The sequence below is a fragment of the Emydura macquarii genome, unplaced genomic scaffold, assembly GCF_026122565.2.
Source record: "Emydura macquarii macquarii isolate MOO-44397 ecotype Brisbane River unplaced genomic scaffold, CSIRO-AGI_Emac_v2 contig_3343, whole genome shotgun sequence".
Lineage (NCBI taxonomy): Eukaryota > Metazoa > Chordata > Testudines > Chelidae > Emydura > Emydura macquarii.
The window spans coordinates 7,467,024-7,611,202 of record NW_027133480.1 but is presented as its reverse complement, the minus strand read 5'-3'; the positions used below and the strand labels follow the sequence as shown (position 1 = coordinate 7,611,202).

Below are 144,179 nucleotides of genomic sequence, written 5' to 3'. Positions count from 1 at the left end.
CAATATCAATCTGAATTAGCGAGGAGGATGTGGTCAACAAAGTTCAATCTTCAAGACTCCTACACCTTAGTTAGCTCAGCAGATGCCCTTGGCTGGCTGTGCAGAGGTGAGCTTATTTGCTTCCCTGTCCCTCTGCTACTCAAGCTCATCCCACGATAGCAGTTCCAGCATTCCCTGAGCCTTAGACGATGCAGGGACCGCCAATTCCTACTCTTCCTTCACCTTTGGTGAGCTAGCTGGAGCGCACACACACACAAAAAAAAAAAACAACCACAGGTGGGGCCCCTTATGTACGGTACACCTAGGTTTCTCTGGAGGCTTTCCTGTAACTGTTACTATCCATCTTTCTCCTTTACTGTGTTTGTGTTTTCAGAGGGGCACCCTAGCTCCAGAATATTCACTATGTTGAATGGTTGAGGGGGAAAACAAGGCTTGGCAGGACACATGTTATGGCTTCAACCTTACCATCTCGCTTTCTCTCTCTGCTGACCTTTCCTCAGAACAGGCGGCTTGTACTATCTCTGAATTACTTAGCAGTGATGCAGGTGACATGTTGCTATGAAGCCTCAGCTTATTAAGACCGCTTTGTTTCATGTACTCTATCCCTATTTCTGTTAAGTGTGTATTATTAGTCTTTATTAGTATTGCTGGGTTGTTTTTTTTTTTAGTTTTGTCTCTGTTTTCCCCTAGTCAGAACCACAGCCTAAAGGACATAGAGAGTGTTTCTATATCCCTTGAAATCTCACTGCCACCTGGCTCTCAATGCTGGCACCTCAGAAGCAAGATGGCAAATGGGGAAGGTGCATCTGTCTGATTAAGGCAGAGAGCTGTTTTGATGCTCTGTCCTCCAAGTTTAATGAAAGTAGGGCCCTTTGAGAAGTCCCTGTGGAAAGCCAGTGTTCATCCAACCTAGATGATTATATCATATACCTCAAACAAACACACATGTAAAGCATCAAGCATATAACTCCACGTGGCAAAGAGGTAATTCCTCTGTCCCTCCCAAAAGAAGTGTGGCTTACATAGATCTATGGGGTGAATGGCATCAGTAACAAAGTTCTGCCATCCTGGAGGAAGCCTACCTTGACTGTACTTGGAGTGTATGATACTTTCGATGATAGATCTTAATTGGCAAAATTCACTAAACAAAATACACCCTGTTTTTGCAGCTTGCAGACATTAGTTTTGTTGCTTTTCAAAATGAATGGATGAGAGAATAAACTCGTTGGATAAACTACAGCTCTTGGCAGTTTTCCCTCTATCCTTGCACCAAAAAAAAAAAAAAAAAGTTGGGAGGAGTTCCTAGAGGATGATTTGGTTACAATACATCTGCATTGCCCCTGCAGCAGGAGCCTGGCATGCTGACATTGGAGACATATTAAGCCAACCCATACCCACATTGTTTTAAAAAGACAATTGCAAGTAATGATATTGGAATTAGCAAGATCTGCTAATGCAATTTTAAAGAGACAAAGACTCTCATAGAAAAAAAAAACAAACAATTAATTCCATTCCATTGGAAAGGTTTTGAATGGCTTGAAGCACAGGTTTCCCTGTTCACTCTGGCTTTTTGCTCTGCTGCAAAAACTGTATTGACATAAATGTCACTTTTTTCTCCTGTAAGTATTTCTGTAGCAGTGATTTTATTAGTCGCTGCTCTATTTTAAATCAATTGAGATGACTAGAAAGGTACAGCATTACACGTTAGCGTCACTTCTGCATCACTGCAGAAGTACTTACTAACCTCATAAGGATAAGTCATTTGTTAGGGGATATGTATTCCTTATGGAAAAATCCTAAAGAACTTCATAGAGATTAAACCAGTAGGGTGCTGCAAAATTACACTTAAGACCCTGAGAACTTAATAGGGACTGATAGACTCTCTATAGGATTTTTGAACTATTCTATATGATCTTATAGTTAAAAAATGTAAAGAATATTGTTCTCTATTAAATTCTATAGATCTTTTCTATTAAGGATGTTATGACCAAAGACCCTTAAAAAGGAGAGTATTAATAAAAGGATTAACTAAAAAACAACCTTTAGATAGAAGCACCAGAAACCAAATCCTGCAGCGGATACATAAAAGAAAGAAGTAATTACTAGTAACAACAGGTATACTTGGTCATACCGCAGCATGGTGGGGGAAGGATTAGATGACCTCTCAAGGTCCCTTCTATCCCTACATTTCTATGAACAATACTTCACACTTAGCTAGTGTGCTTTATCCACACATCTCAAAGCATTTCACTCTGGTGTCATTATCCCCATTTCACAGATGAGGAGACTAAGCCCTGGTCTACACTTACCTGGCGATTTGGCGGCAGTCAACAGGAGTTACACAAACCATGCAGAGTAGCTTGCGTAATTCCAGTCGACTGCTGTGCTTCCCTTCTGCGTGCCGTCTTCACCGCACTGCGCCGATGGGAATCGCGTTCCCATCGGCGCAGCGCTAAACCACTTGAGGAGGTGGTTTTACTCAGTCAACTTCCTGATCGATTGAGTGGGTCTACACTGACCGCTCAATCGATCCAGAAAGATCGATCTGGCAGCGGCGACTTTGCTGCCGTCAGTATAGACATACCCTGAGGCACAGAGATTAAATGCTTTGCCCAAGATCACATAGCAAGTGTGTCTTTCATCCCCCATCCAATCCATTTCATCCCCCATTCAATGCATTTGACCAAAACTGCTCCCTAACATTAACATGTACGTGGGACCTAATCCACAAATATACGACTAGAGTTACACCCGTGTAAATAAGGGCAGATTATATTGCAGTCTGAGCCCAATGTTGCACAAATTGTATGGAGCAGAAAATCACTTTTAGAATAAGGGAAGGTAAAAAGTCCTATATGGGACAACTTTCCACTATTTGGATACACTCAGCTTCCTATTTATGCCTCAAAATGCTGCAGTGAATTAGAAGGGGTAGGAAGATAAAATTGTAATTTGACAGCAGAAAAAACCATAAGGCATAAACAAGATTCTTACACTGTAAAAACCTAGGACAGCTTGTCAGAAGGATTTCAAAATGATGTTCCTTATTTCAAGAGCAACAAATGTTACCAGCACAAGTAGAGGAAATATGCATCACACAAAACAGTACACAGGAAACTCAATATTATCGATGCCCATCATGCTAGGAAAGCATCTCTCATTTTCTTAAAAACAACGAGGGTCCTGTAGCACCTTAAAGACTAACAAATTTCTGCAGGCATAAGCTTTCGTGGGCTGCAACCCACTTCGTCAGATCTGAAATTTTTTAGGCTTTAAGGTGCTACAGGACCCTCGTTGTTTTTGCTGTATACAGACTAACATGGCTATCCCTCTGGAACTTCTCATTTTCTTCTGTCTGAACTCTTCTGGAACTCCTGCCACTCTGATACATCTTAATCTGACCCAATGTAGTGTTGGAATTTTTTGTGCCTTGGTATCTGTTATCGAAAGAGTATTCTGCTGGTGTATTGTTAACACTGTGCCCTTGGTTCGACTATAACCAACATTTTCACACTTCTTCGCAGAGATCACAGTAGGCCAGTAAAGCTAGTCTTTACTATCACTTCTCATTATGCCTGATGCTGCCTCGTAACTCAGATCCCACTATTGTGAAACTGAAAACACAATTCCATCCTAGTCAGTGAAGTTGTGGGAGTAAAATGCCAAATCTGTCACAGAAATAGGTTTATTGTTCAACATTGCATCTCCCCTCTGACATGCTGTCCTGCACATAACTAAAGGCACCAAAAATTAGAGGTAGGAGAGCAGCATGCCACTTGGTCATGCATCATCTTCAGTCCCCTCCACTCAGGCTGCCCATAATGTTTATAGATATCCTGCCCAGTTTTGCTTCCAAAAATTCTAGAAATAAGATAAGAAAAACCCCTCGCAACAGCCAACCACTCTGCCGACTGCCAATTCTTCTGCAGTGACCTCAGCCAGCTCTGGTGTCCACAGCCCTTCTCCGAAGGATGACTATCTTGAGCAAAATTAAGGGCCTTGCTTAAAATTCCTACTTTCCTGTGAAGCATGAAGTATTATTTGAGTAAAAAGAAATCAACTGGGAGAGAAAAGAGGGGATTAGTAGGAGCGCTCCATTATTAGAAAGTGTTAGATCCTAGGGCCCAAATAAGCAGAACATGGATCATGGAGATTGCAGAAAGGAAAAGGTACCATGTAAATGAGAAGGAAAAAGAGGAGACCAGATAATCTACCGTCCTCATGTCATTAGAGACATACTGTACCTTTTTAATTACCCTTAAAGTCTATCTTGGATTTGACAGTAACAGCAGCACATACTTCCTTTCAAAATGCTTTGTATTTGAAAAATTACAATCTAGCTTCCTGGGCACTCCCATCCTTTTGTTTGTCCCCCCCCTCCGCCGTTAAAGTAATTCTTAGGGTTTGTTTTAGACAGTTAAAAATGTCTGGTACCAGCAAAAATAGTTCTACCATAAGAGCCAGGGAGCAACAGTAACCCCATAGTGATTGCTTTAACAATGAAAATTACCTGGATGCATACAGTACTCCCATGGACCCAATCCAGCCAGAATTTTAATTTTCTTAACATCCCTCCCCACACATGCACACACCACATCACATTCAAACACCCTCAAATGACGCACATTCATATAGGCTTTCCTCATGTCTTCCTACGGTTGCCTCTTTTTATATGGGAGCATCTTGAATGTATAAATGCTGCTTTGCTTCTTGCAGTACCTAGCTCAAGCCAAAACCTTGCTGTCATTGCTCCTCCCACAGTCTCATTTCACATGAGTAGATTTCTCTGCAGGCTCTTAAATCAAAGCCCAGCACCCTGACACACTCCAAAAGCCAATTTCTTCAAGATCCCCTGCTAATTTCCAAATGAGATGTAAACACCCCATTACTGCTGTCCTCCCCCCTCTTCTCCACTCCCCCCTCCCCTACACACACTTCTTATTTCTATCCATGTACTTACACGTCTAGGGTGAAATTGTGGCTCTGAGGAAGTAACAAAACTCCCAAACTTAGTGGAAACAAGATTTCAACTCAGGTTCTTCCGAGAGCAGAAAATTTGGAAGGCAATAATTTGGAACTCTTAATGAAGATTTATTATGCTTAAAAATAAACTCATGAGAAAAGAGTCTTATATAGCATGTTCCATCAACAGCATTTTTCAAAGTAGCAGAAGAATCACTATCTCCATTTTATTGAAGGGGATACTATAGCACTTTAATCAAATACTCATGTAAGTTATGTCACCTTTATTTCCCTCCCACCTCCACCGAGAAAGAGAGAGGGGTGTCTGTCTGTGGGCTATTTTGGTTTTCTATTAGTGTAATGCACCCGCTGTAATATTATCTTATATCCTCCTTAGTGTTTTTTCCTGTTAAGGCTATCCCAGCATAAACCTAGAATACACAAATGGAATTATTGCAGTACTGGTAAATAGGGACTGGCAGGAGACAAGCTAGGATTCAGATACTTGAATTGCTTTCTACCCACTATAAGTGATTCCTTACTTACTTTTCTTTTGAAGGTCACAAAAAAAGTTCATGCATCTTTTGGTACACAAAAAAATTCTGTACTTCTGCAGGCACCTACATTGAAGTAACTTGTTAAAGATGCTGCATCTGAAACAAAAATGTAGCAGGCTGCCATCCTGAAATGACAGTTCATAAAATTCTCTCTCAGTCTTTATTTTTGTTAAAATTGATTGTATTCAGTCCTAGTGTCTCCTGAGCAGGTATAGTTTATTGCACCTGCTGAAGCACAGGGGAAACTTATAAATCATTTCTTCTGGAGTACTTCCATGCCAAGATCCCAGATGGGCATGGAAATCCCAGCCTCACTGAAGTCAATGGCAAAATTCCCTTTGACTTAAAATAAGTCAGGCTCCATGACTCCCATCAGAATGCAGTGAACTCTGCAAGGAATCACAGGGTATCAGCCAGCAGATAGAAAGGTAATTCCAGATCTCCTTGCAATGTCCACTGATGTCATGCAAAATAAGGAAGACATGGAGCACAAAGAGTTAAAGGAAGTAGTGAAAAAGTTAGACTCACCATGGGCCACTTGGGGGATTGCTACTATAGGCAGGCCTGTGGTTGTGGTTTATCTTTTGAGTCACTTGAACTTAATTGTAAAAAGAGTAAAGGGGAGAAACAGGAAACAAAAGCAAGATGATATACAGGCTTGCCAAGGTTTAAACAAACAAAAAAAAAAAATTTGCAAGTCTGTTGTCAGCCATTTTCCCCCTCAGAAAAGTTAACAGCAAGCAAAAATAAATCAATGTTCTCAGTAGAACACAAATGCCACAGCTTGCATAATTTTGTCTCTAGCCACTCATGTAGGAAAGAATTTTAAAACAATGTTTTCTGCACACAATTTCCCCTACTCTCCACCCCCAATCTAATTATTAGTGACTTGGGGAGGGGTGCTTGCTCTTGCACGCAAACAGGATGTTGCTGTTATATACACCTCTTTTCTCCATGATGCACACCCTGATGTATATGTAAAGGATATGTGGACATAGCGAGTCTGCCAACTGGAAATTAGTCACTTTCTTATAATTATCTTGTTCCCAGGGCTTCTCTCACCTTTAGTGCCCAATACTCACTCCTGCTTCATATACCAAACAACATCCAGAAGCCATGAAATAACTCTTTGCACTTGTATCTCAAGAACATTGTCTAAATTGATTAATCTCCCAGCTTCTCTAATGAGGTGAGTAAATATTGTCCAGAGCATGCAGATAAAGAAGCCTACAGAGAGGAGGTTAGTGCAAGTCAGTGACAGGTGGAAATGAACCCACAAGTTCCTGGCTCTTTGTTCTGTGCTGAGATCATTGGACTATTGAGAGAGAGCATGTGAACATGTAACAGACAAGTAATACTATACAGCAGTGGTTCCACAACCTGTGGCCCACGGGGCCTTTCAAAGTGGCCCGCAGCTCCCCTCTTGCTGGCTGCAGAAGGAAGCTGCTGCTTAAGGACCCAGGCAGAGCGTGTTTCCGCAGGGCTACAAGACTGCTGCAGGCTCCTTGTTGCAGTCAAGGGGATGGGAGATCAGCACTCCCCTCCCCGTCTGTAGCAGGGAGCACACCAAAGCGCTCCGCCCAGGTCCATAGATGCCGGGGTCCCTGCTGGAGCCAGAGGGAGGGATGCACTGATCTCCTGTCCCTCTGGCTGCGAAGGGAACCACTTCCTAGGGACTCAGGTGGTGTGCACAGGGCTACAGGACACGTGCAGTTTCCCTGCTGCAGCCAGGGAGACGGGAGATCAGTGAGGAGGCTGCCTCCTTGCTGAACACCTTCTGTCTGGCTGCAGTGGGGAAGGGCCTGCTGGCGGAGACTGGTGGCCCTTCCGGGTTGTAAAAATGATATATGGGGCCCTCAAGCCAAAAAGGTTGGGAACCACTGCTATACAATATTTTTCTATGTATATCTAAGAGCTTGTAGTGTTGTGTTCCCATATATGCTGAGGGAAGTCCAAAGGAGTTATATTGCAGGAGGAATGGGTGGCGTGGACTATAGTTAAAGTTGCCCAACACTCTCCAGTATAAGACCCTGTATTCAATTGCTTATAGTTTTGCCAAGCTTCAACCATTTGGGATGAATTTTTCCATGCCAGACCTAAGGCTGAATTGTTCTGGAAAGTTTCACTTAAAATGGTTCAACTGTTTCTGAGAATGTGATTAGGGGAAAATGCAAATTTTTTGCCTATATTAAGACATTTCTTACAATTGTGTGATTAAGAAACTTTAGCACCTCTATACGCTGGACCAATGATTTAAAATTTAGCAGAATGGTGACTTTTGTGACAGGGATGTGCCTTTTGCTGTCCCTGTGAAAAACAGTTCAAATTTGGTCAAGGTATAAGTCCTTGGCGGTGGCGTGGGGAGGGGAGAGAAGAGTAACTCAGTTCTCACATGCTCAGTGGAGAGTTAGAGTTTGACAGCTAAATTCTCCAACAACATTAGGATCCAAAGGGGAAACTACAATGAGTCAGACTGAAAGGTGAACGGTCAGGCTAGAGGGAGATTACTAGTGGAATTACTCAGGGAACAGTCTTGGGACCTATCTTAGTTAACCTTTTTTATTACTGACCTTGGCACAAGAAGTGGGAGTATGTTAATAAAGTTTGCAGATGAAACAAAGTTGGGAGGTATTGCTAATACAGAAAAAGACCAGGATATCATACATCAAGATCAGGATGACCTTGTAAACGGGAATAATAGAAATAGGATGAAATTTAATAGTGGAAATGCTAGGTCATGCATTTAGAGACTAACAACAACTTTTGCTATAAGCTGGGGATGCATCAGTTAGCAGTGACAGAGGAAAAGAAGGATCTGAGCATATTGGCTGATCACAGCATGACTAGAGCCGCTGACGCGACGTGGCCATGAAAAAGGCTAATGCGGTCCTAGGATACATCAGGCGAGATATTTCCAGTAGAAATAGGGAGGTGTTAGTACTGTTATATAAGTGCTGGTGAGACTTCATGTGGAATACCATGCGAAGGTCTGGATCTCTCGTGTTTAAGAAAGATGAGCTCAAACTGGAACAGGTATAGAGAAGGCTACTAGGATGATCCAAGGAATGGAAAACTGGTTTTATGAGAAGAGACTCCAAGAGCTTGGCTTGTTTAGCCTAACTAAAAGAAGACTGAAGGGATATATGATTGCTCTCTATAAATAAATCAGAGGGATAAATACCAGGGACGGAGAGGAATTATTTAAGTTCAGCACGAATGTGGACACAAGAACTAATGGTTATAAACTGGCCATCAGGAAGTTCAGACTTGAAATTAGATGAAGGTTTCTAACCAGAGGAGTGAAGTTCTGGAACAGCCTTCAAGGGGAGCAGTGGAGGCAAGAAACCTAGCTGGCTTCAAGACTGAGCTTGATAAATTTGTGGAGGGGATGGTATGATGGGACAGCCTAATTTGGCAAGTAACTGATCTTTGACTACTAGCAGTAAATATGCCCAATGGCCTATGATGGGATGTTGGATAGGGTGGGTTCTATATTACTACAGAGAATTCTTTCTGCGTGTCTGGCTGGTGAGTCTTGCCCACATGCTCAAGGTTTAGCTGATTTCCTTCCCAACCCCAAATATGACATTTTCTCCCAGGGCAGATTGGCAGAGACCCTCGGAGTTTTTCACCTTCCTCTTCTGCATGGGGCACAGGTCACTTGCCAGTGGATTTTCTGTACCTTGAAGTCTTTAAACTATTATTTGAGGACTTCAATAACTCAGGCATAGGTTAGGGCTCTATTAAAGGAGTGGGTGGGTGAGGTTCTGTGGCCTGCGTTGAGCAGGAGGTCAGACTAGATGAGCATAATGGTCCCTTCTGATCTAAAGTCAGTCTAACCAGTTCTTTAAAACCTCCAGTGACTGGGATTGCACAACCTTCCTTGGAAGCCTGTTCCAGAGCTTAACTACCAAAGTTAATTCCATCTACACGGTGCATGCTCAAGCCCAGAGCTGCAGTGTCTGAGCAGGACTTTCCCACACTGCTTCTGAGGACTCACTGGTACCAGCCACTCGAACTGAAAGCAGACTGGAAGTTTTATATCCTGGCAGGAGAGGTGGGATGGAGAATCTTCATACACATTTTTAGCAGGGAAGGGAAGGGCAGGGAAAATCTTAAGTTGCAAATGTCCCAAGAAATTTTTTTTCCTCTGTGAGCACTAGATCTAATTGTTTTCTTTTAGAAGTTGGAAGGAAAAGTAAAGTGGTGAGTCAGCTTACATCTGATCAATTTCAGAGTTAGTGAGCTACTATTCTGCAATACCCTGAACTCATCTTCTTGTGGTCCACATGTCAGGACACAACTGGCAGTTTTCATTATTGAGGTTTGCTGCACAGAAGCCTGGGAAGTGGCTTAACAGATAGGAGAACCCGCTGTAACTCTTTTGGGGGTAATGGCCATATAATATATATCTGTTTCTTCCTCATTCCCCATTAACTATGCCACTGTTACCCTTTAGCCTGAGCCCCCAGTATTGCACTGTGGATTGTTTAACAAGTATGTTCAGGACACTAAGTTTAGCAATTTTTTGTAACCACTTTGCATGGGAATGTTAAGAGCTCCCATCTTTGCACCACAACACACATTAACTTTCATTGGAGGCAGTCACTTCTTCCAGTAATACATGAATGTTACAGCTCATTCTCTGGACAGGAAAAAGCCAATTGGCCAAGAATGTCTGTTTCATATTTTGTTACCATTGACCTATATGATCTCATTTCTCCGGATTGAAAATTTCTGTGAACCATGACGTTCCTTCAGTTACTGTAGGTCAACAGGCCTTCCCCTTTCCAGTAAAACCAACTGCTTCAGCACTTACATTATTAATATTTAGCATCACTTTCCTTGTTCTCAGGGCTGCACGCTGTTCATTAGCAGTTGTATCCTTTCCATGGCAATGATATAGCAGATGACAGTCTTAATAGGGGCTAGTGCTCACCTTCAATTTAAACTGACTTCTTCTAAACATCACGCTTGCTTTCTTCACCACAGCTGACATCTCCTTCTGGATTTGAACAGATTCTGTGCATGCCATTAAGCCATGTCGCCTGCTTACAAGTGCCTTAATTACATGAACATTACCATCTGGCCTGCAACGTATTAAAGACTCTCAGATGTTTAGGGTATGAACGCACTTGCAAAGTTCACCTGCATAATTCACCATGGAGAAAGCACTTTTGAAGACAGGACACGGGTATTTTTACCACCTTGCTGTTTAACCTTGACACGCTGATCAAAATACCTGAGCCCGTTCTCCACTAGCACTTCCGCTGTTGTTACCACATAGTAAATTACGGGTCTGAATTTTGCAGCTATAGACAAGACCCGACTGTAAAACTTTGAAATACAAATGTCGTGTTTAGAGACAGTTGTGCATCTCAGATATTTTTTAAGCAAAATAGTTTCTAAACAGAATATTTTTGAAAATTTCCCACAGGGTTGTCAGCAGCTCATAATAAAGAAAATGCTAATGATATGTTCTTCTCCAGACTATGTGATAAAAATAAATTGAAATGCAGTTCATCTCCATTGTACAAGCAGCTGGTCATAACTGGCTGATCATAACTAATCCCCAGTATCCGTAATGGGAGGAAGAAAAAATAATTAATAATGGCTGATAATGTCTGTGATGGGAAGAATGGTGTAACCTTGAGAAGGGTGAACTGGATTTAGGTCTAAAGCTGCCCATAGTTAGAAGCAATGCTGGAGAAACCACAAATCCTTATCACAAATCCTTTCAAGATGGTGGGGTATGGGAGACCACACAATCGAATAGAAAGGATAAAAAAAATAAAGAAAATATTTAATTAAACCACGAAAGTGGTAGTTTTCTACCTGCAGCCTGAACAGTCCTCAAAAAGACTGATACAGCGATTAGCACATTTGCCCATCTGCCAATTCTATTCCTTTCATTATTTTTTTTTATGCCCAGGGGATGCAGGAAAAAAGGTATGGCAGGGATGAGCAGTAGTCACATGTAAGCATCAAGCATACCAGAAGCCCAGGGAGGTCCACAGTCAACCCGATGCCAAGCTACAGACCTGCTGCTTTTACAAAAAGAGTTGCATGCCAAACTTGGCAGTGACCCCACTAACATTCTGCACACCAGCATGGATACCTCTGTGGAGCCAAAAGCTACAGGCCCTTGGCCTGAACAGGATGAGAAGAGATAAGATGAGGGACATGAGAACTGGGATCCAGCTATGCTGTGAGTCAGGACCTGTTTGAGACTCTGCCACAGGTCAGTCAGTCACAGCAGTCAAACCCAATGCAGGTGAAGGAACTTCGGCTAAGTGTGTAATAATATTTTCCATTACAATGAGGAACTGATTATGCCTCCCGACACCCACAACATAGCAGGATGCAAGTATCGACTTTTCATTAATTTACTCATACTAGAAGAGGCAGAGGTACTCAAAGAGAGGTAGAGTTATCTGCTTTTCATTCCCCTGCAGAGTTAGGCAAAGGGGGTGATGAGGAGCACAAAGTGATTTCCCTTGAATCCTCCTGAGACATCTCAATGCAACTTTCGAGGAGGTACTCTGCCAGCCTCTTCTGAAAGTTTCTAGGGATGGCAGCCTTATTTCTTCCTTCACAGTAGAACACTTTCCTACACCCATCAGCAATAACTCTGACAGGCACAACTGCAGTAATCAGGCTAGTAGCATACAGGCCCTGGTGGCTCTGAGGAGCCAGCAGCAGCTGTGCTCTCTGTGACTTTGTTACCTCAGGTGGGAGACATCAGCTAAAACCACCACTGCCTGTGGAAAATGGTGCCAGGGATCTGATGACATTATGGGATGGAGAAAGTTGCACGCTAGGAAGTTGACCCCTTGCTCCTTGTCACCCCTGCATGCCTCATTTCTGCCCCACCATGCTTTGCCGAAACTTCCCAGAAGGCAGTTCACTGGACAGTGGTGGGTTGCAGACTAGGATACCTACCCATGGTGCTGTGCACCAAACACAAGCACTCCTGGTGAGTATGGGCAGCGCCAATGCAATCCAAGGAGCCAAGTATGCACGCACACCCAGGCGATAAGCTAACTGGGGCAGTTTTATGATAACATTATATATGGTTGACATAAGTTGAGACATGGCCCTCTAATGTTGCCTAAGACATGGATTTAAAAAAAAAAAAAAAAAAAAAAAAACCACACACACACAAAAACAAAAAACTCAAACCAGGTCAATGCTACATTTTGCAATTGCCTCCATGTCTTGTGTAGGCTGGTGATAGCACTGTCAATCTTAATCAGGCAGGTTTCTGAATAAACCCTATGTAGCACTGTTTGTTCAGTAATGCCATTGCACCATCCTTTCCTCCCAGTCCCATTTACATAACAGCAGGACTAGGATTACAATTCTCCATCAGATTGCGCCTTATTAGCCCACATTTCTGTCTGTCACCAGTCACATCCTTCAGGGATCTTTGAAGCTCTGTACCTCCAAATTCAGGAATCCCAAGTGGATTAGTACATCCCCAGTGGTTTTACTCTACAGAGCTAAGGTGATCTAATGATTCCACCTTTACCATAAGCAAATTATCCAAGATATAAGGGCTCATTCACATAGGGTCTCAAGACTGCAAGGCACTCTGACAAATAAGATGGCAATAGCTCAGTCTTGGGGAGTTTGCAGTCTAAACAAATTGACTTACAACAGAAAGCTGACAGAGATAACTAGAGTTGCTTGCAAACCCCTTGCTTGGTTTTTGTAGATTATTGTAATCCCAAAAGAAAATGTGAACACACCTACACAAACTCATAGGCTTTATAGTCAGAAGGAACCATCATGATCATCTAGTCTGATCTGCATATTGCAGACTTCAGAACCTCACCCACCCACTCCTATAATAAACTCCTAACCTCTGGCTGAGTTTCTGAAGTCCTCAAATCGTGGTTTAAAGGCTTCAAATTACAGAGAAACCACCATTTATGTTAATTTAAACCTGCAAGTGACCTGTGCCCTATGCTTCAGAGGAAGCAATTTTTCCCTAGGGTCTACCAATCTGACCCAGGGAAAAAGTCCTTCCTGACCCTAAATATGGTGATCGGTTAGACCCTGAACATATGGGCAAAACCCATCAACCAGACACCTAGGAAAGTAGTATTTTTACCAGTTGTTTGTTGTATTATATATATTTGTTTTCAATAACATTTGCCTATCTAAGTGTTCCTCAAAGTAAACAGCATACCATACTAGGAATAGTTTATAAACTTTCTGGGATTAGAGACAAACCACACACTCCACTATAATATCTCATAGAATTAGATTTTAAACAAATATATTTGGTTCAAACAAATTTAGATGAAAAAAATCAGATTTTTTTTAAATTTAACTTTTCTGTGCTTTTGAAATATAGTTAATCTGTTCATTGTGAAAATTTATAGAACACTGAAAAAAAGTCGTGCCATCAACATGAAGACCATATTTGTCAGAAAACTCTTGTAGCCAATAGTTACAACACCTAAGGCCTTACCTTAATTGGAAATTTACCCAGGAGCAGCTCTCTAGCCACCCATGCCAAAGGCACTCAGTTTTCTGAACCCAGCCCTGCTTCTCCCCCTTCTTTGAACCTTGCTTAGTCACTTACAGCTGTGTGAAAGGGCAGCAGGTGAGTGTAAGACATGAACCAATCAGAAAGGCAGCAATTTACACTCACTTTGCACAGGTGCAATGACTGTATGATGTTCAAGTCAGCAGAGAATCAGGCTCACATCTTGGGTCAGCAGAGACTAGGAACACTGCAAAGGTAATAAACTCAACTGTGGGAGCAACACCGATGGGGTCTGGAAGGAAATCACACCCAGTCTTCCATACATACACTATTGGCCCCAGAAGGGTGGTTTTTAAAAAAAAAAAAAAAAAAAAAGTGACTTAGGGCTCAGACAGGGATGCAGATGCTCTTGAAGACTGGACAGAAAGAAGAGATATATAAATATTTAATATGGATTATAAACTAAATAGTATGGAGATAGGGTATATTAAGCAACAAACTGCTGGTGCGGTACTGCTAATTAGCATACACATGAGGTGTGCAGTGAAGCAGGAAGCAAAGCCAATTGCATCCATTGTACCTGAGAAGTGGATTAATTAGCAATTGCTGCACAAGTTGGAGTGGTTTCTTGTGATTATAAAATGGGTAATTTTTAAAAAAGAGAACTGCAGGATTACAAATAGGGCATTAAACAATTTTTGGAATATTTCAAGGCTCAGCATTTTCTAGGTGTATTAGTTGCTCCTTTCATCTCAGTAGCATCTGCCCAGGGCTAGGATGCTTGGAATAAAGATCCAAAATTATCTCTGCCCCTGTGTAAATGAATAGAATGAGCATGGATAACAAAAAGGTACTTAACCTGGTTTTCAAAGGGTGATATTTCCTGTGAAGGGAGAAACTGACTCAGCTCCAACTATCCCAGATTCTTCTGGTCACATTCCCACCTTCTCAGTCTGTAGCATTCCACTAGTTCACTTTCCCAACCCATGTTTTACTGGCCTTTTATACACCGGCAAAAATGGGACCCTCATTTATAGCTCATGCACTTCATCAGTAATAGCAATAGTGGAAGCTGTAGCAACAGCACCCAAGTGCTATCTACACCATGGTCTAGTCTACACTAATATCCCCCACCATTGCTACACCCTGTACTAGGAGGATCATGGGAGAATTTGAGAAAATCCTTAGCATGGACAAGTGTACGTTTGATTTTGGGAAAGCACCTGGAGCAGGGGCTAGGCTGTTCTTTTTAGGGTATGTTATAAATCTAAATAATTAACTAAGGATGGCTCTGGCTTCTAGCAGCTAGGTGAGGCACCACTGGTTCTCAGAGGCATAACCTCCTGCTCATTCACCAGGTACAGGATAAACACCTCCTTCCTCCCACCCACACTGTGGTAGAGTGGGAGCCCAAAGAGCTGGTTCTATTTCTTACTCTGCCACTACCCTGCTTTGTGACACTGACCATGTAACTTCACTTTTCAGTGCCTCTGTTTTTCCTCCCACCCTTTGTCGGTCTGTCTTCCCTCCCTAATCGGAGTGTCATTTCCTTGGGGTAGAGACTCTTATCTATGTGTTTGTCCAGTGGCTAGGACAACCGGGCCCTCATCGACCTACAATGCTACTGGTATTTGTTCAGTTTGCAGAGGGACTGCTGGTGTTTTAACCACTATGTTCTCTCTCCCTGCTCAGAGCATATCCATTCAACACAGCACTTAACACAGCAGTGCAGATGGAGGCCTGGTCACCCTCAGGTTCCTGACACAGCTAGCAATGATATAGCTGGACAAACATTAGTCATACTGAGAAGTGTTTAAGCATTTTCAGTGTAGTTTTCTGCATTTCTTTATAACTGAGCAATCATCAAAAATGCAGACAACTACATTTGTGTTCCAAACCTCAACCTAACGGGAGATAAGGTCATTGGGTTTTCTTCCCACTGGGTTTCAATTTGTAACAGCAATGTAGGTTTCTGCACTGGTTTGTAAATCATTCTAGTAATTGTATTATATATCGTAAGATCACAATTTAAAGGACGTTTATTCAGAGAGCAGAGGTAGAAAGGTGAAACAGACATTTAGAAAGGTAATTCCTGTCCAGACCACTACTCCTTATTCCTTGGGACTGATGTAGTTTTCATACCAGGAAAAGCTTCATCAGGGAGGGACAAGCTTCAGGAAATGAGCCAGACAGCAGCTATTAGAGGCTAGCAATGTCTAGCATGAGAGTGACAAACTTATGTACGTATTAAAAGAAAGAAAACTTCATTAGTTCAAGCTGCAGGGGAAACTTCCGTCTGTGAAACAAATCATCACAGCTGTTAAGGAACGCACTGCTGAGTAAATTCAATGAACTACTTTTAAGAAAAAAAAAGGAAAAACTATAAAAAGTGCTGTCTTTTCTTTTAAAAGTCCCCCTCCTAAGTAACTTTGACCTGTCAGACACAGCAGAACAGGGAAGCTGTATGAAGTGAACAAAGTCCAAATTGGGTATTTTGATAGCATGAATAGTCACTCACACCTGTTAACTATTGTGATTAGGCTTCCCGGGAACACTGTATAATCTGAGCAGACTACGCTTGCTGTTTTCCCATTGCTTGGACTCCGTGAAATGCATTGCACCGAATCTGTTCCCAGGCAACTGGCCCAACAGAGCAGGATGCCAATTAAGCGAATAGTAAGCCCGCATGCCTCAACTGGAGAAGATACGCTCACCAACATATTTACAATAGCTAAATATCCAAACTACCTCTGAAATTAAGTATCTGTCATCAGACTGACAGGTGAATATTTCAAAGAGGTGTGGGTGACCTAATCCAGGCAAAGCATAGCCTCAAAACCTGTAGCCCTTTTGGTAGTTCATAATCAATGGATACATTCTCATAGGCACTTGCACCCCCTTCTTACATTGCTGGGCCCTGCTGCTTGTAGTTCCGGAGCTTGTTTTATGATGACCCAGAATGCACTGCCACTTTATATGGCAATCCCAGATTAGTACTTAATTGAAGACATTTTAGCAGTGTCTAGAAGAGTAGTGACTAAGTCATCTACTGAGGAAACCTACAGCCAGGGCTAGGAAGTCAGGGTACAGATGCCACATCTGCATTATAAGCAAGCATAACAATGGTTATTCAGTTAAACTCCGTTGCTGCTCTACCACAACACATTTCAGACTGAGCTGACTGATTGAGAAGAAAGATGGTCCGGCGATTAGAACACACGCCTAGCCTGTGGGAGACCTAGGGTCAACTCCTGCTCCACTGCAGACAACCTGTGTGAACTTTGACAAGTCTCTCTGCACCTCAGTTCCCCCATCTGTAAAATACAATAATAGTGCCACCCTACCCTGTGAGGTATACATACCTCAGAGATTGTGAGGCACTCAGATAATTGTACAATCCCTGCCATAAATAAGTAGGCTAGATAGTTGAGGGTTAAGTGATGCCAGAACTGGGTTCAAAATTTCACCTAAATTTAAAAATGATAAGCTGGCTCACCCCCACAGGAGGGACCCTGGGGAAGGGATCTCTAATATGTGTCAGCAAAATAATAGACAAAGAAGCCCCTCAAAATAGGCGCTAAAGGAAACTAAATTATGGGATGAGAGATCATGGATTAGAAACTGGCTAAAAAGCAGCTGAAGGAATATCCCACTTTACCATGGAAAGAGATTAACAGCAAGGTGCCCTAAGGAGCCCAATGCCATTGTTGTTTTGCATTTAAATTGGAAGCCAACAAAAAGAAATGCTAATCCAAACCATATGCCCTTAATTGAACCTGTGGAACTCATTGTTACAAGGTATTACTAAGGCCAAGGGTAGGATTCAAAAGGATTAGATTTTTATATCCATGATAAGAACATCAATTGTTATACAAAGTTGGATAGCAGTCCTTATGCTTCAGGTCATAAACTAGCCATTAAACATCTGGAAGAAACTTCCCCTAAAAAGTTAGACAGGTCAGAAAAGAGAGAGTCAAAGTAATAAAAAAAAATAAATAAATGTTTAACGATAAGCAACAAAACCAGATCTAAAACTTAAAGAGAATTTTTAAAAGTGAATGTAGGGTCAAATCCTGTTCCACTTATTCTATAATTGTCCATAATGAAGTTTCTTACATCACCCTCTGCAGACACTGGTCATTCTCAGGAGACAGAAGTAGAAGTATCACTGGTCTGACATGGGATAGCAATTCCTGTAGTCTGATATTTCTACCAAGTCATTTGGGGATGGGGTGTAGGACTGAGTTTGCTCCTTAACTTCCCCTCTTCAAAACCAGAAGATCTTCCAGGATCAGTCATAGCCACTAAGTCTTTTTCAGGGGCACAGATTGTAGAGTTGCACTACTAAGGCCTTCCTGGACCTTTCATAAAGGGGAATTTCCTAATACAGAGGACTCAGTGGAAAAGATGTTACAACTTCAGGACATTTTACTAATTACATTTTACTAATTATCTCCACAGGGGGCTGGTAGGAGGATAAATGTTCATCACACTAACCTTACTTATCTTTCCACTTATCCTCAGGTAAGGGATGATAGTGTTTTGGAAACAACAAACAACTCTTCCTCCCTAGGGGAGATCTGCGTGCAAATTGAGGTAAACAATCTTGGCCTATATTAGGGCATGGGATTTGAACCCCATATTTACACCATTGGGCTCCATGCACATGGAGTAGTGTTAGAACAGGACTGAGCTGCAACCTTAGATTTTATGGCCAGAAGGAACCATTATGATTATCTAGTCTGACCTCCTGTGTTACACAGGCCATAGAACCTCAGGAAGTAATTTTTGCAACAAGACCAGAATTTCTGTTTGAGATACTATGCTTAATAGCTGCTCTTAAAGTTAGGGTACATTTGGTTTTGTTTTGTTCTGGAGTGTAGATGAATGTGTGAGACTGATAGAAACAGGTTGTCTACTGCTAAGAGACCTTAAACTATTCAAGAGGACTTATAAGGCTCAGATAAAAATCCACCCTTGATGGGCCAGATCCTTAACACCAACTATTCGGTGCCCGGTGCAGCTAACATGACTAGAGAAAATGATTGTATGCCATCTGTGCAGCTTTCTTATCCTCAAGCACAAGTTCTGATCCCAAATAGCAATTTAGAGTCACCTCAGGACTGCTTTAAGTTGTGCTAACTGCAATGGCTAATAATCCTTATAATTAAATAGAGAAATAGATTAGTATAATTAATGCTAAGTTTAAAATCATTCTGGCATCAGTGAAACTGAACTATGATGTAAAACTAAGAAACTAGATCATATTTTAATGAAACATGAGCCATTTCAGTATTGCCTTCATATTTTAAGGTAGCACTTTAAAACAAGGCAAATTCAGATTGTTTAGAATTAGGTTTATATTAACATTGTTGAAGGGTTCTATGTAGCAAACTAAGACATATCTGCATTTCTGTGCTTCTACATTTAGTTTCTATCCAATGTCAGGTATGTTACGCACAACTTTTAAATCTTTCTCAGCTTACACCTACAAATTTGTTTTCTAAGCTACAGAATATCTTGAGTAAAACTAAAAGCTAGAATGGCTCCTGAGTGAGAAAGAAGGCACATCCAGAGAATCTAAGGCAGACGCCAAGAAGGTTTCCACATTTTTTTGGCTGCTTGCCCTAAGCTGTTTAGGAGATCAAATTTAGAATGCTGATTGTCACCTAAAATAAACAGCCCTCTAATTTCTAAAATTAAAGTAGTCAGAACTAGTATTTTTTCATTCTGCTTTATACCCAGCAATCACACAGCAATTTAGTTGATAAAATACAATTATGCTTCATTTGGAAAAACACCACAATGAACAGCAATAATAACTTGACAGAGAATGGATGAAACCTACAACTATTGAATGAAACTATTAAATGTAAAGAATTAAACCAATGATTCATCACCTAGGCTTGTGTGTCTGGGAGAATGTCTAAGTTTTTCTGCAGTGCTGTAACTTCACCAGTGGAAACAACAGAGGAAGTTGCAGTGTAGATAGGATGCAATATAAGCAGTTTAAAATCACACTGGTAAAGATGCCTGTCCCCACCTACACTAACATTTCCGTTATTTCTACCATTAGTGACCTGCACTAGTGCAGAAAGGTGCCTAGAATTTCCACAATGTAGATGGATCCTTAATGAATTAATTTCAAATTTTTGTCGCTTTTAGATGCAAAAATTAAAGAGGCTAATTACACTTTAAATCATTAGTGGCCCAAACACCGGAGTGCTGACTATTGGACACAGAAGACTAACAAGAGTTAGTTTTAACAACTAGTTAATGTCACTAGATTCCACATTTTATCATCTCATAGGTCTTTACAAATATGTAGTAATAATACAAGCTGTATCCATATCCCTGCAAGTTTTTCTTAAAGGGTTCTTGATTGCCTGAGACCATTCCATCCTGCTCATTATCTTCTAAGATCACAGTGTTTTATTCTGGTCTTCATATCTCACTGATGCAAATTGGCCTGGTCAGTGGGTATTTAAAAATATATATACAAATTGTTGCAAGCTAAATCCCTCTTTAATATAGAAAATATAAGAAGATAACCAAGGGCTCACTTTGACAAGTTCTTGAGTGCACTGATTTTAGTGGAAGTTTCAGATAGTGCAGGAGATACTTTGTACCTAATAGGATCTGGCCCAAAATAATTTACAAATTTTATGTAGGAATTTTTAATGCCAGGTTGCCAAACTCCAGCACTCCAGGCTGTGTTGTGCATGTGCTGGCTAGGAACTCATGACAAGAGATAAGAAACTCTTTCTTTATTTATACCAAATTGCTGAGGGCATTTACCACAGCGCCACATGATTCTTTACTGAGTCCCATGGCTAAGTCAGGACACACAGGTGGATCAGATGGGTTGGATATAAGAGCCCACTGCTTGTTGCAAATATTCTTCTCTAAACAGCTTATTAATCAAAAGAAATGTTGAATGTTCACCAAGGAAACGATAAGAATATTCACTTTTCATTGTTACCAACAATTTCATTTTTAAAAAGACAAAATCTGACACTGTTAAGGAGTAGTTATTCTTCTATGAACAAAATTTGAAATGTATTTCTTAAAAGTTTAAAACTCAGGAATGGTTTGCAGTTGACCAAGAAGACTTTTTTTTTTTTTTTTTTTTTTTCTGTAAGGGAGCAGAATCTAGTTATTACAACACAGGAGTTGGAACGAACAGATCTGTACTCTATTCTATCTGTTTGTGCCCTTAGTTATCTGGCACACCTCAGGCAACCCATTTTACAGATGAGGAAACTTTAGCACAGAGGTTGTCACTTAGCCTTTCTGTGCCTCCATGTCGTCATCCACAACAAAGAAACAATTTATGTAATACAGAGTGCTGAAGCTTAATAATGGTTGCACTTTTATAGCACCTCCCTTCCAGCCAAGATTTTTTTTGGAGGGCAAGGACATAAGGGGGTCAGAGAAAAACTTAGAAAGTGTTTTAGAAAAAAATTAACTTTATTCGTAATCAAAATTTTCCTCTCTTTTTCAAATATATACACTAAGATTTTGGTAAACTGAGTCAGAAGCTTTAGACACCCAACAATTTATCTAATTTTTTTCCTTGAGGAATTAGATTAAAACAACAGATTGCTCAATTTTGTGTTTTACTATCTGCATTAAACAAAGCAAAACTTTCAAGTTTAGAAAAAATATTGCCATTTAAGACAAACAGCTTCCCTTTTAATTAGAACTGCTGAAGCAATGTTTCAGAGTCAGAATTCCATGTCTAATTCTCTGTGATGTCAGCACAAATGACCTCCATTTCATGAGTTCAGTCAAATATGCTACTGATCCTTCACGCATAAACAGAAAACTCTGATTGAAGACATAGAAGTAGTGTTTTAAAACGATGCACCTAAACAGGCAACACTAAAAACCCTCATTATGTGTGGCTTCTGCACCTTCTGAAGACGAGTTCTCCTACTGAAAAAGTCAAACTTTTAAAAATAAATTCAGTGCTCATGTAATTTACACAACTGACAGCTATAGATACTAACTAGTATTTTTTCATTAAGCAGGTGCATGATGGGTAGTGGCAGTTCAAGTGATGTACACTGCTCTGCAGATATGCTTTAACCCTGGAGGCAATCACCTCTAAGGGGCTGTGGGTAGGGGAAAAGGGTGGTCCAGTCACCATAGCCATTCATTTCATGGGGTCTGAGCTGAGCTTGCCAACAAAAAATGCCAAGTAGTGACACAAGATGTTCTTATGTTTACACTAGTCATTAATCTTTAGATATAAAGAGCTACATCAATGTATCTCTGGAATCACTTGGTATAACTAATAGTAATGAATTCAAACGACATAATATGAGGACTTATTGAAATAGATAAGGCACAGTGTCAGAATAGTATCAGCAAGATATATTGTTGCAAATGTGATGAGTGACTTTCACCTTTGAAAGAAGATAGACAGAGTCTCCCACCCTATCCTACAGAGAAACCCAAAAAAGGATTAGTGTTTCAAGATGAAGCCAGTCCAGAAAGATATGATCATGAAGCCCATCTACTATCAAAATCCAGAAAGTTCAACACTAAAGGCAGCTTCAGTGGGAAAGTAGAAGAGATCACAATAGATATGAGGCTGATGCCAATGGAACATAAGATAAATTAGCAGGGACAATTCAATCACGAAGCTAAACAATCCACGCTGAAATTATTTTAAACATAATTTGAATTGAGTACAAACTTTGATTTTAGTCAACATCCTCTAAATAGAAGGGTTGCTGATAGCAGAATCTATTGTAACTGTGCCTTTTCACATGCACATTCACTTTTTGCATAGGGATTTTCAGTACTTGATTTATGCCTGTAGATATTTTATTCAAACTTTCCTAAATAACTATTTGAGTTATTGGGGTGTGTGGAAGAATTCTAACCACCACTTTTTTGGACAGGTTTACAAGAAAAATGGCATAAATCTGAATATTTTCATGGATAAGGAGTTTGTGCTTTGCTAGATTTGTGGGAGAAAAGTAATTTCTGGGCACACTCCATTGACATATGTTAAGATTTTGACTGGAGCGTAATAAAGCTTCATTGCATTTGACATCACTGCACATTCTCTCTACCCAGTCGGACAAACAAACAATATAAAACCTTCCATTAAAAATATTAAATTTGTATTAAGATCAGGACAGCAGAAAAACATTGAAATAAGTTCATCAGAATCCATTATTTTAGGGCCTCTTCATAATTTTGGCAACATTCTTCCCATTCGGAACTTTCCTTTTAAGAAATTTTTGGATCATTTTCCATTGTGAAAATACATAGTAACCCACCACCATCTAGCTCAAACACCACTGACTTCTTAACCCGACCTTGCACAAAGTTGTCCCCAGTCAAACAAGAGCAACAACAAAGACGGGAACTCACTTTTTCCCCCCTCATCTCATTGAAGTAAGTGGAGAGGGAACTTGAAAGTGCAATTGGGAACACTGAAATGTGAACATTAAGAGTAGATTTTTCCTGTTTTTAAACCTCCCTTCAGAAAATTCAATGCAAAAGACTGAATCTATGGAACACTGAAGCTATACACCTAAAACTATTGGAGATTGTGTCTATATGGGGAAATTGACCAACATAGATATTGCTATGCCAAAACAGAGTTATTATTCCAGAATAAAGTCAACATGGTGGAGTCATATCATCTTAGTTACAAAAATAAATAATACTTAGCTCTATATTGCTTTTCATCAGTAGATCTCAAGAGATTTACAAAAAGCAGGTATCATTATCCACATTTCACACATAGGGAAATTGAGGCACAGAGATTAAGTGACTTGCCTGAAGTCATCCAGCAGGCCAGTGGCACAGCCAGGAATTAACACCAGGTCTCAAGAGTCCTAGTCTCTACCTACCAGATCACAATACTCCCCTATAGTGGAATAATAATTTTGCAATAGCTATGCCAATCTATTTCCCCATGTAGCCAAGTCGTAAAAAGTCACCAAGTGCAAAAGTTAATGATCAAGAACTTCAAAAATAGGACCCGTCCTAAAATCCTGAGTTAGCCTTCTGAATAAGAGCAGCTGTCTGGTCTTGAAAGTCTTGGCCAAGATTCCAACAAGAATGTTAATTTCACCACATTGTAGGTATGTAACATTTTATATTCCCATTTTTCTTGTTTGTCCCAATGTGCAGCTTAATATTTCCACTGGGCTGTCATAGTGTGAACCATAAAATATCCAGGATTGGTAGCAGCCAGTTAATACTGCAGTTGGAATGTGTTTGCATTTTCTAGATGTATCATTTTAACTGTACAGCTTTAACAGTATATTGATGCAGTTTGTATGTTTGATTGTTTGTTGGCCCACAAGACAATTACACTTGCTAATAGCCTATTTACTCAGTTGGTGCTGCTGCTGTTTCCGTTAAGGATCTGTCAATGCGAAAACTTTTTCACAATATCTTTAACATACCCATTAGTATTAATATAGTAAAATAATATTTTGAGCTATGTTCCCAGCACTGTATGGACATTAATTAGTCCTCACAACACCTCAGCAAGCAAGGTACATGTTATCATCTCCATTTTTGAGATAGGGAAACAGATAGCAAAGTGAAGTGACTTGCCAAAGTCTACACAGCGAAGTAGTGGCAGAGTCAGGACTGGCACTCACTGCACTGATTTCTTTCTCCAGAGCATGCTGCCTTCCTCTGGATCAATTGCTGAGCATAAATATAGATTTTTTGTGTGTCTCTAGGTTTTTTTGTTTGCTTGATAAACTGAAGCCAAATAGGATGTACTAACAAGTTTCCTACACATGCAGGAAAGTTTAATTGGAGGGAAGCATGGAGGTGGGACGAGACTGTAGTAATTTAAAGGGCCAAGGAAGATAGATTTATTATCAAACGTATGAAAAGTTAAATCAGTTTAATTTACAGTGGCCTAGTTTATACCAATCAAACCCCAAGGCGTTTGTGGCTTCTATAGCCTCCTTTGTCAGCGACAATAGCCACATTGGGAAAACTGAGTCCTAGGTGAAAGGAAATAATACTGAAACTCCCTTAACTCACACTATTACAGCAAGTCAGCAGTTTGAAATTACTGTACATACGATATGAGCTAGCTCGGTCACTTGCTATATAACTGGATGTGCTTTGACACTGGGTAGCATTTGGTTTTTAAATCTGGGTTATTTTTAAATTCATATTTGGGTAAGTGTCTGCATTTGGCAATCTGTTCAGTATTGATTGAGGGGCGATGGCTAAAGACATTTTAAAGCTGATTCTTCTAGAACACAAAAGCAGGATCCATTACAGAGATTACAGCAGTTAACAGCAGCTTTTCGGGGAGCCATGCCAAAGACAGAAGACTGCAGTCCATTGTTGGAAATGATCTCTTTAAAATGCAGCATCAGCATGACTGACATCAGAGGCAGAGCTGGCTAGAAAACAGATTTTCCATCCTTTGAAAGACTGAGGTTTTCAAAATGTTTTCATCCTGCATCAGGCCAAAATGAAATTGTGTCACAGTTATTCAAAATATTTTGTTTATATTTCAACCCTTTTTATTTTGATATAAAATAATTTTTGGAATGAAACAATTTTGAGATGAAAACTTGAAACTTTGTTCTGAAAATGGCAAAATGGGACATGAACATTTTCAAAAGTTTTCCTAACCAAAACCTGTACAATTTGGCAAAAAAAAAAAAAAAAAAAAAAAAAGCCGTTTCATTGACCATTTCAACAAAAATTTTTCCAGCCAGCTCTAATCTGAGGCTTGCCCTTGTTAATCAAGCTAGGAATAACGTGAAAGAAACCCACAGTATGCTAGAACCAACTCATTGCTGCAGAGCTAGGCAATACCTCATGGCATAAATCAATCAACCACAAGAAGCACTGCAGTAATGGGCTGCTAATATAACTGGTTTCCAAGCTCCATTTTTCAAGCAGACTGTTGCACATCCATCCTGGGATAACCACACAGTACCATTTTAAGGGATTGTCCTGGATTTAAATGCAGTACTGCTGTTCCCACATTTTTGCAAAACCTGAAGTTCTCTAAGCTTTTGGGACAGCTGATGTTGTCTGGATAGCTGGTCAGACTTGGGGCTTATGAGCCCCTGCTCCCACTGTATTGTTGCACGAGCTTCACAGAGCTGTGCCTGCAGCAGCCATCTCTCAACTGCTCCCTCAGCAATCTATGTACCAGCTGTTTCTCAGCAGACCAGCATGGGAAAGTCACCTGTGTCTCCATCTGCAGCAGAGCTACACAACAATAGCTGCTCCCCTGCATAGGTCAAAAGAAAGGGGTCCTTACACCTTCTGTCCAAGCCCTACCACTAAGTGAGCTAAAATGAGATGGTGGGGATAGAGGAGACTGGGAAGGTGTCAGGCAGAGAGAGAACAGCAAACAGAAAAGGAAGAAGACTGCAGACAAAATGAGGAGTAAACAGCAGTCAGGCTTGAAGCCGGGGAAATAAAGAAAGAGGGAACATCTGTAGGGAAAAGTTGTACATGCAGGAGAAAACAGGGTCAGCAAAGACATCACATGCCCAGATAATGAAGGAAAAAAAAAAACCTGTTGGAAATGGCATAGGTTGTTAGGGAAAAATAGGGACAGTGGCATTCTGGCAGTACCTTTGTTAACCTGGGTTGATCCTGTTTTTCTCTCTATCAACACCAATTATCAGTGTTTGCTGAAACATAGCACAAGGTATAAAACTACAACTGGGCATTTGCACTATTTGATTCACAGTTTTAAACAATTAAAAAAGCAGGAAGATTTCAGTGAAATTGCGTGACAAAATACAACTGGAAAGGTATTTCCCAAGTATTAAACGGTAACCTTTTGGCATGGACACAGGAGACTTCAGGATGACAGAAAACAGAAAAGTTATATTTAAATTATCTATAGCAGCCGCTCTTTGCTTTTAATTCAGCAGTGTAATAGTGGGAGTGGATTGTGCTAGACAGTCAACCTATGCTGCAATGACTACCAAAGAATGTTTTTGTGGAGTAGAGTATGTGAAAGCTCTGACAGTTCCGTAAGATCCACTGATCTCAATTACACCAGCGTAAATCTGCAGGAGATTGACCCTGGATTTATATATGAATATAGAATCTGGCCCTAGCTTTAGGGTTCTCTATGGAGCCAAAAGTAGTGGTTTTATTTATTGTAAAACAAACAGTGGAGGAAAAGAGAATGATCCCCTTAAAAAAATTGTTTAAGTGATCACACTAGTAGTCAATAGCTCGTTATTAGATGCTGCGATTGCAAAGTACACTCAACTCGGCAGAATGCCATTTACTTTAGTGAATCCAGCTTGCAAAATAGGCTGTCTTCTTAACCAACATTTTACACATTGGAGCTATTCTGAAGCTCTTCACCAAGTACAGCCTTGTATTATGGTCCTTTTGGTCTCACTGGCACTGTTGCTGTGACAACACTAACAGTAAGAGTATCATCATGGACAATTTATACACAGTAGAAGTAATTTTCTAGCAATGCTACTAAGTGACAGAGTCCACGTGGACTTTTTGGACATACCTGTTAAAAATCAGAATAACCACAGCAATCCCTCAGTTTAAACCGTCTGCTACTTCTGCTCTTACTGTACTTCCTACTAATGGCTTGTGAGCCATTACTGTACATTTGCATGGAGCAACATTTAACATGGGATAGATTGCATAATCACATTCCTTTTACTTAGCAAAGTGAGTGTGAAGTTCCAACTGAAGAATAGAATATGGTAGCTCCATCCCACCCCGACTGCCAATTGAGCAGTTCTATTAGCTAAAGGGATTATAGCGTATACTGATCTAGGTAAGCATGTGAATGACGGGTTACATTGTGGCTCCTCTCGCAATCCACACAGGGGGATCTTCCATGCAGAAGAGGAACTAAGGTGTCTCTATGGCATCATCCCCCAGACCCCGTAGAGGAAGGAAGTAGAGAAGAAAGAACAGGCGGAAGTAGCCATCATTCTGCACCCTCACAGCTGTATAGAATTTACTGGAGAAGGCAATACAGGCTCACGTTTATGACATTTTAAATGGATTCCTTCCCGCTCCCCAGGGGGCCTCAGCAGCAGGGCAGTCATGGGCTGTGGGTTACTGACGACAGATCCATGGGAGTCAGGCTGTCAGAAATCCAGGAGGGCCAGATAAGGAGTAGAAGGCCTTTGCCCCCAGGAGGAAAACTCTGCCACCCCCTACAGCATATTGAGAGTGGCAGAATTGTGGGGAAATGCTTAGATTTCCATGGAAAAGCTGTCCTCCCCACCCGGCCAGGCCAAAGCAGTAATTATTTTTCTAAAATTTACTTTGGTTAAAAGTATCAAATTATTAATTGGTTTCAGTTTCTGGGCAAAGCCACCAAAACCTCAAAGATAAAACTACTACCTTCTAAATTACCACTCTGCTCCCAGATTAGCATTTGCAATACTGTCACACAGCCTGCAGCCCACAATTTACACAAAGCTAAACCAACTTTTATCCCCTGCTTCCATTTCAGAATTGAAGGGAGGTAACAAAACTGTGGCAGTACCACACTGTACCTTTTTATGAGCCATGCTACATTTCATGCAGTGATTCAACAGACTATTTAAAAGTTAAGCCACCTACACAGCTGATTTCTTTTAAAGAATCTAGTCAGTTGATGTAGGTGGGAAGAAAAAAAGTGCTGTTATTTTTGCTCTGCAGCAAGTTTCCTTAGTAACTGACCTGTAAAAAAATTCATCAGCTGAAAGGGAACTCGTGAATTCTATAAGATACAGCACATAATCCTAACACTCATATAAATGAATTCCATTTAGTGTTGGGATGTTCCCTAACTACTCGAGGCATATAATTAAAAATTAGACATAGTAAAAGGAATTTGGACTTTGTGTATTAGATGTTTTAACTTCAGTCTAAATTTAGACCAATGCTTTTTGAAAAAAAAGTTAGTTTTTAAAAGATTTAGCCTTTGCGCCAATGAAGTCAGAGTAATTTCAAATCTTCACAATGTACTCCAACTGACTCAACAGGACTGTTCAGTTTAAGGCTTAAAGAAGTAGGCTGAGAGTCAAGAAAAAAAACAGAATGGATGTCTCTGTGATATTGATTAGCAAGACCATACTAAAGAAACTTAAGAAAAATATTGAGTCCAACTATAAGAAAAAACTAAAAATAATCTGTTCAGAGTGTTTTAGAGAAGTCATTAGTTTACTTGGGATATACATTTAACTTTTGTTTTAATTATAATTTTTTATTTAAATTAAAAGAACTTTTTTAAAAATGGAACAAAATGTGGAATTTTACAGAAGCACATTTCAGTGGCTAGCATTAGTATTTTATGAAAGTGATAATAAAATTTCTTCATATAATTTGGAGCATTTCCATTCAGCTTTTAGCCTATTGGGGCTTTAATCAAATAAATAAAAAAAAATAAAAAAAATAAATAAAAACACAAGACTCAAGCGTTAAGTTACATATTAAACAAATTTCAAGGAACTTTAAAGTGCCCAGGAACTTTCATAGTATGACAATTTTTTGTTCAGGTGAGTAAATTTCAATTCAGCATGATATAGAGAGATGTACAAACTCTATGTTTATGCGTCTGCATTGGTCATTTAGCCTACTGTGAAGAGCGTTCTTCAAACACTTGCACAGTGGACTGGCAAAAAAAAAAAAAAAAAAAAAAATCCCAAATTTGACAAATCTTGCAGCAAGTTAAGGGTTTTAGCACTAGGTCCCACCAAAATTGCAAGATGGATCTTTTCAGTCAGTCCAACTGAGCCAGCTTCTTCAGTTTTCCACATGTAGATTCCAAGTTGAGCATTGGCTGGGATATTGTTTGCGAAGGCCGATATGTTAGAATAAATCTGATCCTCTGCTAGTATCACTGTAAGAAACCTTGAAAGGTTTCAACACCAAGCTCAGCTTCCTGGAATTGTGCATTTGGCAAATAAAATGACTTTTCTGCTTGATGTAGTCATGCAACTTCTAAACACAACTTACCCTAGTTTGTTAATCCACACACACTTTCTCTCTTTATGGCTAAATTTAATGAAGTGGCAAAATTCAAAGTATCATCCACCATGTTGAGTTTTCACGTGCTCAGCTTTATTCATGAAGCATTTGCATTATTGCAGGTGTATGCCAGGCTACCTCTCCAATGTCACCTGGACAAAAGCTACAATATGCAAAAATCAATTATCTGAAAGAGGTTGCCTTCCACACGTAGCCTGTTGTGCATGGAGAAAGCCAGCAAGAAACCAAGCCTTCCACTTGTGACTGGTTGTGTGGGACTTGAATGACTGCTATTTATATCTGTCTTTACTTGTAGAAGGAAATGAGAATGCAACAAGGTCATCTTAATCGAAGTGATCCAAAAATTTCAGAAACGTTGTGTAAATCACATGCACTCAATTCTGCGTGAAGAGAGACCAAAGTTGATTGGTGCCTTATCCAGGCCCAATAGAAGATACACAAGTTATCATTAAATGGCACAGGCATCAAGCTTTTGGGGGAGGGAGCGTGCGCACACGCTGTTCCTAGAGATGCATTGCAATGCTAGATTGCTGCATGTGGGGATGGAGCAAGCTCCTACTCCATCTCGCCATTTCAAAGTTCTACTCAATTTAGGCCCTCTATCTAGGGGCCATTTCAAATGCTGAAGAACAATTACTACATTTATCATAATCACTTCTCAAACTTCTGGCTGTTTTCAGGTTCTGTATTCATATGCAACACTATCACAAATCCAAAGCAAAATATTGGTTGAAGTATCACTTCCCCCCCCACCCCTGGTGGAAATTGACTAAGGGGGGGGGGTGTCACATTTGGAGTGAAATCTATGAAAACAGACAGACTCACATGCTTTCATGAGAAGTTTATCAGACAAGAATTACTCACCTGCTATTCTCGGCATCACTCATAGCAAGTGAGTGCTCCCTTTACATTTCCAGAAATGCAGGTAGAAGCAGCCCTTAACATGCTATTACAGACTGCAAGAGACGTATCCTTTGAACATGTTTTTGTGAACAGACAAGTTATTTGAAAACTTCCCTACAATTCACTGCTGTAATGCTACAGCCCAAAACCTTTACACCACATTTTGGCTGGAGTACCATAGGATAAAGAGGAACTCTATGGGCAGACAGTAGAAAACCACTACACAAAGCACACAGCCAGCCTTAAATGCAGCTCTAGAAAGCCTCCAGGCACACAAGTCTGTGTAGAAAAAAGGGACTAGGGGAGGAAAAGGGTGCTTACCCTAGAAGCATGAGTGGCCTACTGCACAAATATCTCATTGCCAGCAGACAGCATGGAATGCTCTGCAACCGAGCAGCCTACCTCTTCTCCAAGATGGGGAAGTTAAATGCACAGGTAAGCATGACTGCCTTGATATGCAGTTATACAATGTGCAAACACACTTTCCTTTCTTCATACACAGCTGTCCTCTTACACCATTTTGGGGTAGCCAGAATTTAGTCTTGCAAGAGTCTCCTTTCAGTGTCGCCTCTTAGTTTGCATATTAAGATTCTATAGCACATGGTTACAACTGTTTGGTGGGGAAAATTTCCTTGGAATATTTATGTATTTTTGCTAAGAGTATAAAATACATTTTTAATCTTTAAGCAGAGACACTTAGGTAAGGTAAAAAGAAGAGGCTCCGAGATTTCTTTCACACCCTACCCTCTTTCCTAATAGGTGATCTAGCCAATCCCATAAAAGTGTAAAAGCCAATCCCATAAATTTGCATCTAATGTAGTTATCTGTGCATGAAACAAGTACTAGTATTCCAGACCAAATGGAAGTTGGAACACACAGAGTAATCTAAAATAGCTTCAAAAAGATCTGCACTTAGCTATATATCCATTAAAACATCTCTTTTTAAGGAAATGCTACTTTAAATTATTCTTTACTACACTGGTTTTTATCATTTAGAATTTGTTAATGGGAAGTGTTTGAGAGTCTAGAAATGACTAAATGATTTCAGTTTGGAAAATTGAGTCTTGGCATTATATTTAAGTTTAGCTTAAAACACTTTTTAAAAAAACAAAAAAAACCTCTGACACTCTTACAAAACAGTGATTTGGTTAATGGAAACAGTTAAAACTAGAAATGGACCACAAAAAAGTGTAAATGGCTTTCATTGTCTGAATAAATGAAATTCAGAGTAACCACATATATGGAAGTAAAATGAAACTTTTACATTTGCAGACATTATATCCTCCTCACTGCATCTATGGTGAATGTATAAACTGATTTCATTTTGAAGATGTTTTAAAATTGTGCCCCTTTAATATTGGCTATGGAAAACATCATATTGTTACGAACCTATGGGAGCCAAGAAAAAAAACGAGATTTTATTTGTCTGTTTCCACTAATATTCCTGGGTTAGCAGAACTTAACTATATTTTTTATTTTTGCTAAGAGGGCTAGTATTTTAGAAAAAATATTTTTAGAGTATTTCAGACTAATATTTCAGAAAAAGCACAAAATAGTTTATGTTGTAATGACACCTAGTTTTGTTCTAGTACACGCAAACCACATGAACTGTATTAAGCAATTCTGAACTCTCCTCCCTAATACTAAAATGAGTATCACAGATATACGTTACTAGATACTGGAGCCATAGAGGTGTTTTGGTTTTTTTTAAGTTATATAAAAGGAAGATCAGATCCAAGCTTTTTTTTTTTTTTTTTTTAAGTGATACTGAAAACCTCCCAAACTTAATTGTAATTCAGTTTGTTTTTAAATTTGCTTTAATTCTTTAATGTATTAAATTCCCCTCCCCCCAACACTTCAAAAGAGAGTACCAGTAACTATCAGCAATGGTAAGTGTGGAAAAATCCTTTCCCTATCAATCAGCATGTATTCTCAATGGGCCACAAGCTACACGGTTGAACGGAAAAGTGTGAATGCGAGACTAAGTTCACTAATTAACTGCATTAGACTGAAGTCCACCTCAGTGTATTTAGGATACATCTAGGATGTATGGCGTAATGTCAGAGATGACTGAAAGCAGCACAGGTAAATTTTGAATACATCACAATCCAAATTACTAGTGGATTGCTTGCTTATATGCTTGGAATTGTAGTGTTAATTGATTCTCTGCTCTGCAGTAAACATATTTGAAAAGCTTTAATGTGTGTGCAAGAATAGCCACATAATTGCGGTGCACATTTTCCAAGTTTTAATTGACACAAAAGTGAGTCCGTTGTATTTAAGACACTACACAGATTTCACTCTATTGCATGTCCTGCTCCAATTACATTTTGAGAATACAGTATAGAGTAAAAGTTTTGTAGCTTTAAAATTAACAAGTGTGTGAAATCTGTAAGTAAAATAAGCAGCAGCAATTATTTTTGGGGTTTTATCAAGAGTAGCTAGTTAAGTAATAAATACATTCCAAGTTGTGGTATTTACTGTTCTCCTAGTTCACTGCTTTACTTGTCAATTATCTTGTTTTAGGTTAGATATCCTTAAAACTTTCCTGTCAGCCTTGCACCAGAAGAGTCTCCTAACTTCAGTCCAGGTGCCTGTCACCCTTCACAGATAAGCAGTGCAATCTGACAAGGAAACTCATCCTGCTGTCATCTGCATGGCAACCTCAAGATTCTCCCGGGGAGCATGTCAGGATGTTTACAGACTTCATGAAACTCTAGGAGAACAGCTGTGCTCTTATCTTCTGTTACCTTGAAGAAAGTGAAAGAGGGAGAAAGGTTATTGCAACTGGCACAGAACTGACCAATATTAGTTGTCAGAGGCTTACACTTCTTTACTTCATCTAAATATAGCCTGCATCTCTTGTGGCCTAAATTTGCATGGCAAACTGAAGACACAGCAGCTACATTTTATAAGAGCCTCACTGAATTAACAGATCTAAATAAAAGTTTGAAGTAAACAACAATACTGTTGAAATATTTTTTGAAGAATGGAGTTGTGTAATTTTAATGATGAAGAACAGAATGTAATAGCTAGCTAGCTTAGTATTTAAATCTTAAAACAATTCACTTTTCAGTGTAGCGATATTATAAGTTAACCAGAGTTCAGTATGGGAAAAGACCTATCAAGAGTTTTTAGATTAATTCACATAGTCCATTTTCTCCCTTGTGACCTGTACCTCTCCACAACATTTATAAAATAGGGGGATAAAAAGGTTCTTTGTGAAACTGAACCTCATCAACTCTTAATTTAAGCTTAAACAGGGAATTGCAACTGTTTAAATTATTTGATGCATGTTTGACATTGGAGTGTTCAGGTAGAGATGTCTTTTTTTTATTATTATTAATATAAACAAAAAGGCAAGAGAAGTTTCCTTCCAGCCATTGCTCAGAATGGAAATGAAAGGGTCAGAAATGAGTGCATTTCATTTCAACTTCAAATAGGGTTGAAACAGTGAGAACTGGGACGATGGAGAGATACTGATGTCAAGCCAGACTGGCATAGAGTATTCCACTCACACCATTCTTCCAGGTCACCGATGAGGGTCGTTAACACTCCAGATAGTCTAATCCACATCTCTAAGCAGAGGAAGTTATTCATACCCAACTATACCAATCTCTAATAGTTGTGACATGTACCCCCATTTTATGGGACTTTTAAAATTAGAGTGAGAGAGAAGCTCTCTCCGGTTACCTCAAAGACTATAATTGGAACACCAGATATGCATTTAAAGAGAAGCTGTCAAATCTATATAAAAAGATTCCAGGACTGGTACTCTGTGTTGCTCTGAAACCTAAAATGTTTGTGGAGTCAGTGTGAAGTGATAGAAACAACTACAAGCATGATTGAGAGCTTTTTTTGTTCAGAATATCACCCGGTTCAACCATCACTGCGATTCACAGCCTGTTATCATCCAATTTTTAAGTTTTTAGCCATTTTGACTTTACAAATTACACTTGTGACAGCAAAGCATGCATCTATGTCATGACATGAGTCCTTGACCATCACCACAGAGGTAATAACCAATCATCACCCTTACTCATGGGTGAATTTGCAGGCACTAGTTTGATTGGTTGTATGAGGAAGACTGCACGGATGTTCGATTATTTGGCTTAACTGCCACACTTATGCAACAGCATGGACTTTCAGCTACTGGTATGTAATGAAGTCACAAGATTCAAAATGCTGCATCCTCCACTCGGACATGAACATCATGCGCTAAGACTATTAGACAGAAAGTAGGATTGTGGAATCTGGCTTGCAGTAGTCTTGGGCAAAAGGCCATATCAGTGGGGAGACTTTGTTTAAAGGAAGAGGCAACATTTAATAAAGGTTAAGATTTTACTGGAAGTCCTTGCAACTTATGCCTGCCATTCTTGTTAGTTAATCCTGCTGTGCAAAACGTACTGAAATTGTGCTGCAATATCTTGGCATTATCAAGTGACCTTAAACACTTGCATATCTATTTAACACACACCCTTCCATTTATCTTGAAGACTGACTGGAGTAAAACTGGTTAAGAAAAGTGACAGAGCAATGCAGTCAGGACATACTGTTGACAGAAGAGTTGCTCAGAACATTGAGGTCACCATACATGGACTTCAGAAGCAATTCAATCAGGGCCTAGCACTAAAAATTCATTATCAATCCTAACTCACAGAAACTAATACTTTCAGTAGACTGAGTCAGGAGCTCAGGATTTTAAGGTCTCAAATTTTCCTTTCTGATGAATAATAGAAACAGATGTAATGCTATGGCTAAGGGTCAAAGATTTTTTTAAAAAGCCCTCAGAGTTGAAGTCTACCAGTTGAATTATGAGAAGAAAAATCCACTATACCATGTTTTAACTGACATTTTAAAAATCATTATCACATTTCCCTGAACTGCTAAAAATGCACCAAAGCCTTGTTATCAGGAGAAGCTAAAAGTGAAACTGACTTGCCTACCCTTGTTGTCCAAGGTGACAGAAAAGCAACACAAAAAAAACTTAAACATGATTTAAAAAAGCTAGAATTTCAGAATTTTAATAATTCTGAATCTTATTAGTGACAGGACTTTTGTTTTTAAAATAACTTCCTTTGACATCCCTATGAAACTTCTATGCTAAAGCACATTTATATTTCAGCAAAGTCTGTATTCAGAAATTTCATGTGCACTTTCAAAACTCAGCTACTTCACAGAAGAGCCTCAAAACCCCCAAAACAAACTGATTGAAAACAATTATTTTATCAAGCACATCGGGGCCTGGAAGTTACCTGCAATGTATGATGTGCACCATATGAAACATCAAACACAACAGGTGGAATTTTGAAAAGTGCCTACATCATTTAGGAAAATTCCACCCAACATAACCAAATATTCATACTTCCTATTGATACATGCAACATTTACTGTTTGCCTTAAAGAAACAACTCTGCAAACTTGACATTCCCAAACTAAATTCCTAAAGAAACTTAGTTATTTTGTGGTATGTGAGGAAATATTAAGCACTCAGAGACTGACAATTTTTGGTCTGAATGTTTGAAGTATTACTAACAAAACCCGCAAAAACCCAGATAGAATTAAATCCTCTAACAAAACTATGACAGCCACCATCCCCCTCTCCCCCCAACCTTTTCTTTCCACTGAAAGGGTGCAGAACTCAGCCTGCCCTATGTGTTCTTTAGTGAAATTGCTTGAAGACTAAGATCAGAAGATATCCTCTCAACAGAAATTTGCTAGGACTGGCACAAATGCAAGTTGGCTTTTTGAATAGCTTTGATAAACACTGTGTCCCTAAATGGTGAATTCTTATAACTTCTGTTCACATCAACCTACAGTTCCAGTGCCACTACAAACCAGCAGCTTAATTATCTTGAATATTGGAGCTCATAACTCAAACAGAAAGATGAAGCTTCTTAAAAATAGGAGAGCACAAATGGCTATTTTAAATGCACTACTAGATAGATTCAGCAGTTTTCCAATGCAGTTCATTTGACTAGTAAAGGAATATTTATCAGACGAATGAAGAGAGGCTCACCTGGTTACCCTTAAGCTTCTGATGTCTAGTACTGTACAACACCTCAAAATGACGCTACAATTTAAAGAGATACTTGATATTCTGGACATTGCTAAGCCCCCAATAATTTACATATCATGGATTTATTGTTTCAAGTTAACAGCATGGTCTAGCGGCTAGGGCTCCAGTTAGAGATGTTTGGAACAATCCAGATGGCAGAGGAAGAGGAAGGATGAAAAATGGCCCCACTTAATGCAGCTGGTGAATCCTGTAGCAGGCGTGTTGTATACGACTAGCCGTTTTGTATCTGCCGCAATTATGTAAGTCCCCTTAATGAAAGTAACACACGCCCAAGATTTAGATATGCAACTTTTGTCTTCTGATAAGTCTAGTCCTGCTTTGAATCTGGGTGGTGGATATTATGCTGCTGTGTTATTAAACCTGCTTAAGACATTTCTCCCCAGGGAAAAAGTCAAATTGCATCAGCGTCATGTTCTCCAAAGTTATTTGGCTTTGTAACAGACTAGATTACTTTGATGCCTTAAGAAAAGCCAACGTTCCCCACACTAATTCTATTTCACAAAGAAATATCAAATACCACATAGCTGGATGGAATCCGAAAGTTAAAACTAGCATGACTATTTAAAGGCCAAGATTTTTTTTGAGGTGACAAGTTGGGCACTCAAAATCACTAAAGACAACTTAAGATATGCTTTTTCAGAAGACAGGTGGTTCATTACTTTCTGAAAAATCAGGCCCCTTTGATAACTTAGTGGGTGCACCTAAAATCACTAATGTGGGTCAAAAATACTGGTCAAGAGGTTGTGGCTCACTCTTATCCTCCTTTTATTCATCAGGCATGGATTAGGAGATATCAATAGTTTATAAAGCCGGATAATAGAAAGCACTAAGTACAAGAGTAAAGATGTTTCAGATTTCGACCAAACACAAAGTAGCAATAAATTAACAATGTTTAATGCTACCTTAGACATCATGGGTCACCATCAGAGTAGAGATCAGTAGTGCCAACTCCAAGCACTCAAACTCATTCTTCAATCCTCAAATAAAATTAGATTTGCTTAAATTTTTTTTTTTTTTTTTTTTTTTTTTTTTTTAAAAACCTCATTGGATTCTTTCGACGTTCACTGGGTTTTTAGCCTTCGGGGTACACACTGTTCATATTTACAAGATTTTCTCCACAATCTAGATTTCACTTTTTAAATAAATGGAAGCAGAGACCCTTCCCTAGTCACCTGAGTTTAGGAACTGCGGCTTTGAGACAGATAACAAAAATCACAAGAGTTGGAAACACGGGGTTATAAAGGCTGTTCTATTCAAACCTAAAATGAGTACTCCTCACAAGTTAGTCCTTGCACAGACAAACCTCATTCCAATAATCAGATCTGCATGAGTAGAGAGGCTGCTTGCATGGATCCAATCACAGGATCTGGTCTCATTACAACAAGAGGTTCATGTGATGGTTGTTGAGGCACCCAGGACTGAGAGGCTCTGTTACTCACTGCCTCTAATGATAGGTAGTTTTACTCACGACAGGGTGTAAACTTCCTACCACCACCAGTCTGTTAACTCAAACACTCTCCCCTTGACTATGCTAGCCCTGTCTTTGTTTTACAGGTTAACAGGTCCCCCGAGCCCTATTCAATCATTCCCCTGTGATATCCAGCACCCTGACACCGGCTACTCCCACTAATCTCAGATCCTCTGCCCTCAAAAAAAGGAAGTGTACCTCAGTTTACAGGAGCAGTGATTTAAGACAAAATTACTAAAATCATAGCACGCATGAGCATATCTAAATAAAAAAAAAGTAGGTTTATGTAAGACAGAATGGAGTGGTAACTAGAAACAAAAGGGTAGTGGAAACAAATGGTTACAATACAAAACAAAATCATAACACACAAACCTGGCTCTACACTTACTAGTTTCTTCTCCAATCTAATAAAGTAGGTCCCCCCCCCCCCCCAAGTTTAGTCTGTTGCAGAGTTGGCTGGCTTCACAGGAACAAGAATCCAATTTTTCATGAAAACATCCCCACTCCCCAAAATGTCCCCTCAGTGAAAGAGTGCCAAGGGTCTTTCTTCTCCTTCTCATCTACTTAATTGGACTTTTGTCTTCATTCACAAACAGGGCAATTATTATAATGTCCCTTTTTTACCTCCAAGTGGTTTCAACTGTTGAAGTTGTCTCTGATGATTTTAATTGGTAGTCTTGGAGCAAGGCTAAACAATTGTTCCTTGCATTGTATCACTGGCCAACCAGGGGAGGGATGACAACTCCCTCTGCCTGAATGGGCCATCACCAAGACTTATTACTCTGGGGTGGCTAACTTTTATTCAAAGTCCATCAAGCATACTTTCAATATAAATACATTATTTCTTAAATATTACCCATATGTACATCAATGATTATGACTCTTGATAAGTTGTGAAGTTTCTGTAGATACCTTACATGTTACCCTTTATGCACAGATATCCGGTAAGACTTGTGTTTAGTGTAGAGTTTGTCAGGTCTGATGTGAGAGCTGTTTGAAAGAACAGGGGATGCTTTGCCAAGGAGCTGCTTTGTCACAACACACTTCACTCAGGGGTATAACTGGGAAGTCATCCCCTTAGAGATCTGACAAAGAATAAAATAATCTGTAAACACCACCTGTGAGCTAGGAATATACACTCTACATGTGTACATCAACTTTTTTCTTTTTTGCAAGGGAGAGCAGATGGGGAGAAAGAGGAAGGACCGAGCATGTTTTTAAGTGAGAGATTGTCTCACCATATATGTCCATGCGTAAAGTAACTGAATGCTAGTTCTTCATTACTAGCCCTGATGGCTTGCCACATATCAGAACCCAAACCACTATTGAGAATAGTGGCAGAAGTATTGCTAGCTGAGACATATTAATGAGTAGATTGAGCGTGAGGCAGACAAAAGTAGCCAGTGACTGAGTGAATTAAGTCCAGAGGCCCCCTTCTGGAGACCCCAGGGAAGTCCTCCAGGTGGCCTAGAGTGGCTGCAGGGGAAAACAGCCTATCAGAGAGGCTGCTGGAATGGCCAATCAGGGGCCACAAGGGCCATATAAAAGGGAGCAGCAGAGGCAGAGCAGTCAATTGCTGCCTGGAGCTGGAAGAGGGAAGACTGGGCTCCTGGCAGAACAGAAGGACTATGGACAGCTCAGTGCAGGCAAGACTGAGCCCAGGGAAGGCTGACAAAGAGCAGGGGAGCAAAGGAGCAGCTTCTGGCTGGCTCCAGGGCCATACGACTGAGCCCAGAGCCCAACCAGACCAAGCAAGAGTACCATGAAGGGCTCTGTTGGTTTGGTTAGAGACCGAGCCCAGGGAGGACTGCCAAAAGGACACATCAATGAAGGGTACGCTGATATGCCCTGTTAGGAGGCACGGCCCTCTATAAACAACCCAAAAGGAAGTCTTGGGAGGTGGTAAAGACCGAAGAAACCATTGGCCAGGGGAAGGGAGAGCACTCAAGAAAGGTGGGTGCCACCCTCTTCCAAGAGCTGAGAAATAGCAGGCTCACACCTGACCACAAGGGGGTGCTCATGAGAGGCGGGTGCCGAACCTATTATAAAGCCCCAAGAGATGGATTCTTCATTCAAGCAGGTTAGCATGAGGGAGAGAAACTTCCCTTCCCAAACCTACCACTGGTCTTGGCTGCATTGATATATGGAAGCTTCTGAATCAAGGTGCCCTAGAGAGTTAGTGATCAGGTCCTGTGGAGAAAGCAGAGGCAGCAGGTAGGAGCAGCTGAGGTGATCACAAGACCAGTTGCATAAATGTGATGGAGAGGAAGACAAGGTCCTGGGAATAGGGCATTTTCATAGGCCTCTTTGATTTATTCCCCTCTATTCAAGTGGCTCTTCTCTTTATGCTGAGCCACCATCTGACAACATTGTTTTGTCTACACTAGGGAAATTTTACAAAAAGATTCCTACTTTTGCCAACACTGATTCAAGTCCAGTGGCTTTAGCAACACTGGAAACCCTAATATAGGCAGCCTGCAGGCTGTTGCCAGCATTTCAAATACTACCAGTAAGGCCCATTTCCAGCATGGCTGGAGAACACACTGTTTGGGGAGGAGTGACAGCAGCCAGATCAGTCTACACTAGAGCTTCCACTACGGCCAACAGTAGTGGAGCTGAACAGGCACTGGCAACCATGGGAAGTTTGATATTTTCACTCATGTAGACAGGTCTTATGCCTGTGGAGGCCCCGACTCAACATTTCTCCTCAAAGTTCTAGCCACATAACTATTCCATTATGGGCAGAGAGAAAGGGGGGAGTACTCCTTTTAGAGGGACTTCTGACTCTACTGGCTAGCAATGTACTCTGCTACCTTAAGGACAGCACAACTATGAAATATGGCTTGAGGCAATGACATTTGCCATTCCAAAGCCTGGGAAGCCCACCGATGAAGCGGGAAGCTATAGGAGATTTCTCTATTATGCACAACCTATAAACTTCTTGAACATAGCATCCTCAAAAGAACATGTCCTTTTACTGAACCAACTATCCCTGTCGAACAGGCAGGCTACCGGCCAAAACATAGCTGTTGTGACTAAGTTCTGGCACTCACAACTTACATTGACGCTGGCTGTCAGAAAAAAACTGAAAACTGGCGCAGTATTTGACGACCAGTCATGTGCTTGTGACACTATATTGATTAAGGGCCTGATGCTGAAACTCGCAAAAATTATACCTTGCTAACACACACTTCGCCTGCTGTGGATTATGCTGTGTAATAGATGCCTACGGGTGTACCTGGGTAATAAGACCAGCTCACCTCATACCATAAACAAGGGGCTACCACCACGAGGCTCTGTACTCGCACCAATCCTTTTTAATATTTACATAAGTGACATGCCTCCAACTAAATCATGAACATTTGGATATGTAGATGATCTTGCCATGACAACCCAAGCACCAAACTTCCATGACATTGACAAAGCACTAATGAAGGACCTTCAAATTATGGAACAATAATTTTGGAAATGAAGGCTCAAACCAAACCCTGGAAAAATACTAAGCACGTTTCACCCTGATAACAGGAGTGCCAAAAAACACACAGAAAGTAGATTGCTGTGGTAAATAAGTGCAACATGATTACATCCCATCATACCTCAGAGTGAAAGTCAACTGCACCCTTACCTTCCATAACCACCCTGAGAAGGTAGCTGCAAAGACAAAAACGAGAACCAACATAATTCAGAAACTAGGAGGTACAACCTGGGGTGCACCAGCATTAGTGTTGCGAACATCTGCAATGAAACTTGTATATTTGGTAGCTGAATATTGTGCACCGGTATGGAGCAAAGACAGCCACACGCGACTTGTTTGCACTCAGCTCAATATAGAGATGCTGTGCATCACCTGGAACCCTTAAGTTGACTCCAACACCATGGCTACCTGTTTGGTCTAACATCACTCCTCCACTGATATGTCAAACTGCTGCAACACTCCACAAATCCAGGAAAACAGAGGTCTTCCTATCCACGAAGACCTCAAAACGCGTGGGAATGGGGAGGCGTTGAAGTCCCACAAGCCTTTCTAGGAATATTCGCTTTGCCTCATGCAATCAGGCTATGATCAGGAGGCGGCTTGGAAAGCAGATTGGGCTAAACAAGATTTAAAAAATAAAGCCCCTTGTGCCAAATCCCACACAGACGGTTCCTAAGTTCAAGCGCCTATTAATATCTTAATCGACTCTGAACCAAATCCCAACCAACTATGGTAGATACAGACATTTAATGCACAAAGGGAAAATTAAGGACTCCCCAGCAACCAAGTGTGGCTACCCATGACAGACCATCAAACATATCACCTACTGCCAAATTTTCAAATATGAAAGAGGCATCACTGCAATAAATTGTGTCACTCCTGATGTAGCCATCTGGCTTGATCAACTTCAGGTGAAATTGCTGCTCTACACCAGTTGTATAAAAGAAGAAGAATTGAGGTCTATAGTCAACACAGTTACTGCTGAATCCCTCTTTAATCCTTCTAGATCATGGGGTATTTCCCCTCCCACTGAAGCCTACAGAATTTCATATACTAGCTATTTAGTCTCCACTTTGTTGTTAGAGAAGGCAATAGTTACAGTACATCACTTCGAGCACAGATCAAAAGGATTCATCTCTCTGGGCCCAGAATGAAGATATTTCCTAGAGATATTCTTGATTTATTCCTACTCTGGCTGGAGCCCCAGAACCTTAATTGTTTTAAAAACCAGTGTGAAATAGTCAATGGAGAATATTTTATTCTTAAGATTCATTCTGAAACCTCAGAACTGAAATCTTAAGATTCTCCCTCTCCTGGAGAACAGGCTGAAGATGCTTCCCAGATTAACACTACTAAAGAGGGTGCCGGAGTTCATACTCACCACTGGAACCAGTTAAGAGTTACTGGGTGGTTTCTTCTCTCTCTCTCTCACACTTGCTCTCACATCTTCCTCATTCAAAATGGCATGAATACCAGAGGGATCACTTGGTTTGTTGGAAGTTTTAAAAATTGAAGGCAATGTTATGTCTTCCCCTTTCCCCTAGTAGTTCACTTCAGAGGGATATTTTCCATCCATCATCCAGCAGATAAACAGCTACTGATTAAACTCGCATTTAGCCTTGCCAAATTCATTTACTCCAGATCTCAATCCTCCTGGTAAGAGGGAGGAAGGAGGCCCCAGCAGAAAGCTCAGAGGCATATTCAATGCTTACTTCTTACAGCTCTGACTGGGATGAAATGAAACCACGCAACCAACCATTGCTTGCAAGTTCCACCTGAAATCAAAAGACTATCCAGCTCATCTAGAGACCAGAAGAGAGTCTGAAGTTTTCCCTCAAGGCAGAGCTCAAATGTAGAGTTTCTCTTTCCCGCTCCCCTTTGAGCAACAAGTTTTTCTAGTCTCTCGGCTTCTCAAGCAGAAATAAAGGGATTGGGGAGGAGGGAGAAAGACAGGGAAAATCCCTGTCAAAGGAAAAGTTCTCAAGAGCAAATAATCTAAGAGAAGTGCCTAGAGAAAGATCTAATCAGAGAATGGAAGCATCATGCATTTTTTGCATTGCCCTAGCAGCCCTACTAGCTATAAACAGGATTTTGGAACTGGCTCCAAATCCCAGAGCAGCAAATATGCTGCCCACTTGGAAGGGCTGGTAGACATGCCTTTCTAAGTATTAACTCTCATCATCTCTAATAGGTATTTATAAAACCAAATAGTTTCCAGGTTTTGTTTTTTTAAATTCTTTGAAAAAGGTTCACTTAATAATTCAGGCTTCACAGACCCCCAAGTGTGCATCCCAGTATATGCTAGCACCTCTTCTGTGCCTTCGACCTGGGCATAGTAAATAGGCCAAGTACGTAGATGTAATTAAGTAGTGAGTAAGCTAACCTAACTTAACATCACTACACTTCATTCCCCTCAACTGGAATAGGAAATAGACTTTTGCTCTCATAAGTTTAGGCAGCATTTAGCATAATCCAACACACACTAAGGGAACTATTAAACCACTTGGAAGTGTCCATTCCTTCAGGATATTAATGAACTTCTTGAAAAGTTCAGTAAAAAGATATTGCTCCCCCATTCTGGAAAAATACATGAGTAACCAGTGACCTAGACAATTACCAGACTAATTCAAGGCAGCTGTCAGCATCCGTGCTGGAAAGGCTCAGAGCTAAATTGCCAGAGAGAATGTATTACCCTTTTGCCCTAGTGAAGATGACTCACGTTGACTTACATAGGCCACATATCATACCTGACTAAGAAACTACATGGGGGACTTCAGTACCTTGCAGTGTTTGTTATCTAATCCATAGCTTGAAGAGTTTTCCCTTACCACAAGCCTGCATGTCATAGGGTAACACTGGTCCTTTAACAAGGAAGAAGCCAGTACACCTGTGACTAGACAACTGATCTCCAGTCGGGGTACAAAGAGGCACCTGGGCCCTACGGGCAGGGGCTGAGTGAGTTAGGCCAAAGAATCAGCTAGAAGAGGGGCAAAGAGCACAGACATGTGGCTCTCACGGTCTGTTCCCTGGGACCAGGGAGACAGGCCAGAAGCCAAGGTAGCAGAGGAGGAGACTCCGGAACAAGGGGAAGGCCCAAGGAGCACTCCTATGGCCACAGGGTGCCAGGAAAGACCCAGGAGGGATACAAGACCTTTAAAAAAGCCCAGGGCAGGTGGATTTTTTTTTTTGTCCTTGCTTGGCTTGAGCTTTGGAACTCTAATAGAAGACTCCAGGGGGAAGCCTGAGAGCCCCTCAGTCTGAAGGGGACAATTGAGGGTGATAAAAAGCCTGGAGTCACAGAAGGTGGTAGAGCCCGAATCCCTTGAGTTATGGTTTATGTTGTTATTTGAGGGGTCCACCTTAATAACTTAACCCACTGAATATTCCACTCTGTTGGAGAAGTATTCTTGAGGAGTCCTGAGAAGGGTGGGGTGCCTGCTGAGCACACCCCACCTCGGGACGGGGCACACCAAGATGGCAACCCTAGGACACTACTATTCAGAACTAGTATCTTATGGCCTGAGGAGCTTCACCCCTCACCACAGGAGAGTCCAGCAGCAGCATGAAAGTGACCATTCTTTGAAGTTTCACTGAGGTCAAAGCAGAATTCCATACTGCTGCCAGCTAAACCCTCTGCAGACTCTGGAAGTCAATTTCCATTGGTTATAAGTTATTTTTGTTTCGTTTCATTTTGTGCAAACAAACAAATTCTCCAAAAATGATTGCTGGTGAGTCAGAGAGGAGCTTCAGCTAAGTCTTACAACTGGAGTATGGGAAATGTATATTCAAGCACCAAGAATGAGGATACATAATTAAGACCCACAGAACTAGTTTATCCAACAATAGATTCTTAGGAAAAGTTCATACGCACACAAACACATGTAAAATTGAAAGGTGCAAGATGAAGGCACACACAAAAGGTGGAACTATAAATGAATGGCACATTCTAACCTACTTTCCAGGCTAGCTTTGTTTGTTTACTCTTTACACAAACAAAAACAGACACCCGATCAAGTCGCTCTGGTTTTAAATGATTTATGCAGGCAGGCATTGTCCCTCAGCAATATTAGTAATCCTGTCACAATGTCAGTTACAGGTACTTGTGTAGAAAAGACAAAGAAGGGGATTAGGAGGCTTGCAAACACCCATTGCCTAATTAAACCATCTTTAAATCATTCTGTTCCAATTCATGCCAGCAGAAAAAACTGCAAACTAAAGAATTTCTATTCTTACTACCACATATCCAAATCTCTTCTCTCCTTCCCCAATGGGTAGCAAGCAATGTAGCCACAGGGGTGGTTCTGGAGTTTAAAAAAAATCCAAACCATTTATATTGTTTACTTGTATGACATTCACTTTGAGGTGTGACTTGACAATTTCAGTACAATATTTAAAGCAGACACCTGGCAAGTAAGAGGGATAAAAATGAGACTTTGACCCTTACTGGAGGGCATCCACAGATAACAGGATTCCTTCTCAACTGGCCTCATCTCTCGTTCCCTAAGGCCACTCAACAGTCCCATCTCAAAACACAGTTCTACAGCAATTCCTGTCCCTGGGATCCTATAATCCAGCTCACTTCACTTGCTGCAATTGTTACACAAGTGAAAACAGAACTCAATTCAATGAAGTTTTTCCTCTCTCCATCTAAATCATTGTATTTGGATTGCAATGCAAGTGACTAAAGGAAAGTCTGTAGAAATGTGACTTGTGCAGTTTACAACTGTTGCAAACTCTGCCAACTGAATTTGTAAATTCCTTTAACTGCAGCCACAAACTGATCACCAGAATCCTCATTAAACAAAAACTCTGCTATCTGCAGAATGGATACATTTTCCCCTCACTCCCTGCAGCAACATTTGATTGCCATTCAGCTCCAGCAGAGTAACAAAACTCAACAGAAGAGCTGTAGAGAGTTTGGATCCTGCAGAATTAAACACATTCTTACGGGTCGAGCTCGTCTGCTGGCTCATCTTACAAACTGCACTGGCCAACTGTACAGTTAACTCCTACTCTGCACTCATTGGCTTGCTCAGCATGCCAACATCCTGCCAGCTTCTCCAGAAGACCTTGTCAGCAGCCTCATCCAGGCTGAATTGGCTAACACTCCCAAAGTACAAACTAGTCCCTACACAGCTAGCTGGCCTCTAATTGACAAGATTTGCTGGCAGGACTTTACCAGCTCTTTTCTCTGTAGTTTTGTAAGACCATCAACTTCAAATGATGCCATAATCTGCTTAGTCTGGAGTTAAAACAGCCTGCTGCATGCCCAAGGAGCATCCTTAAGCCTTTCAGTTTTATAATCTCCCTCAGCAGCTGAACTTGTAAATTCTTGTAAGCAGATAGCTCTGGTTTGCTAAGAGTGCCCCCCTGAGCATTTGGAGCATGCAGCCCACTTGAATATTCTACAACAGGGGCTCAAACCTTTTCCACAAGTTAGGAGGACAGGCGGCCCATTGACAGGACCATCTCTTTCTCTGCAATTACAGAGGCCATGTCCTATCCATCTGCACTGGTTTCTCTCAGCTGGAAACAGGAGAGCCAACTAGCACCCTGCAACTATCCGGCTCTGTAGATTGCAGTCAGGGACCCCCAGCACATGGGCAGCCCTGCAATCTCAGACATTTGTAATGTATTTTAAGGCTCTCCCCTGCCTCAAATGTAGCTACATAAATATGCTGACTAAACTGTTTACATATGAAATTTGATGTTTCAGATCAGCTGTTTTGAGTTGGTCAGAGACTAAGCAGGAAAGTTTCAGCCCAGAAGGTGAATGTTTCAGAAAGTCATTTCACATGAAAACAGTAAGTGTTTTTACAATCTCAACTACATAGTTATCCTTACCACCACCATAATCTCTAGTCACACAACAGAGTTGTATATGTCCCTATCACAGGATGGCAGGGCCCAGTAAATGAAGTAGGCCCCTGTCCCAGAACAGGTGCTACCAGTTGGCCCATTAAGATGGTTGGGCAGCACCTGGAGACTATAAAAGGTCAGGGAGAATCGGAAGGAAAAACTGGCTAGGAAACTATATTTGGAAGCAGGGAGAAGGCAGGAGAGCAGCAAGAGGGAATTGTTGGCTGGCATCCCCAAGCCAAAGAGCCAGGGCTGAAGTCCAGAGCAGCAGCAGCAGAGGGAGTTGAAGGCAGACTAGCTGCAGAGGATCTTACCTGATGACATTTCCAGGGCCAGAGAGCTGGACCCAGAGGAACTGTGAGAGGCCCAAGGGGAGGAAGGGATGCTCCCCTGAAAGGCTGCTCCCAGCAGATAGGCTGCAGGGGTTTCCCCGGGGAAGACCAGGCTCACACTCAAGTTGGAAGGGCTGGGGTGGTTACCTTGGTACAAGGGCTTGAGAGGACTGCATGGGAGAGCCAGGTGCGATGAGGGACACTGGGGTATGTTGCATGTGCTGTTTGGGCTATGCTGGAGGAATTCTGGACTATGGTATTGGGACTTGTTTTATGATTTATGCACACAAGATTCTGGCAATAAATGAACTCCACAATAATAAATATCTTGGGAAGATGCTTTGGACTCTCTGGTCTGAAAGAGGGGATCTAAGACACGTGTGCCACAAAAGGGTGCTTCCATCAGGTTGGCCCTTTGACTGTCCGCCTTCTAGCCCTCGCTCTTATTCTACCAGGAATACAGATAAATAGTTAGCTACTTATATACACCAAGCTGGAAAACCTCTTTTGAAAGTGAAATTGTAACCCCGTCTTCCCAGTTTTACATTAGAATGTACTACATGGAGTCAATATGTAATGTGGTTCAATTTTGCTATACATAGCAAGACTATACTTTGTATATTTAAAGGTTATATTAAGCTAATAGCAATAGAGTTTAAAATAAAACTTACCAAAGTGCCACAGTGGGTTTTAAAGTTTAGTGGCATCATAGCCATAAAAAATATTAGTAGTAGAAAGAGATACAGGAGAGAATAAGCTCAAAGAAAAGAGCTAGCATTTCTTGGAGTGAAATGCCAAAGGAACATCAGTACTATAAAGCCTCTGAATGCAGACATTTTGAGGTACTGTATGTGAAAGAGTTTTACTCCCCCAAAAGGCTTTAGGATACAAGCAAACATATAAAGCAGTGTTTCTCAACCTTTTCGATACCAAGTACCGGCTTGCTGCCTTCATAAACTGTGTCAGGGAGATCTATAGGACCGGCGGCAGTTCATGGACTGGTCGTTGAGCAACACTGATATAAAGCAACCCCAGAAGTCTGCTGTAATTTAGCCAGGCCCCCAGGGTTGTCTACTTTACAGCGAGGACCTTTCCAGATGCCAGAATCATACAAGTGCCAAGGTACCTTGAAGCCACTTTAGCTGCTCTTCCCCTCGAGAAGCCATACTGAACCTATAAGAAGCACAAAGAACCTCACCCAATGCTTTTGGGCAGTCTTTGACCATAGAAATTTGCCTAATATAAGCTATACTATGCACAGGTTTCAATGTACATTTTGGCAGATAACATTTAAAAACAGAGCCAGATATGCTAACAAACCCATTTATGATGTGAAAGCTATAGAAAGCTCATGGGGTATGTGGCATTAGGGAGGGGTACAGAAAGAAGCCATTCTGCTTGGGGAGTTTCAGATTTTTACAACTTCCAGCCTAAATTCTCTATGTTAATCATAAAAGCAAGCACAGAGCAAAGAGTGCATTAGTAGTAGGCTATTTCTTTATGCTTAAGAAAACCGTTCATAGGTGTGGACCAGAGTTCAGCACACATTGCCTCAGACACTGCAACAAAACATGCATCTCTATTTGCCTCTAGATCAGTCCCAATGCTAGCCTGCACTGCTAAAGCTTGCAGCATAGGATAACTCTCCTCTGATCTCAGTAAATATTTCCCAAACATGTGGTCAGCATGTCAGAATCGCTCAAACAGGATGCATTTTTCACACAAGTTTTGCACCAAAATGTATACTTTTCATCAAAAAATTCAAGACTAGAGATTTTTGACTACCTCTAGCCCAGCGTGAATCGGTTAAGGTAGCGCCAGCAGGTGGGAGGGGAAAATCAACCGAAAAACCCAAAACCCCAGACAGTTTCAAATGCACACTAATGTGGAAATCAGAATAAAACCAATCTCATCCTCAAGTCATGAGTGACTTGGGTAGGAAAACTCAGGTGACATTTGATATGGATGTTTACCACACCTTCACTGAACTACAGAGTTGATCCCAGTTGTCATCTGGAAACGTGGAGGCCAGTGGCAACAGGATTGTAATTCTCACATTCTTGCTGAGCTCTTTATTAAAAATATATTTGGCACCCTGCCATTAGAGGGCCACTGTGCAGAGTTTGAGGCAGATTGCGGCTTCCTCCGTTCTTAGACTACTACTTGGCTACTCCAAGATTGCTCTCTGCCTGTTACTTGCTGCTTTACAGTCGGGAACTGTGCTCCCAATAGACATCGCCTCTTTTAAAAGCAAGAGTGAGCTATCGGGGGCAGGAAACTAGGACTAGGTGGGATTCCTCTTCAGGTACATCTACGGTGCAGCTGGGAGTGTATCTAGATGTGCTAGCTTTGTTTGAGCTACCATGCTAGAAGATGGCATGTAGCTGGGGCTAGCAAAGGCAACGGCACAACCTAGCCACCCACGTAAATACCCAGGGGGTCTGGGCTAGTTTGTACTCTGGAGGCTAGCCTGAGCCACCACTTATGCTACCCCCAGTAACACTCCTTTTTATGTGCTAGAGCATCTCTGTCTACCCGAGTTGTGAAGCACGCTCCCAGCTGAAGTGTAGATATCCTTTTTGAGAGGATGGGTAACTCCTAAAATGCAAAGTTTCCCTGAATATGCAGAGAATGTAGAGATGAAGGCAGGGCATAGCTTCTCCCCTTAGAGACAGTGGGGGAGACGGGCGGTGGGAGGATAATGCACTTACTCTTTGCAGCTTCCACTCTTGGGCAGAGGCAATTAGGCAAAAGCCATTTCCAGACAAGAAGCTGAGGTCAGAAAATAGCAGGAAGGGATTCCAATAAAGCAACCGAAAAATTCAGATTCTGATATTAAAGTGGTCACATTAACTAAAATTCATTGTAATTCATAAATAGAGGACAGCAGCAAGGAAGAAAGAGGCGAAGGAGACCTACGTACATGAGATTTAAAGAAATATGGGAACTTTACACAATGGTGATAAAGGTGTTATTTACTGTCCAATGGATCGACAGTCCATGAACGAATTTGCTTGATGTGTAAAATCTGAGTTATGAGAAATATGCTGCATGCATTTGTGAAATTAAGTTACATGAAACATGTTTCTATCTAGGTACATACAGGCTACGCCACTCTTCCACCAATCATTGTAGTATCTTCAGCAAGACTGGTTTCCTTTAATATCAGAAACAAAAACACTGAAGACCAATTTCCCATTCATATCTACTATAGGTGGTTTCATCAGCACCTTCAACACTTATAGTTCCTCACTAAAGGGCTGGGGGAGAATAGGGAATGATTTTCATAAACCGAGTCAATAAATGTAACATGGTTACATCCTTGGAATCCTATCTGGTTTTGCTCAAGTAATCTGAAAGTGGCAGAACCAAGTAACCTATGCCAAAAGTAATAGTGCGATTTCTGCCCCACTTGGGACCATATTCTCTGCCTTTTTCAAAATAAAATTTAAGGTAACCATTTTCTCACACCCACCCACCCCCCAGAGGTCTGCCTCTAAAAGTAATCCTGACCCCCCCCTCCCAAAAAAAAAAAAAAAAACTCCATTTTGGCTCCCAACCACCATTAAGCCCTTCCATTTACAACATAACCCTTGCTAAAATGCTCATGACACAGGCCTTTAAGAAGGCCTATGGTAAACAAGGATTTAGATTTAAGGTTAATCATCATCCACTATTTTGACACTTCCATCATTTTCAAGACTTGTCTAATTTTCAGTAGCAACTACAGAGGCCTTTAATCTTAAAAACAAAATCAGAAAAGTTGGTCTAGGTTTTAATGCTTAACAAAACAAACACCACTGAAATAAAAGTCTGTATATTACAAACATTTAGTTACAGTGCAACAGACATTTATGAAGCCACCAGCTCTTAAACAGCAAGTTATGTTTTATATCCACGACAGGTACAAAGAGGCATGAAACCATGTTTAGTGGGAGACTTTCTCTGACTATCTACTGAACTAAGAATGTTTCATGAAATTGGATTTTACAGGTTACTACTATGCCTAGTCTTTTCCAGTGTCCATATTTTTATTGACGATTTAGTGACAAGGTTTTAACTCTCCACCCATGAAATACATTTTGCAGGGGAATCAAAAAATAGAGCTAATTAACCTTGCCACCTGAAAGGTTTGTTTTATAATAGTTGGTGAAATAATTTATTCAAATATGCTTAGAATTATTTGATCAGCTCTAGTTTTAGTGAATCCACATATATTCAGTCTATATTAAATGTAAAAGAAGTTATGCTGAGGTCTCCAATAAGTGTCACCTATGATATTTCAGAAAGTTAAAATTAGAACACTTCTGACAGGTGAGTGATTATTTTACTTATTGATCTAGTTTGATCATAACATTTGTGTTTACAATTAAAGTAATTGATATGTGCTTCTACTGGATTCTGCAGGACTTCCTATCTGTAAACGTATCTCCCCTTATGCAACTACCTAATGAACCCATTTGTGCAATGGCACGAAGTCTGTTATTACAAGTATGGCTATGTAATCTTGTTAATTATTATATCAGACGTAAAAGACTGTCACCTTTGAACATTCCTCAAAACCAAAGGACATGGATTCATAACAAAAACAAGTTGTTCCTGGCAGGACTAATTGCAACAGTAACTGAGCCACTGTGATCTATAGCAACTAAAGGGAAAAGTAATCAGTGAGCAGCAAATGGTAGGAAGATTTCAGTTACCTGTCAAGAAAATTCATGAAAAGCAATGAAACTCTGTCCCATTGAAGGGACAGAGCTAGATTTAGATGAGGTATTCAAATAAGAAATCAACAAGTTAATTTTTATGACATGCATTAATATATAAAAGACAGATGATGGAAAAAAGGAGGCTCAAAGAAGCAAATTCAATGTGGGAGCTGTACAATGTATTAATAGATGCATTTGTCACACTGAAGATCCAAGTAATGACCTTTGATCTCCTGCCCCTTTCCCTCCTGATACGTCATCAGATGTGAATTCTGAACCAACAAGGAGGCAACTTTATGCTATGGCACAGTTAGCAGATAGTTATTGGCAACAGTTAGTAATTTCTTATGGAGACTGACATATAATTTCAGCAGAAGGACTGAAAAGATGAGTCAGATAAGGCACTTGGATAGAGAGAGGGTTTCCAGGAACATCTTATGGCCTTTTAAAACTGAATTCTGGTTATTACCTAGGAGAAGTGAGGGATTTGGCACAAAGGTCATGGTACAAAGAAAGGGAGAATTCTGGGTCTACACCACATTCAGGTAAATAAGTTGGTGACATTTGATGGAGAGTGAAAGAGAATGTCGAGTGTTTCTCATTAGTGCAGTGTTCGCAGATTTAACTGTATAGAATTAGTTTGCAAAAGCAAAACAGCAAAATTTCCCTTTATTTTGCTCTATCAAACCTGCCTCTCTCAGGATTATACAAACATTTACCACCTTAATCCTAATATCTGAAGTATGAAGTCAAATATTACTATAATCATCATGAGTAAACTTCCTTATGTTAGACACCTGAAAAACAAAATCACTGGCTTGTGTACACATTTCTTAAATTAGGCAAATGGGGGAAATAAGGGACAAAGTGATGAGCCACTACTAACTTCTATGGGAGCCAGAGCACAAGGCTAGATTTTAAGAGAGGAAAGGCTCTTCTATAACAGTTAGAATTGGGATTTTATAGAAAAGTTAGTGTCTATCCTGGTTTAATAATCATTCACTGCTGTCCCAATCTGTAAATGTCATGGATGTAGTCATGTTTAGCGTGATAACCACCATCAGCAGGATGCCAAGTGAGAAATCTTGATCTTATTCAATGTCACCAGGAGTTTTGCCAGGGACTTGAACTGGAGCAGGGACAGGCCCTATAAAATGCAAACTGTAATTTAAAAAAAAAAAAAAATAGTAAAGCTATTTGAGTTTGTTACATTTTGTAATTTTAAACACAGACTGATCATAAAGACAGGCATTTTATAGCTTAGCAGTGAGGGATAAAGCATCTCTTCTACAGTCACATAGGAGAACCAATATTATGCTCTCAGCTGTTCCCAAAAACTGATTTCTATGTTGATGTCCTTCCCCTTTGTCTCAGTAGGGCCCAGGGTGTTGTACTTTCAGGAAGTTGCCAGGGAAAAAGGATCAAAGTGTTTTGTTCTTAGCTTTAGGACAAATAGTGTGACGTGATTGTTTTAGTTTAAAGTGAGACAAATGAAGGCGAGAAGGAAGCAAAACCCAGACTTTTTGGGGAAGAATGAAGGAGGGTGGGGAGGAAGAAAGGGCCATAGTGAGCATCTTTGATCATTAAAGCCAGCTGCTTATATTAGTGTCTGGAAGGCATTTATCATTTATAGAAGTGTATTTCCAAGGGACAATTCGCTAGAGCAGTTAAGGGCCTCGGGGCTACTACTTCCCCAACCACAGCAGAATGAATTTTAGCACATATAAGCACTGTCAGTCAATAGCCATTACACTCTTGTGAGGTAAGCAAGTATTACACCCAGACCTACTTAGGTGGCAAAACTGAAGATAGTCAGGTCACTTACCTACCATGTCACTGTCATAGTCAAAACAAGACTGCATGAGTTTGCTGCTCGCATACCCATATTTTGCATCCCACCCTGTTATTACATGTCTGTGCCCTCACCTGTCCAGATGGTACACTGACTGTTCACTAGCTGAGCTGGTTGGGAGGCAGTATGTGGCCACCCTAAGCAACAATGCTCCTTTCCCCACAGCTGTAAATTGGCCCATAGTCCCCTACTAGAATTAAGGGACTCTTCCGGTGAGTCTCACTGAAGTCGATGAGAGCTGCAGGTTTTCGCCCCTCTGGAAGTCAGGCCACTTATTTAGAGGCCTAGACACTCATGTTTAAGAAGTTTAACCCTAATCTTTTAGGCAACTCAAAGACAAAACAAAGTGAAATACAGTACAGACATGACAATAAGACAAATGCAATCCGTACAAGAACGTTGTACAGGAAGCATCAGTCCAGTTTGCACTCACCTGGTACTGGAGGCAAGTTATGTTTCAAACTGTGTTAAGAGATCTCTTATTTCTGGGGTCAGATGCTCTACTGCCTTTGCAGCTTCTGTAATAGCTTTCCGATACATCCCTTTCTTCTTACGATTAAATCTCAGTTTGAAAGATTCAGAAAAAGGAGAGAGTTTTGAAACAGATAAGAATGAAGTTGTTGGAGAACCAAACCATGAAACTTTAGCTTCTCGCCAGGAAGGTTCTCCATTTTCCTTCTGGCTAAGGTTTATGTCAAGAACACGTGCCGGCCACCATGGAAAACCATGAATTTTACCCCAAACAATATCCCCCACTGAAACAGTTCTTCCATCTTCAGTGACACATTTAGAGACACTCTGTGTGTGTAGTCTAACTGTTAATGGTGGCACAATTTTACGCTCATCTTTTGAAGATGAAGAGACAGATGCATCATCACCAGGTAAAAAGTCACACATTTCTGGTGATGTTACTTCTGAACTAGAGGATTTGGATTCATCTAGACTGTCATTGCTACACACTGATAAACTAGAAGAATCTGCCTTTCTTTTACGATAATTCATAAGAAAAGCCAAGTTATCATGTCCATCTTTACCTTGGGGAAATCTTTTGAAGTCATCATCTTCACCTGAACTCCCTGAAGACATCTCTGCTAAACTTCTATCTGCAGATTCATCAGTGTAAAATGCAGCAGGATTGGACTCTCTGCTACTCTGAAGGACATTTATCTCATCAATAAGTTCTGCTTTATAAATGGAAACACTCTGACCATCATTTATTCGATGGGGTTTCAGTCTGATTTTTGGAGGTGGAACATCTGCACTGGAATGCACAGGCCTAGTTAACTTCAGTTTTGGAATGGAAGCAAGTTGGCTGCTTGCCGACTTATCCATAAAACATTTGGTTTCCTGACATCGTTCAGAGTCTGTGTTCTCCTCTTGGTCCTCCCCTCCATTCTGCAATATCCGCTGTTGACAAAATGGTTTAACCGATCCATGAATCCGGGAGGGAATTTTCACAACTTCACCTTTACCTTGTGGCGTGCTGTACGATATTTTTATAACTGGAGTTCGATGCACTAATTCCCCAGAAAATTTGTCTTCCTCCCTCTTTTCTCTTTTGTTCCTTTTCTCTACATAATCAGAATGGCTGTGTTTTTTTTGCTCCTTGTCCTGAATGCTTAGCTTCCTCCTTGTTTTAGCATTTTGCCTGGCCTTGTTAACTTCCTCTGGGTTCAGAGTGTTTTTACATTTTTCACAGAGCACTTGCCTTGGCCTCAGTCTAATAGTGCTCATGATGAGCCTTCCTGGATCTCTATTTCGTGACAACCGTCTTTTTGTCCTCTTTATAGTCCTTGGTGGTGGCTGAGGGACCCATTGATGATACGTGTGTCTTAACCATAATGGAGGAGGAAAAGGAGCTCCCTCAAAATAGGGAGGGTAAGGAGGAACATTGCCTGGTGATGGAGGCGGCAAAAGAGGAGGAACCTGTTCATCACTGTTTCCTTTGGGAGGTTTTTCACTAGAAAGCTGTGACTCAGCCTCACCCTTCACAGGCTGTCTGTCTTCAGGGACCCAGTTAGTGCAAGCATCAGCAGGAGGCTCTTCTTGCTTTGGCAACGAAGGTGGTGGAAGACAGAACAACCCAGACCTATAGCAGTGGGGGCAGGGAGGGGGGGAAAAAAAAGCATAAATCAGAAATGTTTGAGAGGTTTCTTTGACAAGATTAAACTTGAAAAATGTGATTTTCTGAAAGAATATTTGCCCAGCGCATTAATAGGCCAACATTTTCCCTTCATTTTAAAACAGCAGCTAATTTTATCGTGTTGAGAAAGTGCCATCCCAAAATGTAGACAGCAGTGGTTCCCAATCTTTTTTTGGCTTGAGGGCCACAGATATAATTTTTATTACCCTAAAGGGCCACCAGTCTCCACCAGCAGCCCCTCCCCCCCTGCAGCCAGACAAAAGGAATTCAGCGAGGCTGCCTCCCTCCTCACTGATCTCCCATCCCCCTGGCTGCAGCAGGGAAACCGCACGCATCCTGTAGCCCCATGTGCTCCATCTGGGTCCCTGGGCAGTGGCTCCCTTCTGTAGCCAGGGGGAGAGGAGCCGCGGGCCACTTTGAAAGACCCCATGGGCCAGTTTTGGCCCCCAGGCCACAGGCTGGGAACCACTGGTATAGAGTATAATCTACTCTTTGGGTGGAAAGTCTAAAGTGACCTGTCCACTGAATTCTCAACCTTAACATCGTATTAGTGAAACGTGGGCATGTGCCAAAGAGTTTTGTTTCCAGTCTAGCATCATTCACACAATCCAGAACAAGTAATTTACTCCAAGGACAGCCACACTCAGCAGGCCAGTAATACCATGCAAAAGGAGATGTAGAGAAGAGTAGAACACCAAGTCTTTGGGGGCACTATTAAAAATTCCTTCAATGTGCTAGACTATTGAGACTAAATTTTCAGATTACCATGCAACAATTGAGCCACACCCATGTGCAAGTCAGGTCACTGAATGAGTGATTTCCCCAACTTGCACATTCAAGCATGGGGTTTTTATAGTAGTATGCATGTTCTCCCCAACGTCTTATTCTTCTGTTCTCTTTTTAAAAAAAATAATGTACATGCCGTTTCTCCAAGCTAGCTAAATCAAGCAGAGAACGTCTCATTTGTGCAATTCCAAATCCTATCACAGAATATTGCACTCTTGCATACATTCCTGAGTGTTTCAAAAGGCCCTTTCTAAAGAAACATGAAAATGTTATTTCTATAGATTTATTTTGAATAGCGATAGTCAGCTGCACCAGCAGTTATGCTGCTGGACCAGACATGAGATCTGGGCTAATCTCTGAAGTCTTAACCAAGCAAGGCCCAGGGTCACATCTCTGGAGAATGGGAAGCTCAAGACAATGAGTGGCAATATTGCTTCATCACACCACCCGCTCTTTGTAGCTTTTCCCCCTCCCCTTTCTATACCTACATGTTTGGTGTATACTTTGCTGCAGTGGTTCTCTTCTGTTCCTTGGCCTGGCCTTCAGGATTTCCTTGCTTGCTCAGGATCAGGGCACATAACTGTGAACCAGGGCCTGTGCTTTGCACACTAATCTATCAGTTTTTAGTTCAGGAAGTTTACAGCTTCAATATTAAAAATACCATCTAAGAAGAGGGAATTCACTTTTCTTTACAATATAGCAGCAAAGAATTAATGGGAGACAGATTTTCCACAAACACATGACTGACAAAATGACTCTTCGCAAATGAAATTCTATTTTGTGCTTAGGCTTTATTAAGCAAAGAGAGCATTATGTTCCACTGACTCATTAATGCCCAGTCTGCTCCTGACAGACTCAGAATAAATAAATTGCACGTCCTTTGTAAAATGATCACTTTTTTTTAAAGAAGGCCACCATGAGGCACCATGTTTATTGTCTCAGTGGCTTCATATGACGTGTATTCCTTTAACAAGTAATGTGATGGTTTTTCTGTCAGTCCTGAAAACTCAACCAGAGCCAAGCTGTGTTCTTTCTGGCTCAAATTTCACCAACAAGACATCCCAGACACAAAATTTTGTTTTTAATTACTTCAGTTCAACCCTTTCCTCCAATACTTTGACTCCAACAAGTAATACAGCATGAAATTTGTAGCCATATTTTTAAGCTCTGAACTTCTCCTTGTACTTTGAGACAAGCCAGGCCTTGGAGAAAGATACCCTATTGCACTTTATCTTAGAAAAATCACTTTAGCTTCCTTAAAAAGCTGTCCTTTACCAACAGAAAGGACAAGACCCTCATTCCTATGTGACTGGAAGCAGGCAGTTACATTCTCCTTGTAATGGAGATCATCCTCTCCAACAAAGACTTAAATGAACTATTTTTATCCTGTAAGTTTCTACAAGACATCATATCCCACAATTCTCTCTTACCAAAACATAATTACACTGTCTCTACCCACCTCAGACATCCAGATTTCTCCTTACCCACTTTTTCCCTTTTTTGTCCCACGTCCTCCTCATCTTTCAGGTACCATATAAAACTAACCTATCATATAGCAATTAGAATGGTCAGCGTAGTACAGAGTCCCCTCATACCTGGCTGACATAACTGAAATCTTTTATCTTTCAGGTTCGTTGGGAGCAGTATGATTTGCAACAAACTGTTGTTACTACACCCATTCTTAGTTTCTGAAAATAAAGGGTTAGGGGTTTTTGTTTTTTAAGAAGGGAAAGTTTCAGCTTGTTAAAACATGGTACTTTTGATTTACAATTTCACCCTCTTCTCTCAAGAAAATGGCTTCATGGATTATGCTTAGGTTTTTCCAAAGTATTTCTACCTTGGGTGAGATGGAAAGTTTCAGTAGAAGTTTTCAGGTAGCTTTGGGAATGCAACAATAGTCTGTTACAGTGCAAGGCTCAACATAAAGTTACTAGAGCATGTACTATCAAGCAAGTGTTCTAACTTCTTAAATAAATGTTTTACAAATTTAGCTCTGTGAAACTAGCAAAAATGGAAGGTAGAGAGTATTCTAGGCCAACCACAGGCCATTTTCTCACAATGATATAATCCCCTCCATAGCGCTCTGTTTCCTTCCTGCTACCTGCAGTGATCAACTCCTGCATAAAAGAAGGGGAGGCAGGTGCCAACATGGGCCAACAGAAAGATTTGGCATCCCAGCTCAGAGAATAATTGAGAAATATGGAAACTCCCTCAACCTCATGTCCAATCCCCTCCAGAGAACAGCACAAAGAATGGGGAATGGGAGTAGAGTTGGCTGTGGGGAGTTGGAATAGGCAAGCTGTTTGAATCAGTTTGACTGCATGTGCTGCTGATCACCCTGGAGCTTCTGCTTTGCCTCCAGTAGATGCTTTCAGACCAGACAGCGAAGGCTGCTGTATTTCTCTCTCAGTTCCATATCCCCAGAGTGCAACTTCTTGCTAGAAGGGTAAGCTCCATACCCTTACAGCAGATCTTCTTCGGCTACTGTTGTTTCAGATGACAGGTGCACATCAAAAGTAGGGAAACTTCTTCCTAGACGAGTGTTAGTGGAGGTTACATACAAACTCAGTTTAAAGAAGAGAAATGATGGCTTTCTTCCCAAGACTGCAATAGCCTTATGAACTCACTGATGTTTCTCCCCTTCCTACCACCCTCTAATTCATTATGGTTACAGAAAACTGGTTTCATTTTTGTTTTTGCAGACGTTGTTAATTACAGGCCAAACCCTTCCTACATAAGAAAACTCACCAGGGAAAAAATAAATTGCTTGCGTAAGTCAGGAAAGCAGGAATTGTTCCTTAATTATGGCACCAACTCATTGCTATTCTTTGTTCTTTAAGAGTACAAATAATTTAGTAACTGGATGACTATCAAGTTTTAAATTTGCCTTTTCTAGAAAGAAAAAATCCTTTCCATTTGCTTGAAGTCATTATGGTATCTTGACCATTTTTATAATTCAATACCTTGTCTAGGTGACATTTACTTTCCAAATTAGAGGACTAGCTTAGTCTACAGGGAGAGGACTAAACTGCCTGCAAAATGTAATTTAAAACTAAGCCATTTTGTTCTGAGAGCTTTTTTGAGAAAAAAGGAAGTCAAGCCTGAGAATTAAAGGCTTTAAGTGACAGACTCTGCTAATATATTTGCTATGGAAACCAATGTAGTTCTATTATTCATGCAGCTTAGGTCAGAACTGTGAGATACTTTACTTATTCAGTTGGGTGGAATGGTTCTGGCTTGACCAAATAAAACTATACAGTAGAGGAATTTTCCTCTATTCCACTCCAGTAGAAGGTAAATTCTGTTCACCTTACTCTTACAAAAGTAGGCCTAAGGGTTTAAATAGAACTACCTGAGTCATTAAGGCAAGCAGGTTCAGGCCCCGTCAGTTCTCTAAAGGCTTGGTCCTGCTAGCCTCACTCACATGAGCAATCCCACTGAAATCACCTGAACTTGTATGAGTAAACTTTGTATGATCCAGTCCTTTATAATGCCAGTGACTTTGGCATGTTTTGCCAGAGTAATGAAGTTTTAGGAGACCAAGGCCCAGCACCCAGGTATTAAACCTTTCCTGGGAAGTGGGATGACACTACTTTTGCTGGTGAGAATCATCAGGATCGTGAATTAGAATTAGCCAATTCTGCATTGATTAGATTAGGCTCAGTACCCTAATTGACCATAATAGTAGAGTAAAACATTTTAGAAAGAGTAATTAAGATCCATAAACAGTGCTAATGGTAAAGGTCAGCCAGCTATAGCAGATGGAGACAGATACATTACCAAATTGCAACACGTGTGTGTGTGTGTGTGTGCGCGCGCGCGTGCAAGTAAAACTAACTAACCCAACGGTGTCTTATTTGAGAAAGTTTAGTGAAGTCTGAACTGGTATGAACGAATGGGGATCTGACTGGACTCACAACCTCTTTAGCCACTTCTTAAGCTAAGCAAGGGATAGGTCTTTAATAATGGTTGAGTTCACAACTAGTTCACAACAACATTTATATTGTCGTGGTGGGCAGAAGGCTCAACCAGGCCGGGGCCCCGCTGTGCTAGGCTCTTTACAAAACTGTAGTAAAGGGATAGTCCCTAACGTCAGCTCTCTGCAATCTAAAATTAGTCACTTTGCTGCCATATATCCAGCCACCCAGGTGGCCATTCAATCCTTTGATGGCTGAAGTGCAGCTCAGACAAGACAAACAACACTGGTTATTTTGGAGAAACTACAAACCTCCTTGACTGAGGGACTGCTCCGGCTGTTTATTACTCAGATTTGCAATTCAGGGGCTATTTTAGATCCCTGGTTACTCCTGCATTCTCAGGTAGCAGCTTTCTGCTCTTTGGAAAGGGTTTGATTGCTATGTCATGCTGAAATTAGAGTACTGCAATGCACCCTCTGTGAGGCTACACAAGGCCTTTGGAAACTTAAGGTGGGCCGTGCCACAGTCTTCCTTGGCTTTCAGGTCCATTTCAGATAAGAGTTTAAACAGATGGTTCTGATTTTGGATCTGCCGACGTAAAGCTGCCACCACAATCATAATTGCACTGAACTGAACGAAGCACAGACTGGCAACATCTTTCTAGTCTATTGACTGAACTTATGCCCATCCCAAAGATTTGTTTGAGGATTAGAGCATAAAACAAAGCAAGTGGAAGTTAGGTGGTAGTTGAACTCTTTATATCTTAGATAACTATAGACTGGCAGTGAAGGCAATAGCAGTGAAATAGAGGCCCTCATGAGAAAACAGTTCTCTACTGTCCAAAGTTAAGAAACAAGATACCATAGTACTGCAGACTACTGGGCAAGTAAAACTCAATACTGTGGTATACTATCTGAACCTAAGAGATGCAACTGAGGGGACCATTTTGTCCTGAGGGGCCATATTTTGCTGCTTTTGCCACAAAGTCAGCCTGCATTTGCTTTGTTCATGTTGGGGATTTCTAAGAAATTAGTTTTGATGAAAAAAATATTTTCCTCTCAAGTCTCCCTTACCAGCTTGCCTTTTGGGATGAGAGGACAAGTCCAACAGTTGTCTTACCTTTGCCACCAACTCCCCAGTTTATGAAGTTCTGACCATCTACCCGCCCCATCAGTCACCCAAAGAAGCTAGCCCCTAAGAGATGCGGTGTACATAGTGACCAGTCCTTGCATTTGTCTAGATATTTATATGGCCCTCATCACCATACCACCACATGCTACTCCTCTGTTCAGCAAAAATGTAAAAAGGCCATATGACCAATAAGCCAATGTGATTTATAGAGGCATTCAATGAGTAGAACTTCAATTTCTTTATACCTCATTAACTTATTTCTTATGGAAAAACTAAAAAACAAATTCAAATGACTCCAGATAAATTTAGCTGCAGAACTATTAAAAACCAGCTTTTCTTAAAAGAAAAAGCTTTAAAACTCAGATTTCTGGTGTCCTTAACCAGAACCAGTACCCCATATAGAATTAAGTTTTTTTCTTATCTGTCTGCAGCTGAGCAACTGCTGGACTGGCATGAACCTCTTCAAATAGGTTTTAATTATATACTATCACCTAATACATAACATTGAGTACATTTCACGAAATATACTTCCATTACCACACTTTTGTTTCCAGTGAAATCTTTCACCACACAGAATAACACAAATTTAGCTAAACCTAGTTTTTGCTCTTGACCTGTTCAAATGACTTAACATTTTGTATATATGTACATTGTCATTATTGATTCAGCATATTTAAATCTGCTCAGTGACAGACTGAGCATTTTCATTTTCTTGAGCTTAGGGGCATGTGAAAGTGTCTGGGTATTATAGGCACCAGAGGGTACTACAGGACATGAATTCAGTCTCAATTTGTAGTGCTAGTCTTCTGGGACATGCACAGCCAAAATGGATTATAATAGCCTCATTCCCTGCTCTCCCCGGGAGAAGGAGAACACTATCCTCAGCTTTGGAAAGGTTTAAACGCACAGATAATTAAGATTCAGCTCTTCATAATTTAGATTACACCAAAATTGCCGAAACTTGCTAGCAAGAACGTTGTAAAAGCAGTGAACCAGTTTATAGTCCTTCATTAATGTAATCACTAAGTTTGTGCTAGGATGTGAACTTGGGTTCCACATTTAGTAAATTCAAGATCACAAGCCAAAATGATTATCCAGTGATTATTGAAAACATAACAAAAGTTATCCATAGAAAACTAGAATTCTTTTGTTTTGTTTTTACACCCTCCCCCAGTGAATGAGTTGGGAAAGGGGGGTGTACAGAAGTTGTATGGGGAAGAGGCAGCAGCTCATTTCCTACATCAGCTTAGGTCCAGAAGCTGTGATCCTGAAATGGTATTTTTCTTTGAAGAGCAACATCTGTTCCTTCACTGTCAGAAAAATATGGATTGTATGCACAAATTCCTGTGATGTGGATGGCCATAGGCAAGGCTTAGAAAAAGGGTAAACCTACTAGCCTAATGGCTAAGCCTACTAGCCAAGGTGAAAGATTCCAGTGCCACCACACTTCCCAAAGCCACACACTACATACTGAAAGAATAAAAACAGATGAGTACTGCATTTAATTATAGCACTAACAATCAGCTTTCTACTTAACACCTTTTTAAACATACTACATCTGCCTAAATTATTTCTGGGTTTTTTAAAACATCTTCTTTGTTTCACTCTACTCTTTTTATTCTTATAATAGATCATGAAGTCTCTTTTCTCCATGTTGTCTTCACTGTCCCTCACTTCTCCCACCCAGAATTTCACTTCTCTTTTCTGTCATATTCCATCAATCAATCTCCCTCTTTCCCTCCACCCACATATGCACTCACCTCATATTCATCCCCTCACCACCCATCCACTGACATGCTGGTAACATTTTAGAGCCAAAGACATTTAAGACAATGTTTATTAGCCAAAGACATGAAATGCAGGCCTTTGTTATCTAGAGGCAATACACTGAGGAGAAGCACCCTCCCACCCCCTAATGCTGGGGAAAGGGAAGGGTGCTAAAATTGCTACCAGGGTTTTGTCCTGGGCCCAGATGCGAGGCTTTAACTTTAATCTCAGCCTCCAGATAGTTGATTTCTGACAAATCTGGAGTGCTAACTTACCTCCCCACAAAAAATAAGCCCGTCCAACTACTGGAAAAGAGAAATGAATGCAACGTTTTTTGGCTGACACAAGGTGGGGTTACATCTCTTCTGTTCTCCCCTTCCCACTTTTGGCTGTGGCATCTACTCTACTCCTCTCATCTTTTCCCCCCTTAAAAACTCCTCTCGATGAATAGCTGCTACTGCTCAACTTTCCCCAAACAGCAACATGGAACTGCCCGAATCTTGTCAGTTTCACAGCTAGTTTCTGAGTAGCAGCACAAAGTTTGACAGGGCTCTAATCAGCTTTCCATCTGCTGTCTTTCCTTAAAGCTCTAAACAGCAGCAGCAGAAAAGACTACGTCATTTTGCCTTGATAAGGCTGAAGAGAATCTAAATGTTAAAAACTTCATACAAAAAGGAAAGCTTAGATTCTGCAGAACTCAGTGACGTGCCCAAGAAAAGCTTCCTATTGACTACAAGCAAGTTTATTTTTCAAGCTTTGGCCACAGAGATGTAATATATAATGGATAAGGACAAGACTTTGTCATGGAGGTCATGGATTCCGTGACATTTTCCACTTCAGCCCTGCACGCAGGGGTGGCAGGGTCAGATCAGCCAGCCACCAGGACCGTGGAGGCCCCCACAGCTCCTATGGCTCTGAGCAGCCAGGAAGGGAGGGGGCAGAGCTATCAGTCTCCCTCTGGAGATCAGGCCCCTCCCCCATTATTTTTAGTAAAAGTCACAGACCAGTCATGGGCTTCCATTAAATTTTGTTTATTGCCCAGGACTGGCCCGTGACTTTTACTAAAAATAACCATGACAAAAATCTTAATCTTAATAATGGGTTTCAGATGCAATCTTGCTCTAGGCGGTTGTTCTCTACTGGTCATTAAGTGGCTTTACAATAGTAAGAATGTTCTTGCTATCTGCGGGTTAACAGTATTCTTGGAGTTTGAACTTTTCTTACGGAAGCAAAATCTAGTACGTCAAGGTTACATTAAGCAACTGTTTTGTAAATAGATCCCTCTTCCACCACAACAGAATAAGTTCAGATTCTTCACTGACATGTTCTAGTTCTACTTTCAGTTGCCAAATTAACAGATAAGCAAGATTAGTATCCATTGTTTTATGCTACTGAAAACTATCATGAGAATCTTGGCCTTGAAGTTTTGGGGCAACTAGTGACTTGGGTGCCTAAACTGAAATGCTGTAGAGCAGCCTGATTTTCAGAAGTTACTGAGTGCCTATCGTCTTTAAGCTATCTAAACTAGCACTCAGAAGTGAATCTCTTACAAGCCACTCTTCAAAATCTTGGTCAAAATTTTCACTGCAGTAGGTCCCCAATCCGATCTGCACAAGAGAACCCTTACATCTATGTGGAGGGCCATTGAAGTAACTGGAGCTCCACAAGGAGCCAGGAGTCTACCAGTATAGATTAGGTTGCAAGGTCAGCACCTAAATAAGGGTATGAGATGTTTACTGTGCCACCTATGAACACGAGAACTAGCCCCACTGGTACCTAGATAGTATATGGCACAATAGTCATATGCCTATAGATAGGTAGACTGACTTGAATATTAGGCCTGTAGGAAGGGAGGCTCACCAACCAACAAGACCCAGGATCCAAACCCTGTTGAAAAGTCTAGATGCCAAGAAGTACTGTACATGGCTCAGGAATTCCCTCTTCCACATCAGCCTTTGGCTAGAGTGATCAAAAGTTCTTCATCCCTGCTAGATACTGGAAGGAAAAAAAAAAAAAGAGCTCCATCTTCCAGCCCCAACCACACAAAGAAACATTTAAATTCATTTAAAAGAAACAGTCAGGCTCCCAGTTGTTGTACTGCATCTCTTTGCAAGATGTCTGAAGAACAGCCAATATTATTGAATCACTGGAACATTGCTAGGGTCATCTCAAAGATCTTCAACTGTATTTCTGTTTTTAAAGAGACTAAAGATAGAGGTACTTCTGATGTTTAACTTCATGATAGCAGGTAAACACCAACATGGAACCAATCACATAAATTGAAAAAAGAGTGCCACAAGAAATGCTTTATTTTGGTCCATGTTCCCCTACTTTTATTTAGCATTAGCTACATATAATCAGGAAAGAGAACCCGCCCTTTTGCCTTAAATTCATTTTGGCTTCCTTACTCCACTCCCACTCAGAAATAGACACCTACATGTCCTTTTGCTATATGATTATATAGTTAAGTATCATCACGATGTAGGCATCTGATTTGTCTAATAATTTGTTTTATCCTCTAGCAGGACTTCACAAGTTCAGATTATCTTTTTAAGGTAACTGGAACTTTTGCCAGGAACTTGTAAACTGGGGATAGTGTGAACATACATTAACATTCCACTAAATTAACCTTAGACTTGGCAGAGAAGAATTCTGAAAGTATCCTCAGGTCTGGTCAACACTACACAGTCTTTGCTGATACAGCTATACTGACAGAGCCCCCTAGTGTAGACACAGCATATGCCATAGAAGGAGTTTTTCTGCAGGCATAGTAATACGACCTTCTCAAATGACATTATACCAACAGAAGTATCTACACTGGTGGGTTTGCAATCACAACCATGTTGTCTAGGGGGTGTTTTTTTCACATCCCTGACAGACATAGCTGTGCCAACAACATTTTGTAGCACATACTTGTCTTAAGTGTCTCAAAACAGGCACATTAGAAATGGAGTGGCTTTGTGTTCCCACTGAAAAGGAAAACCCTCATAAAAGATTCAGAAAGGGGAGGGGGGGGCGGCGAAGAGATAGGTACAAAGGTAAAAATTGTCGAGGGCCAAAGTGATTTAGGAGCCTAAGTCCCATTTTCAAAAGTAACTTAGGACCCCTAGAAAGCATGTTAGCTACTTAGCATGCATTAAAAACAATAGGAGTTAGGCACTTAATCCATTTAGGAATTTAAAAATTCTTACTAGACACTTAAATGCACTAGATGCAGATAAGACACAAAAATGCTTTTGCAAATCTGGCCCCAAAGTTTCAGGAAAATCTGAGTGGCCTGTGGAAGTGATAACCATTCAAGCATTTTGTAAAAATAAAATCCAAAAGTCTCACTTCATATGTCCTTTGTCCAGGGAGTCACTGGCAAATGTTGCTAGAATGCAAATGACTACTCAAATGAATAATCAACAATCCACCCTAGATCAGAATGTAAATACAATTGAACAAATAGAAATGAAATTCCCACCCTTGAAGTTAATCGTGCAACAAGCATTACTGTCTGGAAGATTATTTTGTTATTAATTTTAGTACAATTCTTTAAGATCATTGTAATGAAATAAAACATCCTGTATGTGAACATCACCCTTACTCTCAATAAAACCAGCCTTTAAGTTTCAGGGGCAACTACTATCCAAGTCAGAAGAGGTCTTGGCCTCTTCAAAATGGGTACAATATATTTCTGATGGCACTGTGGCAGAGGACAGGGCCATGGGAGCCTGCTGCTGCAATAGAATCCACAACAAAAGTTAAATAAGAAGAGAAAAGAACAGCAGAAGGCTAAAAAAAAGAAAAAACACAGAGGATTTAAGATGAGCAACAAAATCTGAAAAGCATAGGCATTTTAATATGGCCAGCTTCTGAAGGAAGGCAGAAGAATGGTGACAGGATCACTGTATGACCACAGAATGTAAAGCTTTAAACGTTGCAATGAACCCACATTATTGGCTTCAGATTCTCCAGTGACAGGAGAAATCAATAAAGCTGCAGTCCTTCTCCAATGGCTGACTGCATATGCAAGGATTTGTAGGGATATTCGATATTCGTAATGCTAGCTGGCCATTTGGACAATGAGAAAGAAAACATGTCAACCTCCAATTAGCTGCATCTTAGCTTAAAATGTTTGAGTTCAGCGCTTTCACATACTGAAAGTAATGAGGTAGATGGATAAAATTAACATGAAGCCATATGCTAACTCACGTGACTTTAGTATTACTGGTTTCTGGCACATCTAATTAAGAGATAATGCCAGTAGGATAATTGTGAAAGGATAATGGTTTTGCACTGCTGTGGGAGGGGGAAGCCTGTAGAAAAGTCTAGGAATGTATTAAAGAAAAGTTTGAGGCCTTCAAAAAGCAGGACACATTTACAGTGCCCATTCTGAAAATAAAACACTAAAGGAAAGCCAAGACATATATGTTTGATTAATGCCTCAGCCTTCTCATACCACTCATCTAGTAGAAGGATCCTATTATCTTGCAGTGATGTATTCCAGATATTTTACTACACCAGAGGATTAAATAAAGAGATAACATAGATAATTGGCTAAGACACAGCATATATGTCAATCTGAAACATTAAAAACAACAAACCTTTATATTTGTGTGTGATTAAATGGATTTCTAACTAGGTTAAAAACCCTCCACTATCAATAAATAAGGATCAGCTATCCAGCAATCTAAATAGCTATTACACATTTCATTATGTCTAAGAGATCATTTGTTACAGTTTTGCGATTCCATGGCAAATGCAGAACATATGTTAACTTGATGCACACAGGAGTATTCCATCACTGTATGCTTATATATTAATCAGTCTTGCCACTACACTTATTTTCACTAAGCACATTAGCTCCAAATACATGGCAAATAAAAATTTGCATTTAATTGTTCCTTTTTGTATAATGTTCTAGAAAACCCAGGACTAATATGCTTATACCCTTTTTATTTTTCCATTATTAAAAGTAACAGGACAGTTTCCCCAGAAGATAAAGCTGTTGAAGCGTAGGGGTAAGCGTATTCTTCCTGAACAAAGAAAGAAAGTCTATAATTATGGCAGTCTCTGACATCATGAATGTATCATACCACTACCCCAGCACACCCAGACATACAGCACAAGCCAAACATCATTAAGAACTCTGTCAAGTTCTAATATTTTTTTTCAACAAAACCTTTTTCCTGACAAATGTGCAGTTTCTGCTCTAAAACAAAAGGTTAACTCTACAAGCAGCCTCGGGGGCAGTGAAGTCACTTAAACAGATGTAGTCAATTCTCCAGCTTGATGGGGACACACTTTTTCTAGGAACGTATGCCCATAAAGAGAGTTACTTTAAAATACTTTCACACTATAAGTTCTTCTTCTTTTTGAAGCCTCTAAAAGGGTCACTGAGAAAATTGATTTTGCAGTGTAACTGGATAGCCACCCTCTGAAAGTCTCCTTCCAACTGTTTTTTTGTTTGTTTGTTTTTTAAAGAAAAGAAAATGAAACCAAATGAGTTTGCTTTTTTAAATGAATCTTCTCGGCCACCCCCCCACTTGTGCTCTCCTCCCCTCCCCCACCTGCAATGTGCAATGCAACCTTAACTCTTTAATCTGATTATGGCCTAATCCCTCCTCCTCCCCAGCTGCTCTGATCTCTCTGTGCAGCAGCAGGCCCTAGGCTACAGAGAAACTTCTCAGTTGCAATCATCACCCTTGGAAATATTTTGGGTAACAATCAAAGCATTTGAGGGCGCCTACTTTTTAGTGCAGTCTAGGAGGATCCCAGTGAAGCGCCTCTCCCCGCAGCTCAAGGTGACCACCAACGTGTCGTTCACCATCTGCTCCACCATCACCGGTAGCCAGGAGCCGACCTGCAGCTCCTTCGCCTCAGCCTCCTCCATGCTTGCAGGAGCTCGGCGTCCGCCTCCGTACAGCGGGAGCGCGGCGGCAGGCTTCCAGTCGGCCTCGCTTGGGCCCGCTGCCCGTTCTGCTCTGCTCTGCTCTCCCCTCCCCCGCCGCTGCCGCAGCTGCTGCCGCCGCCCGGATGGCTACACCGGCCGCTGCGATGACCTCATGGCTCCAGGCTCCCCCTCGATTGGGAGGATTAGTAGGTGCGCTGACGTCACAATGCTTCCCTCCCGGGAACGTTCCACGGCCGAATCCTGCAACAATTGGCTACAGTTCAGGGTGATTATTGGAGAAGAGCATGTCAGTGAGACTAAGGCGGCTACTGCTGCCCACGGTGGGGCCTAGAAATGGGTCGCTCTGTGCCCCCACAACACCACATCAATAACATATGAAAGAGTCAAGGGGTCTCTGCGCTGCCCCCACAGCACCATATCCAACAAGTTAAAGGGTCAGTGCGTATCCCCTCTGCACGACATTGCCCTGCAGGAGAATAACCCTTCTGGAACTGTATCAGATATGTCACACTGAAAGTCACCACTTGCCCTCTTCTGTAACCTGGGTTGCAGGAGGATGAATACTCCACATCCAATAACATGTTAATAGGTTAGATTAAGGATGTTCTCCTTCTGTTCCAACCTGTCCTCTAGGGGATAATTACACCACTCTCACTCTACACCTAACAAATCATTTAGACATGTTAAAGAATTTTGCTTACCCAAGTTGTTCCTTAGGAACGTAATTTACACCATCATTTACTCTTAATCCATATGTGTTGACTGTCCCTATGTAAATATGGGAGGGAAAGAAGCAGCCTTTGTTTTTTTAAAGATAAATAAGATGTTCCCATACTCCTTTCCTTAAAAAAGCTATCCTAGCTCAAATGTATTATAATGAAGTTTAAAGGCTGTCTGTATAGCATTCAAATGTTGACAAGTATGCAAATCCAGAAAATCACTTTTATCCATTTAAAGGGTTAACTACAATCTCAAATTTGCTTTCTTAAAACACTGAGAACAGCTCACTTTTCTCAGCACCTGTCAATTAGTACATTTTTATAACCCAAAATCTTGCTCTTCCAGAGTTGCAGAAGTGTCATATTGTAAAAGAATGAGTGAAATTTCAACAAATTATGAGTGAGATTTCAAATGCCTCAGTGGCAGACAAAATGCCTCATTACAAGTGGAAGATATGGTAAAAACTACTTTGCAATTAATCCCAAATCAGGAGTCTCATTTCAAATGAGCAAGACTGCCTTTAGAAACCTGGACTTATTATTTTAGTTTAATTACAAGTAATATACATTCCATTTCCAGAATGCCCTTTTCTAAATGATATATTTTGGTACTGGAAAAACTAAAATCAGTTCTTATTCATTTAACTAAGAAAGAGATTTCTGTGGCACATTTAGAAAAGGGGAATTTTTAGCAGACAGTAGAGCAAAAAATGTTTACATTAGAAGATGGCTACTAGAAACCATGAGAAAAGCCTCTTCTATGTAATGCACTGAATTTGCAGGAAAATATGCTTTCGTTCAAGGAGGAGTCCTTACATCAACAGTGAACAGGCCCCTTTAAAAATATATTTAAAGTGAAATAAATTCCATTATTTTGTCAAGTAACAATTAAACGATGTTATTTTCAATAATTAAACAAAAGCTGAATGGGCAAGTGTCCAAGTTCCTTTTTAGGCCTGTCAAGGCAAAACAACAAGGAAGTAAAAAAAAGTCTCATCTGGAAGCACATTAGATTAAAAGTAAGAAGATTAAAAGTTGCTTTTTCTCTTCATATCCAGTCAAAGGTTTCCAGTTGCAGGTGCTGAGTGAATCTCATAGGTTTTAAATCTTACTCTAGATTTAAAATATACCAAACTGTTCCAAAGTGTTACTCTATTGGGCCTATACATGGTGTAACAATGAAAGGATAACCGCTTCTTACTAAGCAATGCTGCATTCAGGAGGGGGTCCAGGGTTAGTCAGCCCTTCCTGCCCATCGCAGATCCCACCATCATATTACCTCTTTAAATATATGCCTACAATGCTGTCAGAAACATCTTGTCTTCATTATTTAATAATCATTATGGTTTATTTTATATAAAAGTTCAACAGTACAAGATATAGTTCCATTAAATAAAGTTGTGAAATAGAAATCAGTCTTTTACTCATATGCACAGGAAAGAATTATTACATATATATTCCAAGAAACCATTGATGGCAATCATGTTACATATTACATATTCATATTTTTAAAGTAAGTTTCACTTCCTGTTTGAAAAGTACACAATAGCTTTTCCTTTTAAATGAGAAACTACCAATGATCAGCACTGTGGTAGTCAAGGTAATTAAAGTAATAAATGAAACACATTCTACAATATATGAGGTGAAGGGAAAATGACAAGGTTTAGGTCTGGACTTAGCCACTCATTGCTGATATTTTAAAATCTGTGTTTTACCAATCAGTTCGACTAGAATCTTACAAAATCATGATAGAAAAATATATTTTCATAATGTATGTAGTTTAACAGATTCAAACAAGTTATTATAAAACATTTGAAAAAGGTTATTTAAAATAGTTTCCTCTCAAATTGTGCTTTTATGGCATTCAAGGACATTTAAAAAACCAAACCAAACCAAACCAGTGTACATTTCAATCAAAACTAATTCGAAACCAGAGTAGATGGATTATCTGCGGGATCCACAAGGAATAGCTTCAGCACACGTCAGCTAAATACTGCAGTTCTCTAATACCTTTAAAACCATTTATGGTGTGAGCCACAAAAGCACAGAACATTGTTACAAATTAATAAAACTGCATCGTGGGCTCGCTGAACTTACAACGTTGTTGCTGTTGTTTACTCGATTACTTCAATCTCGATTAAGTTTGTTTGGTCAATGTTTGACCATGAGAAAAAGGAGACGATTGCTTTGCTTAGTCATTTGAAGTTAGTCGCACTGGAGTCGCCTGCAATAAGGATCTAAACGGAAAGGAGCACCCAAAAGGCTATGGGGCGGGGGAAACAAACAAAAAACCCAAAGCAAAACAAAACTCCCATCTAGCAAATGAGAATCGTTGCAAAGGCACTGAAAATAGAGAGAAAAGTCCAGTGCTGACGTTACCTGAGCGATCAGTCTCCAGCCCTTTAACAACTACAGTATTTGATAATGTAGAGGTTACTATGTGGCATTTACTTTCCAACACGCACCCTCTAGCGGCCGAATGCTGCCTTCGCTCCCCAGGACTGACCTCTCGGCCGCTCCAGGCGTGGAAGCGCCTCCCCCCGCAAGAGACTTGCTGCGGCTGAGTCTGTCAATTGTCAAGCTTTAGTGGAGCTTCAAGACTGGCTGAGCAGCCGCGCCGCCGCAGCAGCCAGCTCCACTAAACCTCATTCCACCGTTCTGGCTCCTGTTGTCTTGAGCGCACACCTAAAAGATGACAGGGCAGGCAGCCCCACTGGAGACAGCAGAGCAATTGCCATCTCTCCCTGCAGAGGAGAAGGCTGGCAGCTAAATTCTGCTGAAACAGAGGGGGAGATCTAAGAAGTAGTCTAGGGAATTTGACTGTGGTTTGGTTTTCGTAGGCATCCTCCCAATGAAAAGTATTGAACTGCTGGTCTTGGAAGCATTTGAAAGGATGTTAAAGGTGGTGGGAGGGGGTGCTTAACCCTAGGTAAAAAACTATCAATATAGGTTTTGAGGGGATAAGCTACAGCTTTCCCACAGGTTAAAATCAACGCTACAATTTTCATACTATATTTCTGGCAGAAGCAGGTACTGAAAATTTGTTAAAAATCTATTTATTATAGTCCTCAGATCTGCACAGAAAAGTGAAACAATAGGCAAATTGGATACAAAAAATATAAAACCGCATGGCTTACTTGCTAGGTTAAAAATGGACCATAATAGCTGTTCAATACATACATACTGTCTCATCAGATTTAGCCCCTAATTCATGCATTGTAAAACTAAAACCAATAGAAATGTTTCTATGGTTTTTCTTTGAATTCTAAAGTGAACTGCTTTTTAAAACAAACATTCTGCTGCATTGCAGCATTGTTCCAGTGCAAGAAAATCAGAAAGCGAAACTAATACTTTATTTTCATTGCCTAAGCTGAGAAATGAAAAAATAAAGAGCAAAATTAGTGAAATAAAAATACCACCAGTTCTAATAATCCAAGGATTTATGAGTAACATACAGCTGGCAAGGTTTATTTATTTAAATATGACTTTTAACATTACAGTTGCCTTTTAAACAAAGAGTTCTTCAATTAGACATGTATTCCTTTAGCATTGCTCCTTTTCTTTTCAGTATAAAAAGGTAGCCAAAGTCTTGTTAAAAGTGTTACAATTTGATACACAAAGAAGTTTAGGCTCCATTCATATGCAAATCTTCAAGCACATGCTTAAATGTACACATAGGAAGAGTCCCTTTGGGTGAGTCATCTGGGTTATAACTTATTTAGCCTTTTTTTACTGCCACTTTTGTTTTCTACACATTAAACTCCCATTTGCATACAGCTGATTTACAAGCTTGTGTTGTCACAGTAAGTAGTATGAATGAGAAAGCTGGTTTTGTGGTTACGGCACAGAAGTGGGAGTCAGAAGATGTGGGTTCTTTAGTTCTGCCAGAGGCCTCCTCAGTGACCTTGGATAAAGCACTTAACATCTGAGTGTATCAGCTTCCCCATCTGTAAAATGGGGATAATAATACTTATCTACCTCATTTAATTTGTTAACATTTGTAAAGTGCTTTGAGATCCTTGTATAGTAGGTGCCATAGGAATGAAAATTATTATTGTTCCCATTTAACTAATCACTCAGTTTTTATAATACACACAAAAAAAGTCACTGTGCCCTCTTTTTGCTTCTCTATGATGTATGAAGGTCTGAAAAGTTTTTATTCGTTTGTTTCTTTGATAAGCACAAAGTGCTCTCTACAATTTTTTTAGCTTAAAAATATGCTTTTGCTGGAGGATGTGGGAGAGGTATAAGAGCAGGAAGAGGTAGACCTGGTACACTGGGGATTGGGTGAAACCTTTTTGAAGCAGGTGGGCATAACAGCCACCCCTCACTCAGAATAAATGAAAAAGCAGTTATGCTCCTTTGTGGAACAGATAGCTGAAACAATAGGAGCCACTGTTAATTCGTTTTTAAAAACTGAAATAGGCGTTAACAAGAGCAAAGAGTTTTAAGTAGCCTGACTAAAACTCCTTTCCCTTCTTAACAGCTTAACTTTCACTCAAATTCTGTGGGTACGTCTACACAACCTGTGGCAGCGAGTCTCAGAGCCCAGGTCAACAGACTCAGGTTTGCAGGCTGGCCCGCTGACAGAAATTCCAGGCCCCAGGGCAGAACAGTCCTACCCCACCCTTTCTGCCCATGGCCCACCCACAGTCTGCCTGAGGCCCTGCTCCCACTCCACCCCAGGCCCTGCCCCCTTCCCCACTGGGTTTATTCACTGCCTGTCCCTGCTCCCCATTGCTCAGTCCCCGCCCTCTCCTTCCACACTTTCCCTTCCCCCAGATGGTGAGTGACAGCTGGGCAGGCTGAGCAGGGAAGGAGAGAGGAGGGATGCGGCAAGCAGTGGTGCGGAGAGCCAAGAGGGGAAAGGGGGGTGTGAAAGAGAGGAATGGGGCCAAGACAGGAGGTGAGCTGGTGGGAAGGGACTTGGTGGTGAGTGGGCTGAGCAGGGCAGTAGTGGGACCTGGGGTGGAGCGGGGGTGGACTGTGGGCAGGGGCCACAGGCGAAAGAGGCAGGACAGGGAGCTAGCCTCACCAAGGGGAAGCTTTCACCCTGCCACCCGTGGCCCAGGCCACTTTTAAAATCACGAAGTTCCTGGCAATTGCCCACTTTGCCCTTCGGTCAGCAGGCCTGTTTGCAAGGCTCAGGCTGCTGTTCAAAAATTAGCTGAGTAGATGTCGTGGCTTGGCTTCAAAGCCCAAACTCCAGTAAATGTCTACACAGTTGCACGGTAGTGCAAAGTCCTGCAAACTCGAGTCTGTTGACCTGGCCTCTGAGCCTCACTGCCACAAGCAGCTGTTGGCTATGTAGATATACCCTGAGAGCTTGATGTAGTTAGAACTGTATTTAACCATTTTTAATCAAACTACGACCACTTTAAAGTGGTCTTCCATCTTCTACAGTTAGTTCAATGTCACATTTGTTAAGCAACTCCTCCCTTCCCCCCACTGCATACATGCCATGCCAACTCATCTCAACTAGACACAATACCTCCTGCACTACATATAAATGTTTCATCTGGACTTCATTGCAGTACTTCACGCTGATGGACAGGAGGCACTGTCTGATTAACTGAATTGATTCAGCAATGTTACATCTTGGTGGGGCAAGGAATATCCAGATGGTATTTCAGTGAGGGCAAGTAAGAAGGTAGCCCTCAAATCCGTGTCAACTAAGGACCAAATTCCCCTCCTTTGCATGAGACAAGGCCCACAATGCACTGGAAACACAACATTTCAAAGTATGCGTGGGAGGAGAGGGCAGGACGTAGCCAGGCTGCATAGGGTAGTCGGCACCTTCTTGTGTGATACAGAGCCCTTCTCTGAAATGGCTTTTGATGTAGGAATGCAGAGAAGGGCACTATGGGCAGGCAGGGTTATGGCTAATAGGTTTATGCTCAGTATGGATCCCACAGCCCCAGTGACAGGAGAGAGACAGGAGGTCACTTCATTCAACTTTCTGTAAGCACTTCAGAATAAAGAATCTCTTTGGCAACAATGTATGGAAAAAAGTTTACTGGTAAAGGACCTGGGTTCTATTCCCAGGTCTGCTACTGGCTTGCTAGGTGCTTCAGCAAATCATTTCACCTCTCTGTGCCACAGTTCCCACCTCTGTAAAATGTGGATAATGATACTGACCGACTTTGTAAAGTGCTGTGAAAAGCGCTAGGTAAGAGTTGGGTATTATTATTATTTCTAACAGGAAAGATGGTGAAGCTTGCTCTGAGGGTATTTCTACACTGCAGTTAGACACCGACGGCTAGCTGTTTCAGGAACCTTGATCTCACAGGGCTCAAGCTAAGGGGCTGTTTAACTGCGGGGTATATGTTCCGGTTTGGGGTGTGGGCTCTGGGATGCTCCCACTGTGCAAGGTCCTAGAGCCAAGGGCTCCAGCCTGAGCCCAAATGGCTACATCACAATTAAAACATCCCCATAACCCAAGCCTGCGAACCTAAGTCAGCTGGCATTGGCCAGCTGCAGGTGTCTAACTGCCACGGAGACATACCCTTAGAATGATTTCTTCTTTTGCACTTTGACTGGACAAAAGCAACAGAACAAATAAGCCTGGCAACATTAGTGGCAAAAATCTTACAACTTGAAAAGATATCAGTGTCCTTTAGGTGCAGAGATGCATGTATCAGCAACATTACAGTATACTGGTATTATTTCAGTCTACATCTACCAGCATTTGGTCCTAGAAGAGTACTTTAGCACATGCTTTTCATCTCTAGCTAAATCCACTCCTGGATTTGTTTTTCTCCATACTACAGCTTCTTGTGAGAAATACATAATGTACACTGATAATTCATCATCAGAACAAGCTGTCACTTTAATGATGTATTCATGTGATACATCATCATATATCGTGAAGCATACTGATGTAATCCAAAGTCAATGCTGCCCAGGGAAGGAAAAATGGAGGAGCAGATTTAATAACCTGACCTAAATAGGACTCATTTCATATGCAGCATCTGGAAAGCTACCTTTGCAGCATAAAACAGTGTAGAAATGTTGGCATATAATGACAGAAGCTTCTTGTAATATTTCTGGCATTACATCACCTAAATATTCAAACCAGTGCAGATTGCTTCTGCTTTGGATCACAGAATTAAACAGTTAGCTGGACAATATACTTGAGAATTAAAGGAGTAAGTTTTATGTCCAAGTTCATCCTTAGCAGTGTTCCAACTGTAAGCTCTTTAAAATGGACAAAACCAACAAAATATTTGTCACCTTGGACACTAAAATGTTTATAAAGTTATATATTGAAATTATTGGATGGATTATAATTATCAATAATACTTTACAAGAAAATGTATCTTCAAAACATTCAGCATAAATTTATTCAACTGATTTTAAAAAGATATTTTGCCAAAGATATGAAAAAGTACAAAGTACATAAAAGTACATAAATAAATGTGCCTGATGAGAGCTGCAGGTGTTCAGCATCCTTTAAAAATCAGGCTCTTTATATAAATGCCTAAATATAGATTTTTGAAGCCTAACTTTAAGCACCCAAGTTTGAAATTTCTGGACTTGACTATTTTTACAAATCTATTTGGCAGGATTCTTGTTCCTGTTGAGGCTTGATTCTGGGAGTTGGGCCACCAGGATTCAAAACACTGGTCTCTGAGTGATATTGAGTATATTTTATTTACCTGCCTTCCTTCACAGACACCACTGTGCTGTATGTACATTTGGTTTTTGTATCTCAGTCTGCAATTGCACAGATATACAGGAAAAGACTGTTGGGATCTTGGCCCACCAGCTATTGAGATCCTAGAGAAGTTAAAAGGAAAGGCGGTTTATGCGACAGTGAAATGGATTGAGCATCATACTACTTATCATATTTGTGATTCAAAAAATGTCATAATCAGAAGATGGCTGTGAGAATGTGCTCATTGTTTATGAGGACATTTTTCTTCCATAAAGTGAGCTGTTAAATTAAAAACATGGGCATGAATCACTTCACGTTGTTTCCAGTTCTGGAATCCTGTAGAGATAATTATCACCAAAGTAATGTATGGCAGTTTAATCCTTGGCCCTTTAAATTCTAGGGATCCAAGCAAATGTTCAGGCACAATGATGATAATTCCTCTGGATGCATCAAAACCAGTTGTTGCCAAAATGTCAGATGTCCCAGAAGGGTAAACATGCTTCCACAATGTTCTTATTTATTTCACATCTATGTAATGCATCTACTGATCAGCCTTATGGCACATTAACAACAAATAGCAATAAAACATCAGTATCACAAAAAAGGATAATCCAATGTTTGCAGTGCAACCAAATCAAATGAACAATAACATTGGGAGTTCTATACGCATCCCCTTTAGCAAAGTACGTTTAGAAGAAATAGGTTAAAAATGACAGGCCACATCCTTGGGTCTGACTGATCCAAAGAGAGTGGGAGGAAAACATTGCTTTAAGCTATCTTCCCACTCTTCTCATCTGAGTGCTAGCTGGAGGCTATTTGGCCCTCAGTGTAAATTATTATAGCCTAAATCTCCTGTCAGCCACTCCAAGAGTAATAGTCCCTAGGGACTGCTCTGCCAGGAAAGGATCACTGGAATGCCAAGTTCTCTCCTTCACCAACGCACCCTTTATGCCAGAGGTCCAAGTGTAGGTGGTGTAGAATCAATTATACCAGATTTACACCTCCTGGGGAATTCCTCTATACCTGTTAGGGCAGCTTTCCAAGCTGCTTTGCACTGAGGAACACAAAGCAGCCAGAAGGCAATCTAAGAATCTGTTCCAATGCTTTTAAAAAAAACCAAAAAATCAGAGTAAAACTCCTATTGACTTGAACAGGGCCAAGATGACTCATTACCTTCCTCGAGTTACTCAAAAAAAAACCCAACCTTAGATCATTACTTCAATGAAATAATTTTTAAAATCTATTTTACTTTTAACTGTTTGTGTGTTTTGTTATTTGCTTCTTCTACTTCACCATTTTTCACAGTGACAGTAGATTCATCAATTTCACCTTAAATTTCCAGCTCTCCTGCACTACAAACTCTTGCAATGACTGGATTGCAAAAAAACACTGTGGGGAATGTTTAAATCCCAAACCAAAGGATCCCAGATCATTAAAAATGTCTTTCACTGAAATTATAAAATAGTAATGAAAGCATTTCTGCTAACATTAGGTTTTGTTATAACTGTTTGTAGCAAATATCTACATTTTGACCCTAACTACCTTTTAGCATCACTTTAAAATAATTTTTTTTTTAAGTGGTGGTGTTTTTTGTGGGTTAAGGAGCAAGTTTTGGATTGTGCCTCAGTTTCTCTATTTGTAAAATGGAATAATATTTACCTACCCTCACTATGGTGTTGTGAAGCTTAATCCATTATTACTTACAGACCATTTTCAAATCCTTGTAAGGAGGGCATTATAAGAATGCAAAGTAATACAGACAGATCATATAGTTAAGGTTGCCCAACACTTTCTATTATAAGACCTATTTTGAGTTTCTTGTAATTGTGTCAAACTTCAACCATTCACACTGAAAATTTCCATGCTGGGTATCTGCCTCAGGCTATATATATATTTTAAAGCTTTCAGGTAAACTGGTTCAACCATTTCTGAGAATATACACTTGACAATTTTTGGCCTTAATCTCAACGTGCCTCAATTCTCCATCTGTAAAATGGGAATATTGCCACCTAATCTTACAGAGGTATAATAATTCATTAATATTTGTTAAGCACTCAAATACTATGGTGACAGCACCACAGAAACACCCAGAGAGTGTATTCAGTGTAGGGTTTGGATGGTATATGTTTAAAATAAAGCCTAGGCTACATACTGAATGTTGAAGATAAAAGAAATCTTGAATGCCCAACTACACACTTACTGAGTGAGGCAGTGGTCCTGTGTAAAAAAAAGCATGTGATCATGTAATTAATGGATGCATCATAATGCATATGTACAAGTGGGCTAAATTAAGGTTGCACAAAGAACCTTAACTGTGGCATTTCTTAACTTTTGAATGTTTTACTTTGCTACCTTAACATTTTTTTAACATAGTGTTTTATATTTGTTAAGAGATAGAACAATTCCTGAAATGTATACAGAAATGATAGTAGAAAGACCACAGCTAAGATTAAACATGGTAAAAAAAATTAGGCTTATGAAAGGATCAGAGCTTGTTTTACTCAAGGTCATAAAAGAACTTAAAAGTAAACGTGTAGTGTAGTCTGGTTCCTTAAGCACTTGTTAATCTGTTTCAGAGGTGCTACTTTTGTTCTACCATATCCCCTGAAATGAGCATTTTTCAATTTGTAGGAATGAATTACAAGCCAAAAATGGTTATTAGTGAACCAAACTGCATTTCTGCTAACCTTCATCATTGCCAGAACTGACAAAGACACAGCTGGGTTCCTTTCTTAAATGTGCCCTAAAGAAAAACTCTTTTCCTGTCCAAATTTGTCAAATCAGTTTAACTCTGTACATCTACTAGTAATCATTTCTATAGGGTTTTACATATTCGAAGAATAATAGAAACATTTGTTTATCCTCACTAAATCCTTGTGATAGATAAGTACGGCTATCTCCATTTACAGAGAGAACTGGCTGAAAAGTAACACATAGCAAGTTGGTGACAGAGGCAGAATTAGAACTCTGGACTTCCTAAATCCTGGGTTGGCTTGCATCTGCATGTTGCATATGAGCAAGAACTTCTCAAAAGTCAGTTCATCCCTCCCACCCTCACATTTGGTGTAAATCAGACTTTACGTTCTAATAATTCTGTCATTTCAATTCTATATTTAAGTTAAATTTTTCTAAATTTTGACAAGTACCCATTGAAGTATGACTTGTCTGGTCAATTGAATTAATTTTCGATTACCTTTTAAAAATATTGGGCATATTTTTAACAAGATCACACTAGTTTTATTCAAGATCACATTTGGACCTAATCTACTACACAGTTCAAAATATGCTAATAGTAAAAGTTTCTTTGAAGGCAGTGAGAACTTTACTTCATTGAGGACTGCAGGATTGGGTTCCGACTGTACACTTTTTTAAGATTAAGGTTGGTTTCACGTAAAGACTTGTCCAAATAAAAGAGCAAAAGTTTACCTTCACTGCTCAAGCTGCTGTATCAGATTATTCTCTAATAATTTAAATGACAAAAATTAAAGTTGAAAAAAATTGCATAGACTTGGTACTTATTTAGTGTGGAAACCACTTTGTGTGGTAACCATAGTACCTAGAGGACAGTCTATAGATTTCAGACAATCAGCCTTGACTTTTCTGTTGATCTTCAGAACCTTGAAGATACACTGAGAGTGATGTGCAAACATAGAGAAGAATTCCGACACTATCAAGGACAAAGAAATCCAGTGTCAGCTGCATAAGAAAAATAACCTTCAGAAGTATCATTGAAAGCAGGACGTGCCACTTTCACTGGAAGTCTACTTACAAGACTTGACATCTCCATAATTCTTGGGACAACAAAAGAATATAAATTAAACAATGCTGATGTTATCTCACTGAAATATGATGCAGAGGAAACGTAAGGCTCAAGTATCAAGATATTTTATTCTTATATCCCCTTTCCATAGAATCCAAGCTTTCAAACAAATTATAAAAAAAATAATAAGAGCCAAATACTCATGTACATCCAAACAACTCTATGGGCCTAATTTACACTGAATCTACATCAATGTAGTTGACAATAGATTAACATTTCTGTTAAAAAATGGACAAACAAGGGGTGAATTTGGCCCATAATGTTGGTGCAAATTAGACTGTGCACAGTGCAGGAGGGGTCTCTTCCATTTGCACATACACGAATAGGGGCCAGACACAGTATGACAGGTATTGTGCTAGGCCAGTGTCACAACCGATGCTACCATCCTCAGAGAAGGCAGGGAAAAGTGAATGACAGTGGAGCTGTGGCCTTTTCCCACCTTTGCACCAGCCAAAAGAGTGACTGGGTGCAGAGGCGAGTGTATGCTGTACTCAGCAAAACAGCTCAAAATGCAGATTTTATAACAGTAAACTGGCCATTTAAATAACCTGGTCAGACTCCAACTCTTTATACTTCTTTACACATTAATGTAATTTATTTAGGCAGAATCGTTTAGAATTACACTATGAACTGTAAATGTAGAACAACAAATTATTTTAATAATATTCTTGAATTTAAAAATAACTAGTGCTCAGGTAAAAATAATTTTGTTGAGTTGTATACAATCACTTTATATTTAAATGATTAATATACAAGTGCTTTATATTTTCTCTTCAATGTTAACATTTTAATGGATAAATGTACATTACTACATATTTAATATATATGGAAACAGTGAACAGAATGATTAAATAACATTTTACAGTGTTAGTAGTCATACAAATTGTAAAAATGGGCCAAATTGTATTCTTATTTTCAATACTGCCAATCCAGAGAAACTCCATTGGGAGTTACTCTGGACTGTACACTTGTGTGAAAGCAGAATTTGACTCAGTGGGTATTGAATCCTTATTATTGATTGTTAATCAGTATTTGATTCCAAAATAAGAACACGTAAAACTGTATGCATCCAGGAGCAGACTAAGACATGATCAATTGATAGACTGATTTGGGCCATATGTTCTAAAGTACCAGCAATACCAGCCACTTGTGGATTCTGCTTGTTAGCAGCTCTTTCCTCTCTGCCACCTCCATCCTCTTCCTCTAAAAGATAATTTCCTCTACAGAATCCCTTTTGGTTTCCACCTAATTTTTCCCACAGGAAAACCTCCCCACAACCATGAATTCAGTCTTCCCCATCCAGCACAGCTTCCTGCCACCAGAGAGCAGTTTCATGGCCCTGATTTTGAGACCCAGTAGCAGGCCATATTTCAATCAAACTTTAATCACAAGACATTTGGAATGCAGGTAAGTTTTAAATTTACACCAAGAAGCTGGAGAAGGGTGAAAGAAACTCCAGAGAGGCATGGAGTGCAGTAGAAAGACAAATGACACCAGAAACAAGGAGAGGAGGCTGAGAGGGGAGAAGACAAAGAACAGACAGGGAGGGAAGACTTGTATTTCAATATATAAATTGAAATAAAATAACAGACAGAATGTATAGAAATTATCCTCTGTGTCCTCCTGGGGCTCTCGTGATATTAAAGGGTCATTAGCATCGTTTTAAATCCTGAAGACATTTTTTATATTTAAGAGACTCTTGGGCAGTAGTACAATAAATAATGGGGTATTTGCTTTGAAAAGAAAGGCAAAAGGCTTCATACACCACTGCATAACTACAGTTTTACATCAAGGTAACTCCATATATGTCAATGGAGTAACACTCCCATAAAGTTGGTATCATACTGTGGTGATTCAGACTCAGGTATATTATTTTTACCTTTTCTCTCTCTCTTTCCCTTGGGCAGCCCCGCTTTCTGGCTGCAGCCTGATATTAGAGGGCTTAGGTTTCAGAGGATAATAGCTCTGAAGGCATTTAGCAGCAGCCTGAGATAATCTGCCACCTGCTTCCCCTTCACCAGCAGGGTGACCCAGACCCTGACAATTCAAAGGAGCTACTTAGAGGAATTTACTGGGGTACTAGAGACACAATTGCTGGCAGATTGGGGAAGGAATCGATTGCTAATAGGTCCCTTCAAATGGACTGCCTCCAGCTTTGCTCCCTTCTTCCTTGCTTCCCTACAGCTGGCTTCTTCTAACCCTAACCCAGGTCCTCCCTACCCCAATCACTATCCCACCTAACCCCCATACTGGAATGCTCTTCTCCCCCACAGCCTGGCAAACAGGATCCAGGCCCTACATCATGGTGCTGGAGACAAAAAATGATGCTACCTAGGAGAAAGAGAAAATTAAAAATAAAATACTTAAATATTTTATTCATCAAGGTATAAAAACAATTATGTTTCTAGTGCCCAGGATCCTCCTTAGATAGCACAGCCACACTTTAACAATTACTAATGTCATGGCTATGACACCAGAATCCCCGATGAAATTGCAACCTTAAGATATAGTGCATTGTTGGGGACACATTATTCCTGGTATTATTAATTTATATTACACTGTAGGTGGTCATGGTATTTTAAATTAATAAAGATACAAATAAGAAAAGTTTCCTGCCCCAAACAGCTTACAATGTAAAGGATATTTTGCAATTCCTATGTAGGCAAAACTCCAACTGAAGCAATTTCAATAGGGGGTTTACAGAAGGGGGTCTTAAGGTCAAAAAGAAACAGTAAAAGAAACAGAATATAACTCCTAAAAACACTTCATTACCATGTAACTATAAATCCACTGAAATTATGTTAATTGAGTGGGCAAGATAGAATGATTTATTATTCTAATTTAGACTTTGTTAAACACAATCAACAAGAACAGGTAATAAAAAGAACACTTTTAAAGCCTGCTGAAGAGCAGCTTTCCGGGACAGCTGGATACTGCAAGGCAAATGTTCTTTTAAGAATTTCAAGCAATTAAAATTTCATGGTAGAAAAGATATTTTGTGGCTGCATTCTCGGTGAATCAGGTGCAGGTTCTCCTGTGAAGGCAGTAAACCGATACTCCTGCTGAAGTTCTTGTTTTACTTGTGCTAGCTCAGCCTGAAGCTTTTCAGCCTATGGCAAAAAATAAAATAAAATCACCAGAAAATGTTAGAAAAAAAGTCTAATTTATTGTCTGATCAATATTTTTTTATTAACAGAAGACAGAATTGTACAGATTATCAGGATGTCTTGTGTACATGCAAAATTGCATACACACATCCATGCACCTACACTTTGCAAGTCTAACACCTGTGAATACACTTTTAAAATGGCTTGTGTGCCAATGTTAAGAGTTTGCGACTACAAAAGTCAAACAACAAACACGGATTTTCAGATGTGAATTCTAATACTTAAATATGTGCTTGTGTTAGACTAGTTCATAAGAGCACACACAGGTTTTTGAATCTGTGAACTGTGGTTACAAGTATGTGCACAGGCAATTTTGCATGCACACAAACAGAGGCTATGGCTGAAAATCAGTCCTATTATGTCAAAAAATAGCTCAGAAATGCTCAAATTTGGGAGCAGATTTTGAATGTAGTCAGTGGCAATTATATGCATATCTGTTAACAATAAACATATTTCTGGGTATTCTAATCCTCACACTGATACATACATTTACTCCTTTACAATATAAGAAAAAGCAGGATTCATGTTCCTACATATATATTATTCTTTAAATTGTAGTAAATCCTGAATTTTGGGGGAAATTCATAGTAGCTGTTACAAATCTTCATAAACACAGTATTTCACATTTCAATAACATTTTCTTCCCTTTTGCTGTTAAGAACATTTTGAATTTTATAAGTGTAATGAAATGGATGATTTAAATATGGTGTAATACATCTGAAGGTTTCACAAAGTCTTAAACTCTCATCTTGCAAAGAATTATGCACACATTTAATTTACACAAAACTTACAGAGAGTCTTTGTTCCAAAATAGACTTTTAAAGTCCTTATAGAAATTTTTTTTTAAAACCTTTAAAAAATTAAGCTAAATATACGTAGAAACTTTGAAAAAGAAGTATTTTAGTTAAGTCAGCATCTAGCAATCCCTTACATAATTGAACAAATAAAAAAGAAAGAATGGCTAAAGAATTGATTTGGAACTGTTGAATTTTATTGAATACAGAAAACTAATTTTAAAATACAATTGGCTAAATGCAGAATGGAGGCCTATTTTATCATGAAGCATCTCATTTTGATTATGGCTAAAATGTGTTATTTCGTAACCAAACATGCAACTTGGTTTCATTGTTAAAAAGTGGTGGTAGAAAGAAAAAAATCCAAATATTTTTTCCACCAAATTGGTCTGTATAACATTTTAAAATGTGTAGACTGAAATAATTTTTAATAATGTTGAAACAAACAAAGGAATTTCACAAGTAGACTGACTTTAATGGGTGCAGCTGCATACTCAGCATTTTTGACAATCAGCCATTTATTCAGATGTCTAAATATGAACTTAGAAGTCCATATTTTAACTGAAGGTGCCCATTTCTGAAAATTTTGGATTTCATCTTTATATCTACATGACAATTACAGAGCAGCTTGCACAGCATATAGTAGTTCTTATAATATCAAATGTCTACATCACTTATAGTTGCATTCACTTTTTATCATCTTTTACATCTTTCTTGGACTCTTTCCTCTATCTTGTTCAAGATTGTAGCTTCACTTTTATTGGAATTGCAACTTGCCACACACAATTGTTGAATTATCCAATAATCTTAGCATAAAGTGACCAAAGTCAAATGGAAATTAATATTTTAATACAAATTGTTTGGTGCCTGAGGATTTGATCAAATGAATGAAAGATCAAATTAAACCAATGAATGAATGAAGTGGAGGGCACTGTATGTCAAAAGGGAAGTTATGATACGTACAGTTTCAAAGTCTTGTTTTGCTCTCAGCATTTCCTCTTGGGGTGTCCCTTTTGACATTTTTCTTCTTTCTTTCATCATTTGTGTATGCTGTTTGATGCGTTGTTCCAATTCCTTTTCTCTGGAGGCCCTGAGTAAACAGGATAAAAATAGTTTTCCAGTTCTTTTACATTCATTGAACTTTCGCACTTCAAATCTAGTTTTAAACCTCTGCTGCAATATAAACATAATCTAGGGGAACAAAAACAAAATTTCAGTTCTCTTTGCACTGGTTAACCTGAAGTTGTGCAAATGCATTGTTACAGTCTTCAATTACATAATCACATACTATTTTTTCCACAGGACCCCAGCCCATTCAGCACACAGGATGGATGGTGCTCTGAGAATGAACCAGGGTTATGTACACTATTGTCTGTAGGAGCCCTGTCTTATTTGCTGCAGAAGTTGGAAAGTGTGTAGTGAATGAGGCAAGGCATTGCAGGAATAGATAGGGTGATTTCATAGTTCAAGCAGCTGAATGCTGTACTGGAGAAATTAATTTGCCTCTGCCACAAATTCCTATGTAAGTGGTCTAGTCACTTAAACCAAACTTTTTAGAGGTGGCCTATAACATTGTGTTCATCATTTTCTAGATGTCCAGTTTGAGGCCTTGGGGTCTGATTTGTTTAACACTCACAGCTGCATCTGAAGTCAAAAGGAGCTGTGCTTTGAATATATAAAGTGCTATGAAATGCTAAGTACTCTGAAAATTCAGACCCTACATGCCTCAGATTGGACACTCAAAATTAGTGGGCATTTTGATTTTAATCTCTCTGTAGCTCAGTGTCTTATTTGTAAAGTGGAGCTAATACTACCACCTCAACCTCACAGTGGTGTTGTGAAAATAAATTCATTAAGGTTTGTGAAGCACTGAGATATTATAGTGATGAGCACCAAATAACAGGCCATGAGGAAATTAATAATTCTATCTCCAGAGCAAGGTTTGAACAGTGTGTAGTAGATAAGACATGGGACCACACACTGAACAACAAGGATAAAACAAACTATTAATTTGCTGATCAGTTAGTGACCATTGTCCATTCGAATGAGGGAGGGGTCATGTGGAAAAAAAAGTATGTGATCATATAATTGAAAGCTGTGTCATAATGCATATGCATAAGAGGGACAAATTAAAGTTGTACAGGTAACCTTAATTCTGCCATTTCCTAATTTTTGGGTGCTTGACTTTGCAATGCAGTTTTTGGTGTGTAACTACATATAATTAAAATTAATTTGAAGAACTTTTAAATGAAGGTAAAATAACTGAAGGCTTTAGAACTCTGAAGACCTTAATGCTCATCGGAGCTTAGTTTCATAGCAGACTTAAAAATGATGCTGGCTCCTTTGTTTTATTGATGAGAAACAGGAGCATTAGAATATATGTGTATGTGGCTTAACCCTGTACTGGGAGTTAATTACCATTTCATTAGCTGCTGCAGGAGAAAGGGCAACATAAACTACCCAAACACAAGGGCCTGAGACCCAAGGGGATTGGCAGAGTGGTGAATAATAAGATAAACTGTATCTTCTTGAAGGCTTCCAGTAGTGGGGGTTGGGATTGAGAAGAAACACCCATGTTCCCAAAACATATATGTGGGAGAAAATGGCAGAAGCAGCTGGCCTGAAAGGCAGAAGTGCAGGGGAGCACTGCTCGGCAGGTCAGAGCAGCAAGCAAGTGAAGTTTAATGAAACATTGTAGGAGGCATGCTAAAGAAAGAACCCTGACCAATCTGAGCAGTTGAGCAATGTACAGCATGCACAGACTGCATTCCAAATCCAAAGCATTGCCCAGAACAGCCATAGAAAGTTGTGACAGTCTGAATGTGAGAGGAGTATTACAATTCAGTCCCACAGAAGGAAAATAATTATTTGCAAAGACTTGTAAAAGTTTAGAACCAAAAGCATACAATACACGGATAGGATTTAAGTATTAATAATTATTGAGCAAACATATTCGTTGTAGTTTTCCTTACTTTCTCCACTCCTTACACTTGATTCAATGAACAGTTGTGTCAGGCTGTAACTGCAGTAACTATAACCATATCTTTTCCTCATTACTCCAGGGTACAGCACAATGTATTTGTAATTAAAGCTGGTTACAATAGTTCTTGACTTAGGTAAATCTGGTAGTTTTTCCCTGGAATATTATCTATCAATAAGGATGGCAGAATGTGCATTAGTCATAATATATATGCACACTTCAGGCAAATTAATCCTCATTTTTCACTGCGTACTAGAAGTTTGTACAGTAACTGCTAAATGTATAAACCTGGAGTGAGCCAGAAGCTTTCTATTTAAAAAAAAATGTATACACATAAAATAAGATCACCTGGAGTTTTTTCAAAAGTGGAACTAGATGTTTTTTGAGACTAAAAAAAATGGCTTTTTGGGATTTGTTTTCATTTTCCCACTCTTCAATGGTTTGTGGCTGGACTAGAACTAGAAAGTTTTGTTACTCCCATAAGGTTTTCCAGTCTGATTTGCAGACCAAAGCAATTCAGATAAGCATACAAATTTTTATCCCAGTTGAACCTTTTGAGATTTGTCTACCAGTTAGTTGGGGTCCTTTCAGCTCAGATGACAGACACAACAAGGACCACTTACACAGTTTCTACCCAGCTCTCTGGCCCACATTCGCTGTCTTAACATGTACAGAGATAGGTGCCTTAGATTGGTCTACACTAGGAACTTATGTCAATATAACTATGTCACTCATGGGTGTGGATTTTCCACAACATAGTTATACCAACCTAACACCCGATGTAGACAGTGCTATGTTGACTGGAGGGCTTCTCCCGTCGACCTACCTATTGCTCCTTGGGGAGGTGGAGTACCTATGATGACAGGAACAGTTCTCCCATCGGCACAGATAGTGTCTTCACTAAGTGCTACAGCAGCACAGCTGCACCAGTGCAGTTGCACAGCTGCAGTGCTGTAAGTGTAGACAAGCCCTAAGTACAATATCATTATTATTATAATTAATTATATTATATTAAGCTATTGCAGTTGCACTATACATGAAGGATTCTGAAATGGATGCAGCTCAGATGCAAATCTTGAGAGATAACTGTTCTTTTAATAAACTATACAGCTTTTTAGAAGTTAAGAACTAGTTTTTATTTTTTACTGTGCAGGTTTATTTTCTTCTATAAAGATGAGGGATTGTTTTGTTATATGGAACAGCAAAGCAATCTATTTATAATTTCATACTAATAAAACAAAAGGATGTCCCACCACAGTGTTGTCTAAGAACACTTTTTAAAGTTTATAGTATGTGTTACTAACCTTGCAGCTTCAGCATCTCTTATAGAATTTACTTTCAACATTCTTCTCATGTGTTCACTTTTTTCAGGAGTATGTTTCTTTAGGTTTTCATATCCTTCTTTCATGTTATGATAATTGATGTTATCAGTAGCATATGGGACACTTTTTGATATCTAAAAAGTACAACATAATACATGATTGGTGCATTTCATGGAAAGGCATCATTAATTAGAACTATTTCAGTATTGAGATTAAATGTCTGTTTTTTTTTAAATCATAGCCAGTAATCACCACAGCATCTCCTTTCTGCAAAATGTTTTTAAAATGGGTAAACTTTTTTTTATTGAGTGGTTATTTGAGATACCACAAATGCAAGAAAGTCTTTCCTACAATCAATATACTAGATAGTGAGGGGTGCTATAAAAATCCTTAGGTTTTATTTAATATTGTAGATACATTTTTCATATTTTTACTCCTCTTTTAATTTATTATAAAAATTATTCCATTTCTACAGGAAGAGGATTATCTACAGAGTTCAGTGTACCAACAAGCAAGACTGTGAGATGAAAGGTTTGGTTTGAACATCTTTTCTGAATTATTTTGTCTATGGTAAGGAAATTAAATAATTGCAGGGGAGATTTTCAAAGGCACAAAGGCAGTTAGCCCCCCAATTCCCATTGTAAAGCAATTTCATGATATATCCAAGTCCCATATGTGCCCTGAAAATCTTCCTCTACATATAGAGTATACGGTATAAGAAATATAGGAACGTTTCTTACCATGTACAGTAACTGGAGTTCTTCAAGATATGTTGTCCACATGCTGGTGCACAAGTGCCTCATGTGCTAGAGCTCAAAGTTATGTTGGTCAGTAGCACCTATAGGGGGTGCATACATTCTTTAGTCCTTTATGAGGGCATATAAAGGAAAGGCACACCTGCCCCCATTCAGTTCCTTCTTACTGCAGAATCTCTTATAATAGGACTCAAAAGAAGAGGGAATGGAAAGACAGGTTGCAGAACATGCATATGGAGAACACATATCAAAGAACTCCAGTTACTGCACAGTAAATAACTTCTCTTTTTCCTTTGGGTGATTGTCCATATGCACATTCTACTGAAGATGACTCCCAAGCAGTGATCATATTAAGGAGGCAGGAGCTCAGAGGAGTTAGTGAAACAATGATTGAAGGACAATTTTTGTGAGGATCAGCAGAGCAGGCCGGCTTTTCTCAGTGGGTCTCGCACCTTCCTGCTTGTAGTGGGCCAGGAAGTTGCCCGTCACCCCGTCTTCCCACAGGGAGGGGGTAGGGACCCGGGCCCACCCGCTCCTCCGGGTCCCAGCCCAGGGGCCCTATAAGAAGCAGCTATGTGCTGCTGGTACTGCTTTCCAGACGGCACACTCTTCCCCTGGGCTAATTTTCCCCCTCCTTCAGTCTTTCTGGCTTCTGGAGCTGGTACCTTCCTCCTCACTGCTCCACCACAGCGCTCTGCTCACCAGCTCGTTCCTCGGCACAGCTCCGTACTCCTATCACCACCGCTCAGCACTCCTCTCACCTCACCACAGCACAGCACTCCTCTCACCACCACAGCACAGCACTCCTACTTCCTCCAGCTCGTGCACTGTGTGTTTGGGGCGGAGCCCTTTTATGGAGCACCTGGCTGATCACTAATCAGCCTCAGCTGCTCCTAATTGCCCCCAGTGGTTCTGAGTGAGTCAGCAGGGAACAAAGCCCGGAGCATTCTGGGGCTCACATATCTCCCATCCAGCACTCTTCTACTGCCTTCTGCCTTCACCATATCACACATCCCCCCCCCTGCGCAACACCATGGGGTTGGGCTACTTGGGACGTAAGGCAGTGCTGGCGTGACAGGGCGTCAGCGTTGCCATGTTGGCTTCCGGCCCTATGCTGCACCCGGAAGTGGAAAGGCTGCAGGGAGAGGAACCATCGGGTGACACGCGCATTCTTCTCCTTGTTGGTGTGCATCCACCGGAGTGGGGCGTGGTCCGTCACCAAGGTGAAACGTCTCCCCAGGAGGTAGTACCTGAGGGTTTCCATGGCCCACTTAATCGCCAGACATTCTTTCTCGACCACTGCGTACCTCTGCTCCCTGGGGAGGAGTTTCCTGCTAAGATACAGGATCGGGTGTTCTTCGCTGCCAACTAGCTGTGTGAGTACAGCCCCTAGTCCTGTCTCGGAGGCATCCGTCTGGAGGATGAAGTCCTTGTCAAAGTCTGGGGTAATCAGTACCGGGTGGCCACAAAGGGCTGACCGTAGGTCTTGGAACGCTCTTTCAGCCGCGTCAGTCCATTTCACTATATCTGGGCCCCGAGCTTTTATGAGGTCAGTTAAGGGCCCTGCTCTAGCAGCAAAGTGGGAAATAAACCTCCTATAATAGCCCACGATCCCTAAGAACGCCCTGACCTGTTTCTTGCGGACCGGTCGGGGCCAGGCCCGGATGGCCTCCACCTTGTCCCACTGGGGCTTGACCAGGCCTCTCCCTACCACGTAGCCCAGGTATTTGGCCTCAGCCAGTCCTATCGCACACTTAGCCGGGTTTGCCGTGAGGCCAGCTTTCCGGAGGGAGTCGAGCACCGCCTCCACTTTCCCCAGGTGCGTTTCCCAGTCGGGGCTATGGATGACCACATCATCCAGGTAGGCGGCTGCATACTTGGTGTGGGGTCGCAGTAGGTGGTCCATCAACCTCTGGAAGGTTGCGGGGGCCCCATGGAGTCCGAAGGGGAGGACGGTATATTGAAATAGGCCGTCAGGTGTGGAGAAGGCGGTCTTCTCTTTGGCATCTTTGGCTAGGGGGATCTGCCAGTAGCCCTTTGTCAGGTCCAGGGTGGTCAGGTAGCGGGCCTTGCCCAACTGATCTACTAGCTCATCGATACGGGGGATTGGGTAGGCATCGAATTTGGATACCTCGTTCAGCTTTCGGAAGTCATTGCAGAAGCGCAGGGTACCGTCAGGCTTGGGGACTAGGACTATTGGGCTGGACCACTGGCTGTGGGACTCTTCAATTACCCCGAGCTCCAACATCCTTCTTACCTCCGTCCTAATCTCTTCCCTCTTGGCCTCTGGGATCCGGTATGGTCTTATCGTCACCCGCGCCCCAGGGTCAGTGATGATGTGATGGTGGACTGTCGTTGTCCGACCGGGCTGTTTGGAGAACACGTCCTGGTTCCGCTGGACCATGTCGATAGCCTCGGTCCGTTGCTCGGGGGTTAATTCAGGGGATATTCTAACCTCCCCCTGTGGAGCATCTGTCTGGGGGGTCGCTTCTCGGGCGACCAGGCATGCCTCCCGGTCCCGCCAGGGCTTCAGTAGGTTAATGTGGTACAGCTGCACCGGCTTCCGGCGGTCTGGCTGTCTCACCTTATAGTTTAGGTCTCCGACTGCTTCCACAATCTCATACGGACCTTGCCAGCTAGCCAGGAGCTTGCTCTCTGCCGTTGGCACCAGCACCATCACCCGGTCTCCTGGCTGAAACCTCCGTGCCTTGGCCCGTCGGTTATAGTAGGTCCGCTGGGTCTCCTGGGCCTTCTCCAGGTGATCCCGCACGATGGGAGTTACCCGGGCTATTCGCTCTCGCATCTTTGCCACGTGCTCGATGACGTTTCGTCCTGAGTTGAGCTGCTCCTCCCAGTCTTCTTTGGCTATATCCAATATACCCCGTGGATGGCGACCATACAATAGCTCGAAGGGAGAGAACCCAGTGGATGCCTGGGGGACCTCCCGTACTGCAAACATCAGGTAGGGTAGTAGGGCATCCCAATCCTTTCCGTCCTGGGCCACTACCTTTCTTACCATGCTCTTGAGGGTACGATTAAACCTCTCGACCAGGCCATCTGTTTGCGGATGATAGACTGAGGTCCTCAGAGCCTGGATGCGGAGCAGGGTGCAAAGGTCTTTCATTAATCTGGACATAAAGGGGGTCCCTTGGTCTGTCAAAATCTCCTTAGGGATGCCCACCCTAGCGAAGACCTGGAGTAGTTCCTTTGCGATCGCTTTGGAGGTGGGGTTCCTTAATGGGATGGCTTCAGGGTAACGGGTGGCATAGTCCAAAATGACGAGCACGTGCCGATGGCCCCTCGCCGATCGCTCTAGGGGTCCCACCAGGTCCATAGCTATCCTCTCGAAAGGAACTTCAATGATGGGTAGGGGCACTAATGGGGCTCGCAGGTGAGGCCGGGGGCTGTGTAATTGGCACTCCGGGCAGGAGAGGCAGTATCTTTGGACCTCCGCCCGTATTCCTGGCCAGTAAAACCGTCTCAGAATTCGGTCAAGGGTCTTATCTACCCCTAAGTGCCCTCCGAATAAGTGGCTGTGGGCCAGCTCCAGTACTGCCCTGGTATGCTTTCGTGGCACCAAGAGTTGTTCTACCTCCTCCTCCCGCATCTGTGTCACCCGGTACAGCAGGTTGCGCCTCAGGATATAGTATGGCCCCGGGCCCTTGGTCCGGCCCTCCACAGGCACGCCGTCTATTTCCACTACCTCCCCCCACATTCACATATAGTGGGTCGTTGGCCTGGTCTTGCCCAAAAGTTTCCCGCAGGGGCCCCAACTGGCCGTCCCTTAGGGGCTCAGCCCCACCTTCGTCCTCGGGGCCGCCCCTGCTGGCACTGGGGCCTGCCTCTGGCTCCTTGCTAGTTTGGGCAGTCTCCTGGCCTGCTGAACGGGTTCGCCTATTAGCCAGAGCAGCTTTCTGGGCCCCAGCCAATATTTGTGTCCCTAGGTGTTTAGCCGCCCTTCTTTCCCGCCGGGATTTTCGGGGCCTCCCAGGGGGTGCAAATACTTCGGGAGCAAATTCGGCAAACGCGGGGGCAGGGCTGGCTGCCTGCGCCTCGGTCTCCGGCAGGGGCCTGCCCTCCACTCCGGGCTCTACTGGGGGAAGTAGGTCCTTGAACCCAGGGAAATCTCTCCCAATCAAGACTGGGTAGGGGAGTTTAGGGACCACCCCTGCTGTCACCCGGGTAACACTCCCCTGGATCTCAATCTTCACTGGGATCGAAGGATAGAAATTTACAGTCCCATGTACGCAGGTTATCCCAGTGTGTCTGGCCCGGGTCAGCTGATCGTACCCCACCAGCTTCCCAGAGACCAGGGTGACCGCACTCCCCGAATCTACCAGGGCAATGGTTTTTATGCCATTCATTTTGACCGGCCTGGTGTACCCATGGGGGGCCTCTACCACCCCTACCAGGCCAATGAGACCGCAGCACCCTTCATGGCCACCCAGATTGCATTGCATGGGCTCGTCCCCATTGGGGCACTGGGCTGCTATGTGGCCCAGTTCCCCGCATCCATAGCATCGGTAGGACCGATTAGTGGCCCCCCTCTGTCCTGGGCTACTTGGCTGGCCACCCCTGTCCTCGCCCCCTGAGTCCCCCAGTCCCCTTCGATCCTTGGGCCGGTCCTCAATGACTCGGCGTTCGGGTCCCATCCTCTTGGATCTCCCGATCGTCCCAGAACTGGGGTTGGTGCCCGGCCTCTGGGCCCGCCAGGTCTTCTCCTGGGGAGTCAGGGACAGTTCACGGGCTGCCAACTGTCTCTCCACGAGGGCGACCAGTTCGTCGTATGTAGAGGGATCGTTCTGTCCCACCCAGGCTCGGAGGCCTGATGGCAACCCCCGCATGTACCGGTCTACCACTAGAAGTTCCACCATCTTCTCGGTGCTGAGGGCCTCAGGGCGTAGCCACTTCCGAGTTAGGTGGATTAAATCGAACAGCTGGGACCGGGGTGCTTTGTCCTCCTGGTACCGCCATTCATGGAACCTCTTGGCCCGCATTGCCACGGTCACCCCAGATCGGGCCAGGATCTCAGCCTTTAGCTGGGAGTAGTCTGCAGCAGCATCTACCGCCATGTCATAGTAGGCCTTCTGGGCCTCTCCCCCTAGGAAAGGGGCGAGGAGGCTGGCCCACTGGTCTTGGGGCCAGGCCTCCCGCAGGGCTGTCCTCTCAAAGGCCAGGAGATATGCCTCCACATCATCCTCCCGCGTCATTTTCTGGAGGTAGTTACTGGCCCGTATGGCCCGCGCCCCATCTGGGCTGCCCCCTCGCTCCACCAGGACTTTCAACTGGCCTACCACCTCTTGGAGTAGGGCCCGGTCCTGGGCAGCCTGGCTCATCAGAAGGCGGTTGGTCTCCTGCTGTAGTTGTACGGCCTCCCGCTGGGCTACTGCCTGGACCCGGGTAGCTTCCTGCTGGGCGGCTGTGGCTTGCACCAGGGCTTTCACCACATCCTCCATCTTAGTAGCGGGGTGGGTTGGGGTCTCCCTGGTTCAAACCCACTGTGCGAACATCCCACTTCTGACACCACGTGTGGCTGATGGCCGGCTTTTCTCAGTGGGTCTCGCACCTTCCTGCTTGTAGTGGGCCAGGAAGTTGCCCGTCACCCCGTCTTCCCACAGGGAGGGGGTAGGGACCCGGGCCCACCCGCTCCTCCGGGTCCCAGCCCAGGGGCCCTATAAGAAGCAGCTATGTGCTGCTGGTACTGCTTTCCAGACGGCACACTCTTCCCCTGGGCTAATTTTCCCCCTCCTTCAGTCTTTCTGGCTTCTGGAGCTGGTACCTTCCTCCTCACTGCTCCACCACAGCGCTCTGCTCACCAGCTCGTTCCTCGGCACAGCTCCGTACTCCTATCACCACCGCTCAGCACTCCTCTCACCTCACCACAGCACAGCACTCCTCTCACCTCACCACAGCACAGCACTCCTACTTCCTCCAGCTCGTGCACTGTGTGTTTGGGGCGGAGCCCTTTTATGGAGCACCTGGCTGATCACTAATCAGCCTCAGCTGCTCCTAATTGCCCCCAGTGGTTCTGAGTGAGTCAGCAGGGAACAAAGCCCGGAGCATTCTGGGGCTCACATATCTCCCATCCAGCACTCTTCTACTGCCTTCTGCCTTCACCGTTATATCCATAGCCTACTGGTTGGTGATGATAAGAGACCAAGCATTCCTGAAGTGAGCTAACCAGTTTCCAAAGAGGAGGTTGTCATTTTCCAGACAAAGGAGGTAGAACCCAGCTCTCAACTGTACAATCAGAATGAGTGCTTCTGAGATTCGAAGTTTCATGATGGAGCAGTGGGTTGTCTTCTACTGTGGAAGTGCTGTAGTTTCCTTGGTGGTTTTAAAGACCTTTGACAGTAAAAAATCATCCAGATTGGTCTCGATACTGCTGTTTCATTTGCTTCCTTTTAGGAACTGGTGTGTATACTCTGAGGGAAGTCAAGGTGGCTCATAAGTCCTTCAGTGTATGGAAGGGCCACTTCAATTCTAGAGCTGAAGAATTTGGCCCTTTCAAAAGGCAAGTCTTACACCATCATTTGGATTTCTTTGGGGAAACCCAATCCCTGAAGCCACGACAGACACATGACAGTAGCTATTGCCATTGATCTGGCATCCATATCTGCTGTACCAGTACTGCTTGGAGGCTCATTCTGGCTATAAGCTGGCCTTTATTAACGAGTGACATGAAGTTCCCATGAGCGTTGTTAGAAAAACTGTCCATAAAGGGAGGCAGCCTCTTGTATGCAAAAGTCGTATCTGGCTAATATGGACAGATAACTGGCTACACAGAACTGTACACTTGCTGAGGAATAGGCTTTCTAGCCACATAAATCTAGTCTCTTTGGCTCTTTTTCCTGTGGTGTGGATCTGAATTGTTTTGCCTTTTCATTTGCCACTACACTTGTGACTACAAGGGAGAAGGGGATAAGATGCATGAAAAAGAATTTCGCGCCCGTAAGAGGCACTTGATCTTGTCTACCCTGCGGGATGTAGGTGATGCCAAATCAAGTGTCTGCCACGAGATTCTGGCTAGATCTATAATGTTCTTATTGACTGGGAGGGCCATCTTCCCTACTGTGGAGCCTTGAAGTATGTCTACCAGTTTATATGGTTGTTCTTCCACTATCTCAACAGGGATTTGGAGGATCTTGGCCATTCCTTTAATGGATCCTGGAAACCCTTATAGTTGTTCATTTGTGGGACCAATACCTTCTCCTCTACTTGTGGTTGTGCTGGGAAAAGCTGTGGAGGTCATCTGAATGTGCGGTGCTCTGGAGGCGGCAGCCTTCTGGTGGTACAGTTGCTGTCTGGGGCTGAAGTAGTTCTGAGCTGACCAGAGTCCCCAGCAAGGCAACATGGGCATTGGTGAGTAAGAGCCTGGTGGCCAGAGGATAGGGAACCATAAGCCTGGATTCTGTGAGTCCCAATATCTTTCCTGTGAGGTGTGTCTGGATCCTCTATAAGATGGTGACAGTCTGGGTAATTACGTTCTGGGGTGGAATTTCTCATCCCCTAGTTCTGAAGATGAATTTGAGGAGAATGCATAGCCATGGCCTTCGGAGTGTTACCAATAGTGCCACACTACTAGATAAAATCAGTGTTGACTGTAGTGCAGCAGTCAAGAGCAAGGAAGATTGTGCCTCTGGATGACCTGCAGGTCCACTGATGCCACATCGGGCAATGTCAGTGTCTACACAGTAACTGGTTAAGGTAGTAAAGCAATCTCTGCAACAGTGATGGTGCACTATCCTGACTGGCTTGGTTCCAGAAAAGTCGGTGCTGGGGCCATTGGGGTAAACTTTGCTGGGGTTAGTGCCATTCTTTTTCCTGAGGTTTTGGTTTTCAGTACCAGAAGCTTCAGTGCTGTATGGTTGCAACCGGATCAAGGCTGAGCTCCAGTGGGAACCATTTGGAGCTGCGGTTTTCCTATTAGAGTATGCCTTGGTATGTGACCTGCTCCAACAACTTCTAGCTCCCTGTGTTCTGTCTGAGGATGATGCCATAATTATAGTCACAATTCGAGTCAGAGCTCTTGAAGGCAAAGAGCCAACACTCTCACACTCTGGCTCAAAAGGTCCCTATACAAGGGGGGGTCTAGTGAGTCCAGTTCAGAAGCACGTCTCATTGACTTGGTCATTAGGAAGTCCTGAAGGCCGGCCGCCCTAACCTTTCTAGCTTGGTAGCTGAAGAACTTGCAAATCACATATTTACTGGGAATGTGTGATTCTCCCAGACAATAAAAGCACTTTGAGTGTCTGTCTGCAGTGGGGATAGCTCCCTTGCATGAGGGGCGGTATTTAAACACGGGCAACCCGGATGATGCTATAGTGAATGGGTAAATTCTCACAACTAAAGATTTCAACAGGCAACCAAACTACTAAAACTATTAAAATGACTAACTATACCATAAAACTAATTGTAAAACTATTAGCTAAAGGTATAAGGAGGAGATGGGCTCCATCTCTAACCCATGAGGTGGTGAGAGGAACTGAATAGCAGTGGGCACGCCTTGACCTTATATGCCCTTGCAGAGGAGCGTGAAGACTGAAGAGCACATGCACACACTAGGGATACTGCTGGTCAAAGAGACTTCAACCTCTAGTGCACAAGGTGACTGTGCACCATCAGTGGAATGTGCATATAGACAATCACTTAAAGGAGAAAGTAAGATTACGGTTTCCTAGATTTGACTTGTATTAAATATAAATACTAATTTTCTGCTTAAAGCTAATCCAGCTACAGACAAACATAGTAAAGAAAATCATGAACAGAACATTTATTTTATAACTTAATCTGTTCATAAAGAGTGAAAGAAACTTTAATGGTGAAATCCTGGCTCCACCTCAGTCAATGGCAAAACCCTCATTGCCCTCAGTCAGACCAGGGATACGCTTATCATCAGTGACAATATACAAATATTTTTGAAATGTTGCTTCTTTTTGAAAAATGTGTGTGAATTTAAGGTTTATGAAAGTGGTGCCTTCCCTAAATAGGAGACTGATGTACTCTTTGTATTCATTTCACAGATACAGTACACTTGTAGTACCAGCTGTCTAACACAACAGTCATCTTCCTCAAATCATGATTTGGAATGTTCCTATTCCTAAAGAAGCACCCCTTCTCCTATATTTTAGAGGTGCTGGGTGAAATTCTGGTCCCACTGAAGTCAATGGAAATGTTGCCATTGACTTCAAATGGGGACAAGCTCCCATTGACTTCAGTGGGACTAAGATTTCACCCGAAGGGCTAGATTCACAAGGGAAATTTACACATTTAACTGCCACTTCAGGTGCCTAAATCCAACATTTAGCACCATCATTCACAACACCACTATTCAGCTACCTCCTAACCATGTAGGTGCCTAAATTCCTAGGCACTTAAGTTTCTACTAGTATTAACCCCATGACACCTAAATTTCTGCCAGTGGACATGTATACAACTGCCTAAATCCTGATTTTGCGAAGCTGCTCAGTGCGTTAGCCCCCGTGGGATTCACAAACTAGGTGCTTCCCCCACCCATATTACCTATGGGCTTGATCTGTTAGCATGCCTACCAACATAAAAGACAGTGAAGTGATGGTGCTGGCCCCCCAGCCACTAGTCAGAGCACATTCCCTAGGATGTGGAAGTTAAAATCCCCACTTTGCCTGTTAAAGAGCAGGGACTTGAACTTGAGTGCCCCTCATACATGAAAGTGCCCTAACCACTGGCCTATAGGAGGATATTGTGGGGTGGATCTTTCTCGATCTCTTTGCTGAAGCTGTTCTACTTTTTATAAAATACTTAAAAAGTCATTGGGACGGAGAGAAAGTAAGGACAATTTCATAGGCAGTGGTTAGATTTTTCTTGAGAAGAGCACTTAAGCCACATCAGCCCTAACTTCAGGACTTGGTCCACATCTGTGAATTCCAAATTAGGTGCCTAACGCCCTTTTGAGGGGTAGGGTTTAGTCCACACCCTTTTCATTGGTATTTCCTACTGGCTATTTTAAGTGGCTCCTCATTCAGCATGCTAGCTTCTGTGATTCCCTTTTTTTAGGCACCTAACTCTCCCCATACATTATATAGGGAGCCTTGGCACCTAAGTCAAAGTTGTTAATTTCACCTGGTGGCAGAGCGCCCAAAAGTTATGTGTTGCAACATGTAAGGCCCCCTTATAAATATAGCCCTAAATGTTGTAATTAGTACATTGATCCTAATGATTTTTTTGTATATGATGTTAGAGAGAGCAAGTCTGTTAAAAAAAAAAAAAGAAAGAATATGGTACCAATGTTGGGAAACTATTAAGACCCTACATTTCCTATAATATTTAATCCCAGATAGATAGTGATGTTAGTACATATTCCTCATTTAAAATTATCTCCAGAGAAAAATATACGCTACTTCTGGAATATGCAAGTTGCCCAAAAAGAGTGTCTATTGGCTGCACAGAAAGGGTAGAAGGTAAAAATTCTGCCCACTAGTAAGAATTTTTTTTTGTCCCAAGGCGTTGTAGAGTTGCTTAGAGACAGCAGAGCTCCTACATGTGAGTTTCTAGTCTCCATTGCACTGCAGCTCTTTGTCTTTGGTCCAGCCGTCTGTCTGCTGAGGCCACACAGCTTGTGGGACCTTCTGCAGCCAAATGACTGGAGTGAAAACATGACATGGGAAATGACAGCAATAGTACTTGTTTATTGTATGTGGGAATTGGGAGAGATGCATGGGAAATGCCGTATCCACCACTAAAATCTGGATATGCCTCTAAGCATTGACTTCCTTATTGATGTCTATGGGAACACACAATAATTTGTCCATGCATTAGGGCACCAGGGAATGCATTGATGCTGATCAATGAGTCCTCCAAAGTGATTTGCATTATCCTGACTGGCATATAGGAAAAGGCTGGTTTGGGTGGTTGCACAATGTAAAAATTGGCATTACAAAATCTTCCAAGGGAGAAGTAACCACTAGAGAAATGTTACAGGTTTCAGAGGCACATAGAAAGTTCATAAGTCAGCATCTAGAAGCTATTTTGGACTAGCCACAGAGCATTTACTCATATCTATGAATATCTATATGACACAATGACTTAAAGAGAGAACCTTCAAATATGACATTGGCTTAAAAAAAAAGTGTAAGTCCTTGCCCCCTTATTAAGCAAACAGATAATACAAAATAAATCTCCATCAGCTTGTGAGTAATTGCCCTAAAGAACAAAATCAGTGACATTCAGAGTGAAGGTTTCAGATAAAACCAGATTTATTGCAAACGTATCTGTTGATGAAGGCCTCTCAGATCATACAGCTTGTTTCTTTATTTTCAAATGTGTTGTATAATAAACTTGGCCTGAGCTCATTGCAACAGAGGAATAAAAAATGGCTCCAATTTTAAAAGGTTCTTCTGCATTTTCCAAAGAAAGCGGTTTCTTTACTTTAAATAATAGGCATTCTGACAAGGACTAAGAACTTTAATAACAGAAAAACAAAATGGGAAATGTTAAACAATCTTTTGTTGTAAAATTGAAAGGCTGATAAACATTTCATACATACAGTATAAACACATCTGGTTTTGTATTATAAACTTAGGTTTTGGCTTGACTGGATTACAAATATAAATTTAGAAAAACTAGTGAGCCATTCTTTACTACTACTTTTCCAGGAGCTACATAAAGACTCTGTTCATCAATTTCGCTAAGCTTATTGTGACTAAAGTCATGGCACTTTGCTTGAAATTTTATGTAGACCAAGCATAGATTTTTCTTTTTCTAAAATTAAGGGTTGGGTTTTGTATCTTGCACTTTTACATTTTTGTTGCATTTAGTTAAGTCATAGCATTTACAGATACAAACCATTAGAAAGTCCAAACTTTAAAAACTGGAAGTACCAACTTTAATTCTGCCACTGTATCCCTCATCCATACTATATCCTGAACCAAGAGACCTTTGCCAATGGCCAGAGAAAACTTAAGTCTGTCCAACAGCAGGCTACTTAGTGTATATAGCTCACTCTCTCCCCACCCTCCTTTTATTCTATATTGATGGAAGGAGGGTCTCTGCTATATATCTGGTAGATGTTAGGGTAGATCCTGGTGTCCCTGGGAATCAAGCCTTGTGATGAAAAGAGCACCCAGATCTGAGAGGAGACAGTACACAGTTGATTGCTGATGGCCAAATATCTGCTGCTAGTGTAAGATACAGAACCCAACTCTACAGAACCCAACCTATTGTGCAGATGAACAAGAGGTGCATGTGATGCATCTCAACTCCCTTACATTTTTTCACATGATTTGGTAACTGACCTGAGGGATGAGAGAGGCAGAAGGAATCTGGTGGTTGCATTGCTAGGAGTAGAGGACCCTGCCAAGCAAGGTCTCTGTGTCTATTCACTATCACTCTCCTCTCCTTTGCAAAGTAGACTAAAACCTACATATATATTGGTATTCCTGTCACTAGATGTACAGTGGACTAGAGCTACGTGAATTACTGATTTCTTGGTTTGCTGGCAATTCTGGGGAAAAAAAGTGTGTTGGTTGCAACCAACATTTTTCAAAATTTTTGGCAAAGCAGAAATTCACATTTTTTGTTTTGGGTCAAACAAAATGTTTTAACAAAATCAAAAAACATTTTGACCATTTGTAAACTTTCGATCTTTTAAATAAAAATTGAAGGAAATTTCAAAATCAAGTCATTTTAAATCGAAAAATCAAAATGGTTCATTTCAAATTTGTCAAAATGTTTTGATATTTTCTGTTTTGTTTTTCCCCTGATTGAAACAAATTTGGTGAAACTAAGTCAAATTGGTAAAATGTCACTGAATCTACATTTTTTAGTGAAAAAGATTCAGAGAAAAATTTTTGATCAGCTCTAGAGTGGACAGACTAAAGTTGGATTTTTAGAATATATTAGGAGGTTTGGATTTTTTAAATTCTTTTCAAAAGACTGACTCAAATAGGTATTGTGAATTTTTAATATATTGAAATAAAATATTTTAGACTTTTACCCACAGTGGGATAGGTGATGTCATTCTGGACTACATGGACTGTTTTATGATGGGGAAATTTCTCAAAACATTCTAACCATATTTAAAACCATTTGGAGTCATAATGCAGTTCAGCACATTTTGAAACCACTTTAGTAAAAACAGTTCCAAATGCCTGGAGTATGGTATATACCATAGCTTAGATCACATTCTGGTTTCTCCGAACCAATCTGAAAACCAGTTACAGTTTTTTGAAAATTTTTCCAGTGCAGAGTAGACCTATGTGAAGGGTAACGTGACAAGTTGCAATCTCTGGCCTGTTGTGAGTAAATGGTTGGTGCTGTGCTGAGTCATTGACTGTTATACTGTAGGTAATTGGATGATTTGCTGGTCAGTATGAAGACTGTGGTGGGGTTGTGGTGGACTGTGCCCATAATGGACGGATAGATTGGACTGTCGGAGAGTAAGGGGATCTCTGGTCTACAGGTAGAAGAAGGGTATAAAAGCAGAGTTAAGTTTACTGTTGAAAATATAACTGTAGTTCCTAAGTTTTTAGTATTTGTTATTAACATTTTAAAAAATGTATAACATTTCATTAATGTTATTTTAAAGGACTGAATATTTTAATACATTTTCAACTTGAACTCTAGCTGAAAGTTTTCTATTTGGGTATTCTTTTAGTTTTTATTAAAGTTGAAAAAAGTATTTGCTTTTACTCAAAATAGTCAAGAAGAGTGAAATGAATTTTTGCTTGTAACTTCAGTACGACTTGTATTTAGTTAGTGGTGCTCATAAGAGTACCATACGTGGATGCGAGAGACAGCTCAGAAGAGTTACACGCACTCATGTACTAGTGGAATTTATAACTATCAGAAAGCTGCAAAAATGTAATTCTCAGCAGTAAAATCATATCTGAGACCTCAAAGAAGTTATAAACTTCACCGGCATAACCAGTACAGCTTGTTACTGCCACTTCAGATTCACTAAAAGTTAAAAGCTGCATCAGTCCAACCCATGGGACTTGTGGAAATTACAAGTAGAGCTGGCCAAAAAGTTGGCCATGAAAGCCTTTTTTCCAATGAAAAATTGAGTGTGAGTGAGTAAGTGAGTGTCAGTGTCACACCGACACCCCTGACCCACCCCAAGATAGCCAGTAGCTTGGCAGGCCTGGCACTCAACTGGGATGTGGAAAGCCCAGGTTCAGGGAGTGACACAATCACTAGACTATTGGCCTCTTTCTCTCCCTTCCTCTCTCATGTTTTTCCATGAAAAACATGTAAAAGGTCTCATTTTCATTCCACATCAAGATGACAACAAATTTTGAAACCTTAAATGTTTTGTGAAATGGAATTGTTTTTTCCAGACAGTCCTAGTTACATGCTTTGCTGGCATTATGCTCATGAAATGTATAACTTTCCAGCAGAGCTCAGTGTTTAAAGAGATTCAAAAATATTTCACATGGTTCAAAACTAGAGATGGTCACATGGTTCAGAACTTGAGATGGTTCTGTCCAATTTGGTGAATTTGGCTCATTTTCTGTTCATCAATTTCTGTTAACAGATTATTATGCATTTATCAATTATATGAAAGTTTCTCAGCTTTTTGCCAGTTGTGACTGACCCCTCATGATTCTCACAAGGCTTGCCTGTGGTCCTTGCAAAAGCTCTTGCCTATGGATCTTGTAAACATCCTTACCAAGCAAACATCACTTAAATTATATATTTTGGATTTACAGCAAGTACTTTATATTAACAAAACTGTATACATTTTTATTGTTAAGTCTTACAAAGCCTGCAGTTTAGTTAACCCAGCTGTTTTCTTATGGTAAAAGGGATGAACCATCAATTATATTAGTCTTTTGCTGGAATAATTTGAAAGTAAATAAATGTCCATGGTCACTTAACTTTGTCCTCATGCCATGTACAACAGCAATCACTGGTTCATAAGGGGAGGTAAAAGGTGTCAGAGTCTGAACTCTCTTGTGGCTCTTTCCAAAAGACCTTAGTGTGACTGGTAAAAATCAGTTTCTACACAATGGCCAGCTTTGTGGTATAATGGAAACATATTTTATAGGCTTCCACAAATAAATATCTACATGCATAGGCTGATAAATAAATTCAAGAAATAATGTTAAAAACTGATCCACATAGCAAGAAATGGTTATTTGAGGACTTTACTTGAGATTTGGGCAGACTGCACATTATTAAGCCATTATTTGTTCATTACTTAGCAAGTGATATTCTCTGCAATACGCAAGAAATGTGAAGCCTCTTTCCACCCTACCTGCAAAACCAGGATAGGATAGAATAAGGGCATACGCTTCATATGTGAAAAAATAAAAGAGAAAACCTAAAAATGAGTATGAAAATGTCTTCCAACCAGCCTTTTATATGCTTTGAATTTTGCTAGATATTGCTAATATAACCTATGTATTCTTTCACTCAGTGTTTAGCAACCTCACCACTATGGCATACATATATGGTACTACAGTGCCCTCTTGTGCTTCATATATACATTCAGCATTGCCTAAACGGAGGATTTAAAAAATACAGTATTAAATATTTACTTACAAATGACATAGAAAAATGTGGAATTTAAGAACTGTGCTCTCAGACTGAACACATTCTCTTCTTTGTATTCATAAAACTTGGGAACATGGAAAAGAAAAACAAGGGCCCTCCTCAGCAAGTAAAGATACTCTACTGTTATTCTGTTATCACACTGTCAGATTTACTCTTATCACACATGATCCACCTAATTCTCAACTATTTTAATCAAAACTACACATTCTAAAAAATACTCCAGCCAGGTTAACTAAAACACAGACATTCCTACATAGAGAAAGCATTGCTGCATCTACCTTCAAAGGGATAATATAAACACCATGGGCCAAATCCAGATATCCCTCATTATTTTTTAATTAGGAAAAAACACACTGTTTAAGTAGGCATTCACCTGACTAAGTAACAAGGGTGTATGTACAATTTGAACCCATATTACTCACAGTAGCAAAAGAAAATCCTTCTGACTCATTCTGCTCAAGCTGATGCTGTCACTTTGGATATCTTGAAAATGCTCCTGCTGTTGAAACCCCTGGAGCTTTGGGGTGAAATCCTGACCCCACTAAAGTCAGTGGGAGTTTATCAAAAGACTTCAGTGGGGCCAAGCTTTCATCCTTGGTACTTATTATCAAGTCCGCAAGTAAGTCTATTATGTGTTTGCTGTGCTCCCACCCTCACCTGTGGAATGGAAGTCATGATGTAGATCTACTGCTGCAATGTGAGCAGCTTTAGTGTGGAGTTGTTTTTTTTAAATTGGCAGAAGAATGTGGCCTTAGCTACTGCCACATAAAGAGTATCAGACTTGTCACAAAACTGTTTTCAACCAGTCATGGAGCCAGGAATTTTCACTTGTTTGGAAAATTGCTTAATGTTCCTTTATACATTTCAAGTATTAGTTTTATTTTCCATTTCCTAAACCAAAAGCTATTAATAAGGGTCTGAGATCTGTTCAGGCTGCCTGAAATGATGATACCCTTCCTCACAAGTTAAACTGCAATCAGCAAAGTGTATAGGCAGTGAACATAGCCCAATTTTGAAGTTGTCCTTGTGTTAACATAGTGTGATGTTCTTCATCAAATAGACTATCAGTTTAATGATAACAGACATTCTTGGAATCAAGGACACATTTGGCAACATAATTTTTCTTATTTTCAGAAGTATAAATCTGCATTAGTGAATAATTTTAAGACACACAGAACTGAGAATAATGTTTCAAATAAAAAATCCTCTACATATACACTAAAAATTAAACAATTATTAATTGCAATTATTTTATTATTAATTTATTATTTTAGTGCTTTGAGGCGTCAGCTGAGATTGGGGCTTTATTGGGTTAAGCACTGTACAAACACAGTAAAGGACAGTCTCTGCCTCTATGAGCTTACAATCTAAATAGACATGACCAAGGATGGAAGGTGAAACAGAGGAACAGAGAAATAAATTACTTGCTTTAAGTTACAAAATAGGTTATTGGCAGAACTGAGAATTGAACTCTGTAATCTTAGCCCCACTAAAAACAGTGGATTGCACTCTCAGGGTTCTGACTCCTATCCCACAGTACCATCATTTTAGTAACTGACTTACAAAGGATGTTTTAAAAAGTAGCTTGTGCCCTCTTTTGCTTCTCTATGACGTACATCAAAGGACTAAAATGATTTTCTTGTCTTCTTTTAATTTTCACATTATTTAGAAATATCAGCAAAGACCATTCTTTCATGGGTGTGTCAGAGATATGTATTGTGAGCTCTCATGTGCTATTGGAAGGAGTGAGGGTGTTTATTCTTTAATAAAGATGTCCCTTTTACCAGATGTTTATTAGACATTGCTAAACAGGTATCAATAAAACAAAAATATATTAAACAACCTGACTAAATCCCTTCCCTTTTAACAATACCTCATTTTGAGAGTTGTCATTTGTTTTAATTCAAAGCTTACCTTTGTTCTACAGAAGTCTGGTGTCCCCTCATTTTTTATGTTGAAAATTTACATAAAAAATAAAAATCATGAAACTGAGATTAAAGAAAGAGTTATTTACACTAACAGAATGAATCCCAAGCATTTGAAGTTTTCTGAATGAATAATTTTTTTATGTCTCATTCTGTGTCACAGTCGCACTGAATTTCACACTAGAGCATTTGAGAGGTATGAGTCTTCAGCTTTCAGTATCTACTCTCTTGCGATGTCATACTTAAACAAGGACAGAATTTCTAATATAAAGAAACAATAAGAATTTGGGGTTTTTTATTTGTGTAATTGGGAAACACTATTCAGACCTTCTTTATAACTCAGAAAAAGCAAATAATGGCATAAACCCAATTTTTTTTTACATATTTGAGCCTTTTTTAAAAAAGGTGCTTCCTTTTAGAGTGCCAGAGTTTACAAGACACATGTAGGAACCATAAGATCCAGTCCACATCAATTTCAGTTTGGCAGAGGCAATATCACAGATTGGAGGCATTCAGTAATTAAAAAAATGTATTTAAACATAAGTACTTCTTTTTAACACTTCAAATATCAGGCTATTGGAACTACTACAGATTTTGAATAGCTGTTTGCAGGATCTTGCAACTCCTATATTGCACATTGGTCCACATCAATTCATGTGGGATCCATGGTCCATATAGATGTTTCAATGTGAGGGCTGTAGATTCACCCAAAGCTTTTCCAAGTGATGGCATTTTAAGTATGAACTTTTCTATTTAATTGTATTATCATCACTAGTAGCCCATAACTATACAGTTCACTGAGCAAAAAGGTTCAGAGGGTCTTATCAATGGATTATTTACTTGATCCAATGCTGCCTTGCTATTCTCTATTACATACCATGTCTGCTCTTGTAGGTGAATACCTGAACAATACTTCTTTCTTCTCCTTCATCAACTTGGCACGCTGTCTCCATTCTTGAAGCATTTCTTTATCTCTGAAAAAAAATAATTTATATAAAAAACTTTTAACACTACATTTTAAAAAGTTAATGTTATTACTTTTTTTACCCAGTTAACCATTTTACAGTGGAATAATGTGCTAGATATGTGGCACAAAATTCATGTACTAGGGATATCTTTTTGAAGCACTAGCATTCAAAGGGAAGATCAGCACTTCAAAGGAACACCACTACATTCGACTACAGAAAGAAAAAATATAGCAGCAAAAGAATTCACACAAATTGAAATGGTTAAGGGACTGATTACTCAAAAGGTTTGTCAACAGGCTACAGAGCTTCCATCTCTAGGTGGCTAACTTGGGTAGGTCAGAATACTGAGTAAGGATGGAGGTACTTGTATATACATATTTGGACCAGAAATAGACTGTTGGACCAGAAAAAGATAATTTAAGTCATTTAATCTGACTCTCTCCCCTCCAATATTTTGTAGGGCTGCTCACTAAATAATTCTCACTAATGTTTTATTTGATTTGATCTTGAATATCTTCAGAGATGGTATTTCAATTGCCTGTGTTGATAATCCATTCAACTGCCCAATTGCTCTGTTAAGAACTGTTTCCTAGTATCTAGCCTAAGCTTTTCCTTCCTTACTTTCAGGTTATTTCTCTTTGTCCTATCATTGCCTGATACTATAAATTAAGGAAAAGGATTATTGTATTTATATTATCTCTTTGGATGGATTTATCCACTGTGATAAAATCTGCATATTCTTTTTAAAACTATATAAACATAGCTCCCTCTGTCTCATCTCCTAAATTCTTCTTAATCCTGTGTACAGCTAGAGCAGCCTAAAGACTATTCTGCTCTACACTGGCTGCTAATGGCTCCAAGAGGCTGAAACTGCAGCTAGAGATTATCATAGTGTTGAGGTGTCCTAGCCAAGCATATTTCCTCTAGTCTTTTCCTTGCTACACCAAATGCAGGGATGTGGAGTAGTGTAAGAGCTACTTCAACAATGCAACCAGAGAATCCCCCTTCCACTGAACTGATCTTCCTAGGATTAGATGTGCCAGTTTTATACTTGTGCTGGTGGCATAATGCACAGCATCCACATCAGTGTGAACTGGATTTCTTGGAATCTGAACAAAGGATTTTACCTGAAAAGTTCAAAGGTGATCAAAGAGAGATGAGCTATAATGAAAAGCTATGTGAATTAGTGGAGAAGTTTAGCAGGCATTATATTAGTTCCACAATTTTTGTTTGGATTTTAAAAAAATTATCAACCTTTCAGCTAATTAATTTGCTGATGCTTCCTCTGTGGGAGGGATTTAGGGACTTCAAGGATAATGACTTTAGTAATTCCCTAGTTTTACATAAGATTCATGTATATATACATGAAAAACATTGTCATGCAGCAAGTCATTTTTTACACCAGTGCACATCAATCCTATGCTAGTGGTATGCTTTGCTGCCTCTCCATCATTGTTGTTAGACCCTGCAAAAAAAAACCCAGTATAGACAAACCCCTGATCTGACTGTGGAGGTAAGTTAATTGAGCGATGCATAAAAAACTAGGGGATTTAATATCTACAAAGGGCAACACAAGAATTAAGTTTAATTAATTATTAAAAGAACTGAAGAGCTCATTTTACTAATATTGGCCCAAATCAGTACCTAAACTAGGTCTGTCGGGGGGGGCAGAGGGGCACCGTGGTTGAAGTAGCTCTCCAAACCCTAACACTCCTATACAAGCAGGAGAGAAAGGTGGCAAACAGAGCAGTCTCACAAAAGCAGGTCCTCTGCTCCCACCCTTACTATACCCAGTCCCCCTCTCTGTGCATTGATATGAAGGCAACTCCAAAGAAGCTGGGCTCTGCAACACATCGAAGTACACTTTCTGCGCACTCCTCTATATCCTGCTAATTGTCCTTGCACATCATTGCACATCTGCAGAGACATGTACTGCATATGACCTATTAAGCAAAAGCATGAACTACATTATAGACATATGTTGGAAAATTTAAGACAATGTTATAAAATAAACCTAACATTCTATCTGGTTTTTTTTTTTTGTGTGTGGATAAGTTCTGCAGCTAGTGTGTTGGCTTCTGTATACGATTCAAAATACATGCCCATTGTGGGATAATATGCAGAATTTTAAACAATTTACAATCCTTAGAGCAAAATTTGTTAGATATACATACACTTTATACTGAAAAATGTCAACAAGTTTCATGACACATGCATGTTTTATTGTCTCTGGTACGTTGCCAGTTAGTAATGATTAAAAATGTTATTTAAATACTTCTATAATATATCATATGAAAGTAAGGAGTAGTGAAAGGGAAAATATTTCCTACTATATGGGTACAGGAACTCATGTTTTCCCAATGAAATCAATGAGAAATTCAATAGCTAATACTCCTGTCTCCTAGGAACACTGTGCTTTGTGAAGGAAAGTAAACCTTACATTTTTATTTGTAATCCAAATAATTTGTAATGATTATCTTCTTTACAAATAGTAAAATGGGTGATTTGTGAAGGGAAAAAAGTTATAACGTGTTAAGAACTTAAAAAACAGCTGAACAACTTAAAAATACTGCATCATCATAAAGTAACATAATACTTGCTTTCTCTGCTGTTCAATTAAAGCCTGTTTCTCTTTCAGCTCCTTTTGTGCTGCCAGTCTGAACTCTTCAGCTAGCTTTGCTTGAATCATCTTATCATATGATGGAAACTCAGAAAATGTATTATTCTGGGTGAACTTCTTCCTTTTAAAAGGCAGTTTGATACAGTTAATTAAATATGGCATTTAAGGGCAAGCTGGGAAAACATTTAATGATGGTGATAACTAAATTCACAAGGCAGATTTATGTGTGGGTTTGATCTTTGGCCAAGCAGAGAACAAGAAAACACAAATCAAACCAATATGGCTTTCTTCTAAGCTTTTTTTATAGGTAGAATAGATCATTGACATCCCAACAACATTTAGGCCCTGAGTCAGCGAAGTGTCTAACTAAGCCCATAAATAGTCCAACAGATTTCAACAGCTTGCTAAATCAGGAATTTAGGATATGTCTACATAGTAACTAGCCACCCATGGCTGACCTGTGCCAGCTGATTCAGGCTTATAGGGCTAGGGCTGCGAGGCTATTTCATTGATGTGTAGATTTCCGGGCTTGGGCTGGAGTCCAGGGTCTAGGACCCTGCAAGGTGGGAAGGTTCCAGAGTCCAGGCTCCAGCCCGAGTCCAGAAGTCTATTCAGCAATGGAATAGCCCCACAGCCCAGCCCCATGAGCCCAGATCAGCTGGCATGGGCCAGCCACAGGTATCTAGCAGCTGTGTAGATATACCCTTAATCAAAAACAGAGTTATATGCAATCATATTATTGGGAAAAGAACAGAAACACAGCCTGAATCTGCAAATCCTCCAAGCAGGGAGTACCCATTGCTTTCAGTAGCGGGATTTGTAGAACAGAACCTGGAATATAAGAATATATATAATGAAGATGGTAAAGATGATGCAGAATGTGATGAGAAGAAATTGTGCAAGTAAAAGATTTCAGAGTAAAAGCAGTTTATAAACAAACAGAGTATGTTCATTTCAAGAGAAAATGATTCCAGAGTGCCACCTTCAGGTGCTTTTCATAAAATGAAAATTATTGGAATTACATTTAAGCATACTGTACAGGAAATCTGTGAAAATTTCTCCTCCATTTTTCTTTGAAATGTGAAATTTCAGTCAAAGACCAAATTAAAAATAGTCCAGGTGCTATGTATGCTCAAATACTGGTGGCGGGGAATAACTAAAAATTTAGTCAAAAATGTTCCTGATTTTATTTTTAAATTTCAAAATTTCCACAAGACTCAAACTCAAAAAATGTTCACTATTCCTACACACACTTGAAGTGTATGTTAATGGTTCCATAGCACTATACATTGACAAAACACTGACAAAATACTGGAGAAATTTGCCAATCCACTCATTTAATAATTTGAATATAAAATATATTTTCCCTTTTCAGCATAAGTAGATCCTCTAGTGATGGTTCATTACCAAGACTTCATTACTTTTACAAAACACCATATTTTATATTTACTAGCATACTATGAAGTATCATAAACATCAGTTAGAAAAATACATGAACAAAGTACATTGTATCATGCAATAGTCTTATCTACTAAAAGTGCAAAATTAAGTAATCTGCAATGGATCTTTCAGTCATTAGTCTGCATTAACAGATTTTATTTCTTTCAGTCTAGTGTGTTCCAAAAGTATTTCCAAAAGTGCAATTATGAAAAGATGAATTGAAAAAGTTCTATTATCTGCACGGGGATGGCAGTTTAAACCAGTCATCTTTCCTTTCTCATGTTTACATAGTTGATAGCACTTGTTGTTTCTTGTTTTAGAGAAAATTGAGTTATTCAGGGCCTTTTTGTTTTCTATATTTATATTTGTTCTAAGCATCACTAATGCATCATCTGGGCACAGATGGAATGTTTTTAAACACGCTGTCCATTAAAATGCTGTTAAATCTTTCCATTTAGAAGTTTGGTTATTCATCACCTGGCCCAACACACTTTGCATTCCATGCTGTAAACCATTACGTGAAATTAAATACACACACACACACACAAAATGCTTTCTTTCACCTGGAAAGAGTCGCTGATTTGTAGAGCCTCTCTTTCTTTCTGCCGTTTTTTCTTAGCTCAGCAAACTCCTGCATTGTGGCTTTAAGGTCTAAATCTTGGTTAGCAAGAAATTCCTCCTTTTCATCTTTTACAATTTCCTCCCTCAGCTTCTGAAATCTTAGCATTTCTTCTTCATTAGGCCACTCGTCTGACAAATCCAAACTGGATTTCATCAGCTCAGTTAAGTTTAACTTTTCAACAGGTGGCATTTCTATTGGAGTCAAAAAGAGATCACTGTACACTCATCTATCAGACCAATGAAGTTAGAAATTTGCCAAACAAAACCTAGTATTTTTTCCCTTAGAAATGTGACTTTACATGTGAAAGACTAGTTTGTTATTTTCATACTCTGGCTTTCCCCCCCTCACTGTTGAACTACAACCATCGTCTGCACAAGGAGCAGTAGACAATATATTAAAATAAATGGAAACATTTTCTATAATGGTAAAGTTAATATATCATGACAAAAAGAAATTTGAGGTCTATGTTATTCTGAGATTGTCTCTTCACTCTGCCACTAAAATGTTAGAGTTACCCTAAAGTCATGGAAAGTAAAAAAAAAAAATTTTTTTAAATCTGCTAAACTTTTCACCATGATGCATTCTCTGTACTGTGCGTGTAGTATACGTAGCTGCTCAACTGATAGGTGAGGTTAACCTATAGGAACATGTTTATCAAAAGCAGCACTAACTTCCCATTCACTTCTGGGTGTAATTCAAAAGTTAATTTTGGTCTGTAAAGCTGTATCTGACTTGATGTCTAAGGCCCAATGAACCAGGCATGGAAGTATGTGCTTTTAAGCACATGTTTAAATCCCTTGAAGGGAATGGAATTTAAGCATATGCATAAATGCTCTGCTGAATCAGAGCCTAAGACACTTCTCTCCACATAGTTTGCTACAACCACACCTCACCTTAAATATTCTGAGGTTGGTGGATGGGTGTTCTCAGACTGTGCCACAGGACTCTGAAATTTGCCCCTAGAGCTGACTGGACTACGCCAAAGTCTTTTGGCCATTAGGGTACAGTGGTGGGCCCATCTCTTTTAACTTAGGCAAATGCATTTGTCATTTACTTAGCTCTGAGTGCTTAACCATTCAATATTTATATTTTCTGAATGTAGGTTTTTGGCTAGTGTAAATATATACTACATAAACTATGTATGAATGAATGAGTAAATGAGAGAGAGCACGTATGCTCAATGCATGATGACCAGCAAATAAGATATTCAGACCAGAGAAATAAAAAACAGAGGAAAGTAAAAATACTAGGCACTCAGATACCATAGCATAGCATACATGTCTAAGCGCAGATTTGTTAGTAAAATTAGGAAAAGCCTTTTTATATAGCCAACATGAACTTGAAATCTCTATGAAATACAGTAATCAAGAAAAAAAGAAGTTATGCATGAAGTCTTATCTCTTGAAGACCTGAGTTTCAAATGTATTTGGCATTCCAGCAACTGTCTCAAATTATTCTTTTATAGGCATTTGTCTATACATACACAACTTGAATATCTTTTCTATTTACATGTCAGGACTAAGATGCAATAAGGTTTGAGTCAGCAGAGCTGGAAGTTCCCCGAATCCCAGAGAAGTAAACAGCTATATTTCATCTCTCTCTTCCCCTCAAGTTTTAGAGGAAATGCATTCTCCCATAGCACATTTTGTTATATTCTCTACATGAAGTGTGTATATACTACCTCTTACATACTGCTCATCCAGCACAAACAGATGGGCCATGTGGGAGGGAGCAGAAAACTCTTGAATATTACAGAAGGTTCCCAAATGTGGCATGCCCACAAATTCTGAAAATGAAAGTCCTTGGGGAGTATTCCTCTTTAAATATAACAGTAGCTTAACTAAAGTAGAATAGTATGATATTGCAGTAGCATGAGTTATGAAGCTGTTCCAATATATACTTTATAATTATTTTGTAGTTAAAATATACTTGTCTTTGAATGAAACAGAAAATCAATAGCATGCAAGGCTACCTTTATATGTAGTTATATGGTACCAGAAAGAAAATCCTTAAGATTTTCAAAATCATGTATGTTCCATTACTGGTATTACATTACAATACAATACTGGTATCATTATTTGGCTTACATTGTAATAATAAGTATGTACAGGATATCAGGAAAAAACAGGTGTATTAGCCCATATTGCAATGGAAACAAAACACAATAATAAATTATTGTCAGAAACAATTGTGATAATTTCTAAACTAAACATTTACTTACAAGTTACTGGATGTCTATCAGAATTACCTCATAGAGTGAATTTAGATAACATCTGGAATAATGTATTGATTTTATTCTCCCTATTTGTTATAGCTGATTATGTAAAAGAGATTAACAAAAATATTACAAGTTCTTCCTGCACAGAGTAAAACTAAAGGATTCTCTATCTAGCGTCTATGCACCTTTTTCAAACAAAATATCAGTCCTTCATTTAATTCTTAGTAATGACATCAAAAATTGAATTTTAACAGATACTGAACAAGATTTACCAAATAGTCCACTCTAAGAGACATATTATCAAGGATTTAGGAGTTTTATTCCTTCTACTTAACAGGAAAGATGATTCCATGGCTATTTTAAACTTCTTATTCAACATAATGCAAATAAATTCTCAAAGGCAAACTTTTCAGAATAATAAGAGTTCATTATTAGAAAGAACTGTTCTATCCTCTTGAACAGAAACTGTTTTGTTTTTATTTTTCATAATCAATTTATGTATTTTTATTATAAAGGTCCATTGAAATCTGTAAGAAGCCTAATTCCACTTTAAACAAATGCTTTCTAATATATTTCAGAAATGGAAAGGACTTATTACCCAATTACTTCCAAAATCCATAAAAGGCATCATTTTGAGTATCATACATGGGACATGAATTGTGGTTCAAAATTAAGGGTATTTGGTATTTCTTTCCTGCACCCAAACTTCCTTCCCCCATTTCAGCTCTACAAAGGATCATGCTGTTGATGGAAATGCTAGGTACACACCCATCTCAGGTATAGGTCTCAGGTGTATTAAGCTCAAATATAAACTACTTTTTTCAATTTCAGAAATTTAAATATGGAATTATTTGATACGCTACATTTTTAAATCTTTAATAGCAAGATTCAACAATACATTTTGAGATTACATGCTCTGTAGACACTGCAAAGTATGCATACAAATGTATGTAGTGTGTTCCTATAAAACATAAAAAGGTATCTTCCTCTAACAAACATTCTACTAAACTCACTAATGAAGGTCATCTGTTTCCATGGACCAGTGAATGCTTTCCTAAGAGCAGGGTATCCCTTTGACTTTCTCTTGTACTCTTTAACAATGGCCTTTGCTTCTTCTTGTAGCAAAGAAGGCAATTCTGTGAAATACAGAACTTTAAGGTATGTACATAGTCTACTACATAAAAGTCCAAACTAAGACTAGACTGGTCAAAAGACTACAGAATATATTATAAAGAGCAATCTTGCATCCTGAGTGGACTTCTCCATTTGTGATCTCTGTAAATCTATGATGCTGACATATGGCAAATAGTATTGGTAACAGTACAGATGATGTGCATTTCTTGAAGACACTGTTAATTTTCAAAAATGATCAGAACAGTTTGACACAGGCATAAGGAGCACGTTGTGCAGGCAGGTGTTGGGCTCACTTCTTCATAGATTTTCCAATTAATCTCATTCTTGACCTACCATGACTCTTTTATTCTAGTATGATCCTTTGAGTAAATACTAAAAATGTTTTTGTTTGTGGGTTGGTTTTGTGATATAGATAACTAGGATGAGGCTACAAAAACTCATTGACTCAAGGCCTAATCCAAGATTTGAGAACTCCACACCTCCAGACAAGTCAGTTTAATTCACTAATCCACTGTGCTACTTTGTCTCTCTAATAAGGTATTTTCATCTGTCTACAGACAGCACAAAAACAACTAACTCTTGCTATTAAATTAGCTAGTTGTTACAGAATAGCACAATACTAACAATACCTAACCTAAAACTCTTCTTAGTTTTGAGAAAATAAAAATTTAAGTAAATGAATTTGTATATTTTAGACTAAAATGTACACTAATGTGGAAAGAATTTAGTCACAAGGTTCAAATAGTAAAATATGCACAGCATCATAAAACAATACAGTTTATTTTGACCTTTTAATGTAATGAAATAATCTTCAGAAAAGTTTCCTTAAAAATTTTTGCGAAAAAATAGTTTCAATTTATTTTGATATAGGAATCTTTATACAAACATTGTGTGCATTCTTGAATACACTTAGATTAGCTACTGTTCTATAATCCAGTCTCCAAGATATTTCATTTTTGACCATTCTCAGATGGATTAGGCAGAGGTAGAAAGTGGTGCTGGCAATTCAGTAACGATGCCTTCTTTCCGGGTCACTGCTGAACCACCTCCCCAGCAAATTGATATGGAACACTATGCTACTAGATATACGGTCTATTATCTGAGATGTAAAATATAGATCCTGAACACTTGTGGTCATTAAAACACATATGGCAATATCTCTTTCAGTGATTCCTCACTCTTTGCTCCCCTTGGTGTCTTTCAGATTTCTGACTTTGTCTCTTCTTACTCTTGCTGATGTCATCTATTCCCATAGTTTCAACTGTCAACTCTATGTGAATGATTCCCAAATCTACCTCTCTATCCCTGATGTCCTATACAGAATCTCTTAATGCATCTCAGACATCTCTTTTTGGATGTTCAATCACCATTTTGAACTCAACCTTTCTAAAATTCAACTTTTTATCGCTTCTCCTGATATGAACATCCAGTTACATTAATAGGATAAATATTTATAAACAGTAAAATCCCTTATGCTTTAGGAAATATGCTGATCACTAATTGCCTAGGTTTAAAGAAGTGTCTCCTATGAGCAAGTTATTCCATAACTGTCCATTATGGGGTTTCTCAGACCATTCTCTGAAGTACCTGGCGACTATCAGAAGGAGGACAGTAACCCAGTGGTCTGATTTGTTATGGCAATTCCTATATTCCCTCTCTTCAGTCTCTTGGAAGCTCCTATATCCTTCCCATCTCTCAGGGTCTCAGCCTTAGTGCAATCTCCTTCCTGACAGTCAGTTTTTCTCATGAAAGCCTGTTACTACTACTTTTTAAATATCACCACAATCTGGCCTTTCTTCTCTATCCCTCTTACTAAAAAGCGCTTGTATGTGCTAAGTCATTTTTCATGTTGATTAATGCATGTGTCCAGCCTTCCCTGTTCTCATGTCTCCCCTATTATCAAAACTGCCTCTGTTGAAGAGATCTGCCTCTTCTGTTGCTCTAGCCACATCACAGATATACTTAAGTCCCTTCACTGGATTTCTCTTTTACCACATAAAAGTCAAGCTCCCTTTTTGCAACTTCAAGGCCCTAAAATATGTTTTTTTAAATAATAAATTTCTTTTTCTATTTATACACTAGGACTCGATGTCCAATTTTTTTATTCAAGAGTTGTGGCACTGCTGAAACAAAGCTACAGAGAGAATGCATCACTTTTCTTTTGAAAAATGTAAACAATTAATTACAATTTTAATAAATATTCATAGATAATTGTCCTACATACCTTGAGTAGCTGGTTCTAAATTGATAAGTTTTTCATTACTAAGATTCCGGAGAAAGCACAGAATGGACTGCAGTCCCCTCTGTACAACATCTTTAGGTGGAAACTCCAGAGGGCAATGCCTTAGATTCAATGCTGTCAGTGAAGTTAAGTTACCTGCAAACATAGTTTAATTTATACAAATTTTGGAAGAAAGATCTATCTGCAGATTCAGGACTCAAATAGTAACTAAGTTGTAGAAATGTATTTCCCATCACAATTTTTTTTATTTATAACTATTTCTATGGGCTCATCCTTGATGCATCTATGATATTGTATACTGTCTAAAAATGTATTGGGCTAAATTTAATTATTTGCTTGTTGCAAAGGTAGAAAATGACTGACAATTTATTTTATACACTCATTTTATAGTATTACAAACTCTAAAATATCTAATATTATTACATATGTAATTCTTAAAGGCAGACATCTCATTTCAAAGCTTTTTGATATTCACCAGTGAACAGACGTTAATTGAGAGTCAAACATGACACTTTCTACCTCCCACATGAAAAGAAATTAGGTGTCACTACAACACACCCTTTTTATCAGGCACTACCATGTCAAACCAGGATCAGACTTGAACTACATGAGGCAAAGTTATACCAAAGATAAAAGACTTCACACACACTTGTATTATTCCCATCAGACAAAATTGCACAGATATAAATGTGCAAAAAGACAGCATCACCATTGCAATGATATATAAAAATATTTTATTCCAAAACAAAATTATTGCTTCTCCTATCAAGGAAGTCTATGCCTTCTCCCATATTTAGGAACACAGTTCCTCTGTGCTCATCTTGCAACTAGAATAGATTTACAAGATCCTCCCCACAGACTTATGTTCCCCTGATGATTCTTGGACAAAAAAATTTATTTTTGCTTTTTGACATAACATTTTGGTATCAACTGCTGTATAAGATAAAAATGTATTCTCTATTTTGCTTTTGTTGTTCTCTCCCTTTCCCCATTCTATTGCTTAATATCTTGATTATTCTCATTTTGGTGTAATAAATTAACAGACTTTGGGTTGTGGGCAGAGCTCTACCACTTTTTCTTATTTCTTATCTCTCATTCATCTAATTTCATCCATCAAGATTATTCTTTTCTTTTTAGTACTTTGCTCTACATTCCTTCTCTCTCAATACTGATCTCTTCACTGCATTCCATTTAGCACTCTGTCACTCCCAAAATGCTTGGCACTACTCTTACCAAAGAAGATGGAAGTCTCCCTCCCCACAGACAGGAGATAGGTGCCACATACAGCTTTACCTCCTGCTTGCATGCCTCAGTCTTCTACCTTGCTTTTAAGCAACAGTGCAGGCAGCACATGACAGACAGCATGGAAAGAACCTCTGTGTCACAGCTGCAATTAGCCAAGCATCATACATTGTCAGCTGTGTGCTGCCCTGCTTCCTGTCAGTGTCCTCAATGCTGTGGGTGAGCTGGGGACAGCTGTCAAATATGCAATGTAGGCTGCAGGGTTCTTTGACCTACCTCTACCCCCACTCCACCACAAGGCCGGAATTAGTAAAAGTAAAATAAGTGATCAGAATAAATATTTCCTTATTAGCTGGATCTGCTGACTGAAATCATATTCTAAGCCAGGTCATTAATAACAGTGGAATTTATATTTGTTATGGTTAAAAACTAACCTCAGAGTTAAAACCTACAGAGTAGATATTTTATAAAACAAAGTCTATTCAATTTTTAAAAGAAATTTACTTATAATGACAAATATTTTGGCATGGCATGACTGATTTTAGGTTAATAGTTAAAATATTTGAAAGCACAATGTGAAAAATGAGATCTTGAGTCTAGTCACTCAGAACAGAGTTTTCACACAGTCTTGAGAGAATGGCACTTTAAAAACAACACAGCTTGACTGAACATCAATTTATTTTGTCTCGATTTGTAAAGACAGTTCTTAATATTCTGTCTGAGCTTACTTTATGCTTTATTCATTACTCTATTAAGCAGTATATTTGTACTTTAACAATGTTTTCAGTCAAACCTTACTTGCAGGAATGATAATTATATTACTTATAAAATAGTTATTTGATTCCAAATTACTAATAATTAAAAGTTGAAAGGTATGTTGTAAAACAAACTTTGCAACATGATTAACAATTGCACTGACATCACTCCCTAGAAATGCCAACTACAACAATATTGACAATGGCTCATGCACAGGAAAAAGGAAAATACAAAACCATCATGAAAATAACAGGATAACAAATGAGAAACTGGGGTATGCATGGGGATTCTCCCTCTTTCCAAAATTCAGAGTGGAGTTGCCTTTGGGGCCCTTGTGTCCCCACTCTAAGGGCATAAACCTGTGGCTCCAAGCAGTGAAGAATCCTCCACCCCAAGAAGATAATTCACACAACCAAGGAGAACCCCTACGGAGCCAGGGCCTTTGGTGCACCGGAAATTCTCATGGTCTGTGCTGGCTCCCAGCATTCTGTCCCTCCCCTGTGGAGGACCCTGTCTTGGTTCCACTATTATTTTGGATCCACTGCACCCACAGAGGAAGAACCAAGATATTCTTTTAAATGAAAATAAATATTATATTTTAATCATTGGGCCAATCGTCATATAATTAGTCTTTTGATGACCAATCATGGGCTTGTGTCAGTATTCAGTCAACTACCAAGGATTCATCTTAAAGTTTCAAACAAAATGAGCCAAATTCAGACCAGGTGTAAGTGGGTGCAACCCCATTGACATCAATAGAACTGAACCAACTTATATCAAGTCTTATATAGCATATATTAAAATATATACTGAGGTGACAATTTCTTACAACCTTTATTATTTATTACATATATAATGTCATAGGTGTGCATGACAAAAAATAAAGAGACATAGATAATGACCTAAGTACCTTACAATTTAAAACTACACAAGAAATAAGATAATAACATGAAGATAGGATAATGGACACAAGAGGAAGAGGAAAACCATAACTTGACTTAGATTTTCCTGCATTGCGTAAGAGGCTGAATTTCATTGCAACTTGAATATCACATTGGTTACCTTACATTTTTAAATAAAATGTGTAAGGAAACAATGTAGGATTAGAATTAATAGGTCTCCCAGAAGGAGTAAAGTTCTGAGGCGAGATTTGAATGAAGAGAGAGAGTAATCCAAGAGTGGAAGAAGAAAACTAAACAAGCAATTCAGCCACTCTTCTTGGTGTTGAGAAGTACTTTAATTTCAGAGCAGGTCCACCAAACTCATTGGCACTACTTGCAGAATAAAAAGCCACTGAAATAATGAAAGCTTAATAGTATTGGGACCTAAGTGAACAGTAAAATGTCAGAGCTTTTGGAAGCTGTTTTCTCTATGGGGGCGGAATTTAATCAGCAAGTGATTTACATACAAATTACAATAGGGTCATAGAAGTACCAAGAGGGAAATCAGTGGGTGAATCTGCTCAACATTGTAGATGTCTATACATTAACGCAAGGACTATGGGGAATAAACAAAGAACTGGAAGTATTAGTACCTGTAATCCCTTTACAGAGGGTGCTCCTGAAATACCACACTGAATCTTTAGGGGACTCCACCATGACTATAGCAACCCTGGCTAGAGAGGCTCAGGACTCCATTTCACAGATTGCCAATGGCCAAAGACAGAGATAGAACTGGTTAGCAACACTACCAGAATCAATCATAAACCAGAACTCAGAGACTAAAGGTTTGGTTTTACATCCAGTTTTTGTTGTGTTTGTAGTGTGACAGAGAGAAGTATCACAGTTAGGGATGACATTCCTATCCAAGGGAAGACTGAGCCATTTCGGGATTTTTGGGACATTGGACCAGAAACCTAAAAGGCTAAGGACAAAGTCACAGTCAGACTATCCAACAGCCAGACTAAGTGCACATTTGAATCCAGACCAGAGAGCCACAAAGATGATCTTCCCATTCTTGGAGACCTTGTCAGAACACACCTCTTTATTTATTTGATGTTGTGTTTGAAGACAGCCACCAATTTCAGTGCTGCACCACTGATCAGAGACTGAGCCTAAATTCATTATTTGCTTGGGGGAGGTGCTGAAAGAGATCACAGGGTGGGTTTGTAAATGTTGGAAGAGGTACAGTTTATGTATTGTTGTTTTTGTCTTTTAGTCTCCTAACCTTCTTTTCCATTCTTATTAAAGCTCTGGTTATGGTTTTATTACTCTGGGAACTTTGATAGTGATTTTATTTTATTGTACTCTGACTGACAGGCCTCTGTGTGAGATTGGTTATAAGTATTTTCCCAAGTGAGAGGCCTGTTCTCTGAAATAGGAGGGGTTTCCTTGGGTGGAGGAACAAGACACCCTTACAGGTGAACCCAGGACCTTTTCTTGAGGAGGAAAAGGGAGAAGGCTGCAGCCACACCTCAGGATTGGTTTACATACATAATTTAAATATTGACTTAATCAACATCACAGAGACTTGGTGGGATAAGTCTCATGATTGGAATATTGGTATAGATAGAAGGTTATAACTTGTTCAGGATGGACAGACAGGGTAAAAGGGGAAGAGATGTTGCATTATATATCAAGAATATATGCGCTTATTCTAAGGTCCAGAAGGAGGTGAGAGACAGACCAATTGAGAGTCTCTGGATAAAGATAAAAGGGCTGAAAAATAGGGGTGATGTCATGATAGGGGGTCTACTATGGACCCCAAATCAGGAAGAGGAGGTGGATGAGACATTTCTAGAACAAGTGACAGAAATAGCCAAAAACACAAGACTTGGTAGAAATAGGGGATTAACTACCCAGACAGTTTTTAGAAAAGTAATATGACAAAACACAAACTTTCCAACATGTTCTTGTAATGTATTTGGGACAACTTTTTTTCCAGAAGTTGGAGGAAGTAACCAGGGGGACAGCCATTTTAGACTTGATTTTGATCAACGGGAGGAATAAGTAATGAATATAAAGGCGGAAGGCAATTTGAATGAAAATGATCATGAATTGATAAATTTCATGATTCTAAGGAAAGTCAGGAGTAAGAACAGCAGAAAGGACAATGGACTTAAAAAAGCAGACTTCAACAAACTCAGAGAACTGGTAGGTAAGGTCCCGTGGGAAAAAAATCAAAGGGAAAGAGGAGCTCAAGAGAGCTGGTAGTTTCTCAAGGAGAAAATATCCAAGGCAAAACTGCAACCGAGCCTGATATGAAGAAATGATAGGATGAATAGTAAGAGGCCAATATGGTTTCATCAAGAGCTCTTTAATGACCTGAATATCAAAAAGAAATCCTACAAAATGTGGAAACGTACAAATTGCTACAGAGGAGTACTTTTGCATGAGCATGTAGGGACAAAATCAGAATTGTTAAGGTACAAAATGAGTTACAACTTTACAACTAGCAAGGGACATAAAAGGCAATAAAAAGAGTTCTTTAAATACATTAGGAGCAAGAGAAAGATGCAGGAAAATGTAGGTCCTCTACTTAGTGGGGAAAGAGATAATAGCTGATGACATCAAGAAGGCTGAGGTGTTTAATGCCTGTTTTGCCTCATTCTTCCCTAAAAAGTGAAATGATGACCAAATACTAAAAATAGTAATATTAAACAATAAAGAGAAAGAAATGCAAGCCAAAATAGAGAAAGAATAGGTTAAAGAATATTTAGATAAGTTAGATATATTGGGGCCAACAGGGGTTGACAAAATTAATCTTAGGGAACTTAAGGAACTAGCTGAAGAAATCTTGTTAGCAATTATCTTTGAGAACTCTTGGAGGACAGGTGAGGTCCCAGAGGACTGGAGAAAGGCAAACATAGTGCCTATCTTTAAAAATGGGAACAAAAGACCCAGGGAATTACAGACCAGTCAGCCTAACTTTGATGCCTGGAAAGATACTGGAACAAATTATTAAACAATCAATTTGTAAGCATCTGGATCAGACCAATGGTATATCTAGCTCAGTATCCTGTCTTCTGAGGGGATGAACAGAGCAGGGTAATTATCAAGTGATTATCCATCCCCTGTCATTCAGTCCCAGCTTCTGGCAGTCAGAGGTTTAGGGACCCCCAGATCATGGGGTTGCCTCCCTGAACATCTGAGTTAATAGCCATTAATGACCTATTCTCCATATACTTATTTAATTATTGTTTTAACCCAATTGTACTTTTGGCCTTCACAACATCCCCTAGCAACGAGTTCCACAGGTTGACTCTGTGTTGTGTGAAGAAGTACTACCTTGTTAGTTTTAAACCTGCTGTCTATTAATTTCATTTGGTGACTTCTGGTTCTTGTGTTAAGTGAAGGGGTAAATAACATTTCCTTATTCACTTTTTCCACACCATTCATGATTTTATAGACCTCCATCATATTCCCCCCTTTAGCTATCTCTTTTCCAAGCTGAACAGTCCCTCTCCTCATAAGAAGCTGTTCCAAACCTCTATTCATTTTTGTTGCCCTTCTCTAAGCTTTTTCCAGTGCTTATATATCTTTTTTTTAAGGTGGGGTAACCAGAACTACATGCAATATTCAAAGTATGAGCATACCATGGATTTATACAGTGGCATTATGATATTTTCTGTCTTATTATCTATCCTTTTCCTAATGATTCCTAAGTTTGTTAGCTTTTTTGACTGCCCCACACTGAACAGATGTTTTCAGAGAACTATCCACATGACTCCAATAGGGTAATGAGGAATAGCCAGCAAGGATCTTTCAAGAACACATCATGCCAAACCAACCTAATTTCCTGCTTTGACAGGGTTACTGGCCTAGTGGATAATGGAGAAGCACAAGATTTTAGCAAGGCTTCTGACACAGTATCACATGACATTCACATAAGCAAACTAGGGAAATGTGATCTAGAAGAAATTACTATAAGGATACAGTGCACAACTGGTTGAAAGATTGTACTCAAAGAGTGGTTATCAACAATTTGCTGTCAAACTGGGAAGGTGTATTTAGGCTTCCACAGGGGTCATTCCTGGGTTTGGTACTATTCAATATTTTCATTAGTGACTTGGATAATGGAGTGAAGAGTATGCTTATAAAATCGGCAGATGACACCAAGCTGGGACGGATTGTAAGCACTTTTGCTGACAGGATTAGAATTCAAAACTACCTTGACAAACTGGAGAATTGGTCTGAAGTCAAGATGAAATTCAATAAAGATAAGTGCAAAGTACTTGACTTAGAAAGGAAAAATTAAATGCACAACAACAAAAATATGGAATAACTGGTTAGGTGGTAGTACTGCTGAAAACGATCAAAGGATCTGGGGGTTATAGTGGGTCACAAACTGAATATGAGTCAACCATGTGATGTACTTGTGAAAAAAGCTAGTATCATTTTGGGTATATTAACAGGAGCGTTGTATGCAAGACATAGGAACTAACTGTCCTGCTCTACTTAGCACTAGTGAGGCCTCCGCTGGAGTTCTATGATATTCAGTGCTCACTTACAAGGACACTACCTCTTAGTGGAATGCAATGCTTCCTAACAATTCAATAAAACCATTCAGAACATGAAGTGGATAATGACTTATCCATTTGAAATTACAGGGGAGTTTAAGATAATAATTTAATTATCCAATAGGATTTTGGCCAGGATTCTTAAACCCCCTTAGGTGTGATTGATTGTAGCACAGGTAGGCAAACCCATGCTAGCTTTAATCTAGTTAGAACAGGTATCTGTAGCAGAAACATGGTAACACAGGTTTCAGCATGGGCTAGCTGCCCAAGTACAAGCTTGAGAGGGAGCATGGGTAGGTACTGTGGTTGCTAGCCCATGCTGTCTACACTATTATTGTCACCCATGTTTGCTAGATTAAAGCTAGCATGGATATGCCTACCAGTGCTACACCTTCACTTTAATTGAAGGCATACCCTCTGAGTGTAATGGAAATAGTCAGCTTCTTGGTTCCAATTCAACACATGGCAACTCCAGAAGCAGAGTGCTCAGAAATACTGTGTACTAATTCAGCAGGTAAAATGTCACCTGTTGAATCAATACTACTTTCTGCAACACCATTAAGGCTATGTCTACACTTAAACAGCTACACTGCTGTAGCGCTTCAACGTAGCCACTCACCATAGCAATGGGAGGGGTTCTCCTGTCATTGTAGTTAATCCACCTCTCCAAGAGGCCATAACTACGTAGTTGACCTAGCGATGTCTACATTTGGGGTTAAGGTCGACTTAAGTATGTTGCTCAGGGGAGTGGATTTTTCACACCCTTGAGCGACACAGCTGGATTGATTTAACCTTTTAGTGTAGACCTGACCTGATTATTCCTTAGAAGTGCCCCATCAAAGTACTTACTGGGATTAACCCTGTTTTCCTTATGAGATCATAGGCAATGGTATAGAAAGGCTCATTTCTTATCGAAATGGATCCTCATGTTAATATACAACAGTGCAGAAGGAGTTATCACACACACACAAAATATGCCAACAGAAAAATAGGTCAGGAAACACATTTTAAATTAATAGAAAATGCACATAAATATCTCCTGCTGCTACATAAACATCATGCAAAACTGAGTTGTTCACTGTATCCGTATTTACCTGCTGCATTCTAATGATTTTGGAGAGAGATATTCTGTTTACATCAGCCTAAAGCTACAGTTAAATAAGTATTCTATCTAATCTAGCTGAAATAGACTGTGTAAAAGGTTATAAGAATATTCCAGAGAGACTGAAAAAACATGTAAAATGAATAGTGATACCCATGCTAGCAGCAGAAAAAACAATACAAAAAAAATGTAATGAACCATTTCAGAGTACAGTTCACCATATGGTACCTGGGGTCTGTTGTCATCAATGCATAAGATAGACAGCATTATCTAGGCAGAATCAATCCACATTCATATTAGTCAAGGAACATTTCCATAATAAAATATTTGTGGTTGTAAGAAAAGACACCATAACATTCAATGCTAAAAGGAAATTAGAATTTTATAGCTGACAGGTTTATAAAAACTATATTTTTATACTAGAGCTGCCTGCCACCTAACACACACAAGGCTTTAGTGTTGTAGTATTACAATGGATACTACAAATTAGTGTACTGTACTCTAAATTAAAATACAAATATTCAGTGCTATGTCATAACTGTGAAATATAATTAACAAAAGTGTATAAATGTTTAGTGCACAGAGACTAAACACTCTGTTGTGCTATTGGCTTTGTGAAAAAAGTATATCCCAAACAGCCCAAATATCTGCATTTCTGTTTCTCAAACCAACAAGCATTCCCAGTGCCCTAAGCTACCATACTGATTACCTTCAATACCACACTGATAAGTACTACTGAGATTTAGAGAATACAAAACATTTTATATATATATGTTTGCAGTGTTGTTGTAGCCATGTTGGTCCCAATATATGAGCGAGACAAGGTAGGTGAGCTAGAATCTTTTTTGGACCAACTTTGGTTGGTGGAAAGAACAAGCTTTCAATCTTCAAAGAACTCTTCTTCAGGTCTGGGGAAGGTAACCACAGTGTCCAAGCTAAATACAAAGTGGGACAGATTGTTAAGCATAAGGGATTTACACATGTTGTAGGAGACCACTTAAAATGTGGGCAATTAGTACCTTTGCAGTTGTAGGGCAATGGAAGGGTTATAGGTAGCAAGATGTGTTACAAATTGTTGTAATGGGCCATAAAACCAATGTCTCTTAAGTCCATGGTTTTTAGCATCTAGCTGAGTTATGAATTTGAGGCCTGGTCTACACTACAAAGTTAGGTCGATGTAAAACAGCTTATGTCGACCTAACAGAAGGAGCTAGTTGGACATGCAAAAATGATTTAATTACTGCAGTCGACATAACTTAAATTGACTTAACTTTGTAGTGTCAACTTTCTTTAAGTTCCCAGGCTGGTCTGTTGATAGTGTTGGGCAGATTTCCTTTGAGGACAAGGACTGAGAAGTCAGATATGGAGTGATCACTTTGTGAAAAGTGTTTGCCTATGGGTGATAGGGTCTTTTACCATTTTTCTGTGTGAGTTCATTCGACAGCATACAAGATACACAAACAAGATAGACAAACAAGAGGACTCAGACAGACCCATCATATCTGGCATGGTACTCTTACTGAAAGAATATCAGGACTCATACTCAAACCACTCACCACACAAAAGGCGAGTTTCCTCCAGGACACAACCAACTTCTTCCAGAAACTATGCAACATTAACAGCCTCCTTCAAAACACCATCCTTGAGACCCTGGATGTCACTCCCGTATACACCATGACAGCATCACTGCCTGTCTTAAATATCAAGAAAATAGACAGCAATCAGAAATCCACCCCAAACACGTTGCCAAACTCATCCATTTCATCCTCAACCATAACAACTTTACATTTAACAACAAACACTTTGTCCAAACCTGACTCCACAGTATGCCAATCTCTTTATGAGCCATCTCAAGGAAGAATTTCTGGAAGAATTTTCATTCTCTGGACAGATGACCTAAACTCCCTCAAATTCCCACCATAATTTCAACCACCACCCATCAATCGAACTCTAGATCACTGCCACACCAGCGTCAACTTCCTGGACACCACAGCTTCAACAACTGAATCCTACAGACAACTATAGACAAGAAACCCATGGATCACCACACATCTTCAGAGATCCAATAATCACCCCAAACACACCAAAAAATCTGTTACCAGACTCTCAAATACCACAAAATACACTCCAATGAGATAGTCCAGAATGCATACCTTAACACTCTTAAAAATGCTTTCACTAAACAAGGACACTCCAAAGAGCCAGAGCACATCACAGAACAGGCCACCCAAATACCCCAGGAGAATGTACTTCAATACAGGAAGGGGAAACCCTCCAGGACCACACACACCTAGTTGTCCCCTACTACTGCACAAAAGGTATCAAACAATTACAAACCATACTTGATGGGGACCATATCCTGGAAAAAAACCTTTTCTGAACCCCTCTTCTGGCCTTTAAAACAACCCCTTATCCTCTCCAAGCTTATCATGGGTCCTACACATTCCAATCACAACATGTGGTGTACCTCATGCAGTGCATCAAATGTCCCAATAACAACTATGTGGGTGAAATCAGATAATCACTACTCTTTCAAATGAACTCACACATAAAAATGATAAAAGACAAAAAAAACCCTGTTACTCATGGGCAAACACGTATCTGAACTCTAAATCCTTAGCCTCAAAAAGAAAAACTGCACCACACCTTCAAAAGACAAGTCTGGAAACTTAGGCTATGTCTAACTACAGACCTTAGAGTGGCACAGTTGTACTGCTGCAGCTACGCCACTACTAAGGTCACTTTATGTTGATGGGAGAGAGCTCTCCCACTTGCATAATTAAACCACCCAACAAGTGGCAGTAGCTATGTCAGCGGGAGAGTGTCTCCCACCGACAGTGCTGTCCACAATGGCACTTTTGTCACTGAAAAGTATGTCAGTCGGGGTATGATTTTTTCACACCCCGACGACAAAAGTTTTACCAACTAAAGTGCTAGTGTAGACAAAGCCTTAAATTCATAACTCTGCTAGACACTACAAACAATGGATTTAAGAGACACTGGTTTTATGGCTCATTACAATAATTTGTAACACACCCTGCTGTCTACTAACCCCTCTATTGCCCTACAACTGCAGAGGTGCTAATTGCTCACTTCATTTTACATGGTCTCCTACAACATATGTTAATCTTTTATGCTTAACAATCTGTCCCATCTTATATTTTGCTTGGACACTCTGGTTATCGTCCCCAAAGTTGAGGAAGAGAGCCGTGAAGCTTAAAGGCTTGCCCTTTCCACCAACCAAAGTTTGTCCAATAAAAGATATTACTTTACCTACCTTGTCGCTCTCATTTTATATATCAACTACCCCCCCCAAAAAATCAAAATTTGCTGAGTGAACTACAATTATCAAAATAGCTTTCCATATAGTTATGATTCACAGATTAGAAAATTACTTAAAATAAGCATAACATAGAATGTAGAAGTGAAGCAGCAATGTTGTCATCAAAGAAAATGTTGAAAATGTAATTTACAAAGATCTATTTGGGATTGTACTTAGATCTAGAATAGTTTAGTACTGAGAAATAAAATATTTTTATAAGTAAAAATTATTAGAATGATTCATAAGAATCGATATCTTCTATATCAGAAAAATAGAATCTATTTTTCTTTATTTTGTTGGAGACCACTGTAACTTCATGATGCTTGTATCTATAAATGCACAAGAGATACACAGAATTATAAAAGTTAGAGCTAGAAAAGATCTATTAGATCATCTAGTCTATCCCCATGTCAAAGCAAAATTAAAAGAGAAAAAATGTTTAAAAGTGGGTTAATGAATGTGTTTTTCTAAAACCAAGAATATTCACTGACATGCAGTTTCACAGATTCCAAGGCAAAAAGGGACCATTATCTGGTCTGACATCCTGTATAACACAGGTTATAGGACTTCCCCAAAATAATTCTTAGAGCGTATCTTTTAGAAAAACATCCAATCTTTATTTTAAAATTATCAGTGATGGAGAATCCACCATAATATTGTTCCAATGGTAATTACCCTCACTGTTAAAAATTTATACCTTATGCATATAAGATACTGAAGTGGGACAGGAAGGGTTGGAGGAACTAGAAAAGTGAGCCACTAATCACTGCACTGATCGCTATTTCCAGAATTTCTTTCTCGGACACATAAGTTATACAAATTGCATGTCATCTACAGAAGTGCTGATTTGCTAGTGTAGAAATATCATTTAAACTAACGTTTTCAAGAGACAGCATATCTTGAAATGACATTTCAACATGGCTGGTCAGCAAGTACTAATGAAAGAGGAATACTTGTGGTGAGATATGAATATTGCAGGCCTGCATAGCCAAAATATTCCCACCAAAGAAATGCTATTTCATACAAATCACAATAGCTAGATAGTGGAAGCCAATACATAGTCATGCTTAAAATACAGATTTTACATGAGTTACTGTTTTTGGTTTCGGTATGTTAAGCTATTATTGAACCCATATACACAGAAAGATTTCATATATGGTAAATCTAGCTTTCAAAGAATACATTTGCTTAAATTTCAAACTCATTTTTTTAAGATTCTTCAGTCCAGCTGTTCCTCTAAAAGCCTTCCAGGCTCCTCCCCCCTTTTTTGATGATGATGCAAGTTAGGTAGGTATATAATTACTCAGTTTGCATAGGACCTTTGGACATGCTATTTTGCAGGTACAATTTTAAAGGCAATTTTGAAAATGTGTTTGTCATCATTAAATTGCTGTACAACAAATATTCACTATAAAACAAGAAGCTTTCTTTGGTTATATTTAGAAACTTTGCTATAATCTTGACTACTGCATTAAATGGAAAAAGTCAAAGTATTAGAAAACAGCTAGGACTCTTATATTATTTATTTCTGAGGGGAAAAAATTAGGTACTTACCAAGCTCCACAGGCAGCCTTTTTATAGGATTTCTTTCTAAAAGTAAAGTTTTCAACCGCCTTTGTAATAAAAGAAAAAAATAGTAACAATTGTAAAAGCAAAATTAAAGTGCATTTTTAAAGCACAAAAACAGTTCACTATTTTTGTTCATTAATTTTTCTTGCCTTTGTTTCCTACCACAGAAATGACAACTGAAGAAAATGGGGTTCTTCCCCACAACTATATCAATGCTGAACTATGGCTTGAACTGTGTATCTCAGTAGTTCTAGGTCTGATGGCTTGAAATCTGCTTTCAAACGTAAGTTATTGTTGCATATCATTTCAATATTCTATGTTGTTTTCTGCTTTCTAAAAAAACCTGCTGATTATTATTGGAGCTGGTAGTGCCATCTGTTATTAAGGTTGTCTGACAATTCCATTATAAGACTCTGTTTTCAATTGGTTATAACTTTGCTAAAATTTAACCATTTGGGCTGAATTATTCTTTGCTGGATATGTGCTTTGGGCTTAATTTTAGCCCAAACAGTTCGGCCATTACAGAAAGACACACTGTTTTGCCCATGATAAAAAATTTGATCACCTTTTCTTTGAGAAGCTCTGGTGCCTCCATGCTTTGGGGCACAGACGTCAAATTTGGCAGGAATGTGCCTTTTGTCATCCTCATAAAAATCTTCCCCAATTTGTCCAAGTTATAATTCTGAAAAATCTCAGTTCACACCTACTCAGGAGAGAGTTCTTAGAGTCTAACAACTAAAATCCCTGAAGATTCCATCTACATTCAGCATGTTCCAATCTGAAGATACAGGGGACTGCAATTGCACCTCTGGGCTGCTGTGGGTCAGGATAAGAGCCAGGCACTGGAACTGAAAACAGAAGGACTTTCTCCTGTGCTTCCAGTGCCCACCTGGTTGATGCACAGGTAGCATGGAGGAGGAAGTTGCCAGATTCAGATATAGAGAAGCCAAGGGACAGACTTGGAAAGGACAGTGGGAGTGGATTGGACAAAGAGCCTCAGATGGAAGAAGAGGGAAGAGGGAAACAGACTGGGAGCTGAGTGATGGGAGAATCAGACTAGTAGCCAAGGAGGGAAATGGGGAGAGGAGGGGGAAAAGAGAGATGGAGATCTGCCTAGGAGCCAGCAGGAGACTGAAACTGGGAACAAGTGGGGTAAGGGCAAGGCTTCAGGGGAATGTGAAACAGATCTGACAAGAAGCTAGAGTGTGGGGGGAGGACTGGGAATGGTTGGCTAAAGAAACTGAGACAAGGAGTTGGGGGGGGGGGGACGATGACGCTGAGACAGGACAAGGAGCCTCGGTAGGGAGACTGGGAGCCAATAAGGATGGAGAAGGTAGATATATACAGGCAACCTGAATTCTAGCATTTCCAACTTTTGATTGCTTGACATTGTAATCTTAATAATATTCTTTTAACACAGATATTATACACAAACAAAACTAATAGTTTCTTAGACTACATTTATTTTTTTAACAGACAAGGCATTATCAGTACTCTATTTTCAACTGGTTTTCCATTGCAAAATTGACATCAGGAAGAAATATGATAAAAACAGTTTCTTAAACATGGAAGTAATTTCTATTGCAGTTTGATGAATATAAACGATAGAACCAAATTATATTGTCAAGATTCGGCAAAACAAAAATAAATTTGGTGGTTTCAACACTACCTTTGTTTATCTCTTTAAAAAAAAGTTTTAATATTTTAAAGAAAAATTAAATAGAATAATTACAACTTTTACATATATAATATCCTTCCACATATAATGTCATTGAATCAGAATTTTCAGTTCAGTTAAAGAAAATCACGTTCTCCTAACTGATCCATGATTCCCTATGATTATTCACTCAGGGCCTACTCCAAAATCCACTAAAGACAACAGAAAGACTCTCATTGGCATCAGTATGCTTTAGATCAGGCCTCCAGATCAGAAATAGACTTCATTAAGATATCTGAATCCATTAAAAACGATTGGAACAGAACAGAATACAACTTTATGGGTATAGTTGTTTTCCACATTTTCCATCAAATATGGAAAAAAATGAGATTGTGATACAGCATCCAGAATCACTGCAGTGATTGACCCTATTTTAGTTTAACCATGCAAGACACACCCACTTTTGAAAATTTAAAAAAAAAAAGGTTTCCTAAACTAACATTAAAAAGTCAAAGTTACAACTTAATCAAGGAAACATAATGAAATCAATTAAACAACAACAACAAAAAATCAAACCTCTTACAATATAAAATAGGGTGTGTAATGGGATACTAAACAGTATTATATTATTCAGCCACTAGGTTGTGCCATGTGCAACATACCTTACCCAAACATACAACAGCTATATCTGGAAGTGAATTAAAGGATCTTATGGAAGACACATCTCTATTATCTCTCTCTATAAAGAAAGCTCTGTAGCCAGTCCATATCAGATACAAGAGCCTGACTGCAACCTATCATGTATAAGGAATATACAACATGGTGACAGAAATAGACAGTCAAACTGGTGCCATAGGAGAAAAGAAACAGAGGAAAAGCAGCAACAAAGGTTGTAAGCAGAAGAAAAAAGACGGCACAAAAGTTCCAGGATCTCATCAACATTGCAGTCTTCAATGCATCAGAGAACTTCAGCTTTGACAGGCCTTCAGAATGGACAATGACATTCAGACTAAAAGCACAAGATGTGGGAAAATTCATAGCTCAAGAGAGTTATGTCCAGCCAAAGGCACAAGATATGGTAAATGCACAAAATATGGACATGTTGCAGCTGTTTGCCATACTAAGGTAGTCAGGGAGCTGACTTATATTACAGACAATCAAGAGCCATTGTTTCTGGGATCTATTACATGTATGACACAGAGCCTGCCTGGAAAATGAAACTGAATATTCATGAAAGACTGCTGATTTTAAAATGTACTCTGGAGCAGATGTGACAGTCATATCAGAAGGAACTTACAGCCACCTTTAACCCCTCCTAGAGAGGAAACCACCTGATACAATCCTGAGTAGCCCAGACGGTATTCTGAATTGCATCAGTCAGTTCACCACAGAAACAACTTACAAAGTTTTGCATTCAGAGTGTATGTGATCAAAAGGATCAAAGACCACCATCCTTCTCAGCCACAGTGGCAACCATGATGGACCCAGTGAGAAAGGTGGACGAAATCAATGGATTATTTGGTGATACCTGACTTTTGAAAGGAGATCCAGTACAAGTAACCTTAAGAGACAATGCTGAACTATATAGAGTACATGCACATAGCAGGATTCCTATCCTATTGCTTCATAAAGTGGACACAAAGGTAAAGAGAATGGAGCAGATGAGCATAAATAGATAAAATCTGAGTCAACAGCATGGTATGTCGCAAGGGTACTGGTCATAAAGAAAAATATAAATCTATGTGGATCTTAAGACTTAATGAGGCAATTGCGAGAGAAAAAAATGTATCCTCCCAACAATGGATGACTTCTTCCCAAAAGTGAAAGAAACTACAGGATTCTCCAAGATGGAAGACTCAGGCGGATTTTGACAAATTACTTTAGCCAAAGAAAATGCTACACTGACTGCATTTATCACACCTTTTGAGAGATTTTGCTTTTGAAGATTACTTTTTGGGATTAACAGTGCCCCTGAAATTTTCCAAAGAAAGATGGCAGAACTGTTAATACATGCAAGTGGAGTTGTAATCTTCATGGATGATGTTTTACTATATGGGTCTTCAATGGAGGAAGACAACAAAACTCTCAACAAATTCTAAGGTTAATTCAGTCTTGACTGATGCTGAACAAGGAAAAGTGCATTTCCCAACAACCACACATCGAGTTTTTGGGACAGAGACACAGATCAAAACCAATAGCAGCTATTGGATATAGTCCAGCACAACTCCTGATGGGAAAACAACCCAGAACTACTGTTTTGGTCTTGGAAAAGAACCTATCTCCAAAGTAGCCAGACATGAAAAGAGTAGCCAAATTGGATAAAAAGGCTTTAAAAGACTTTATGAACACTTTTAGAACAGATGTCACTGAGACTGTTGGATCTAGAACCTGCTGAACATGTTTGTGTCAAACTGGGTGAAGAGAAAGGATGGACCACTCCACTGTCCTATAGAAAAATAATTCATGATCATGTGGTCAAGTCCAACAGTGGAAGATTCAACAGAAATTGTTGACATCTACTGTTCATCAGGCAGAACAATCAACTGAGCAAACTCTACATATGATGGATGCAGAATGAGATGACAACTGAAAGATTCCAAACCAACCAGCGAGTGGTTGCAACTCGTGGACAGTCAGATAACCAAGCTGCTATGCGTTCAGGTCATGTAATTAAAAAACCAGTATGATTCAGAGACACTTAACAGACGGCTATGTATTGACCTTAAAGAGAGCACAATAGTGAACAATTGTGTAAATGGTAGGAATGTAAAAATTAAAGGGAGAGATGTAATGGAATGCTAAACTGTGTTTTACCATTCAGCACTAAGTGGTGCCATGTGTAACATACCTCACCAGAGAATACAACAGCTATACCTGGCCTTGCATTAAAATATCTTAGAGAACATATCTTCATGTATCTCCCTGGGATGGAAGCTCTGTTACAAGTTCATAGCTTGCACATTACAGGGTGCTCCCTGAATCCATCCATATCTAATATCTGTTTGACTTTGGTATACACTTCTATGCTTGTTTGTTTAAACTAGAAGCTTCATTTTTTTCGTGTATATAAATTCCTCAATTTTACCAAGAAAAGATGTTATATAACAGGTTAGAGCCAATTTTCTCTTTGAAATTAAAAGGGTTGCCAAATGTTAAGAATTTGCTATAAGGCCTGGTTTTGTGACACATGGTCACAAGGATAATCAGTATCACTTTCGGTTTAAACTTCATTTAATTGATGTCTGAGATTCTTTGGTTCTCTTGAGATGAAAATAATTGAGCTTCCTTCATAATATAAGGCCAAATTTTGCAAGCTGAGAAGATCCTGGGCCTAATGGAAGGTCTGAATAACATCCTTAAAGTGGTGGATGAATTTATTAGGTTTTTACACCGTGAAAAATAAAAACTAAATCTAAAATTGTTTTGGTCACACAGATTTTTAGTGAAATGATAATATCTGGACTGCTTGGTGTTAATATTTATAAATGGGAATCATTATCATTTTTAATCCTCTACTTTATTGTTCATACCTGCATTTATTATCTCCTTTAAACCATTTTATCCTTCACTGATTGATCTGCTTCACTGATATATGCAACATACAAAGTAATATAAGTATCACACTTGATTTAAATTTTACCAGTTTTTTTTAGTCATTCAGTATGATAATCTAAAAGCTAGTATGCAGCTGTTTGATTGTATTTATTCTTTCTAGAGTGCTGTATTATTTCTTAATCCCAAACATTAGCTACTGCATATAGCCCTGAATAAATGGACTGTGAGCATGGGAAGCACAAAGGGTTAGTGAAAGATAAAATCTTTCCTCCTGGTCCTTCAGTAGTCTCTCCTGCAGAAACTCCTCCTAAAACAAAGTGTTTCACTTACTGGATCCACTCATCATACCCTCATGCTCCCCAACTGGGGCAGAAAGAGCAACAGCTGAGATTACAGTCTCATGTGACTTCATTATTCATGTCATCCAAATAACCTCCAAAAAGTAGCCCTCCAACAAAAGTAGTAAGTAAAAACCTGATATTCTCGATAAATGAGAAAAAAAAAAAGTAGCAAAAAATGTGAAAGCAAACTTCAAAGCCACCTTTGTAAACCACAGAGAAAATGTTATGGGAATTGGAATCTCTGCAAGTTTCCCTTATGGAGTTTGATCAGAGAATTCTTGGGAGGACAGAGATTTTTCCCCAACCTCCTTAGTGAAATGAGCAGAGTGTTCAGCCCTCCAAACCCTCAGATCCCCCAAATTCTGTGAGAATTTTGGGAAAGTCACTTGAGACCAGGCTTCTTTGAATAAAAACCCTGTGCCTCCACACTGTCTCTGAGGTCACTCCAGGTATCATGGCCAGGGCCAAAGCATAATTTTTTCGGGCCCAGTACAAACTTGTAACATGGGCCCCTTGCAGCCTGGACCAGGCCCCCCAGGGCCTCCAGGCCCCAGTAAAGTGTACCCTTTCCCCCTCCCCCATGTGGGGGCCCTGAACATGGCCATGTTTGTGGGTGAAGTAAGTGTCGTACAAAGAAGTTAACACCGACTCAGACAGCTACAAGCTATCTGGTCACCCTAAGTGCACAAACGCAAGTGTGAAAAATTGGGACAGAGGATGGGAGGGTAATAGATGCCTACATAAGACAATGCCCCAAATATCGGGACTGTCCCTATAAAATTGGGACATCTGGTCATCTTATGTGCACTAACCTATTGCACTAGTTAACTGTACTTGCTCATTTAGTTGAGCCTTATTAAACATAATTATTATTGTTCTTCAGTTCTGAGGTCAATATAGAAGTAAACTGCACAAAAGTCTGAGAATTATAAAAAAGTTACATTAGAGGAAGAATAATTTTTTGTTTTATCATCAATAGAAGAAAAACACCTTACTTGTGACATCCAATTCCAGGGGGAAGAATTTTAATTTTGTTATACCGGAGATCCAGCCAAACAAGATTTGGCAGCTGCTGAAATAAATCCTTAGGAATTATGGATAAAGCATTTCCTTCCAGATGTAAATGCTAATGTAGAAAAAATAAATATGTTTTAAAACCAGAATTAAAGTAGAATTCCTGTTCCCTTGGCATGAAGAACATTACTGTGAAAACCCCAGTAAACTGAACTATAACCTATTCTAAAAATTACATTTTCACAAAACCATGAAGGAGATGACTGGTACAATCAGTTATATAAATTAATTAAATAAATCATTTATTTAATTAAATACTAGTTTTTAGAAAGCGGAGGAGGGAAAATCATAGCTAAGAATCTGTAGATTTTCCACTGACTTTAATGAAAGCAGTACCGAGCTCTTAACTGGTGCCTACAAAATTTAAGTCAAGTATGTATTTATCAGAGTTACTCAGAGTAATGTACTCACTTTAAGGTTGGGTAATTTGTATATTTCTTCAGTAAGATTCTGAAGATTTTTCCTACTCAAATCCAGAGTATTTGAAGGAGTAGATAATATATCTTCAACAGCCTTCCTAATATCTTTTGATGAACTGGAACCAGATAGGTTTCTCTTTTTCTGGTTGTCATTCTCTAAGTTATCACCACCACCATGAGACTCTTGAGAAAAGCTTTCATCCATTTGTTAGCAAACCTAAAATACTGACCCCATAATGCAAACTGATCATCTGAAGGTAAGTAAGAGAACAAAAAATGAAAGACAACATAGATAAGACAAGTTTCTTTTTAGTGATATTTATTCCCCATATCCTCACTAGTGCTATGTGATACTTAAGAAGATCAGAAAATAATGAAATTTTATATTTTTACATACCTTTAAAAGGTAACAATAAAGGGGGGGAGAAACACTGGGTTCACGCATCCCTTGTATCTTTCTCTCACATCTTTCCTTTGAATGGGTTCACATTTTTCATGTGCCACATGATCTCCATCTCCTCCAATGCCTTCTCAAAAACACATTTCAAGGCCAAGTACAGTACTGTGTTTTCAGCGATGGTACTTGGGCACATTAAGAAGTATATATTAGCTGTTCCCCAGTGCCCTCTGTCCCTTCCAACTTCCCCTCCTCTCTCTCTGCCCACACCCTCTTCTCCCTTTCTTACTAGTTCTAACTACCACAAGGCCATAAGCATTACAGAGTGCTCAAAATCCCTCAATGCCTGAGGTGCATCTATTTTTTTCTTTCAGGTTGTGGAGGATATTTCCTAGTCCATCTCAAAGTAGATCCAGAACTCAGTGTATTTCTCTGCTTAAAATTACCTTCTCTGTAAATTGGGAATAATGATGCTCACTCATCTTTGTAAAGCTCTTTGAGGGCAGTGAATGAAAAGTATTATGTAATGCAGTGTGTCGTTATATAAAATTGTTTTCAACATCCCACCTCGAACTGCAGGAATGTTAAGTAAATCTTAACAATTTCTCTTTAATTTCTTTAAAAATCTGTGGATATACCATGCCTGATCCAACTCCTATTAACTTTAACAGGAGAAACATGATCCAGTGACTAGAGTGCTAGCCTGGGACTTGGTAGACTAGGGGTACAATTCTCTGCTCTGCCACAAAAGTCCTGTGTGACCTTGGGCAAGTCACCAAGGGCCAGATTTTCAAAGGTGTTTAGCCACCAAATGATGCAGACAGACACCTAGTGGGATTTTCAAAAGTGCCTACCCAGGTTAGGCCCCTCCTCTTGAAAATCTCATTAGGTGCCTATCTGCACCTTTAGGCACCTAAGCACCTTTGAAAATCTGCTCCAAAGTCTCTTGGTGCACCATCTTTAAAACAGAGATAACAATACTTCCCTACTTCACAGGGTCTGTACTCGGGCAGGGATGATAATGCATTAAATGACTGGGAAGTGCTCATATACTATGGTGATGGGTGGCCAAATAAGTACCTAAGACAATAGGAACTGGGTTGACCCTACAGTAAAAGTCCAGGAAAAATACATTACTTAACTCTATGTATATGCAGTCCTTTATAAAGCCTGATATTACGTGTTGTTAATAATAAAGTTATTTTATGAGAATAACAAATTTTTTGTGATTAAATCGTTTCTGTATTTTTTCCAGAAGCCAGTTACATTATACAATACAATTTGGTTAAAACTAATTTAAATGATTTTGTTTGCCTAAAACATGTTTTAAGTATTCATGCATAAATTCCTGGGATTTTTATAAATGTAAACAGATTATCATTTAGGACACTTGTTTATACCATTATGTAGCCTCAAACTTGAGTGTTTTGATTTAAAGAAAAGCAAACAGGCTTAAAAAAAATCAAGGCTTTTTCTTGTGCCTCTTCCTGTACCTCAAATGGCTGTGGAAACACTACATCAGCTCCCATTTGTTATTTTGTTAGCCTGTTTGTTTTTTGTTTATACATTCTTATTACCATTGCAAAGTTGCTTGTATGTAGTTGTAATGCAGTACTAACTGGCAGTTACAAAAATACAAAATCAGATCCTGCAAAACACATACGCACATAACTTTATTTATCTGAGTAGTCCCATTGAAATGAAATTAATTAAGCATATGCATGTTTAAGGACTGAGGCCTGCATATCTGAACTGTGTAACTTTTTCCCACTCTTTAGGGAAAAAAACGTATATGAAAAAGGCAAGATAATGCCCCTTACCTAGAAGTGTCACAAGCTGCACTCTCATATTCATCTGAAAGTTTCCATTTCTTGAAAGGAAAGATTTTGCTATGAGATTTAATAGATCGCTTTTTTTATGTCTCATGCAGAGCCCTTATTTGTCTCCTTACTCCAAATACTGGCACAGAAACACAAATGAGCCAATTCTCCTTTCACGCTGGTGAAAATCAGGACTAACTCCACTAGAGCCCGCAAGAGCACAAAGCTGTAAAACTGGTGTAAATGAGAAGAGCACAGAATCAGGTCCAAAGAGTTAATAAGCCACAGTGGCTTTTAAATTCACAAAAACCCTGACCCTGGCAGTTTAAACTGATTGACCCCAGGACAATATTATGTGTAAGGTTTTTAATATTTCATCTGTTAAACTGAGACTGCAGAACTCAGCCCTGCCAGTAAGGAGTCACCCCTTCAATTCAGAGCCAGGATTTACCCCATTAGGACTGGGTTGCCAGCTTTTAAACTCCCTGCTGCAGGACAGACTCACTTGCCCAGGGACACAAATGTCGCCCTACAAATAGCATCACCTTGCCATGCAGAACTCGCTAAACAAACTCCTCTGGGCTGTTTCGTTGGCCTGACATTATTGTGGGGGACAGACAGTACAACGCCCCCAGGGAAGGACACAGGGGACTTTCTTCGCCCTGTGAAAGATCCTGGGGTGGGGAGGGGGCAGAGGGACGGGCACCTTACAAGCATGACTGCAACAAGCATGCAAACGGCCAAATAGCCCTGCAGGTCCTATGGGAGAAGTGGGGCAGACCCCCAGCCTCGCCCCCCCCCCCCCAACCCAGCCTGCTCCCCTTACGCGCACAGCACCTGCCTCGCCCCTTCTCCCCACAGCGCCCCTCCCCGATTCCAGCTCAGGGGGCTCTTACCTGCCGCCGCTGTCCCCCGGCTGCGCGAGGTCCCGGCCCCCCCGCTCCGTCCTCGGGCTCCTTTGTGCCGGGACCAAAGTGCAACAAACAGGCCTCGGCAGCTGCCGCAGTCTCCATAGCAACAGCCAAGTGATCGGGAAGCTGCTACTGTGAGCCTGGGGCCCTGGAGCAGACGGCGCCCGCACAATGTGGACTCTCATTCCCGCCCCATATACCTCCACCCCTACTCAGACCCCGCACATCCACCCCCATCCCTCCCTACACCCCACATACCCCCTCCCCTGCCCAGACCCTGCACAGCCCCCTTCCTCACTGCACCCCACAA

The 144,179-nt window shown here is 40.0% G+C and overlaps 2 protein-coding genes across 4 annotated transcripts; both read right to left on the bottom strand.

The window, feature by feature from the left end:
* Window positions 1–32,101: 32,101 nt before the first annotated feature.
* Window positions 32,102–73,425, bottom strand: PWWP2B (PWWP domain containing 2B). 3 transcript variants are annotated; one of them, XM_067533469.1, is made up of 4 exons: window positions 73,146–73,422; window positions 70,166–70,569; window positions 55,120–56,775; window positions 32,102–33,665 (listed from the first exon to the last, which is right to left on the bottom strand). In XM_067533469.1, the coding sequence occupies exons 2-3, from the start codon at window positions 70,306–70,308 to the stop codon at window positions 55,137–55,139; spliced, it is 1,782 nt and encodes a 593-aa protein (XP_067389570.1). In that variant the 5' UTR covers window positions 70,309–70,569; window positions 73,146–73,422; the 3' UTR covers window positions 32,102–33,665; window positions 55,120–55,136. The 3 variants fall into 3 exon arrangements, with proteins under 3 accessions (XP_067389570.1, XP_067389571.1, XP_067389572.1); XM_067533470.1 differs by lacking the exon at window positions 73,146–73,422 and adding an exon at window positions 71,031–71,094; XM_067533471.1 differs by lacking the exon at window positions 32,102–33,665 and adding an exon at window positions 53,487–53,995 and having other exon boundaries at window positions 73,146–73,425.
* Window positions 73,426–84,880: 11,455 nt separating this feature from the next.
* Window positions 84,881–143,958, bottom strand: LRRC27 (leucine rich repeat containing 27). Its single transcript, XM_067533363.1, has 12 exons — window positions 143,855–143,958; window positions 142,959–143,192; window positions 140,734–140,992; window positions 140,244–140,374; window positions 133,681–133,739; window positions 120,229–120,381; window positions 114,594–114,843; window positions 112,571–112,711; window positions 109,880–109,976; window positions 90,771–90,922; window positions 87,450–87,576; window positions 84,881–85,635 (listed from the first exon to the last, which is right to left on the bottom strand). Exons 3-12 carry the CDS (start codon window positions 140,944–140,946, stop codon window positions 85,495–85,497), a joined length of 1,464 nt encoding a protein of 487 aa, XP_067389464.1. The 5' UTR covers window positions 140,947–140,992; window positions 142,959–143,192; window positions 143,855–143,958; the 3' UTR covers window positions 84,881–85,494.
* Window positions 143,959–144,179: the final 221 nt, after the last annotated feature.

Excerpts from the sequence above, each read along its gene's own strand:
- PWWP2B (XM_067533471.1), bottom strand. The coding sequence starts at position 70,308 with ATGGAGGAGGCTGAGGCGAAGGAGCTGCAGGTCGGCTCCTGGCTACCG. Across the intron at positions 56,776-70,165 it reads CTCCTAGACTGCACTAAAAA|GTCTGGGTTGTTCTGTCTTC; the intron begins GTAGGCGCCCTC and ends CCACTGCTATAG.
- LRRC27 (XM_067533363.1), bottom strand. The coding sequence starts at position 140,946 with ATGGATGAAAGCTTTTCTCAAGAGTCTCATGGTGGTGGTGATAACTTA. Across the intron at positions 114,844-120,228 it reads TTTAGAACCAGCTACTCAAG|AAATGCCACCTGTTGAAAAG; the intron begins GTATGTAGGACA and ends TGACTCCAATAG. Across the intron at positions 90,923-109,879 it reads CACCTACAAGAGCAGACATG|ATATCAAAAAGTGTCCCATA; the intron begins GTATGTAATAGA and ends TGTACTTTTTAG.